This window comes from Pan troglodytes, chromosome 17, assembly GCF_028858775.2.
Source record: "Pan troglodytes isolate AG18354 chromosome 17, NHGRI_mPanTro3-v2.0_pri, whole genome shotgun sequence".
NCBI classification, from domain to species: Eukaryota; Metazoa; Chordata; class Mammalia; order Primates; family Hominidae; genus Pan; species Pan troglodytes.
Window position 1 is genome coordinate 87535996 of NC_072415.2, and position 144179 is coordinate 87680174.

Below are 144179 nucleotides of genomic sequence, written 5' to 3' on the forward strand. Positions count from 1 at the left end.
GTATTCTCAGGCAAAACAAGCAGAGCCAGGAGACACTAAACAAAGCCTGGCAATAACTGAAGGCTAGCCTCAGTGTGATTCCAGGGGGAGCTCCGAGGCGTGCCTGGGTCTGCTGCTGCATCCCTGTGTTAGTCGTGGTTGGCTGTGGACTCCCCCAGGTTGCAGAAGAGTACACTTCTAGGCATGTCATGGTGAGGTAGCTCCTAGTAGCTGCAGGCAATTCTTCAGAGAATAGTACAACTGTGAGCCTGCAGCAGCCAACTCCAGCACAGCTCTAGAAATGGGGGTGGGTCGTGTCTCTTTATAGTCACCGACTCCAACTGTGTGCTCAACACTACCTAATAATCATACTATAATTCTAATGCTAACTCACTGAAGGGTTCTCTATAAGGACTGTTTTAAACCTTCTGGACCTTGTTAAACCTCCAGTTCCTCAGCACACACACCCTTCCTTCTCCCCAGATGGCCTTGGGCCTTGCTTTACAGAGAAAATAGAAGCTGTCAGGCAAAGAAACCCTCAACTTGCTGGCTCCAAATCCATCCTTCCCTGGCATCTGTGCCCACACCGCCTTCCTGCTCCCTGGTTAAATGGGAAAATGGGTCACCTGGCCCCTCCCCACCCCACACACCTGTGGAAAGACAGCGCATTCACTTCTGCTGGGGGCCAGACCCTCACGGCTTTGAGGAAACCATGCCCCTCTGTTTTATCTTCAATGTTGCCCTCCCTCAGATCCTTTTCCTATTAGCATCTTGAAACTTACAGGTTTTGTACATCTCATGAACAACACCCAGTGATCCTCTAAGGAAATCCACATACCTCTCCAGGGCCTGCCCTATTTGGCTCCTCCCCTTTGCAGCAGTCTATTTCCTCACTGCTTAACAAGTTTGAATGCTGCTAATTCCCCACTGAGCCTGAGCAAGCCAAGAGAGAAGTCACGGATGTGGACACACCCTAAGGTGTCTCCTGGTCATCCTACCTACTACCATCTACACCTCTGTCCTACTCCCTGCCCTGGAGTGTGAGCCAGGTTGGTGACTTGCTACTTACAAATCGATGACAACAAAGGTGATGGTTTGCCCACATGCTTAGGTTCTGTAACCTGAGGGGGGTGATAGGCTGTCCCTCCTGTGCGTATATCACATTAAATAAGACTCTGTGAGGGCAGATGAGCTGGAGCCATCTGTGGGCTGCATGGAGCTGAAAGTCATGCTGGAAAAGTGCACATGGCTGTGAGCTCTGGGGAGTCTCTAGGGCCCAAGGGTGGCACCCTCCTAATAGCCCTTGGTTGTACAACCATAAGGAAAGGTATTCTGCCAGCAACCTAAATGAGCTCAGAAATGGAATCTTCCCCAGCTGAGCCTTCAGATGATAATGTAGCCCAGCCAATGCCATGCTTTCAGCCTTGTAAGATCCACAGCAGAAGATCCAGATAAACACATGAATGAAAGTTGGAAAATTTACATTCATGAAAAAAGCATGAAAAATGGTGGCTTAGTTCAGAGTACTGAGTTCAGAGTAATTTATTTAGCAGCTCTACATCCTTAAATTCCAAGTGTGATTTTTCATGTGCATTCCATCATTCACTCATTTGTACATTCACGTGAAAAAAGCAGCTCAAGATTTATCTCAGAGTCATTCAGATCAGCCATGCTTCTTTTAAAGTGTGATTTAACTAAGACCTGCATAAGGAAGATAAGAATTTCTGGTGATGAATACCAGCTGTAGAGTATTCCGCACATGAAGATGGGACAGTTCCATGTCATCAGTTACATTGCTTTGAAATAAATAATGAACAGATTGCTCATATTGACTGGCTGGAGGGAAGGCCCATGAAGGCAGGTATCATTTTAACCTCAGGACAACACCGGCCTTCAATCACTGCAGTGAGAGATATGTAAGTCAAGGAGGAGCTATGCAAAATACTGAGTTTGTGTAACGCAAAGTTATGAATTTTAGAAACCTGCATCCTTCAATTTATCCTAATAGCAAAACAGGCTCAGTGCCAGTCACTTTGCTGAGAGTGAGACATGATGCTAAGAACTGTGAAAACAGGAAAACAATGAACAGCTGAAAAGAGAAGACCAGCAGTATGTGGGTAATGAGTCAATCATGCTGGGCATACACTAAACATGTCCTGGTGTCACTGCTAGGAAATAAACGTTGCCAATGACTATGAGCCTGAGTCATTCATTCTAATAAGTGTTCTTGATAGAAAACGCAGCCAAGTAGGCAGCAATTTTAGAGAATTTTCAATCTCTAAATTTTGAATTGTGAAGAACAACAAATTTTGCTTATTAAATGGGCATCATGTTAGTTTTCTACTGCTACAGGAACAAATTACCACAAACTGAACAGCTTAAAAAACACAGGGTTATGTTCACCTGAGAGTTCTGCAGGTCAGAATCCTGGGCGATGCTCCTCTCCAAAGGTTCTGAGAAAGAATCCACTCAGGATGCTGGCAGAATTCAGTTCCACGCGGTTGTAGAACTGAAGTCCTTGTTTTGTTGATGGCTGTTGTCTTCACAATGCCTTTAACTTTTAGAGAAAATGTTTTATTTTCTCTGTTTCTTAGTAGTTCCTTCGTTTTTCTGGCTATTTGGTGTGGCTTCTGTCTCTGCTATTGGACCCTGGCATCTGAGTGTTCTTCCTTAGGAAGCAATGCAAAGCCATTAGGAACGCCGTCTGCAGGGGTGAGCGCGTGGCCTGCAACCTTCAATGTCATGTGTCTCTTTTTACTTGAGTCACCCAAATGCTTGGGTATGTTTGCCTTTTGGTGGTGGTTGGGTACCTCTGAGAAAGAGCTTCCAGTTTCTTGCTTTGGGGGGAGCCTGGCAGCTTTGGCTGGGGAGACAGGGAGGTCCCCGTTCCAATCTTTCATCTCCAGCTGCTTGGTTTTTCACTTGCTGATTGTGTGTGTGTTTGTAATGTCCTCTTGGTGTGTGTTTGTAATGTTCTCTTGCCTTCCTCAGTGTCTGGATATGGAGGATTTCTGATTGAGTGCCTTTAGAAACTATACTTTTCGTCTCCTGAGGGTTGGGGAGGGGTGGTTCTAACCACCCCTTCAGCAGAAACTGGCTGCTCTAGTTACTTGGCTATTTTCCTGTTCTCCAGGTGAGCTGGCTTCCTCCTAATGGTTTCGGAGACATTCAAGCTTCATCTTCCTTTGTTCTGCTAACTCATTTACTGTTTCAACTTTTTTTGCTTCATAAATTTGGTACTGGGCTACAAACGTCTCCTTGTGTCATTGAAGATGGTGTTTATATGTTTTGTTCATAATTCTCTTTTGTTTGGGGGTGAAATAAAAGACTATATAGGTTTTTACCTCATCATCATGAAGCAAATGAAGCTTGACTTCATTTTACAGGTGAAGAACCTGATATTCAGAAAGACTGGATGATCTTCACAAGGTCACACAGCCGTTTGTAGGTTTCTGGTTTCTCAGTCTTTGTGTGATATGCGCTTACAGACTTGACAGTAACTTTCAGTTCCTTTCATTCAGCCACTGGTTGCCAGATGGAAGTGACCATACACATGGGAAATGAAATTTAAACTACAGAACAGGGTATTGCATGAAGGCAAATTTATATTCTGATAAACAACCTGACCAATGTTAGGCTATTAGTCCTTCCTTCCTTTCTTTTAGCGCTCTTCAAAACTCAAATACTGCCTAGAAAAGTATATGTAGGTATAAATACATAAACCATTTGAATGCATAAAAATTGTACGGGATTTCTTAAATTTGCACATGGGACTTTGAAAGACTTTCATATTTCTTGAGAAGGTTATTGCAAAGCCTGAACAGAATTACTCCTTGATCACAGGACCTGGCAAAGACTTTATGACAAAGATGCAAAAGCAATTGCAACAACAAAAAATTGACACCTGGGATCTAATTAAGGAGCTTCTGCACAGCAAAAGAAACTATCAACAGAGTAAACAGACGACTTAGAGGATGGTAGAAAATATTTGCAAACTATGCACATGACAAAGGTCTAATATCCAGAATCTATAAGGAACTTAAACAAATTTACAAGCAAAAACTAACCCCATTACAAAGTGGGCAAAGGTCATGAACAGACACTTCTCAAAAGAAGACATACAGATGGCCAACAAGCATATGCAAAAATGCTCCACATCACTAATCATTAGAGAAATGCAAATCAAAACCATGGTGAAATACCATCTCACACCAGTCAGAATAGCTATTATTAAAAAGTCAAATAATATCACATGCTGGTGAGGTTGTGGAGAAAAGGGAGCCCTTATACACTGCTGGTGGGAATGTGGATTAGTTCAGCCATTGTGAAAAGCAGTTTGGTAATTTCTCAAAGAACTTAAAACATTTGACCCAGAAATCCCATTATTATACCTAAAGGAATATAAATTATTCTATCATAAAGACACACTTGCAAATATTCATTGCAGCACTATTCACAATAGCAAAGACAAAGAATAAACCTAGATGCTCATCAATGGTAGATTAGATTAAAAAATGTGGTACATATGCACCGTGGAATACTATGCAGCCATAAAAAGGAATGAGATCATGTCCTTTGCAGCGACATGGGTGGAGCTGGACGACCTTATTTTAAGTGAACTAATGAAGGAAAGAGAAACCTATTACTGCATGTTCTCCCTTATAAGTGGGAGCTAGACATTGAGAACATATGGACACAAAAAGAGAACAACAGACACCAGGGCCTACTGGAGGGTGGAGGGTGGGAGGAGGGAGAGAATCAGAAAACTACCTATCAGGGACTATGCTTATCACCTGGGTGACGACACAATCTGTACACCAAATCCCTGTGACACACGATTTACCTATATAACAAACCTGCACATGTTCCCCTGGACCTGAAATAAAAGTTAAAAAGCAATTGCTCCTTGGTGAAATTACCACAAGGATTCTGATGTTCCTTTGCTTTTCTCCTCCCCTTACCTCCTTCCCATGAATCCTCAGCCACGGACCCCCACCGCCTGGCATCCAGGGCCCTCTCCCGCTGTTCATGGTGTCAACATATTTGCTAGGATGGTTCTTTTAACATCAAAAAACAAATCTCTAGTGCTGTATGAAATCTTCAGTGCCCTCACATCTCAGAAATGCTTATCACTGTTGTCACAAGCTGATCACAAAGATAAATGTCTCAACCAAGCTCAGAGCCAGTCTCCCTGAGTTGATGTGGAGGTCCTTGTGGTCTCTTTGGTCTTTGTGTCGTGTCACCAGCACAGTACTGGAGCTTGGCCTGTGGGTAGCCATGCCGTGATGTCATTAAGGGAGTGACGGGGTGTGTTTCCTCATGCCTGTGGTCCTGGGGGATCAGGGCAGAGAGGGAAGGTTATGTGACTAGCGCCTATGGTACGCACATTTACCTACTGCGTTAGGAGTGGAAAGTGTGAGTGATTGTGTTAGGAGTGGAAAGTGTGAGTGATTGTGTTAGGAGTGGAAAGTGTGAGTGATTGTGTTAGGAGTGGAAAGTGTGAGTGTGTTAGGAGTGGAAAGTGTGAGTGATTGTGTTAGGAGTGGAAAGTGTGAGTGAGCGGATTATTGGCTCAGTACTGGGCTAGATGTTACAGGTAGTGGGAATGGGTCACTTACAGCAAATTGATAACTGTGTTATAAGACTCTAAGCACTCTTGATGGAGACATACGTTTGTACAGTACTGTTAAGCTTATTTGACTTCCACAAAAACACTACTGAATAACTGGCTCAGTTTTTGCAGATGAAGAATCCAAGGGCAGTTGGCTTAAGTAAGTATTCGCAGCCACAAAGAGGATAATCTTGGAATGTACTTGAGTTTTCAGATTGTTTGGACTAAAATGATGAATTAATAAATTTCACTGAGCTCCTAAAATATTGTTTTCATTATTTTTTCCCTGAAATGAATAAATGTAGTCAATAGACATTATTAAGGGCTTTTAGCAGGAAACATTTAAATTGCTATGCATATTGAAATTTATCAGAAGCTGTTATTTCTGCTCAACAAGGATCCATCTAACTTCAGATTTTATGAGTATATGCAATAATGTGCCTAAAACACACACGAAAGTGTCACAAAAGAGGTGTGATGTTGAACTCAGGAGTGCTGAAATTATTCTAGTTGCTGCCTGATGCGTAATATCCCCAGATCCTATTAAAATCAGTGCATCACTACAGAGGCAAACAGTGACAAAGATAATCTAGCATCATTTTAAAACTCTCATCATCAAGGGATGATTTCACGGGAAAATGCCTCACCGTGTTATCAGCTGATTCACATCCGAAGCTTATTTTTACAATGTTTCTCATTGGAAGGATAATGATTTACTTTATAAGTGACAATGTCTCCAAGGCTTTCTATAATCTCCCACATGAAAAAAAAGACTTTATTATTAAAAAACCCTGAAAATTTTAAAATAAAATACTATAGTCTTGTTTCTATTAATTTTGATATAACAGCCTTTTTGAGAAACACTGGTACTTAAACTTTTTGATTAAAAATATTAAAGGTTTAGAAAGTAGAGAAATCGAGATTAAATCTATAGATTATACTTTAGTTGGAGCAGTTTATTCTGTCAGTTCTTTTGTGAAATGTTTATGTTATCTGTCCTCCTGTAGTGTTTATCTTGAAGGATAAATAAAATATATTGCATATAGTTGGGCATTACCTGTAAGAACCCTCAAGAACTATGTGTTTTGTTGATATCAGTGAGATTAAACTAGATATGGTTGATGTGTGTATGTTCCTGGCCTGCGCTATTTGTTACATTTGTTAAATATGTGACTTTCTGTTTGTAAATAGTAGGGTATAGAGAAAGCTGCCAATGAGACAAATACAGACAGAGTGGGCAGAGGGGACAATGGAAACAACTTAAGTTTCAGTAAAGTTTAGGTTCAAACAAAGAGCCATCTGGGAAGAGTGCCACAGCAAACCTACCAGCTGAGGGGCAGCCGTCTCACTCACGTCGCACTAGCAAGTATTGATTTTGTGGCCTCCGTGTGGAAGACAGTTCACTGGACACACAAAAATAAATGAGAGCTACTCCCGGAAAGTTACAGTTTAATAGGGAGGGGGCAGTGTACAGGCAAATACATCATCAAGATTTCAATAAATAGCGACAGATGCTCTACAGGTGGTAGCACAAGCGTGGGAGCAGAGGGCAGAGTGTCTGCTTAAATCCAATGGAATATCGGGGAAAAAGTCCAGGTTCCTGCTGAGGCTGAATTCAGGGATTAGTTGGCTAAAAAAAAGACAGGGGGAAAAAGGCCTCCAGGCAGAGGGATAACAAGTGCAGATTAGGGAGCAGCACGAGGCGTTTATTGGCGTGACTGTGTCCCTCGCACATGGCTGAAGAATGAAACTCGTGGGAAACAGGAGCAGGAGATGGATTGTAAGCACGTTCCTCAGAGGCTCCTCGCACTCTGGAACCTATACAGAACCAGGGGAAAAGAAGCACACAAAAACCAGTGCTTTGTTTAAGGTGAAGTGCAACCTATTCAGATCTGCTTTTTAGAAAGTTGCTCAGAAAGTAACTTGGAAGTTCAGGAACTTGAATGGAGCACAGCAGGGGTGGCTGGTGGGATCCGTTGTGCCTGGGACCTCAGCTGGGAAACTTACAGTCTGGGCTTGACTGCACCCAGGCGCCTTGCATGACCTGAAGAGTGATTCACTCGCACTGTGGCTGCTGATGGTGCCTATTCCTGAGACCTTTCCAGGACTCTCCATATGGCCTGTGCCTCCTCAAAACATGACAGCTGGGTTCCCAGGGGAAGTGTCCCAGGAGAGAGTTCAGCAGAAGACATGCGGCATTTCCCACCCTAATCTTGTACACAACACAGCATCGTTTGGGTGTACTTGGCCCACGGGGTCCATCACAAGGTCCACCTGGGTTGAAGGTGAGGGAGCATAGATGTCACTCAGTATGAGAAAGAGGCAGGTTCTGGAGGAGCTTCTAGGCTTGCTGATTAGTTGCAGTTACTTTTGAAAAATACAATAGTGTTGCAGTCACCTGTGGAAAACACTATTTTCTATATGCCAGAATGTGACTCTGTGAAGCCGTCATTTTCAGTGCAAAAAACACAAGTTGCAACAGGAGACAAGGTGCACAGTACACAGCATAACAAGCAAGTGGGATGGTGGTGTGAGAAGTCAGATTGGGCCAGAATGTGGCCTCTTAGCCCATGATAAGAAACTTGGGTTTTCTTCTGTGTGATGGAGGCCACTGGAGGCTGCAGGCACAGAGGTGTTACCTGGCTGTGTTTCTTTATTTTTAAGCTCTGTAACTCCTGGAAGAACATTGAATGACAGGGGAGAAGGTGGAGGCAGGGCCTGAGCTGCCGTGGAAGTGAGCAACTGAGTGAGGAGAGCAAACCCTTGAATGCCCCAGGCTAAGGAAAGCGGAATGTGGGCAGAGAAATCTACAATTCATGGGACTCAAGGGGAGTCGGGGGGTCTGTTTTGGGAGATTCATGTTTGAAATCCCTTTGAAAGGTCAGGGCTGGAGATAAATATTTGGTAATATGATGTAGATCAGAGGTCCCCAATCCTGGGCCATGGACCAGTACCTGTTAGGAACAGGTACTGGTCCATGGCCTGTTAGGAACTGGGCTGCCCAGCTGGGGCAAGTGAAGCTTCATCTGTATTTACAGCCACTCCCCATCGCTCACATTACCGCCTGAGCTCTGCCTCCTACAGATCAGAGGCCGCGTTAGATTCTCACAGGAGCCCGAACTCCATGGTGAACTGTGCATGGGGGCAATCTAGGTTGCACGCTCTTTATGAGAATCTAATCCTGATGATGCTGCGGTCTCCCATCACCCCCAGACGGGACCATCTAGTTGCAGGAAAACAAGCTCAGGGTTCCCACTGATTCTAAATTATGGTGAGTTTTATAATTATTTCATTACATATTACAATGTAATAACAGAAATAAAGTGCACAATAAATGTAATGGGCTTGAATCATCCTGAAACCATCCCCCAATCTCATCTGTGGAAAAATCATTTTTGACCAAATCAGTCCCTGGTGCCAAAAAGGTTGGGGACCGCTGATGTAGAAGATACTTCAGATGAATGTCAAAGTTGAGTAGGATTGGCCAAGTGAGTGAAGAAGGATGATGGTTTGGCATCCCAGGGAGAGGAAATTGCTTGAGAAAACCACAGAGGCAAGAAATTGGAGATCTCTGCTCTAGTTATGCCTTTGCATGATAAGATTTAAAGGCAGCAGCAGCTCCTCTAGGGCAGAAGGGGTCCACTGTCTCCGACAGCAACAGATTTATAGCTGTTAGTATGAAACTGGTCCCTTCTCGTTAACCCATATGCTCATTAATCTATGGCATCTTTCCTCACTGAGTCTGTGCTTAATGTTATTAATCCATTTATTTGTTTATTTATTTATTTATTTATTTTTTAAGATGGAGTCTAACTTTGTCACCCAGGCTGGAGTGCAGTGGTGCGATCTCAACTCACAGCAACCTCCGCCTCCCAGGTTCAAGCAATTCTCCTGCCTCAGCCTCCTGAGTAGCTGGGATTACAGGTGCTTGCCACCACTCCCAGCTAATTTTTGTATTTTTAGTAGAGATGGGGTTTTACCATGTTGGCCAGGTTGGTCTCGAACTCCTGACCTCAAGTGATCTGCCCACCTTGGCCTTCGAAATTGCTGGGATTACAGGCGGGAGCCACAGAGCTCGGCCTATTAATCTCTTTAAATCCAAAATATGCAAATACAGAGAGCATGAAAGCACAGTAAGGGGATGCTTATGAGTTAGTGACGGAGACAAAAGTGATTAAAAGGGTAAGAACATGGCGAACGTTGCACAGGCTTATGTAATAGACATTTCAAGGGTAGGATTAACTTTGAAAGATTAAGCACGAGTTCTAAAGCCAAAGGAAAGTCCCGGCCCAGGCAATCGAGCACAATGCGTGAGAGAGAAGAGAACACGACTGGGGCTTTGTGTGGAGAAGCACTCGCACCCTTTGGTCTGGTTGAGCTAATCAGGTGCGGAGGGTGATATGGTTTGGCTCTGTGTCTGCACTCAAATCTCATCTTGTATTATAATCCCTGTGTGTCAAGGGAGGGACCTGGTGGGAGGTAACTGAATCACGGGGGCGGTTTCCCCATGCTGTTCTTGTCATAGCGAGTTCTCAAGAGATCTGATGGTTTTATAAGTGGTGGTTTCCCTTGCTCTTCTCTCTTCTGTTGCCTTGTGAGGAAGGTTCCTGCTTCCCCTTCTGCTGTGATTATAAGTTTCCTGAGGCCTCCCAAGCCATGTGGAACTGTGAGTCAGTTAAACCTCTTTTCTTGATAAATTACCCAATCTCAGGGAAGTCCTTCATAGCAGTGTGAGGATGGACTAATCCAGAGGGGGTTTTGCCTGAAAAGATTTTCAAGATAATGAAACTGGGAACAGTCCCCTGAGAGAGTATGTGTCCTCAGGAAAGATTTCAAAGGACAAGCTAACACTTCTACTTCGTGACACTTTGTGACAATTAATCCAAGGACTGTGCATCAACGCTGCCTACTCACACTGAAGTCGTATACCAGTGGCCTTCTAAATGTCCTTCTGGGAGCTACGTATGGGTAGAGGGCCTCCTGTACACCGAACTGTCTTTTCTGAAGTCTGTGTATCTGTACACAACACCATTACCTCACACACATTTTGCACCCAAAATATTTGCAAGCAATTTCCCTTTCCTTGTCATTTAAAAACCTTTCTGTCTAGATAGGAGGGTGTAAATTTTGCTCTTAGAAACTGAATGAGGTATATACCGGTATTTTTTTCTTCTTTAAAGGCCACATCTGTGCTAGGGATTTGACATGCATCTTTGCATTTTATCCCCAAAACACCCTATAAAGTAAATATGGTTGTCATCCCATTTTACATATCAGAAAACAAGCAATCTAAACAGATGATAACTTGCATGTCCCCAAACTTATGAAAAGTGAGGCTGGGATCTGAAGCCCATTCAGTCTCACCCCAAAGCCCATTTGTCTTTCCCCACATGGTGCTGCCTTTTTAGGCTGCCTAGTTTTCTCTTCCTCATATTCTTGGTTAGTTCCATGCTGCCTTCTTCCTTGTTCCCCTCTCAACCCAGGGCCAAGAGAAAGAGAAACAACAAGCATTGCAGAAACTGACTATTCACAGCCTGTCATAGTTCTGAATCAGCATTTCCTGCTCTCTCTGCTAAATTAACTAGCCGGAGAGTTGCCTGTTTTCAGCTCTTAGTTGCTTTTTGATCCATATTGGATGGTTACTAATAAAAGATCACCCTTTATGCAATAAATGTTAATTGGACACCTATTATATGAAATGCAGAAGACTAAATAGTATGGGAAAAACTCTTCCTGGTTTCTGGGTAAATTTTCTTAAAAGGATGTGATACTATGAAAATGTCATTCCTCACCAGGGTTTTGTCACTTATATTCTATACAGTCAGAATTTCTGTCCAGTTCAGTTCAATTGTACTGCATTATAGTCAGCTCTTGTGTTGCATGTATGTTTTATTCAACAAGAGGATTAATACTAAAGCTTGTATTTCAGCTGCTTTCCCCAGCTCCTTCCTACTTCCTCTGCAAATTAAATGTCATCCCCTAGTGAACCATTGGCCAAGGGCAAGGAATGAATCCTCTAATGGCCAATTAAAATTAATGCATATCAGACTGAAGAAAGCTTATCATGAACATGAGGGTCTTTCACTGGCTCTAGATTATAGCTTTTTTATGAAAACAAATACAAATTAAATGAGCAAACAGAACAACTAGAGTTGTAAAGTTAAGCAAGCTAAGGGGTCGTTTTCACTTGCCTATAAAGCGTTGTGTGAATTCCAGTTAAATTATACTGGTTTAGGATTTAGATTATTTTAACAATGAAACATATACATTGCCCCATTCCTCATAAATGACCAATAATGAGCCTGTTTTGAGCATCTCAGAATTAATGTCTTTGTTTATTAACTACTTTAAGATTGCTTAAGTTTCAATCATGAAGATTAAAAGATAACTAACAAACGTGTAATGAGATGCTACCACAATTGACAAAACTGAGCAATTGCTTTATTACAGGAATTTCTTTTTTAAAAAATAATGAATCTTCTCAATCCTTCTAAAAATGTAAAAATTTAAAAGATACTTTTGTCATTCTAAGTCCTTAAGGATTATGGAATTGTAAGTCACACATTTAATGCTTGTTTTCAAACTCTTCATCATATTAGCAGAAAATAAATTCACTATGATAAATTCACTACCAAAGCCTAGGCATTTAGTAAATATTTGTTGAACAGATGAATGAACAAACAAATGAGATAAGGATAAAAATTCCTGTCTAAGAATTTTGAAAGTCAATTTAGTCTTATTTAAAGAATAGTCTTAGTTTGAATTTTACTTTTCCAAGTTTTTGATATTATAGCAAGGGATCAAGATTAATAGACATTTTGGGCATAAAAGACCATACCTAGAAGGCATATTTCTACACAATCATTTTTGTCTTAGGCATTACACTCACAGAATAGTAGTACCGTTATTGTTTCCATAGGAACAGTGATTTTTTTTTTTTAAAGCAGAAAGGAAGGCAAAGAGAAAAAAAAGCACACAAGGAAAAATAATTATTCCAAATACTAGTTTGCGCCTCCCATAGTATTGTGGAATATTTATTGCATTGTTTACATAAGAAATAACAAACCAAGAGTATTCAAAAAATTGTTCCAAGAATTTTCAGCTAAATGGAGTTACAGTTTTGTAGCATCTACAGGGAGTAGTGAGTCTGATCTTGGAGGGAAAACTAAAACTGAACAAAGTCAAAATGGCTGAGGAAGTGACTTCGTGGGAGTTAAATGTCCCATGTTTAATTTTTACGCAACTTCCTCCCAAAGGCCTCTGGGATGCCACTATTCCCATTGCATTAAGCCCTTGTTTCCTGGGGAGGCTTTTTCAGCGGTTTACATGGCAGTTTAATTTTATTAATGCATTATTTCTCCTGGGACCATATAGGTCTTGCATATGTTCATTATGTGGCGAATGGAATTGCTCCCTGTATATGGACAGGGCCCCACAGCAGGTGAGAGGACAAGGGGTCTGCACAATTATCTCTGGGATTATGAAACAAAGAGCACTTAATACAAAGCTTGTTCTGACCACTTACTGCTTTCACAGTTGCCAGAATGTAGCAGAGAGACTGGTCTCTTATCTCTTACAGAACTTCAGAGGAAGAGATTAAGCCTATTAGAAACTTTAGCTATGATGGGCAGGGCGCGGTGGCTAACGCCTGTAACCCCAGCACTTTGGGAGGCCGAGGCGGGCAGATCACGAGGTCAGGAGATCGAGACCATCCTGGCTAACATGGTGAAACCCCGTCTCTACTAAAAATACAAAAATTAGCCAGGCATGGTGGCGGGTGCCTGTAGTCCCAGCTACCCGGGAGGCTGAAGCAGGAGAATGGCGTGAACCCGGAAGGCGGAGCTTACAGTGAGCCGAGATCACGCCACCGCACTCCAGGCTGGGTGACAGAGTGAGACTCCATCTCAAAAAGAAAAACAAAACAAAAAAGAAACTTTATCTGTGATGGTTGGGGCAGGAGAACCATTAGGGGTTGTTACGATGTGTAGTGGATATTGTAACACATTACCACAATTGGGCCTTAAAACAAATAAAGTTTATTCTCTCACAGTTCTGGAGGCCAGAAGTTCAAAATCAGGGTGTCGTTAGGGCCATGCTCCCTCTGCAGACTTTAGGAAGAATCTTTCCTTCCCTATTCCAGGTTCTGGTGGTGCCAGGTACTGATGGTTTCTGGTTCTGATGGTTCCAGGTACTGGTGGTTCTAGGTACCGGGGGTTCCATGTGCTGATAGTTCCAGGTTCTGGTGGTGCCAGGTGTTGATGGTTCCTGGTTCTGGTTCTGGTACTGGCAGTTCCACGTTTTGGTGCTGCCAGGTACTGATGGTTTCTAGTTCTTGTGGTTCCGGGTACTGATGGATCCAGGTTCTGGTGGTTCTGGGTACTGATGGTTCCAGGTTCTGGTGGTGTCAGGTACTGATGGTTCCAGGCTCTGATGTTCCAGGTGCTGATAGTTCTGGGTTCTGATGATTCGTTGTCCTTGTTCTGGTGGTTCCTGATTCTGGTAGTTTCGTTTACTGGTGGTTCCTGTTCCTGGTGGTTCCTGGTTCTGGTGTTTCTATGTTTGGGGGTTCCGGGTTCTGGTGGTGTCACGTACTGATGATTCCTGGTTCTGGTGTTCTAGGTTCTGATAGTTCTGGGTTCTGATGGTCCCTTGTTTTGGTGTTTCCTGATTCTAGTAGTTTCATTTACTGGTGGTTCCTGGCTCTGGTGTTTCCATGTTCTTGTGGTTCTGGGTTCTGGTGCCTCCTCAGTTCCTTGGCTTGTGCCTGCATCACTCAGTTTTTGCCTCCTCCTTCTCATGGAATCCTTCCCCTTGTCTGTGTGGCTCCATAAACCCCTCTCCTTATAAGGATACCAGTCATTGTATTAGGGCCCACCCATATACAGTAGGACCCCATATTAACTTGGTTACATTTCAAAAACCCTATTTTGAAGTGAGGCCACATTCACAGGTACTGTGGTTAGGTTTGAACATTGTTGTTCTGGGGACACAATTTCAAGATGCTGGTGGGGGCTTGGCTAGAGATTTTGATTTTAAAAAGGTTCATGAGGAAAAGAAGGGTGACAGTGACACCAAGTAACGTTTGTGTTTTGAGGGGATGATGTCCAGGTGAAAGTGAGTACTGAATAGTCTCTGTGTGTGAGGGAGATGTCAGATGCCAGATATGAATGTGGGAACCCGGTAATACTCCATACTGGCCATTGCCCAAAGTTCAGACTACACCAGGAACTGCCATTCTTCTTACCCAAACAGCCATCTTGGAAGAGAAGGAATGAGTTGGTCATTGTGAGTGGTAGAGAGAATAGAAAAAAAAACCTTAATATTTATAAATTCTTGTGATCAATATCAACCAATGCAGAATGCAGGCAAGACCTTACCCAGAGCATATTCTCCCTAGATTGCCATCTTTCATATACCTAAGTGAAAATATTTGAAGCAAATCTTAAGGTACTATCAAATTTGTAGCTCTGTCGAGCTCTCTGTGTTTTGTCAAAAATCAGAATCGGGAAAACTTGGTTACTGTTGTCTGAGACTGCCTTTGACAAATCCTTTGTTTTCAGCTGGAAATCATTTTCCTTCTAGATTGAGGAGAGAGGGAGATAGAAGTTAGACACTCGCTTGGCTTCATGTCCTTCTGAGATGCCGATTATTATCCGTATGATGATTAACCTCAAATACGTATCTCCAGCTTAGGTTGTTAAGCAAGATTTAACTCAAAATCTTTAAATGCTTTCCAGGCCTCTCCATTTTGATAATGACAAAGATAACAAAGCATGATAGAAATTGAATTAAACATCTTCCTCCTAATTCAGCTTCTTCTACGTATATTAATTAGATTGATATTATTAGTAATACAGGGATATGATATTAATAAGAAAGTAACAACTTGCGCACAGTATATGCATCAACTATTTATTCCCAAAACTTACTCAAGAGCTTAAGCTAAATAACTTGAACAGTTGGAATCTGCATTATTATTTTTTTCTTATTATTGATAAGAAAAATTGCCCCAAATAATTGTTTTAAATTGCCATCGCCCCTTCCAGTTTCCCAAATCAAATCATATACTATTGGTCTGTAAATTTAAGATCAATTGCTTCTTTGATGCACGAGGCTAAACTTGACAATTTTGGAGAAAGCATAGAATGTTACAATCCTTAAGGGAAAACCAGGTAGTTCTCCTTTTCTACCCCTTTGGCAATGTAAGCCCACGTTATTGGGAGGTGATTTAATTTGGTATATTTATAATACTATAAGTATAATCATATAAAATATCTTTATTATAAATAAATAATAATAGTATAGTATATGATTCTAATAGTATGAATCACAAATGATAATTCTAATAAATTTTTTAGCCCAATGGAGTTTACAAACTCTTTCTCCTAAATTTTTATAAAATCTTGAATTCTCAGCACATTTCTTCATTCAACAAATATTACTTATGGCCTATTAGTCACCTGACATGGTGAGGGTACTAGGAAGGTCTTAGGAGAAAATAATTCAGTTGGCACCTTTCTATTAATTGTCTGATACATTATACACCAAATTGATTATTCTTGCACTTAAATTATTATTTATGATGAATGCCTTGCATTAGAGTTTAGAATCATTTGTAAATACACTAAAATCTTCTTCTGTGCCTCAAGAACTCTGACCCTCTGAACTTCTGGATCAAATATTCCTTATCCTTATGTCAGGGACACACATTTTGGGGAAGTGCAGGCTGCATAGCAAAGGATTACAGATGCCATTCTGTAGGGAGAGGGTGAGCCTGTGGCTGCTCCACTGAGCTCTGAGCTTATCCCAGCTCTGAACCTTGGCTGAAGTGAGGTGACTGCACAGCCTGCACCAGCTGCTCTACACAATTGGGCATGCATGGTTTGAGGGCCTGCACCCCATTTACCAGGCTGCACAGTGGGGTTTTGGCTACATGGTCAATGAGGTAGAAAAGATCTCTTGGAAACTATGGTACTCATCAGCTCTTTCAGTCACCAGCATTTTTAACATATGGAAAATGGAGCGATTGAGATTCATCAATCAGGAACTTTCTTAGAGTGATTATAAATAAAAGATTATTTTCAGTTCATTATTTTAGTGCTGTTAGAAACTTCCTTAAGTTTTCTCTTGTAATGCAAATTCAAACCATGCCATTTAAGAAGATCACCCCATTGTAGTATAGAGAGAGATGATGCGTACTTGCAATCAAAGTTATAACCCTTTCACAAGGCTGTTGATTCCACCTGTGAAGGCAGAATGTCCTCACAAGGTGTCACTCTGCCTTGTCCAGCATCGAATACTAATGGCAAGGTAGAAGGGTGAACATGGTGTAGACAGTGTTGTTGGTGTAGACTCTGCATGTTTTGGCCTCAGGCTATAGGTTGCCAACACCTGCACTCTATTATCTGTTATTCTGCAGCACAGGAATTCTGAAATTCAAAAGAATTCAACCAAGTTAATGTTGAACTACACTGAACCCAGCATAAATAGGAGTCTACCCTAGGCAAGGGGCAGATATCCTTTTTGTGACAAGAAAATTCTTATTGAAGTTGTAAGACTATATCCTTCTTTTGAGACTTTTACATTTCTCAAACGTCTTACGGTTTAAAACTTAGAAATTGCCATTGTAACTATTTCAATTTTAAATTTCCTAATGGTTCTAGAATTAGTAGCTATGATCATATTTGATAGATAGAGATTGCATTACATATATCTGTGAGTGCATGGTGTTAATAACCTTCGTAAGAACTTTTCGAGGTAGACTAGATGTTTAAACTCCCTGAGTTTCAACAAAGTATCATCTATCTTCAAGAGTTTCTGGAAGGGCCAAGTGAAGGACCATGCATGAAAGCAGCAAACACAGTGTCCCACACATGGAACAGATCCTGCTAACGCTGGGCTTGCGTGCTTTTGTTGCTCGCTTCATGGGCAACCTCGTGTGGATTCTCCCAGCTAATTTTCCACATTCTAGCACTTAGCCATCTGCGTTGTTTCTTTTAGCACAGTCGTTGATAGTACCCTTGCTACTACATCCCCATAGCCACGTCCCTTTTTGGTTCCTGGGAGACAGAGACCCTGCCCCATCTCTGGCCCATCCCTGTCCACACCCACCCACCTGCATGGGGTGTGGCCCATTCCCTGTCTCTGTAGGCCCAGTTATGCGTCTTCACAAGGTAAGATGTGGGGCTGGGTCAATGGGAAATAGAATGGCAGAAGAAAGAGGGAAACACATTTGGATATAAGAAACTCTACAGAGAATTAGCTGGAGTTGGTAATTATTTGGATGCAAGAGAGTAAGGGAAGGAAAAGACATCACACTCAAAGGTTTCTTTTATTGCTGTGTGTTCAAGGTGAAGGTGCCACTGACAAGGGTAAAGAGATATGAAGAAAGAATTAGTTTAGGGAAATTAACTTTTTAAATAAAATGTATTAAATCTATACATAGGTACAAAGAGGAGAACACAAATGCCCACATGACTGCCACTGAATGCACAAATGTCAATATATTGTGGCATACATATTTTAGATGTTTTTTTAGAGAACTAAAAGTGTTACATACACAGGTGAAATGCTCCCTGAGCCCCGCCCAGCTCTTATTCTCCTCTGTGTTTCTAACGAGTAACTATTTCACTTGGAACAACCTTCAATCCACATTTGTATTCTTATTTTATGTTATATTTTTATTACATATGTAATATTTAATGTGTACACTATGCTCTTTTAATATACACACATAGGCTGGGCACGGTGGCTCACGCCTGTAATCCCAGCACTTTGGGAGGCCAAGGTGGGCAGATCACGAGGTCAGGAGATCGAGACCATCCTGTCTAACACAGTGAAACCCCGCCTCTACTAAAATACAAAAAATTAGCCGGGCCTGGTGAAGGGCACCTGTAGTCCTAGCTACTTGGGAGGCTGAGGCAGGAGAATGGCCTGAACCCGGGAGGCGGAGCTTGCAGTGAGCAGAGATTGCACTACTGCACTCTAGCCTGGGCGAGAGTGAGACTCCATCTCAAAAAAAAAAAAAATATATATATATATATACACACACACACACATGCGCACACACACATAGTGAAATGATCACTACAAGTAAATTAAGATACTTATAATCTTAGTTACTGTGTGTGTGTGTGTGTGGTAAGAGTACCTAAAATCTATTCTTTATATTTAGGAAATTTTCAATATACAATGCAATATTATTAACTATAGTTCTGCACAATTTTCTTTTCCTAGTTACAAAGCCATGAACAAATAGGGTAGTTCAGTGTGATTTTAGAAAACATACACAGATGCCTGGTTTATTTGAAGTTATGATTCTGATATGTTCTATAGGTCATCAGTGAGGGGAACAGAGATGCAGTGCTTAGCCTTTGATTCTACCACGTGCTTTTCAGTTACCTATGACTTTAACAGTTAGGTTCTTATTAGTTTTTTTAAACCACTGTTGCATTAACCATTCCTTTGACACATTTTCTTATTTTGGAGATGCTTGTTTTTTTTTTGTTTTTTTGTTTTTTTATTTTTTTTTGAGACGGAGTCTTGCTCTTTTGCCTTGGCTGGAGGGCAGTGGATCTCGGCTCACTGCAAGCTCCGCCTCCCGGGTTCACGCCATTCTCCTGCCTCAGCCTCCGGAGTAGCTGGGACTACAGGTACCCGCCACCACGCCCGGCTAATTTTTTGTATTTTTTTAGTAGAGACGGGGTTTCACCGTGTTAGCCAGGAAGGTCTCGATGGAGATGCTTGTTTTTGAAAATACTTTAAGGCAATATACCTAGGCACAGAAATGCTTAGTCCTGAGATCTACCCATTGTCAACTTTATAAAGTGCTGAAAACTAGTTCTCCAATGTGTTCACAAAACATGACCTGCCATTAGGAGTGGATGAGAGTTCACGGTTCCCCACATCCAGCCACCATTTGGTATGCAACACTTAATACTTGCTCCTGCTTCACCTTCCACCATGAGTAAAACCTTCCTGAAGCCTCCCCAGAAGCCAAGTAGATGCTGGCGCCACGCTTGAACAGCCTGAACAACCAGGATCCAATTCAACCTCTTTTCTGATAAATTACCCAGTCTCAGGTATTCCTTTAGAGCAACACAAGAATGGCCTAGCAAACCATATGTATTCTATAACATCATATTGTATACCTTAAATATACATAATAAAGTTTATTTAAAAATTCAATACCAAGTCATAATTTTTTCCAAGTTTTCTTTAAAAAGTTTTATAGTTTTGCATTTTGCACTTGTGCCTGTGATCCATTTTGCATTAATTTCTGTATAAGATGTAAGTAAGATCTGTGTCTATGTTTATTTTTTAATCATAATTATGATTATTTGCATAAGAACATTCAACATTTGCAGCATCGTTTGTTGAAAAAAGTATCCTTTCTCTGTTGAATTTCCTTCAGGTCTTTTAAGAATCAGTTGACTATTTTTGTGTGGGCTTTCTATTCTCTTCTATTGATCTATCTGTCTACAATTTCAGCAATAGCACATTGCCTTGATTATTGTAGCTTTATAGTAAGTATTGAAATCACGTAGTGTGTTTTCCATCTTTGTTCTTCTTCAGTAATGTTTTAGCTATCTTAGATTCTTTCTCTTTCCATATACATTTTAGAATCAGTTTTTCAATACCTACAAATATTTTGCTGGGATTTTTCTTGGAATTGAGTCTGTAGTTCCAATTGGGAATAATTGATATTTTAGCAATATTGAACCTTCCAATTTATAATAATAGAATATCACTCCATTTATTTCAATCTTTGATTTCTTCCATTAGAATTCTACAGTTTTCCATAAAAAGATCCTACACATATTTTGTTAGCTTTATACATAAGTGTTTCATTTTTGGTGCTGTTGCAAATGGCTTTTCTAAATTTTTAAAATTCTAATTATTCATTAAGTAAATATTTTAGAGTTTTCTTGTTACTAAATTCACTTAGATATTCTCTTTTCTCTTTGTTTCTTTTTTCTTGTTGTTATTAATGAGGTCATCTCTTTTGTTATAAATTCTAATACACACACATATATCTTCTAATCCATCATATATATGTAGAAATAGATATTGTGTGTATAATATATACATATGAGCTATTTCTCGATATCAATTTTACAATCTGCTACCTTATTAAATTATCTTATTTTTGTGTTAATGCTCACATCATAAATTCCTGTTGGCTCATTTCCTCCTTTTTAGTTGTTTGTTTCTGATTTTATTCCCAACACGTTGCTCCTAACTTTAGTGGAAACCTTGTTTTTCTTCTGTAAGGGAGATGATGCATTTGGGCTGAGGCAAACAAGAAATGTCACAAATTTCTATTTATTTGTTTTTAACATTAATGAGTGATGAATTATGTCAAATGTCACATATATATATGAAAATCATGCTCTTTTCTTACCGTTAATGTTTTGTTAATGTGTGTATTAGTCCATTCTCATGCTGCTATGAAGAAATACCTGAGACTGGGTAATTTATAAAGAAAAGTTTAATGGACTCACAGTTCCACATGACTGAGGAGGCCTCAGGAAACTTACAAGCATGGTGGAAGGACCTCTTCACAGGGCGGCAGGAGAGAGAATGAGTTCCAGCAGAGGAAATGTTAGACGCTTATAAAACCATCATATCTCATGAGAACTCACCCACTATCACGAGAACAGTATGGGAAAAACGGGCCCCATGATTCAATTACCTCCCTCCAGCCCCTCCCATGACATGTGGGGATCATAATTAAAGATGAAATTTGGGTGGGGATACAGCCAAACCATCTCAATGTACTTTCCAATACTGAACCACTCTTGAATTTTTAGAATAAATGTCATTGCCCATGATGTACTTCTTTTTAGATAAATTATTTTGTACTTAATTCTTTTTCTTATAATTTTATGTGAGAATTGACTGGGATTCTTTGTTTTTGCTGATTTTTAAGTGAAATGCTTTTCCTTTACTTTTTGGAGGGATGATTGAATCAGGACAGCTTTCTAGTCTCACAGCTTCAGAGTTTTCCCTGTCCCTTAAAAAAAAATTATGTGGGCTTCAGGGTGTGATAAAAGACATGAACTCGCAATTTCTGAGGTTGTTTTCTCTGTTCTCCTTGTTCCTTTTATCTGGATCTTCCTGATGTGCAGACTTTTGTTCTGGAAGGTGTCTGGTTTTCAGTTTTGAGGTTCACAGGACCCTGGACCCAAGGCAATTTCAGCACCATTAGAACTCTTCATGGTTTTCTTGCCCTCATTCATTTAGCATTTTTTATCTATGCAAGTGAATGAATGCCAGGGAATGTTTCCACCACAAATACATGAAAAATGTCTGAGATGATGGATATCCTAGTTATCCCGACTTGATCACTGCACATTGTATGCATGTATCAAACTATCAGATGTATCCCATAAATATGTATGATTATTATGTGTCAATAAAAATAAAGACTGGGCCAGGCATGGTGGCTCATGCCTGTAATCCCAGCACTTTAGGGGGCCAAGGTGGGCATATCACAAGGTCAGGAGTTCGAGACCAGCCTGGCCAACATGGTCTTTTAGTAGAGATGGCCAATCCTGTCTCTACTAAAAATACAAAAATTAGCTGGGCATGGTGGTGGGTGCCTGTAATCCCAGCTACTCAGGAGGCTGAGGCAGGACAACTGCTTGAAACAGGAAGGCGGAGGTTGTAGTGAGCTGAGATTGAGCCACTGCACTGCAGCCTGGGTGAAAGAGTGTAACTCTGTCTCAAAAAATAAATAAAATGAAATACAATTTTAAAAAGCTAAAAAACCCCACATGAATATGTACAAAACACCGAGAGAATAAATGTTGACCTCACAGAAGGGGCTGGCTTGAAGATAAACTTAGACTCTTGCAGTATGTCATATGGATGTGAAGACCGACAGCAGAAGGGGCTGGCTTGAAGACAAACTTAGACTCTTGCAGTACGTCATATGGATGTGAAGACTGACAGCAGAAGGGGCTGGCTTGAAGGTAAACTTAGACTCTTGCAGTACGTCGTATGGATGTGAAGACCGACAGCAGAAGGGGCTGGCTTGAAGGTAAACTTAGACTCTTGCAGTACGTCGTATGGATGTGAAGAACGACAGCAGAAGGGGCTGGCTTGAAGGTAAACTTAGACTCTTGCAGTACGTCGTATGGATGTGAAGACCGACAGCAGAAGGGGCTGGCTTGAAGGTAAACTTAGACTCTTGCAGTACATCGTATGGATGTGAAGACTGACAGCAGCAAGACATTTTGTAGAGCAGTGTTTCAAACTGCAGCAAATGAAAACACACTCAATTTCCTACAGATTCCTGATAAGACTAAGAGAAACCAGGTGAAGTATCAGTAAGAGAACACAAATGCCTGCCTCTGCCTCTGCCTCGTGTCAGGGTTCATGAAAATCTGCACTGTGTGGAACCTGGGTAAGCCGTGGTGACCTCTTCTTTGCTCGTCTTACCTTATTAAAATTAATGCAGAGTGAAATGATTTTCTATAAGAGGAAGAAATCTGAGCCACAAGTAAAACACTTCGTGTACCAAAAATTCAACATTTGTTTTTAAAATGTCTTCAGATGTGGTGGTATCTGACATCCTCCTCTGAAGCAAGACAACATGCCAGGTTTTTGTCTGAATATTTAGGATTCGTAGTTGTGTTTCAGTGAACCCCAAATCTCCTTTGTTTTACTCAGTTTCTTGAGTTTTTACTTAGAAGACCTTAATCAGCACGTCGGGAAGTCTGCATAAATAAAATGTTTATCAGAGCCAAGCATTAATGCAAATAATTTTTTTGAAAAAAATTATTAGTATTAAATTATAACACTGTTACTAAAATTTTCAAAATAAACACAATCAGAAAATGCAAAAGATTATCTGTCCAAAGAACATCTATTAACCACTAAATTGAGCCCATATATATTTATTATATGAATAATATAATGAGGGCATTTATACATGAATGCCCTGATTATAAATTCATATCCTGATTATATTATTCATTTTTATTTTTTATAAATGAATGCCCTGATAATATGTTGTAAACTTAAGGGAACTGGAAGAGTAAAAAGGATTGACAGTGTCTGTCTTTATGTTTAAAGGGATAACGTATTTAGAAACATCCCTGTTAACCATCTGAGTAATTACGTGGGTAGGGTACTTGAGATATGCTGGATTTTTACGGAAGAATCCTCAGCATATGGATTTCTTGTGTGCAATTTGCAAGTTTTTATACATTAGTGTATAATAGTATGGATGTAGTAGTATATAGAATAATATGAAGTGATAGAGATGCCTTGTAAACTTCAAAGGTGGGGTAAACATTTAATTTATCATCAAGACAAGGACAGATTTGACAGTGATATGAAAGATGATTTATAATTACCCCTACTGAAGGAGTTTAGGACTGCTCAGGCCAGGCTAGGTTGTGTGGTCATCCCACTCAGGGGCAGTGACGTCCAAGTGAAACTGTAACTATGTACGTACACAAATGACTTATACTTCTAACTCTGGCCTGAGTCTTAGGAAACATGGAGGCTCTGGCCTGTGAGGACTCTAACTTTTAACAATCCAATTATTCAAGGGATCCAATTTATTGGGAGGCTGAGGCAGGCAGATTGCTTGAGCCCAAGAGTTTGAGACCAGCCTGTGCAGCATGGCAAAACCCCATTTCTACAAAAAAGTACAAAACATTAGCTGGGCATGGTGGTTTGCATCTGTGGTCCCAGCTACTGGAGAGGCTGAAGTGGGAGGATCACCTGAACCCAGGAGGTCAAGGCTGCAGTGAGCCATGATCATGCCACTGCACTCTAGCCTGGGTGACAAAGTGAGACCCTGTCATAAAAAAATATTACTTAAAAATCATTTAAACATCCACTTAAATGTGTATGGTTTATACAAACAGTAACACATGACAAGAGTGCAATAATGAGCTCTGGGATTGTTGAGAGTTTCTGGTCCTTAGATCAATGGGAAGTAATAAAGGTACAAACACACATGGTGGGGGTGACCTTCTTCCACAAGGTATTGTGGATTCTAAGAAAAAAGTCATGAGATATTTATCCTTCAGAAGTAAGTCTAATTGAATGAGACTTACTGTAAGTAGTGAGCTCATTGTTTCAGTTACGTAGTTGTTTTGTTTGCTTTTTGTTTTGGTTTTTTGGATTTCAAAGAGATGAAAAAATGAAATAAAAGATGATTTAACCCAAAAAATAAATGTATTGGAGCATATTATTGGATAAAGAAGATGTGGTACATATACATCATGGAATACTATGCAGCCATGGAAAAGAATGAAACCGTGTCCTTTGTGGCAACATGATGGAGGTGAAAGTGTTATTCTAAGCCAATTAACACAGGACAGAAAACCAAATACACATGTTCTCACTTGTAAGTTGGAGCTGAACACTGGGTGCTCATGGACACAAAGATGGCAACAATAGACACTAGGGACAAAAAGAAGGGGAAGGAGAAAGTGGGGCAAGAGCTGAAAAACTAACTGTTGGGTACTATGCTCACTACCTTGGTAATGAGATCATTTCTACACCAAATCTCAGCATCACACAATATACCCATCTAAAAACACCTGCACTCTTTTTTACAGCTGCATAGTATTCCATGGTGTGTATGTGCCACATTTTCTTAATCCAGTCTATCATTGATGGACATTTGGGTTGGTTCCAAGTCTTTGCTATTGTGAATAGTGCCTTAATAAACATACATGCGCATGTGTCTTTATAGTAGCATGATTTATAATCCTTTGGGTATATACCCAGTAATGGGATCTCTGGGTCAGATGATATTTCTAGTTCTAGATCCTTGAGGAATCACCACACTGTCTTCCAGTGTGAGTTCATGTCCTTTGCAGGGACATGGATGAAGGTGGAAACTATCATTCTCAGCAAACTCTCACAAGGACAGGAAACCAAACACTGCATGTTCTCAATCATAGATGGGAATTGAACGAGAACACATGGACACAGGGCAGGGAACATCATACACTGGGGCTTGACGGGGAGGTGGGAGGCTGGGGGAGGGATAGCATTAGGAGAAATACCTAATGTAAATGATGAGTTGATGGGTGCAGCAAACCAACATGACACATGTATACATATGCAACAAACCTGCAAGTTGTGCACATGTACCCTAGAACTTAAAGTATAATAAAAATAAAATAAAATAAAAGAAATCATACAAACTATTAAACATATACTTAATTTCCAAACAAAGGAAAAAACCTGCACTCATACCACCAAACCTAAAATAAAAGCTGAAAAAAATTCTGCTAGGGTTTATCAAAAGAAGCTTATACGAAAGCCCACATATAAACATATATGAAAGTCTCTTATATGAAAGTTTCTTATATGAAAGCCTATATATAAAAATATATGAGGCCAGGAGCCATGGCTCATGCCTGTAATCCCAGCACTTTGGGAGGCTGAGGCAGGCGTATTACCTAAGGTCAGGAGTTTGAGACCAGCCTGGCCAACATGGTGAAACCCTGTTTCTACTAAAAATACAAAAATTAGCCGGGTGTGGTGGCGGGTGCCTGTAATCCCAGCTACTTGGGAGGCTGAGGCAGGAGAATTGCTTGAACCCAAGAGGTGGAGGTTGCAGTGAGCCGAGATCGCACCACTGCACTCCCGCCTGGGCAACAGAGTGAGACTCCATCTCAAAAAAATAAAAAATAAAAAATAAATATAAATAAATAAAAGTATCTGTCTGCCTATCTATCTATCTATCTATCTATCTATCTAACTGTCTCTCCTCATCCTGCTCACCCATTCTTATTGAGAGTGGTGCCTCTTTCTCGCGGGAGTGATGATGAATTTGTCCTGGTCCAGTTTAGCCATTCACTGTTTCCTGGACTTCTCTGAAGCATTTAACACTGTCTGATTGAAATTCTCTTTCCTTAGCTACTGTGATTCCACACTGTTTGAATATTATCTTTGTAATTTCATTTTCTGATGTTTACTTTCTCTTCTAGTTAGTCCCATTTCCTCTACTGTAACCTAAGTGTGCCACAGAACTCAGTTTGTTAAGCTTCTTTGCAGGTCTCTTTTTCTTGGTGATTATGTCAGCTCTTATAGTTTCAATAATCTATACCCAGATCCTGAATCAATACTTCCATTCAGATTCTACTGCTGTTCTCTCATTACCTATTAAATGTTCCCACTTGAACATACCATACATGCCTAATTCTTGAAATCCAAATTGATTTTTTTCTCCTTTACACCTCTTGTTTGCCAAGAACACTCTATCTCCAAGCCTCAAAACGTGGAAACACCTGAGATCCTTCCTTCTTTCCTAACAGCCATCACATCATCTTGGATTTACTTAGAAAACGTCTTTTGCATTAATTGCCACGTATCTTCCAAATGCACCATTCTAGTTCAATTCGTGATTCCTTGAAACTGAGATTATTAGACCTGTTATTTCTGCCCATAGAGTTTTTTTCTGCCCATAGAGATTATTAAACCTATTATTTCTGCCCATAGAGTTTTTATTCCACTAATCAAATTTATACATTGTAATCTCATTCACTTTCTCAAAATCTGCTTTTCGTTGAGTTTCCTCTCTGTTCCCCACAGCATCGATGAATATTTATTTCTCACGAAACAACTTTCAGGCTCCTTATCCTGACCTGCAAAGCCCCCATGATCTTGTCACAGCTGTTCTAAACCCCACCTTTCACTTTTGCTTTCAGTACTCTCCACCTGACCCAACCCTCTGCCCAGCCTTCCAAGCCACATGGGCAGGAAGCGTTGTGCTGCCCACTCCTGCTTGGTTTACTGTGCCTGCCTTTAACCTCTTGCCTTCTGCAAACCCATCCTCCTCTCCTCTCTGACAAGGGCCATCACCATCTTCATAAAGAGAGCCAGTGACAAGTCCTGCCCTGGGACCTAGGAAAGACCCAAGAGGCCAGGATTATCCAGAACCCCAGATCTGCTGACTCCTCCATGTCCCCCGCCAAGGCTGGAGAAAGGTAGAACACTAACCTGAGACAGGTGAGTAGCCTGGGGCCCCATCGCCTCAAGGAAAACCTTTCACAGTCAAGTACACCTTTACTGAAGTCTCAAGTCTCTCAACCAGTCCCAAGTGTGATTTATGAAAGGTCATGATATTGGATGAAACTTAGTGAAACCAAGTCTCAACCTTACCTTTTTAAGGCTCAAACCAAGTCCTAACTTTTAAATAAGTATTAATTCTATGAATCATCTTTGTAGTCAACCCTTTATTCTCTGATTAGTATTTGTTGCACCAGTTTCTGAGCACAGGTGATTTACCTTTTGAAGTCAGTTCTCTCTTAGTGACCGAATTCTCTCCTCACCTTGCTGCTGTAAGCACTCGAGGACGTTTCTCTGTGGTTCCTTCTTTGCAGGGCGGTCATACTTCCCTTTCTCCATTACGCACCCGACGAACACTTCCTGATCAAATAATTTTGAAATTATGGGTAGTTTATTAATTTTGCATCTCTGAGCTTTATTGTAGCAAGATTGTGTTACCTTAGTATATGTGGTGGCTAGTCTGTTCTCTAGTCCTTTATCTGCAAATGTATAAACCAAGTCCTCTGGTTTTTGGATGAGTGGTACCACCTAAAATTGTGATCTGCTACTTTGTTCATCTGAGATGGGAGTTTTTCTTTTCTTGCCTGGAAACAAAAATTATAATTCTTAGTAGAAGAATAAAATTAGTAATGATATAAAAAAAGGCAGAGTAAAAAGATTTGTGAATTGCAAAGAACATGAAATCCTTGCTGCTTAACTTGCAAATTGGCGTGCTCTTGCTGTACTATGTTTTTAGCCAACTAATGGAAACACTTTCATCAAAATCCACCCAGAGACTTCATCATGCTTTTCGGCAGATGTTCTTTGAAATATTGCTTTCCCATTTCATCACCGTAGTTCTTGCGACCTGAGTACTCTATTTTGTTATGTCAAAGGGAAGATGCCTTTGGTCAAAATGTCTTATCTTTCACTTTGCACAGTGTGCACTGCAACTAAAAAGGAAAATGGAATATGTGAGTTTTACTTTGACTCTGCCTTAGAAGCTATGCGTGTATGTTTAATTTTATTGGCTAAGTACTGGTCCACAATTTCTTATCTGTAATTACAAAATCCCAAAAGTTTTGGGAAATAAAGAGTATTTTTATTTTTTATTTTATTTATTTATTAATTTATTAATTTTTGAGACAGAGTCTTGCTCTGTCACCCAGGTTGGAGTGCAATGGTGCATTCTTGGCACACTGCAATCGTCTCCTCCCGGATTCAAGTGATTCTCCTGCCTCAGCCTCTGGAGTAGCTGGGACTACAGGCATGTGCCACTACACCCGGTTAATTTTTGTACTTTTTGGTAGAGACGAAGTTTCACAGTGTTGGTCAGACTGGTCACGAATTTCTGGCCTCAATGCCCGCTTTGGCCTCTCAAAGTGCTGGGATTACAGGTGTGAGCTAAATACATTTTAAAATACATTTTTTTACTATTAAATCTGCTCTGAACTAATGTGAGGCTAGTTATAATCTGTATCCCATGTGGAATGTTGGATAACAAGGCACTATCCCGGAACCTCCTGAAATGTTATATAATATGAAAAAAATCTTAATTCTGAAGCACATAAGGCACCAAGAGTTTTAGTAAAGGGACTGTGTACCTGTAATACATAAACATGGGTGAATAACTCAAAAATTATAGAATGATATGAAACAGAAAGTAAAATATTTTCATCTTCAGCCTCAATTTATTTTTCCTTCTATCCCTAACCTTTCATCAATTGCTCCAAATTAAGCCATTCATATTGTTTTATTTATCTATGGACCAAAATTTTCATACAAAAATTATTGGGCATTTTCCTGTCATTTTCTAATCACCTTTCAATATAATTGCGAAAACAAATGTAAATAAGATTATCCACTCTTTTGAAAGTGATTCTACTGTTTGAAAGGTTTGACTTGGAACAATTTTACTCAACTGTAGTTCAGAGTTGTTTCTTATTTACCCCAGTGTGTTTTTGGTTTAAAGCTCTATCTCTTGGATCTCATGTCTGCTTCTTGGATTTTTTTTTTTAAATACTTGAGTATGTACTCTAATGTAAGCGATCTTGGCTCTCTCATATCTGAAACTGACTTATTTGTCCTGAATGACAGTTTAGCTGGGCATCAAATTGTCGTTTCTAAATACTTTTTCTCTGTAACCCTTGAAAAAGATGTACATTACATTTTAAAATTTCTATAATATAGTTTTCATCTACATTTGTCATTGTCTTTACACACAAGAAAATTAGGAAAAGTTTGCTTTGAAAATAAATAGTTCAGGGAATTAAAGTGTAATGGCAACTTTGGTGGCTGTATCCAAAATCTTTTCTAAGACTCAGTCATTTTTTTCTTTTATGTTATTCTTTCCGTCATCAAACTGCTACCTCTAATTCTAACAGGTAACATACATCACCATGTCTAGTAGCAAAATAAATTATTTGAATTAATTTTAGATAAAGATTATTTCTCAACCCCTTTTCTCTATAGGTTTTATATTATTATATTTCAATTATTTTATTAAATCAATATTTTATGGAAGTAAACACAATTGAGGTGCTTTGCTGCACTAAAATTTTATTTTAGGTGATTCAAATTTGATTTAAATTCTTTATTTCACCCCCCCAGAAATAAAATGGAAAAGGGAATCTAACAAGAACAATGGCCCATCTTTTACAGTTTGCGAAACAACATGATTTTAAATATTTTATTGGTTTCAAAGGTTGATAAATTCCAAATTTCTAGATTTTCTGATTTTCTACCAATTAATTGCATTTAGCTACAGATAGATTTGTCCCCTTTTAAATAGGTTGCCTTTGAAAATATAAATTCCACCCTCCCCTGTCCAGCTCCTTTCCTTCAGTGCCACTGCAAATCAGGACTGAGAGCCTCCACTTCAGATCGCCAGGCACCAATTCATGTCAGCCTCATTTAGCTCAACTTGAAATAATTCTCATCTTTTACAATAACATTTTGGGTCTTGGGAGAAGGGCCTCAACTGAAAGGTGATTCAAATAAATGATTAATGGACACATTGGCACTGGCGGGATTATGGCACTTGCTCATTTCAAATCACACTTTCCTAAATAAATGATTAATGGACACATTGGCACTGGCGGGATTATGGCACTGGCTCATTTCAAATCACACTTTCCTAAATAAATGATTAATGGACATATTGGCACTGGCGGGATTATGGCACTTGCTCATTTCAAATCACACTTTCCTAAATAAATGATTAATGGACACATTGGCACTGGCGGGATTATGGCACTTGCTCATTTCAAATCACACTTTCCTAAATAAATGATTAATGGACACATTGGCACTGGCGGGATTATGGCACTTGCTCATTTCAAATCACACTTTCCTAAATAAATGATTAATGAACATATTGGCACTGGCGGGATTATGGCACTTGCTCATTTCAAATCACACTTTCCTAAATAAATGATTAATGAACACATTGGCACTGGCGGGATTATGGCACTTGCTCATTTCAAATCACACTTTCCTAAATAAATGATTAATGGACATATTGGCACTGGCGGGATTATGGCACTTGCTCATTTCAAATCATACTTTCCTAAATAAATGATTAATGGACACATTGGCACTGGCGGGATTATGGCACTTGCTCATTTCAGATCACACTTTTCTAAATGCTCATTTCCTTTTAAACACATACTTTTTAAAGAAACTTATATATTTAAAATTAACCCCTCTCCTAATGACTTTGCATCTATTTGCTTTATTAGTGGAAGCTAGAGAGCACACTATGCAATCTGTATTGATCCCTCAGATTAATACGGAATTTAAAGTGAATCCTCCCCCTCTACCACTCTGGCTGAAAAAAAAGACCCTCCAAATATCACTTATGAATAGAAAAACATAGAGTTAAACAAACCACTGTCATCAGCTTGTCTTGTACTGAAACCGCTCTTTAGAAATGCCTTAGGCATGGTTTTTAATACTAAAGCTTTTTTAATACTAAAAATATTTTTAAAAGGACATTTCTCTTTCTCCCTTATATATATATAATTTATATATATTATATTATTTATATATATTATATATATTATTTTGCATTAACCACTTTTAAACCAATGGCAATTGAAAAAGAACATTTTAAAAAGGGAATTAAATGGTGAGAAAGACTCTATGTACGTTGCATTTTCCTGTGTAAAAGCTAGGCTTTGGTTTATTATTTCTCATCACACGATACCATGAACACACTCTAATAAAGTTGCGTGCAATCTTCAGCAGGCACTGTTGTAGAATATAAACCCAGAGAATAGGCAAGTAATTATTTTGTGTGAAAAAATAACAACACGACAATTGTGTATGTATTTAATATTTATCTGCAAGTAAGACATAAATAGCACCTCACAAATGCATGTGGATTGACATCAGCCCTTGTAGTAGGAGGCTGACAGGGACTCCCTGCCTGCTTGTTCTCATCATTGTCTTGTCATTTGTGGCTGGTTTTACTCTACTGTTTAAGTAGACTTAAAGACTTTTTTTCTGATTCAATCAAATTACTCTTATAAAATACACAAATGTCTTAATTCCTGCTAAAACCAGAATTGAACAGTCTTACCATCTCTAGTTTTCTTCCTTTCTCTTCAAATGTTGATTGGGATTGGATTGAATACCCAAATCAATTTTGAAGACATTGACCTACATACTACCCTCAATTCATGAGCAATGTGTATTTTACCTTTAATGTAAGAATTTTAAAATTCTCTTCAGTAATGTTTGATATAGTCAGTGTATAAATTTTGTACATATTTCATTAATTTCTAGAAAGAAAAGGAAGCTTTCTTTATTTTATATAGGCTAGCTGCCATAAAACTATGTTAAACATCATACATAATGGTGAAATGCAGTAGCTTTCCCTTTGATAATAAAAACAAGGTGAGCTCTTCTCAACAATTTCATTCAACCTTTTATGGGAAATCAGGCCAGTGTAATACGGAAAAAAAAAAATATCAGCAAGGGAAAAATACTCACCATTTTCATATAAGATTATATACTTAGAAAAATAAAATAAAGTTTTATATAAAATATTATAAATAATATGTGAGTTTTGCAAGGTTGCTGGATACAAATTAGTATGTAACATTACTGAGAACAATGATTTAAAAGTAAGCATTTAAAAATATGCCATTTACAATAGCACCAAAAATGTGAAATGCTGCAGAAATGCATACACACATGCACCAGGAGACATACAAAACCCACTCACAGCAGCACTGTTCAAAATAACCCCAGGGCAACATCAACCCAGTGGCCGTCAAGAGTCAAATGGATGAGTCTGAGAAATGTAGTGAGACCTTGTCTCTACAAAAAACGGTTTAAAAAATTGGCTGAGCATAGTGGTGTGCACCTGTAGTCCCAGCTACTCAGGAGGCTGAGGTGGCAGGATCACTTGAGCCTCGGACGTCGAGATTGCAGTGAGCCCAGATCGTGCCACTGCACTCCAGCCCTGGCCACAAAGCAAGACCCTGTCTAAAAATAAACCGTAAAACAAAAAAGTAGAATGAATGATTCATTTAGAGAAAACTAGACAGTAATATAAATGAAGGAATTACAGCTCTGTAAAACAATACTAGTGAATCGCAAAACGTGTTGATGCACGAAAGAAGTGACACCAAATGATCATACACCGTCTGCGGCGGCTTTTCTGTGTCCACAAAGAGACCCTCCCACAGGCACATGCATGATGCTGCCTCCCAGTGAGAAACTTCGGAGAGAAGACAGGAGGAGACGTGGAATGTTTCGGGGCCAGAAATGTCCATTTCTTGAGGTGTGTCGCGTGCGCGTTTTGACCTCGGACTGCACATGTGCGCCTCCACCCAGGGCTGGTCTTCAACGGGCAGGACCTGGAGACGGGGCGCACCGAGGCACAGGTGGAAGGTCCCCCCCAGAGGCTGCAGGGCAGAGAAGAGCCGCTCGTTCCTTGTGGGAACTGAGCTCCACGGGTCTGCCCGAGTGCTGCCACCTGAGAGTGTGTGGCCAAGAAGATGAGCACGGGGGTCCCCTGGCCCGTCCCACCGAGGCTGTGCAGTGGTGCAGGGGACACGGTGCTGGGAAGAGTTGCCATGCCAGGGCCCATCCCCCGATGCCATCCCTGCTGAGAGAGCCAGGGTCTTGGGACCAGGGCCCGGACAGCCCCTGCAGGGGTTCCGCTCTGCAGAGTGGGCTCTTCGGCGGTCCTTAAATTCTTTGCAGTGAATGACCCAAGGGAAGGAGGGCGAGCGGGGAGCCACAAGGCTCGGAGCTGAGTGGTGGCCTCAAGGACCCTTCCAGAATGCGAATGAATATTTACTGGAAAGAGACCATTAACCCAAAGCAACCAGAACGCTTTGAAGAGACAAGATGCATTTTCTTTTCCGTGGAGGGAAGAAGGGCTCGCCGAGGCAGATGAGTTAGCACGAAAAAGAGGGCGTCGTCCTTGCGGATACGTTTGACTGAAGAAAGTCTCAGGCTTATCAGGTCCATATCATGTATATTCATAGATTCCTTAACTTTTACGTCAGAAGCGAATCCACTTTCCTTCTTTATGTCCTTTATTATTGTGAAATCAAAGGACTCCGAAAGGAAATTTACTCCTATGTTTAAAACTGAAGTCTAGCTCGTGCTTCTGAAATGACGCATAAATAATTCAAGCTTGAGAGGGAAGAACTGGCCACACTTTGGAGGCGCCGAGCTGGGGAACCTGGTGTCCGAAGCCAAGCTCTGCTCGGGCCCGGGAGGACGCAGGGACATCGCACTGTCCCCCACGCCTGGCCTGTGCTCCTTTAATCTTGGTCCTAATGATCGAATTAAAGAGGGATACAAATCTTTGTAAAGAATCTCTGTTAGATGTCTACATGGTTCAGAGAAGCTTCTCAAGTAAACGCAGGGCTTCATAAACTTGGGATTTGCAGAACATTAATATTTAATAACGGGCAGCGTTTACTCCCTCCCCATTCTCCTCTCCTATACACACAATAGCTCAGATACACACAACCACATGCTCACACATGCACCCATAACTACACAATCACACACACAACCCTATACTCAAGCTCACAACTACAATCACACATACACACGGCCATGTGCTCACACATGCACAAACGACTACACAGTCACACACACAACCCTATACTCACACAACTACACACTCACATATGCACAGCCACAGGCTCACACATACACACATGACTACACAATCACACACACAACCCTATCCTCACAAACACATACAGAACCACATGCTCACACATGAACGTACTACACAGTCACACACATAACCCTGTACTCATGCACACAACTACACACACACAACCACATGCTCACACATGCACGCATAACTGCACAATCACACACACAACCATATACTCAAACTCACAACTGCAGGCACACACATTCATACATGGTCACATACTCTCACATGTACATTCAACTACATAGTCACACACACAACTGTGTACTCACACAACCACATGCTCACACATGCATGCATAACTACACACACAACCATATACTCAAACTCACAACTGCAATCACACACATTCCTACACGGTCACATGCTCTCACATGCACATATGACTGCATAATTACACACAGCCATATACTCACACACTCAAATACGCAATTACACACAACACAATCACATACACACAATAACATGCTCACACATGCACATAGGACTACCCAATCACACATACAACTCTATACTTACACACACAATTACACAATCATACACACTCACACATGACCATATACTCACACATGCACATACAACTGTGCAATCACACACACAATCATAAACTCACAACTGCATAAGCATACACACAACCACATGCTCACATATGCACATACAACTACGCAATTACACAACCGTATACTCACACAACTACACAATCACAACCATATACTTACACACAACCACACTGTCATACCCACTCACACACATAAGGAATTTAAACCTAGACTGCATTCATTTTTAAAATAATCCCTATCTCAATGCTTTATGTATTAATATTAACACAAAAAACTGTCAACACAATGTTTTTCTGAACTAATTTTTAAGTATCATTCATATAGAAATAATTCAATGATCTAGCTTAGTGAATTTAAAAGGCAGTCATTTAATTTTTATAAAAGTTGTAAAGTTTCAACTGAAATGTTTATTGTCTGTTTTTGTTGACACTGTTATTGTTAGGCTCAATAAAAATAATTTCATGGCGTTTCTAAGCAATTGCATCACTCCTCTGTATCACATGATTTGAGTTATAACACAGTCATAACTAAATCATATATTGGGAAATCTCTCATAGCTTAAAAGCCAGGCAGCCTGCAGTGGCTTTGCCTTTCTGTAACCTTCTCCTTGTATTATGTGGTACATCCCACGGGGAGATTCTAGGATAAGATGACACCAATATAAAAATAAAATCACCTGAAGAGAGCAATTATAATGTTGTTTGTGAAGTTTTTCAGTGAGGTTATTTGGAATAAAATGACTGTTTTGTGTTCTGAATACACAGAAGCTGCATAAATATTTGTTATGTCCATGGTGGTCACTTAAAACAATGCACATTTTGGTTACCGTTGCTAGTCTGAGGGTGATCTGTGTTATAGGAAGTTTCTGTATTAAAAATGAGGCCCTCTTTGTACAACACATTTTTAATGTTTGCATTACATTTATTTTAATTAGCATAAGTCAATGAAAGAAAACCTTAATAAGACTGATAATTTTGGTGGTGAGCTTTGGTTACTGAAACGGGATGCATCTTCTAGGGATTTGCATAGACTCCAAGTAGGGCCCCCAGAGGCGAGTGCTGACGGCCGGGGCTCCCCCTCCAGCTCACCTACCACAGGCTTCACACACAGACCTACTTCTGAGCTAGCTGCTGCTACATACAGTCAGCTCACTCATTCCAAGATTAGTGTAAATATTAACATGCCTTTCTCCACCAAAAACTTAGTGACTCTGAGAACCCATTCCACAGAAACAAATAACCTCTTGATGGCTATCTCTCTCTCTGATTTATTTACAATAGCTCCTTTTAATCTTGTCATTTATTACCCGCACTAACTCAGGGTTGCTAGAATCCATCCATTCTTCCTCTTACACCTGCCTGATCAAAGCGTCCCTGAAACAGGAGGTCCAGTGGTTCTAACAACTTGGCAGTTCCTGCACCTTCTGCTGGGTGGTTACTTGTGCACAGCCTTCTCTCACAAATATCAGACACAGATTTTCCACTAATTTATGTGATTATTTGCAAAATAAGGTGTATATTCCTCCTGAAATCATTTCTTCAAGAGGGCGGAATTTCCATTTGTTGGTTAACAAAACGGGAGCAGTCGGCCTGTGTGGGGACGAGGGGGACTATCCTTGTCCCAGCTCTGCATCAACAGAAAACTGCCCTGTCACTCACACCACAATACTTCCCTCCTCCACCCTCCAACAATCAGCGACAACAATGGCAGTAAAAAGCTCTATTTGCAAAAAAAGTTAACTGACACCCGGATTAAAAAAATATATGGTGGATTTGCAGTTGTCTCTCACACTAAATTATCCTCTGATTCTATATCCAGCTGAACTCAATCCTGAGTTAGCACATATTTGATAGAAATATAGAGAAAGTCGAAGCAGGGAGAAGGTAAATGAATTGTCAAAAGCCCTGCAGCAATGAAGTTCTGCAGCCAGGAATGAAATCCAACATTTCCAGCTCAGAATCTCCCCTCCCCAGGATATGCAAGCAATGCTCCTTTGCACCCAGAAGACAAAACATGCTTGGCTTTGAACCAGTGTGGATCTCTTGCCTGACAAAACTTGGTTTCTAAAGGTGTCAACGCTCTTCAGAATTACTTAAAATTTAAGTTCAGCACAACAGATTCTGAGATGTTTCCTAATGACAGCACTTCTGGAAGTCATTGGTTTATCCTGTTAGTTGCGAAACCCCATCCTCAAAATTCAGTTCCCACCGCCACTGAGAAGAGGTTGGAGCCAGCAGCGTGGCTAGCTGCTCTTGGTCTCCATGGTGACAGACATTGCCCCTTCTTCCGGGCAGCCTGCATGTTGATGCCATCCATGTCGTTTAAAGAAAGAGGCTGGTTGTGAGGAACAGATGCCCATGACCACCAAGTCATTCATTCTGTTCCAGCCCTGAGCAAGTGATTGCTTCTTCCCACTTCATTGTGTGAGAAAAGTGAGTCAAGATTCTGGCACAGAAACTCTAAAGTTAAGACAGTCATCTTTAGTGACCGCCCTGACAATGAACATAGTGTAACATCACTGTAATCTTTTATTCTAAAAAGTGGCCAAATGATGACATGAGTGAGAGAAACTGATTAGCCAGAAGGGAAGGCTTTCTTCCTCTTTGTGAAGAGGTTAAGCACAGTGGTATTTGGCCAAGTGATGAGAACCTCCTACGTTCTTTTCAGGGAACTTTTCTTCTGAAAGGACTTCGGGTTTTGTTCATCAGTTTGAGTCATAGCAACTCATGAAGTCAGTGCCTCTTTTGAATTTTCTAGGAGGTTAAGTAAGTTGCCTTCAACCTTTGAAGTTTCAATTTCTACCACAAAAGGTAAAAGTATAAATAATAATGATATTAGAGGCAATTCTCTTAAACACTGACCCTTAGAAGTGGTGGACGGTCCACTGTCGTGATTCAAAGCATTTATCAAGTGTTTGAATATATGTTTTGTGATTATTCTAGGTTCCACACAAAAATAACTGAAGATGGGCCTCCAGTCTTACGACGCCACAAAGTGCCCTGACATCACTGAACACGAAAACTCATTGCAGAGGTCAGAACAGTACTTCATCAATATAAAATGTATTACCTGTATCACACTTATCACATAGTACATGTTTTTCAGTCAGTCAATAGTGTTGTATTTGGAACTTGTTCTGTGCAAGAACAGATTTTGGAACTTGTTCCGTGCAAGACCAACTTTCAAATATTGTAGAAAATAGAAAAATTTGACTTATGGCTTCTGTTCTCAAAAAGCTTATAGCTGACCATTTTAGAGTCAGCCTCAGGAGAGAAGGGCACTGCTGGAAGCAGAGTTGTAGTCAAGAAAGGAGAGCTCTTGGACCACCAGGCTGAGCCATGGGGCTGGGGGTGGTGAGAGGAACTCGTTAACACCTGAAGTGACCAGTCACTCAGAGACTTTCATCCACTGGGTTGCCTTCTTACTTAACAGATACTTGCTCTTCACCTACTGGTCTTCGAGCACTGTGTGGTCTATGCCTTGAGGATCACTTTCCAATTCATAAGGCTTATAAACAATTTTCTTTTAAAATACATTTAATTTATTGAGACATTGTATGAGCAAAATCATAAACAAGGGGCCAATTCAGAAAATAAAAAAAAGCTCTGGATTTTAATATAGTCAATGAGTTAAGAAAATAGTAAATGTGCTTTTTAAGGAATGAGTAAGAGTTGACTAGATAGAGAGACTGGCTAGGGGTATATCAGGTATAGAAAAAGCTTCAGTGGTTCCATATGAATTTTAGGATTTTTTTTTATTTATGTAAAAAATGTCACTGGGGTTTTGGTGGGGACTGCACTGAATCTGCAGGTCACTTTGAGTAGCACGGATGTTTTAACAATATTGACTCTTCCAATCCATGAACATCACATCTTTCCGAAAACTGTAGTCATAACACTTCTTGATTCCAAAATATATCACAAACCAACAGTAATTGAAAAATGTCTGGCAGTGGCATAAAGACACATATAGATAAATGAAACAGAAGAGAGAGCCTAGTAATAAATTCAAACCACAGTGGTTAACTGATATTGGACAAGTTCCTAAGAGCACACATTGGGGAAAGAACTGTCTCTTCAACAATGGTGCTAGAAAAACTGGATATCCACATGCAAAAAATTAAAATTGAAGCCTTATCTTATATCATACACAAAAATCAACTCAAACTGGGTCAAACTCTTAAATGTAAGACCTGAAATCATTGAGCTCCTGAAAGAAAACATAGGGGAAAACCTTCTTTATATTGGTCTTGGCAATGATTTCTTGGCTAGGACATCAAAAGCACAAGCAATAAAAGCAGAAAGAGACAATTGTACTACATCAAACTAAAAAGCTCTGCACAGCAAATGAAGCAATCAACAGAACCCATAGGTGAACTTTTCATCTTGTTGACTGGCAACCTATGGATTGGGGAAAACTATTTGCAAATCATTATCAGCCTCAGATGATAAAAGGCTTACACCCAACTATATAAAAAAAGCTCTTACAACTCAGTAGTAAAACAATAATAGTCTAATAATATGATTTTAAAAATGAATGAAAGTCTTAAATAGCCATTTTTTTCAAGGAAGATATACAATTGACCAATAGGGTCTATGAGAAAATGCTCAACATCACTAATTATCAGGGAAATGCAAATCAAAACCATAATGAGATATTACATCATACCTGTGAGAATAGTTATTATTTAAAAAAAGAGAAGTGTTGATGATATTGCAGAGAAATTAGAAACCTTGTACACTGTTGATAGGATTGTAAATTAGTGCAGCCATTATGGAGAGCAGTATAGAGGTTCATGAAAAAATCAAAATAGATTGATTCAACATGATTCAGCAATTCCATTTTTCAACATAAAATCCAAGAGAAGTGAAATGCGTATGTCAAAAAGATATCTTCACTCCTGTGTTCATTGCAGTATTATTCTCAATAGCTAAGATATGGAAACAACCCAAACATCTATCATCAGAGGAATGGATAAGGAAAATGTGGTATATTCCTATAGTGGGATATTATTCATCCTTAACCAAGAAAGAGATCCTGCCATGTGCAACAACGTGGATGTACCTTGAGGACATTATGTTAACAGAAAGAAGCCAGCCACAGAAAGACGAATACTGAATGATTTCACTTACATGAGTTCTCTAAGTTAGTCAAACATATGGAAGCAGACAGTAAAATTGTGATTACTAGGGCAAGGGGGAAGGGTTGCTGTTCAGTGGGTAGAGTTTCAGTTGTGCGGGGTGGATAGCTGTAGACATCGGCAGTACAGCACAGTGCCTATAGCTAACAACACTGCACTGAAGTGTCCTTGAAAATGCTGCACTGCACACTTGAAAATGTAAATACTGCATTGTGTGCTTGAAATGTAAATCTCACTTGACAAGAGATCGACCCTCTTATATTTTCTGGTGCTACTCTTGGCCTTGTCTTTGTCTTCCCTTACCAAAAAAAAAAAAAAAAAAAAACATACACAGAAACACAAAGAAACTTTTGGATGGAATGGGTATGTTCATCACCTCGATATGGTGATGGTTTCATGGGTGTAAGCTATGCCCAAACCCATCACATCATATGCATTAAAGATGTGCAGGGTGTTTGTGTGCCAGTTATACTGCAATAAAGCTGTGAAATAAACAAACAAAAGACTTTAAGTAAGTTAATGCAGAGAGACATTACCACCGTATTTCAAGAGAGAGCCAGTAGTCCCGTCTGATCCAAAAATGTCACCAAGAAGCATAGACTGAGAGACAGGGATGGAAAAGGAGGTTGGCCTTAGATTCGGGACGCTGTTCGGCAATTACCATCAGTTCTGAAATACTTTGTGGGAAATTGGAAAGTATTGAAAAATACAAGAAAAGCAATCCTAGCGCACGACACTGTAGGTTTTCACAGTATTCTTTACTTGTAAAAGCAGTACCTGGCTGGGTCTCCGCATTGCCACAGGGTTTACCAAGATGCAGACTCTGATTCAGGAAATTGTGTGAGGCCCAAGATGCCTTATTCTATGTTTTCAAATCGCCATTTTATTTTTATGTTATTGGCTACTGGAAATATAGTAAGCGATGTGGAATTTCCAGCAGTTCCCTGGATCCACACTCCGACTAACCAGGAGCAACAGGAGTTGAACTAATCTGGAGCCATGAAATTGTACTGCAAATGGGATAGAATGTTTCCCAATGTTGGGTCAACAGTGTGAGAATCGTGATTCAGGAAAGAGAACACAGCCCTTGGTAAATCCAGATTGCTGGCTGACATGGTTTGGCTATGTCCCCATTCAAATCGCAACTTGAATCGTATCTCCCGGAATTCTCACGTGTTGTGGGAGGGACCCAGGGGGAGATAATTGATTCACGGGAACCAGTCTTTCCCGTGCTATTCTCATGATAGTGAATACGTCTCACGAGATCTCATGGGTTTATCAGGGGTTTCCGCTTTTGCTGCTGCTTCATTCTGTCTTGCTGCTGCCATGTAAGAAGCGCCTTTCTCCTCCCGCCATGATTCTGAGGCCTCCCCAATCATGTGGAGCTGTAAGTCCAGTTAAACCTCTTTTTCTTCCAAGTCTCGGGTATGTCTTTATCAGCAGCATGAAAACAGACTAATACACTGGCTTAGAAAGAAGTGGCAACAAGAAATGAAACTTCATTGAAAAGCAGAATACACTAAAGGCCATAGCCCAGACACAGCCTCCTTCTTGTGGAAACAGACATCTGTGTGTGTGCACGTGTGTGTGTGTCTGTGCGTGTGCATCGTGAATGTGTCTCTGTGCGTGTGCACGTGTGCATGTGTCTCTGTGCGTGTGCATGTCTGTGCATGTGTGCATGTCTCTGTGCATGTGTGCATTTGTCTGTGAGTGTGCATGTGTGCATGTGTGTGCGTGTGTATCTGTGAATGTGTGTGTGCACGTGTGCATGTGTCTTGTGTGCATGTCTGTGCATGTGCATGTGTGTGTGCATGTGTCTGTGCACGTGTGCATGTGTCTGTGTGCATGTGTGCGTGTGTGTACGTGTGCATGTGTCTGTGCATGTGCCTGTGTGTGCACATGTGCGTGTCTGTGCATGTGCATGTGTGCATGTGTGTGCGTGTGTGTGCACGTGTGCATGTCTGTGCGTGTGCATCTGTGTGTGTCTGTGTGTGCGCATGTGTGCGTGTCTGTGCATGTGCATGTCTCCGTGCATCTGTGTGTGCATGTCTCTGTGTCTCTGTGCATGTGTGCGTCTCTGTGCACGTTTGCATGTGTGTCTGTGTGCATGTGTGTGTGCATGTGTGCGTGTGTGCATGTCTGTGTGCATGTGCACGTGTGTATGTCTGTGAGTGTGCACATGTGCAAGTGTCTGTGCACATGTGCATGTCTGCACATGCACATGTTCATGTGTGTGTGCATGTGTCTGTGTGCATGTGTGCATGTTTCTGCGTGTGCATCTGTGCATGTGTCTGTGTGCACGTGTGTCTGTGAGTGTGCACATGTGCAAGTGTCTGTGTGTGCACATGCACATGTTCATGTGTCTGTGTGTGCCTGTGTGCGTGTGCATCTGTACGTGTCTGTGTGTGCATGTGTCTGCGTGTGCATCTGTGCATGTGTCTGTGCACGTGTGTATGTGAGTGTGCACATGTGCAAGTGTCTGTGTGTGCACATGTGCATGTCTGTACACATGCACGTATTCATGTGTGTGTGTGCACATGCACATATTCATGTGTGTGTGTGCACATGCACATATTCATGTGTCTGTGTGTGTGCATGTGTCTGTGTGCATGTGCGTGTGCATCTGTGCATGTCTGTGCACGTGTGTATGTGTGAGTGCACATGCGCAAGTGTCTCTGTGTGTGCACATGCACATATTCATGTGTCTCTGTGTGTGCATGTGTCTGTGTGTGTGTGCATGTCTGTGCGTGTGCATCTGTACATGTGTCTCTGTGTGTGTGTGCACGTGTGCATGCATCCACCCTCCCCCTGCATCCAGAGCTTAAGGTCCTTAAGGTCCATCGGGAGATTAGGGTCAACCCTCATACCTGAGACAACTTTGAGGAATCTTCGCAGCTACCACAGCGACTCAACACAGCAGTGGAAAGCAAGCGTCCTAGCCCTTCACTCCGAGCATGAAAGGACCGCCAGAACCCCACAGCCCACTAAATGCTCCGCTTACTCAGCTCTCTCTCACACATCCGCCTTGCCCACCCTTACTGGAGCTTCTGAAACACCGGGTCAGGTCTCTTCGTGGCTCTCCTGCCCTGGCTTCTTCCTGTCTAGAGAAAGTCAAGGGCATCCTCGGACGGCCACCCGGCTCTTCCCTGTCAATCATAACCTGCTGCGCCAGCCCCCTCTCCTGCCCCAGTGGGTGCCCACTGGGCTCCTGGGTACAGTTTTCCTTACTTTTTTTCAGACTTTTCACCATCTTATAGCTTTGTTCAGGATAAAACCATTCCTGGGCTCTCCTTTCCTTCTGCTCCTTGGAAAGTCCCCACATTTTTCTGAAGTAAACTCCTCATAAGAATTAAGGTTTGGTTTGCATGTCACCATCTAGTTACAGCCCTCCCCAAGTCGTCTGGGTTGAACCAATTAAACTGCTTGCCATACTTCGATAGCTTTTTAACAAGATCCTTAATTTATTCAAGCATTCATAAAATATTTATTAAATGCATATAGGAAACCTTGACGGTAGCATTTTCTAGTTTGCATTGTTATTTTTTCTCTCCCTTCTAGGTGGGTGTGAGCCTCTCCTGGGCAGAAACGAATTCAACTTTCTATTACTATTATTGTTATCATTAGCATTATTTTAGTGGCAGTAGAGTACTGTGGTTAAGAGCTTAGGTATCTGAGAGGCTGAATTGCAAGGAGAGTTTATATCATTGGATAGATTAATAAAACACTTTGAGCCCCAGTTTTCTGATCTGTAAATGGAGTTAATAATAGGATTTGCCCTCTAAACTGCCATGAGGCTTCAACAAACCAGGCTATGAATGACTTGCTGCACAGTGTTAATAGGTGATAACCATTGATGTCCTTATCCCAGCATCTGGTATAGTGAACCTACAGGTGCCCCTAAGATGTTTACTTGATCAATCACGTGGAACTGAGAATGCAACGAAAAGCTCAGCCCGGCCCTTGCAGAATCCTGGATCTGAGGGCCGTGTATTGTTGCTGTAGGACCAAAAGACCCGCCAGCATCCTTTACTAATACAGTGTGGTGCATCTGTTCTTTTATTTTATTATTTAAAGTTGAAGGAACTTAAAATTAAGAAGAAATCAAGACCAAATGGAATATTCTGGCAAACTCGCTTATCTCAAAAGGCAGAGCTCTACTTAATTAGTAGCAGGAATCAGATACTGAAGAAAAGGAGAGGCTGGGAAAGACTGACACTGACGTTATTATTGTTAAATGTACATGCAAATTAGGAGGATTCCAAATGAGCATCAGTCTGGCCTGTAGCGATTTCCTATTCCAGGGCTGGAGAGGAATAACTTGTTCCGCTAATGGCAGAAAATGCGTTGGGATTTGAATCCATTGTCAATACCATGTCTCACTCTTTAAGCCCAGAAGCCTCGTGTTGTGAAATCAGGTGATGACCCATGGCAGTGTTTCTCAAGCTTTTTGGTTTCAGGATCCCCTTTTACTCTGAAAAGTTATTGAGAATCTCAAAGTAAATTTAACTTTGTGAGCTATATCAAAATTTAGAAAGGCCCTCTAAGTAAATATCACACCCTGAGGAGAAGAGATTAAATAAGATGTATCTTTGCTCCAAAAAAGAACAAAAATGTACAAGTTTATCTTAAGTAAAAGGACACTTTCTAAATGAACTCTAAGATGACCTTAGAAAAAGAGAAATATTTTTGCTTAAAATAAAAGTTTGCATCGAATCTATTTTTTCTTTTTCCTTCTTTACTGAAGTGTTGAGGCTTTTTGAAATTTAGGTAGGCATTTTAGTAGCCTCCAGAGAATGAGAAATAAGAATGTGCATATTATTCTTTTTTTCTTTTACTTTAAGTTCTGGGATACATTTGCTGAACATGCAGGTTTGCTACATAGGTATACATGAGCCATGGTGGTTGGCTGCACCTGTCAACTTGTCATTTAGGTTTCAAGCCCCACAAGCGTTAGGTATTGTCATAATGCTAAGAACATGCGTATTATTACTGTATTGAATTTCCACATACTTCAGTGGCAGAAATGCTGTAAACAGTGATGTCTAAATGTGTTGATGCAACTGATCCTAGCAAGAGCCACTGCCTATTTGATAACTCCAGCAGACGAACCGTGTACACTTCTAATTGTGTTAGTATGAAAGCAGATTATATATTAGAGCTTCCCCCTCAGATATAATTCCTTTTCTCTTGTAAAAGCAATGTGACTTCCTCTACTAAACTGACCATGCCATAAAAATAAAACATATTTTATTCACTTATCACTAAGGAAGTAAAGCCTGGTTTCTAGGTATGACTTTGTTGCCATGGAATCCGTGCTGAAAGCCTGTCTTAGTTATTAAGTTATAGCTCCATCTCCAATTAGCACTGCATAGGTCTGACATTAGCTGTAACAGAAGCTTTGCTTTTGGTGACGACTTCTGGTATTTACAGACAGTGCTTATGTTTGCCTCCCTCTTTTCAATTTGAGACTCCTTGTTGATAAACAATAGTTTGACCAAACCACGAAGGTATGCCCATGTGTAAAAAGCATGAACCTAAATAGGTGAGTTTATAAGAATCTTCCCATTCCCTGAGAAATTCTTAGCTTACAACCTACTTCCATGAGCTTCTTTCTAATTTTGAATTGCATGTGATTGGTAAGAATATTGAAAACCCACATATCGAAATGTCTTGTGATAGTTATTCCTGTCTTCACGATCCTGAACGTCTGAAAAATCTAGAATTGTGTTTTCCAAATGAATACATTTTCCGTAGTGCTTAAGGAAAATGCCCCATGACTGGCTGAATTTTTCACCATTCATGGGAATCCCTCTGTCTTCAATGTGAAACAAGAGCATGCCTCTCTGGTCTGAGGTGTGCAGCTGGAGGAAACTTGATCTTTAGCTTCTTTACAATCAAATCTTTGTTGCACTCTCTGTCCTGCAGCATTGAGTCAAGCTTCCAGGTTTGTCTTCACTCACAACTTCACACTGCTTAGAATCCGTAAAAATCCCCATTTCCTGGGCACCCTGTTGCTATTGATTTCTCTTTGATGACTCTAGCTGTTACTTTGAATTAAAGCAAAAAGGCTTATCTAAATCTTTCTTGTCTTGCCTTGTGGAAGGATTGACTTAAGCACTTAACATACAATATTAAGAAGAAGGAAAATAGGTTTATTGGTGTCCTGGGAAAAGAAGGAGGGGCAGGAGGCTGTGGAGGCTGCATTGCTCCAACTCCACTCACTCTGCCCAGCCGTCCCAGGCCAGGCCTCCTCCAGGGGAAGGTGATGTCCATCCAGGCATGCCCGCTGCATGGAAGTGGCTAGACCAGCTGTCACACGCATGGTCCCTCTGAGATGACTCCCTGACTGTGGATGAAAACTCGAGGCTTGGGGCAGTGTCTCAGGTTCACCTCTCCAGTGGGTGTGCAACTGCCCCAGCTTCCACCTCAGACCAGGGCTCGATCTTCTCTGAGTTCTCCCGGGCACCGTGGACCCCCCGACCCGTCTTCAGGAGACCATTCCAGGAAACGTTGAAAGGCTCCGTGTTGATTTATTTTACTTCTAAAACTCATTCAAGTTATTTGTAATTGCTGAGCGTAATAATTTCTGCTCAATTGATGTATTTCAGTTAAGGAAACAAAGTTTAGTATTCAAAGAATTTTTCACACGATTGCTGTTGTCTTGCTGACTAGCTAATGTGATTCTTCGCTCTTTGTTTTCCCATAATATTTGGAATTTAAAAACTGACTCACTTTTCTACACTTTTCCTTACCTCTTGGCAAGACAATAATTGGAAACTTCTTAAGGAATTTTCCCAGACAGTAAGCATTACTCCCAATTCACTTTTTTTCTTATCTTTTTCCTTAGAGATAAAAAAGTCTAAGACTCAGAGACAGTTGAAATACTTTTATAACCATGTTAGCAATTAAAATAGTTGAATTTGGATATTTTAAGGTGCTAACCAAAGCCATGTAGCTCTTCTGGTAGAAGCAACACTAGAATTAACATACGTAAGGTTTTCATTATGAAATTATGCATAGAAAAGGGAAATAAAACATGGTTTATAATTTAGGAAAATAATTGAAGAGTTTCCTTTTTTTGTTCATGTTATTTCTTATACCAATAACAAAAATGCACTTCACTCAGAGGCTTTAATATTTTTATATATTTTTAATAGTTTCATATTTTTACATCTAGTTGTTAATACATCAAAAATTCATTTTGGTATCTAATGTAAAATAGGGAGATATGTATTAAATAATACATTATTCAGAAATAACATTGAATTATGAACCCTTTTCTCATTAATTTGAAATGTCACCTTTGCCATATACTGGAGTTATATATATTTTAAAATTTACAATATGTTTCTTAGCTTTCTGTTCTGTTCCACAAATCTGCCTGTCTATTTTTAGACTAGCACCAGTGTAAATTTGAAGCTTTAAACTACAGTTAGTGTTGGCAAAGCAGACCCTTCTTCTTTTATTTATTTATTTTTATTATACTTTAAGTTCTAGGGTACATGTGCACAACGTGCAGGTTTGTTACATATGTATACGTGTGCCATGTTGGTGTGCTGCACCCAGTAACTCGTCATTTACATTAGGTATATCTCCTGATGCTATCCCTCCCCCATTCCCCGACCCCACAACAGGCCCCGGTGTGTGCTGTTCCCCTTCCTGTGTCCAGGTGTTCTCATTGTTCAATTCCCACCTATAAGTGAGAACGTGTGGTGTTTGTTTTTTTGTCCTTGAGATAGTTTGCTGAGAATGATGGTTTCCAGCTTCATCCATGTCCCTACAAAGGACATGAACTCATCATTTTTTATGGCTGCGTAGTTAGTATTCCATGGTGTATATGTGCCACATTTTCTTAATCCAGTCTATCATTGATGGACATGTGGGTTGGTTCCAAGTTTTTGCTATTGTGAATAGTGCCGCAATAAACATATGTGTGCATGTGTCTTTAGAGCAGCATGATTTATAATCCTTTGGGTATATATACCCAGTAATGGGATGGCTGGGTCAAATGGTATTTCTAGTTCTAGATCCTTGAGAAATCGCCACACTGTCTTCCACAATGGTTGAACCAGTTTACAGTCCCACCAACAGTGTAAAAGTGTTCTGTTTTAGTCATGAAGTCCTTGCCCATGCCTATGTCCTGAATGGTACTGCCTAGGTTTTCTTCTAGGGTTTTTATGGTTTTAGGTCTAACATTTAAGTCTTAAATCCATCTTGAATTAATTTTTGTATAAGGTGTAAGAAAGGGATCCAGTTTCAGCTTTCTACATATGGCTAGCCAGTTTTCCCAGCACCATTTGTTAAACAGGGAATCCTTTCCACATTTCTTATTTTGGTCAGGTTTGTCAAAGATCAGATAGTTGTAGATGTGTGGTATTATTTCTGAGGGCTCTGATCTGTTCCGTTCCACTGGTCTATATCTCTGTTTTGGTACCAGTACCATGCTGTTTTGGTTACTGTAGCCTTGTAGTATAGTTTGAAGTCAGGTAGCATGATGCCTCCAGCTTTGTTCTTTTGGCTTAGGATTGACTTGGCAATGTGGGTTCTTTTTTGGTTCCATATGAACTTTAAAGTAGTTTTTTCCAATTCTGTGAAGAAAGTCTTTGGTAGCTTGATGGGGATGGCATTGAATCTATAAATTACCTTGGGCAGTATGGCCATTTTCACGATACTGATTTTTCCTATCCACGAGCTTGGAATGTTCTTCCATTTGTTTGTATCCTCTTTTATTTTGTTGAGCAGTGGTTTGTAGTTCTCCTTGAACAGGTCCTTCACATCCCTTGTAAGTTGGATTCCTAGGTATTTTATTCTCTTTGAAGCAATTGTGAATGGGAGTTCACTCATGATTTGGCTCTCTGTTTGTCTGTTATTGGTGTATAAGAATGCTTGTGATTTTTGCACATTGATTTTGTATACTGAGACTTTGCTGAAGTTGCTTATGAGCTTAAGGAGATTTTGGGCTGAGACGATGGGGTTTTCTAGATATACAATCATGTCATCTGCAAACAGGGGCAATTTGACTTCCTCTTTTCCTAATTGAATACCCTTTATTTCTTTCTTCTGCCTAATTGCCCTGGCCAGAACTTCCAACACAATGTTGAATAGGAGTGGTGAGAGAGGGCATCCCTGTCTTGTGCCAGTTTTCAAAGGGAATGCTTCCAGTTTTTGCCCATTCAGTATGATATTGGCTGTGGGTTTGTCATAGATAGCTCTTATTATTTTGAGATAGGTCCCATCAATACCTAACTTATTGAGAGTTTTTAGCATGAAGGGCTACTGAATTTTGTCAAAGGCCTTTTCTGCATCTATTGAGATAATCATGTGGTTTTTGTCTTTGGTTCTGTTTGTATGCTGGATTACATTTATCGATTTGCATATGTTGAACCAGCCTTGCATCCCAGGGATGAAGCCCACTTGATCATGGTGGATAAGCTTTTTGATGTGCTGCTGGATTCGGTTTGCCAGTATTTAACTGAGGATTTTCACATTGATGTTTGTCAGGGATATTGGTCTAAAATTCTCTTTCTTTGTTGTGTCTCTGCCTGGCTTTGGTATCAGGATGATGCTGGCCTCATAAAATGAGTTAGGGAGGATTCCCTCTTTTTCTATTGATTGGAATAGTTTCAGAAGGAATGGTACCAGCTCTCCTTGTACCTCTGGTAGAATTCTGCTGTGAATCTGTCTGGTCCTGGACTTTTTTTGGTTGGTAAGCTATTAATTATTGCCTCAATTTCAGAGCCTGTTATTGGTCTATTCAGAGATTCAACTTCTTCCTGGTTTAGTCTTGGGAGAGTGTATGTGTCCAGGAATTTATCCATTTCTTCTAGATTTTCTAGTTTATTTGCGTAGAGGTGTTTATAGTATTCTCTGATGGTAGTTTGTATTTCTGTGGGATCAGTGGTGATATCCCCTTTATCACTTTTTATTGTGTCTATTTGATTCTTCTCTCTTTTCTTCTTTATTAGCCTTGCTAGCGGTCTATCGATTTTGTTGATCTTTTCAAAAAACCAGCTCCTGGTTTCATTGATTTTTTTAAGGGTTTTTTGCGTCTCTATCTCCTTCAGTTGTGCTCTGATCTTAGTTCTTTCTTGCCTTCTGCCAGCTTTTGAATGTGTTTGCTCTTGCTTCTCTAGTTCTTTTAATTGTCATGTTATGGTGTCAATTTTAGATCTTTCCTGCTTTCTCTTGTGGGCATTTAGTGCTATAAATTTCCCTCTACACACTGCTTTAAATGTATCCCAGAGATTCTGGTATGTTGTGTCTTTGTTCTCGTTGGTTTCAAAGAACATCTTTATTTCTGCCTTCATTTCGTTCTGTACCCAGTAGTCATTCAGGAGCAGGTTGTTCAGTTTCCATGTAGTTGAGTGGTTTTGAATGAGTTTCTTAATCCTGAGTTCTAGTTTGATTGCACTGTAGTCTGAGAGACAGTTTGTTATCGTTTCTGTTGTTTTACATTTGCTGAGGAGTGCTTTACTTCCAACTATGTGGTCAATTTTGGAATAAGTGCTATGTGGTGCTGAGAAGAATGTATATTCTGTTGATTTGGGGTGGAGAGTTCTGTAGATGTCTATTAGGTCTGCTTGGTGCAGTGCTGAGTACAATTCCTGGATATCCTTGTTAACTTTCTGTCTCATTGATCTGTCCGATGTTGACAGTGGGGTGTTAAAGTCTCCCATTATTATTGTGTGGGAGTCTAAGTCTCTTTGTAGGTCTCTAAGGACTTGCTTTATGAATCTGGGTGCTCCTGTATTGGGTGCATATATATTTAGGATAGTTAGCGCTTCTTGTTGAATTGATCCCTTTACCATTCTGTAATGGCCTTCTTTGTCTCTTTTGATCTTTGTTGGTTTAAAGTCTGTTTTATCAGACACTAGGATTGCAACCCCTGCCTTTCTTTGTTTTCCATTTGCTTGGTAGATCTTCCTCCATCCCTTTATTTTGAGCCTATGTGTGTCTCTGCATGTCAGATGGGTTTCCTGAATACAGCACACTGATGGGTCTTGACTGTTTACCCAATTTGCCAGTCTGTGTCTTTTAATGGGAGCGTTTAGTCCATTTACATTTAAGGTTAATATTGTTATGTGTGAATTTGATCCTGTCATTATGATATTAGCTGGTTATTTTGCTCGTTAGTTGATGCAGTTTCTTCCTAGCCTCGATGGTCTTTACAATTTGGCCTGTTTTTTCAGTGGCTGGTACCGGTTGTTCCTTTCCATGTTCAGTGCTTCCTTCAGGAGCTCTTGTAGGGCAGGCCTGGTGGTGACAAAATCTCTCAGCATTTGCTTGTCTGTAAAGGATTTTATTTCCCCTTCACTTATGAAGCTTAGTTTGGCTGGATATGAAATTTTGGGTTGAAAATTCTTTTCTTTAAGAATGTTGAATATTGGCCCCCATTCTCTTCTGGCTTGTAGGGTTTCTGCCGAGAGATCCGCTGTTAGTCTGATGGGCTTCCCTTTGTGGGTAACCTGACCTTTCTCTCTGGCTGCCCTTAATATTTTTTCCTCCATTTCAACTTTGGTGAATCTGATAATTACGTGTCTTGGAGTTTCTCTTCTCGAGGAGTATCTTTGTGGTGTTCTCTGTATTTCCTGAATTTGAATGTTGGCCTGCCTTGCTAGGTTGGGGAAGTTCTCCTGGATAATATCCTGTAGAGTGTTTTCCAACTTGGTTCCATTCTTCCTGTCACTTTCAGGTACACCAATCAGACATAGATTTGGTCTTTTCACATAGTCCCATATTTCTTGGAGGCTTTGTTGATTTCTTTTTATTCTTTTTTCTCTAAACTTCTCTTCTCGCTTTATTTCATTAATTTGACCTTCACTCACTGATACCCTTTCTTCCAGTTGATCGAATAGGCTACTGAAGCTTGTGCATTCATCAAGTATTTCTCGTGCCATGGTTTTCAGCTCCATCAGGTCATTTAAGGACTTCTCTACATTGGTTATTCTAGTTAGCCATTCATCTAATCTTTTTTCAAGGTTTTTAACTTCTTTGTGATGGGTTCAAACGTCATCCTTTAGCTCGGAGAAGTTTGATCGTCTGAAGCCTTCTTCTCTCAGCTCGTCAGAGTCATTCTCCATCCAGCTTTGTTCCATTGCTGGTGAGGAGCTGCGTTCCTTTTTAGGAGGAGAGGCGCTTTGATTTTTAGAATTTTCCGTTCTTCTGCTCTGTTTTTTCCCCATCTTTGTGGTTCCCCATCATCTACCTTTGGTCTTTGATGATGGTGACGTACAGATGGGTTTTTGGTGTGGATGTCCTTTCTGTGTGTTAGTTTTCCTTCTAACAGTCAGGACCCTCAGCTGCAGGTCTGTTGGAGTTTGCTGGAGGTCCGCTCCAGACCCTATTTGCCTGGGTATCACCAGCGGAGCCTGCAGAACAGCGAATATTGCTGAACAGCAATGTTGCTGCCTGATTGTTCCTCTGGAAGCTTCATCTCAGAGGGGTACCCGGTCATGTGAGGTGTCAGTCTGCCCCTACTGGGGGGTGTCTCCCAGTTAGGCTACTCGGGGGTCAGGGACCCACTTGAGGGGGCAGTCTGTCCATTCTCAGATCTCAAACTCCATGCTCGGAGAACCACTACTCTCTTCAAAGCTGTCAGACAGTGACATTTAAGTCTGCAGAGGTTTCTGCTGCCATTTGTTCAGCTATGCCCTGCCCCCAGAGGTGGAGTCTACAGAGGCAGGCAGGCTTCCTTGAGCTGCGATGTGCTCCACCCAGTTCAAGCTTCCTGGCTGCTTTGTTTATCTACTCAAGCCTCAGCAATGGCACACGCCCCTCCCCCAGCCTTGCTGCTGCCTTGCAGTTTGATCTCAGACTGCTGTGCTAGCAATGAGCGAGGCTATGTGGGTGTGGGACCCTCTGAGCCATGTGCAGGATATAATCTCCTGGTGTGCCGTTTGCTAAGACCCTTGGAAAAGCGCAGTATTAGGGTGGGAGTGACCTGATTTTCCAGTTGCCGTCTGTCACAGCTTTGCTTGGCTATGAAAGGGAATTCCCTGACCCCTTGCGCTTCCCTGGTGAGGAGATGCCTTGCCCTGCTTCAGCTTATGCTCAGTGCGCTGCACCCACTGTCCTGCACCCACTATCTGACAAGCCCCAGTGAGATGAACCCGGTACCTCAGTTGGAAATGCAGAAATCACCCGTCTTCTGCGCCGCTCACACTGGGAGCTATAGACTGGAGCTGTTCCTATTTGGCCATCTTGGAACTGCCCCCCACTCTGATTTCTTCATGACTCTATTGTTAATTTGCCTGAGGTCTGTGGGATCATTTTTAACTTCTCTAACTTTGAGTTGACTTTCAACAAAATAATGATAACTTAATAATTCCATGAAACTTTTTCCAAAACCTTTACATTCATTTGAACACAATAGTAGGGCATCAATTTTAAGATTTTTGTTATTATTATTATTACTCAGTTGTTTTCTCTTTAGAGAGACTGTACAGTGGTCAATCCCATATTTTAGATTTTTATAACTTGGTAGTTAACTATACTAATAAAAGTGTGTATTTATAGCTACAAAAACATAGATGGACATTCAGTGTTTTCATGGTTCTAAACAAGACAGCAGATTTAGCAGCCGAAAGATACCAATCGTGATACTAAGGCCCGACATGTAGGCTTTAGCATTCCCTCCATTTACACATGTAAGCCACTGCAGAGAAGCAAAGCGGAAAGAAAAGGAAGAGTTCTACATTAATTTTTTAAAAGTCTTGGTTAATATTTATGCCAATTAGTCAAGCTTCTTCTAAGTACTTAGAAACATGACATTTGTGTATATTCATGTTTTCAAGGCCTCTTATTTCTACTTAAAAGTTAGGAGTAACTTTTTCTCTTAAACAGCACTATGATTTTATCTTCTTTTTATCCTGTGTGGTTTCGTGCTGCTTATTTCCTGATAGCTCTCTAAAAGCATCTGGAAATAGTACTCAAAAGAAAAGAATAAATAAGATTTTAATATGGTAATGATTAGAGGTTAGAAAGCTTTGGCTTTATAGACCCTTACAGACCTTTGCTGTTTCAAAAAGTATTTTCTCATGTTTTATGTTTACAAAAGCCTCATCAGACAGGCCAGTCAGACATCACTAGCCCCATTTCCAGTATAAGAAAACTGGCATTAGATAGGCTTTGATATATAACTAATTGTGGAACCAAGATTTGAACTCAGAGTTTACAACTTCAAGGCCAGTGTCCTTTTTCTACAAATTGAGAGAAAATATCAATTTAATGTAAATTAGATGCAAGCGACTCAATGATAAACTGAATTGCCCACTGTTAAAGTAAAGAGCTGAAATTTGTCATAGCATAGGTGAATGCCAATGGTGTGATCATAAGTTTCTAAAAATGATAAGATGGTACATTTTAGAGGAAGACTATATAACTTTAAAATGTTGGCCCAAGTAAAACTTCAAGTTCGTCCCACCAGCTATGGTTCTATTCATCTCAAAGGGGGTATGTGGGTTAAAAGAGGAATCATCTGTCCCACGAGTTGCCATTTTGATTATGACCTCCTTCGATTGTTCTGGAATGATGCAATTTTCTTCCCAGTCATGAAAGAAATTCTCCCTCTCATCTTTTATTTCTAGATAAAGACATCCTCTATCCCATGCTCGCCATGTCTCTGTCTCTAAAGAAGCATTCTCTACAACTCGCTGTAGCCAAAAAACACCCACACTTCAGAGGGAGGTTGTGTTGTTTGTTACAGTTTTCCTAACCCCCTCCAATTAAGCAAATTGAATGCTTTCTTCAACACCTCCTGGAAATTCCATCCATTCTAAAAGCCCCCGCTTCTCCCATCCTCCCCAAGGCTCCCTGCCCTCTCTGCTTTCTCCTCCTGCCACTGGCTCATTGTCAGGTTAGTTTTTTCCTGAGGAACAACCTCCCAGTCTCCCACTCCCAGCCACAGGAGGCTGGTCAGTATCTGAACCCATCTTACCAACGCGATGATGACATCATCTGCCACTGTGTTTTGTCTTCTGTCTCTCCAGATGACATGAGGGACCTAGTCTTTCTTGTATCCTGGAGTCTAGAATATTTCCTGACACAGTCGATTGTCGGTAATTATTCAATGGATTAATTAATTAGTTCTGTAACCTTCCCATTGTCTCAATCCTCCTTCAAGGTGAAGCCCTTGTTCTGTGTCTCTGCATCCTCCATGGCACCAGCGCATCCCTGTTCCTCAGGCTCGTGTGTGAGTTGATGGGGTGCTAGCGTCAACACAGGGCTCTGAGGGCAGTGGTGCAGCAGGACTACCACCGCCCCAATCCAGAAGCCCAGTGTCCAAGTCTGAGTTTTGCCCCTTACTGCAAAGAAAGACTGGCCTGAGTTAGGTTTTCTTTCTCAAGCTTCGTTCTTGAACTTCATAACAATCAGGGGAGAGAGAAAGCAACTTGTTCACTCTACTCAATATACAAATTTAAAGTGCTGTTATCAGAAGTGAAAATACAGAAGCAAATTTAAAAATGGACCAGAGGTTTACTCCTGAAAGGGGTAAAATACAACCAAAGTGAGCCTTGTCTTCTGACTCTCGATTCATTTTTGTTGTTTTAGAGACAAGAGTCTCGCTCTGTTGCCCAGGCTGGAGTGCAGTGGCACCATCTTGGCTCACTGCAACCTCTGACTCCCGGGTTCAAGTGATTCTCCTGCCTCAGCCTCCCAAGTAGCTGGGACTACAGATGTGCACAACCATGCCTGGCTTCATTTTGTATTTTTAGTAGAGATGTGGTTTCACCATGTTGGCCAGGCTGGTCTTGAACTCCTGACCTTAGGTGATCCTTACGCCTTGGCCTCCCAAAGTGCTGGGATTACAGGCATGAGCCACTGTGCCTGGCCAACTCCTGATTCTTTACAAACGTTTCTGAAGCAGGAAGTTATTAAAATATGAATAAGATTTTTTATAATTTCTTGTCAATCTCCACCTAGCCATGGTGTGGTGAAAGTCTCAGCTGTCTCGTTGTGATTAGCGTTGCTCTCTAGCCTCATTACGGAATTCAATGACTTACTTCTTCCTTCCTTTTCCTTTACAAATAGCCTTCCTTTCGTGCTAAGAAAAGCCACATCAGAACAGGTCTGTAAAAACTCAGGTTAAATAACTGGGATATTCTGTGAGGTCAAAATTACTCTTTATCTTTTGCTTTGTAATAATCCTGCCTTTCACTGAAACAGATGAAAATCAGATGGAATTTAGTCAGTTCGTAGATTTCGGTAACTTTCTGAAAGTACATTTTAATGGTGGGTATTACCTCTTTGTTCACATAACTGCTGTCGTGTCCCTTTGGAGATGCCCCAAAGCCCATTAACAGCCCGGTTTTCTCCAGTGCTTCTTTTCACAATATGAGCAAAATGTCAGTCTGCTCTGGTATTTCTGATCCCTCAGATTTAATGTTCATACAGTGCTATTTTATGATAAATTAAATAATACTAAATTTGCAAATAAAATGACAGTTCAGGTTAATTTTTTATCAACTGGCCTGATTCCAATTCTATTTCTACTTTTGATTCATATGAAATGCCCTAATAATTTAGTGTTGCATTAACTTTTCTGAGAAAAACTTCTCTCTTCTAGTCTCTGTAATGTCTCGTTTGTAACTATATGTTTTGATATTACATCCTAGAATGTGGGATCTGTTTGGTATAATATCATTGGTTCCTTTTAGAAATCTTCATAATAACAAAACTGGATCCATCCTCAAAACAATGCTATTGATATAACTGGAAGACTCAAGAAGACTTCCTGATTTCTCATTCCTGGTGATGACAGAGTGGTCCACTGTAAGGTGACAATGTATTCACATTGACATAGCCTTCAGTTAGAAATGTGATGTGTGGCCAGGTGTGGTGGTTCACACCTGTAATCCCAGCACTTTGAGAGGCCGAGGCGGGCAGATCACTTGAGGTCAGGAGTTCGAGACCAGCCTGGCCAATATGATGAAACCCTGTCTCTTCTAACACTACAAAAATTAGCCAGGCATGGTGGCGCGTGCATGTAATCCCAGCTACTCAGGAGGCTGAGGCAGGAGAATTGCTTGAGCCTGGGAGGCAAAGGTTGCAGTGAGCCGAGATCACACCACTACACTCCAACCTGGGTGACAGAGTGAGACTCCATCTCAAATAAATAAATTAATAAAATAAAATAACAGTAAAAATAAAAAAAAGTAATTTGTTACCCTCTGTGGAGGGAGTCTTCCCCACCTCTTCCAGCCTCAGTGTCACCCAGCGTTCCTGGCTCTGAGTTCACAACCCCAGTCTCCACCCGTGTCTCACCCAGCGTTCCTGACCCCAGTCTCTGCCTGTGTCTCACTCAGCATTCCTGGCTGTGACCAGACAACCCCAGTCTCTGACCGTGTCTCACCCAGCCTTCCTGGCTGTGACCAGACAACCCTAGTCTCTGCCTGTGTCTCACTCAGTGTTCCTGGCTGTGACCAGACAACCCCAGTCTCCGACCGTGTCTCACCCAGCCTTCCTGGCTGTCACCAGACAACCCTAGTCTCTGCCTGTGTCTCACTCAGCGTTCCTGGCTGTGACCAGACAACCCCAGTCTCCGACCGTGTCTCACCCAGCCTTCCTGGCTGTGACCAGACAACCCTAGTCTCTGCCTGTGTCTCACTCAGTGTTCCTGGCTGTGACCACACAACCCCAGTCTCCGCCTGTGTCTCACATGGAGTTCCCCTTGAATGTCTGTTTCTCTGTGTCTTCTCTTCTTCTTATGAGGACACCCATCATTGGATTGAAGACCATCCTGAATATAAGATTTTTTCCCCCTGATATTCTTAATTAATTATATCTGCATGGGCTCCATTTCCAAATACAATAACATTCTGGGGTTCTCGATAAAATAAACTTGGGGAGACATCATGGAATCTACTACACTGTATAACTCAACAAGTTGGCATACATTTTTCTTTTCCTATTCATGTCACTATTTTCAGTAAAAGAATTTTGTGTGTGTGTGTGTGTGTGTGTGTGTGTGACAGGGTCTTGCTCTTTTGCCCAAGCTCAACCTCCCAGATTCTAGCCATCCTCCCACCTTGGCCTCCTAAGCATCTGAAACTACAAGTGCATGCCACCACACCTAGCTATTTTTTTTTTTTTTTTTTTTGTAGAGACAGGATTTAGCCATGTTGCCCAGGCTGGTCTTGAACTTCTGGGCTCAAATGATTCTCCTGTCTCAGCCTTCCAAAGTGCTGGGATTACAGGCATGAGCAACTGAGGCCGGCCACTTTCAGAAAAATTTACAGTTCTTCTTCGGGAGAGTTATGTAGAATCTGTATTTCAGAAATCTAAAGCCATCCATGGTCACAGTGCATATAAGTAACATATCCAGAACTCATTTAAACAACATGTTGGGGCTGGCTTTTGAGCCGCTGGGATAGCCTCACAAATTCCAATCTGAATCCCTTGTGGTTTCATTCCTGGCCTCTGAAGGAAATTCAAAGGAGGAGTAAAATTTAATGAGTTGCCCTAACACTACTGGCACCAAATCTTCAAAGACAGAACTTCACCTGGGCTTTCTACCCATATTGAACTCAGAGGTCTTTGCTATTTAAAGTTTCAAACTACATTACAAAACCTAAGTCTTTGCCACCAGGAGACCCATCTAAGTAACACAGTAAAAGAAGCAAATAAATATTCTTCCTAATGATGGAAGGCCTATATATGGAAAGTCTAATATTTCCCTTTACACACATTCTAGCCGTGACTGCACCTGTTACTAAATCCCAGGACCTCTTTTAAAAATAAATGTTCTGCAGCTGTAAACACAAGGCCCCTGAGTCTCAGTCCCACTGGACCCACACTTACTCAAGGCGTGTTCTTCTGTCACAGACCACACAATTTAGAAGCCAGATTTCACAAATGGGAACCCAACCACATGGCTCAGTAGATGTCCTCACCATCGTCAAGGGGCTTAGCAAAGCCCTGTTCCTAAAGCTGCCATTGAACTCTGTTTCCCAAAGGCCACTCTTTGTCTCCCAAGGTTACTGGGATAGATGCCAGAAGTGAAGGCTCGAAGGAGCTAATACATCCACTCCCCCACTCTCATCCCTGTCCAAATTCTGAACCAATCGAGAGATAGACAAAGGGGAGAGAGACGGAACTCAAAAAAGATAATTATGTAAAACTAGACTGGAAATGTAGCTTAGGTCCTGGCCAAATGAGTTTCCTCATATTCTCCATTTAAATACAAGCCCTGTGCCTCTGAGCTTATCTTGGCTAGAGAGGAGCAGGTATGACAGTAGGATACAGCATCCCGTCTAACCCGGAAGCACTTAGGATAGTAGGGTACATTGTCCCATCTACCCTGGAGGCACTTAGGCGTCACCATAGTAAAGGGTCCTCCACAGGGAAACAGGAGGGGTGGAGAAAAAGTGTTCCTGTGTAATCTGGCCTGGTTCTCTGGACATCACAGAAGCCACATAAGTGATGTTCATATTCCTCAAACACACAATGTATCCACCTCTCAGGCCTCTTGTTCTTGTGGTATTCTAGGATATTTTCTCTAATTATGGATGCAAATGTCTTCTCATAATTAATACGTGATAATACCACTTCTTCATATATAATATCTGTTACCATCCTAACAAAAGCAGGTACTCTCATCTCTCTAATTCTCTCTTGTTTATTTTTAAAATTTACCACTTTCTTTGTTCATAGGCATTGTTTTGATCTCATCCAATTTAAATGTCAGCTTCTTGATGTCAGGGACATTTTCTTGTTTAGCACATTGGTACATATTAGTTGTGATTCAACAAATATTTATGTTTCGGCTGACTTATAATTTGTGTTGTCACGGCCCTTCATTTATAACTCTACTGATTGTACTGGAATTCATTTGTTTGTCTCCCCTGAAATCATGTCTCTCTTTCTGTCTCCCCCAACTTCTCTCTCTCTCTGTCTCTCTCTCTTTTTGGCCGGGGCTCCTTCTGGTGCCCAGGCTGGAGTGCAGTGGTGCCATCATGCTTCACTGCAGACCTCCCAGGCTTTAGCAATCCTCCCGCCCCAGCCTCCTGAGCAGCTGGAACTACAGGTGTAAACCACCATATCAGGCGAATGTTTGTATTTCTTGTACAGAAAGGGTCTCACTATGTTGCCTAGGCTGGTCTCGAACTCCTGGGCTCAAGTGATCTGCCAGCCTCAACCTTGCAAAGTGCTGGAATTACAGGCATGAGCCACGGCGCCCAGCCTTGAAGCCATCTCTTATTTGCCTTTTAATCCCCAAAAACTAAATATTGAGAGCTGATGTAATGTTTATTGCATATTCGGTCAGCTTAAATCTGCGTAGGATTTGAGAGACTGTAACACATTGCTTACTTTCGATGAAGACTTCAGGAAAATGATCTTGATATGATAATATTTCTCCATATATTTGTTACATTTGCAAAAGGAAACAAATGCTAATTTGTATTAATGTATCTAATTTGTCTAACTAATGTATCTAATTTAATTAATGTATCTAATTTGTATTAATGTATTGTAGTAATGTAAAAGGGTAATTAAATTATGACCTCTAAAAATCTACAAAATGTCACTCTCTTCTTAAAACTAAAGATAATTTTAGTTCAGCTTTTGTTGTTGCTGTGAAAATGTTATTTCTCAGTGCAAGATTTTCTATTTGAGTAGAATAGTTAGTGATTATTTTTAATTACCTTGTCTTCGATGAAGCTCACAATAAAAAATAATGAGACCATTGCAAATAAGAAGTATGTCTTCTGAGGGAGTAAATAGTCGTATTCATTTGGGGCAGTTCTGAAATTCAAAGATTTGAGTAATCCGTGAATAATTTATGATTGTCTTTTGCTAAACTTTTACATTATAGCCCTCTTGGTTATTCTAATCAGTGAAACTTTAAACTTCATGAGGAAACATTAATGCCTCAGAGTGTCATCTAATCTAAAAGCTGCTTTTATTGACTAAGCTACAAAAATTTAATGAGCTGTGATGAATAAATCACAAAATTGTGATAAGTCAAAGCAAACACAGAAGTATTCTTCAGAGAAAATGCGTTATAAAAGTACATCTTTCAAGCAATTAAATTTATATTAAATATTACATTTGGTCAAAATCATATCCTGTGTATTTTTAAGTTAATGTGTTGCTATCATTGCATGCCTCTCAATAGTAATGAAAATTCTGAGTGACATTACATTAACTCTTGTGATTTTAACAGAAGATTTTAATAGTCCTTTCGGTCTTGATGAAGCTGACTCGAAACTTACTACAGTGGTCAGCTTTGACAGCTTATTGGTGACCAATTATACTGAAGCATAAATTTGAATTTTTTTTTGAGACGGAGTTTTGCTCTTGTTGCCCAGGCTGGAGTGCAATGGCATAATTTTGGCTCACTGCAATCTCCCCTCCTGTGTTCAAGTGGTTCTCCTGCCTCAGCCTCCTGAGTAGCTGGGATTACAGGCGCCCACCACCATGCCCAACTAATTTTTTTGTATTTTTAGTAGAGGCAGGCTTTCACCATGTTGGCCAGGCTGGTCTCGAACTCCTGGCCTCAGGTGATCCACCCACCTCGGCCTCCCAAAATTCTGGGATTACAGGCGTGAGCCACTGCACCTGGCCAAATTTGATTTATAGAAACTTCTAGATATCATTTTACTATTTTTTTCCAAAATGAATACACTCAAGTTGTCTTTTTGCTTTCTGAAAATGTGGGCTTAAGTGGAAAAAAAGAGTCTTCTTTGAGAAGGTAAGACTTTGACAACTCTATCCTCATGGAACAACTCCAGACACAATCAACAGAGCCACATGATTGGAAGTTAGCTGTAGGAAGACGTTTTTCTGATACCTGTTTCATCCTCTGATATTCTTTGTTTGTTTGTTTGAGACAGAGTCTCGCTCTGTGGCCCAGGCTGGAGTGCAGTGGCACAGTCTCAGCTCACTGCAACCTCCATCTCCCGGGTTCAAGCGATTCTCCTGCCTCATCCTCCTGAGTAGCTGGGACTACAGGCGCCCACCACCACGCCCAGCTAATTTTTTGTATTTTTAGTAGAGATGAGGTCTTGCTATGTTGGCCAGGCTGGTCTCCAATTCCTGACCTCAAGCAATTTGCCTGCCTCAGCCTCCCGAAGTGCTGCGATTACAAGCATCAGCCACCACGCCCAGCCCCATCCTCTGATATTCTTTTCACTAATCACATTAATGTGTGAATGCCACTTACTTCTTAAACTTTTTCTCAGCCTATATGCCCTGTCATTTAAATACTTGTGCTCTGCAAGGTGACTGTTAATCTCTGAACGAATATGCTCCCTCCCACATCCCACTGCCTGTCACTGTGGGCCTTGTCACAGCCAGGTGCATATGCAAGAAGTCGCTTGCATTTTAAAGTATAAGCTCTGGCAACCAGCCAGGGTGGACATCATGGGATCCTCTTATGTCTGTCAAATCCCATGCTTCATGAGTGTTCCTATGTGTTTTCCTTACGAGCAGAATTCAAAGAAATCCTTGTTAACTTCTCCAAAATAAAATTAGTGCCATTGGGTTAAAATAGCAGGACTCCCAGCATTCACTGTACAAGCCAGCCATGGATATCAAGAAAATCTGACCACTCATATCACCGCTCAGGTTTTCTTCTGAACAGAGCTCATGAAACACTGACCTCTCCTTCCTTTTTGGTTCTCCATTCTGGACTCCATGAAGATGACTCAGTTTACCCTGACAAACCTGTTATGTCAATGATAAATTACAATCATTCAACTAAGCAATTGTGCAAGTTCGGCTGTGAGCTCCATCAGAGTCAGGCTTTCCTCTAGGATGCCTCCTAGTCTCAGCTCTGTCTCCGGAGCTCACATCTTCCGGCCCACACTGGGCTTGTGCGCCTTCTCAGCAGGCCTGCCTTGTGTTTACAACCCTCCTTCCCCGACACCACAAGGCAGCTACTGCTGTTCCCAAGGCACTGATACAATCACAGGCCTTCCCTCTCTTAGTGCATGGATCACCCCCGCCTCACACTCCAGGGCTTTCTCTTTAATGGAGAGTGCAAGCTATTTTGAGCAGAAAGAAAGGAAGGTGCTTTTCTTCTCTGGAACAGCACCAATGAGAACCACTGTTTCACAGTTTATATCCTTAGTCATTCATGGTGAAACAAATCATTGGGGAGAAAAATGAACAAAAAAACCCCAGAAGTTTTGTAAGTTCTAATATGCATAGGCTCTGGCTTTATTCTCTGGTGAGAATGTTTCTGCTAGGCCCACAGTTTATAATATAAATACATATTTCTCTACACTCATGTAATCCAGAGGACCTGTAGATGAACTCCAGAGCTGTAATCAAGGTCAAATGACATCATGTGAAGACCCAGTGCTCAAAATATAACCACTAGTAATACTCTGGGGCACATACTTGGAGATGTTTTGCTGATAGTTATAGGTAAAACTAAATTGTGTGTGTGTGTGTGTGCACATATATGTCTACATAAGTATACAGTCAGACTTTCATATCCTTGGGATTCACATCTGTGAATTCAAGCAACCTTGGATAAAAACTATTCGAAAAAAAATTGCATCTGTACTGAACATGTACAGGCTTTTTTACCTTGTCATTATTCCATAAACGATACAGTATAACAACTATTTATACATTTACATTTAATTAGATATCATAAGCAATCTAGAAATGATTCAAAGAGGTGGAACGGTGTGCATAGCTTATATGCAAATATTACACCATTTTATATCAGATACTTGAGCATCCATGGATTTTGGTACCATTGGGAGGTCCTGGAACCAATCCCACATGGACACCAAGGGATGACTGTATAATCTATGAGTATAACTATATTTTTATCTATGTTATTATGTTGATAGCTACATAAAATTGCATTGTGTAGATGTATAATAATTTTTAACATTTATTTATTGAATATTTATTTCCACCAAGACACAATAAACAACTTTGTGCATACATCTTTACATATTTAAACATCATTTCTAAAAAAATTAATTCACCAAAATTGGATTTTAAATGATAGATAGATACATAGATAGAGAGAGAGAGATAGACAGATAGAGGATATGGTCTATATGGTTCATTAATGGCCCAATGATTAAAATCACTCATGATCCAAAGATTATGAGATCCAAATATATATATATATATGTAAAGTTGAATATAGTTTGATTTATATCCATCATGATTTTTAGCAGCAAAGGTATATTTCTATACCTAAAGTACTAAGCTTTTATGAAGATTTTGTTTCTGTTTACTCTGAATTATCTAAATAATTACTTCATTTCATTTATGTAGATAAACTATATTGGCAATAATCTTAACTCTGACAAATTTAGGGATCTCAAAACAATCAACTTTAGTAACATTCTAATTAGTTGATGTAGATTATTTTCATTCTGCACTTCCCTGTTTTCCAGGAGGACAATTTACTCACTGGTGAGGAAGCAGGCTGACTTGGCACACTGATTTGCCTGATGGTGACACCAGTGCCTATTGTGGGCACTGAGTATGATTCCCCCTTCTTTCTTATTTCTTCCTTTTGAAACAGGAATGTCTATCCCATACTTGTCCCACTATTGTATTTTGGGAGCACATAACTTGTCTTATTTCACAGGTCATAGCAGGAGAGGAATTTGCCCCAGGAGGAATCTTACCTTGAGTCCCACCCATACCTGATTTAGATGATATTGGGACGATATTTTGGACTTAGAGTTGGTGCTGAAGTGGGTTAAGACTTTGAGATGGAATGAATATATTTTGTATGTGACAAGGACATAAATTTTGGAGGGAGCCTGGGGAAGAATGTTATGGGTCAAATGTGGCTCCTCAAAATTCTTATTTTGAAGTCATAACTTGCAGTATCTCAGAATGTGATTGAGAAAGTAATTAAGTTAAAATGAGGTCATTACGGTGGACCCTAATTCCACACGACTTGTGTCTTTCTAAGAGGAGATTAGGACACAGACACACTGAGGGAAGACACTGGGAGAATGCAGTTGTCTGCAAGCCAAGGAGAGAGGCCTTAGAGGAAACCAACTCTGCCAACACCTTGATCTAAGGTTTCTCCAGAATATAGGAGAATATATAGCATCCAGAACTGTAAGAAATAAAGTTTTGTTGTACTACTCAATCTGTAGCACTTTGTTACACTAACCCCAGAAAACTAATGCAAGTGGATAGCTCATTCAAGCTAATTCAAGTGGGTAAGCTTGTCCAATTGTAAGTAATGAGCTGGGCAGACAAAATCCATCAGCCAAAGCCAACTGAGGTTCAGGACCACGGCTAGCACCTTGCATGCGCCCACTGAAAAAGTTGCTGACTTCTGCAAAACACTGTTCACCCCATCTCCAAATAGCTTTCCAGGCAGCTGCTTGGATTAATCTCCTCATCCGGAGGGTGTTGTTTTTCATGACGAGGAGTATTTCTGGTTTAAGTGCTGTGATTTTGTGGTATAGGGTATAGGAACACAGACACGCACATCTGTTCATGTGTTTATATTTAATACGTATGTACATATATACAAGTTTTATACATGTATATGTACATATATGCACATATACATATATGCATATGTGGGTATGTGTGTATAAAGCTTCGAAGCATTGTTTACTTTAAGAAAAAGTCACATCCTGCAAAAAATGTTGAAAAAACAATACACAGAATTTCTGCATACTCTTTACCCAGCTTCCCTTAATGTTAATGTTACATAGTCACAGTACAATTATTAAAATCAGTAAATTAATGTTGATACAGTACTACTAACTACCTGTAGACCTTATTCAAATAGCATGAATTGTTCCACCAAAGCCTTTTTCTCAGGTAAGTATCCAGTCAAGGTCACACATCACATTGACTTGTCATATCGTTGCCGTGGCAGCTGGCATAATATTGCTTTGTTGCATTCCTGCTATTATTTACTTTGATCATTAGGTTAATGCTACTTCCCAGTTTCTCTCTTGTAATGCTACTTTTCACATTTTTAATTAGTAGCCATCTTTTAGGGAGATATTTTGAGAATATGTAAATATTCTGCTTCTCATCAATATCATAATTTGCTTATCAATTTTAGTATCCATTGATGATTTTTTGCCAGAAACAATTCTTACTATAATATTTGCAAAAGAGCGATTTTCTGTTTTCGTCATTTATTTTATAATTTTCATCATTTCTTCTGCATTTAATTGGGATTCTATCATAAGAGAGAACTTTCCTTTTGTATCTGTCTATCTATCTATCTATCTATCTATCTATGCATTATGAGATTTTTTTAGACTTAGCGTCTGGCTCTGTCACCGAGGCTGGAGAGCAGTGTCACAGTCTCAGCTCACTGCAGCCTGGAACTACAGGGCAGAAGCGATCCTCCCACCTCAGCTTCCTGAGTAGTTGGGACTACAAGCAAGCACCACAACACCCTAATTTTTGTATGTTTTGTAGAGATGGAGTCTCCCTATGTTGCCCAGGCTGGTCTTGAACTCCCGGACTCAAGCGATCCCCCTACCTCCACCTCTGCCTCCCAAGCACTGAGATTACAGGTGTGAGCCACCTCGCCTGGCCTATTATATGATTTTTTTTTTCATACCTGTGTGGACCTATGGCTGTTTTATTCTATTTATTATCACTATTTATTCTATTGCTAAGACTGCCCCAGACTTGGCCATTGTATACTCCTCTGAGTTGCCTTCTGCTTCCTTCAAACAACCTCGCATTTTTTGGGAAGTTATTTACTTACAGGCACCCCTAGATCACCCACACTCCTTTTGTTTTCTTCTTGCTCTTAACCTGGATGACCAAATTCTCCAAGGAAGCATGGTTTCTTCACTGGATAATAGTATTTAAAGACCAAGATCTGGGTGTTAAGCAAAATGGGCTACACAATATTTAGGGCCCAGTTCAAAGAAAAGGCAGAGTCCATTGTTTAAAAAATATTACAAAGGTAAGGGTGGTGGATGCAGAGAGGCAAGCCAAGCCCAGGCCCTTCTGAATGCAGGCTGCTGTGTGGCTTCAGGGTTGCAAATGCTGAGGCTAGTCCTGGTGCCAGGTGTATTTATCACTACTGGGTTTTCATTGTCTCTGCGCCATCTCAGGAGACAGGCTCAGACATATGTGCACATAAACACAGGTGCACACAGGCACATGTTCAGCCACTTCCTGCTTCCCTAGCTCTCTGTATGTGCATACACATACGTGCATATATATCCATGACTTCCATGCGGCACCTCCAGTTCCAATCCATGTTCTCAGAGTTTTCTCTGAGAAGAAAAGTTTTTTCTTTCTCTTATTTGCTAGTCTTTCTCGACAGTTAAATACCTAGCACTTACTAACCATAATAGATTATATGTTTCTTTAGTCATTGAATTTGTACAAGGTAGTTTTAGATTTGCAAATCCGTAACCCTGTAAAAATTTGCTAATTAGGAGGCAGTATTTGTGTGCAGTTCTTTGTGTCTTTTGCCTTTGGCTGTAGGTGAAGACATTGTTTCCAGAGTTGCTCAGGCTAGCTCTTTGTCTCCCTACTGTATCAGGTTTCCTGTTGCTGCCTTAACAAAGAAACACAAGCTGGGACTTTAGCCAACAGAAATGTATGGTTTCACAGTTCTGGAGTTCCAAAGTCTGAAATCAAGGTGTCAGCAGAGCTGGGCTCCCTCAGAGACTGGGTAGAGTCCATCTTTGTTCTTCCAGCTTCTAGTGATGGCTGGGATCCTCACACTGTCTGGTTTTTAGGTGCATCACTCCCATTTCCACCCACACCGCCACGTGTTCTCCCTGTGTGTCTGTATCTCGGTGTCCAAATGTTCCTCTCCCTGTAAGGACATGAGTCCCATTGGATTTAAGGCCCACCCTGAGACAGGATGACTCCATCTGAACTTGGCCACATCTGCAGAGACTCTCTCTAAGTCACATTCACAGGTACTGGGGAGTGGGTCTCAAGCATCTTTTTAGGGGACACAATTTTACCCATAACACCCCCCCTCCTCAGGGTTAAACTAACAATTATATAATTAAACTACAAAATTAGTCGTGTTTGGATTTAACTTTTCATTCCCCACATGCCCTGGTTGATTTTAATTATTTATGTTTGGACTATATGAAATATTAATATGGCTCTAAATGTCAGGACCATTCAAAAATGTATCTTCATAGAAATGCTACTGCCCTTTCCTTTTTCTACCCTGTTTTCATTCCTTCCCCATTTTTCTACTTCCTTAATAGTTTCTGATTAATAAGTGTGTGTGTATGTGTGTGTGTGTGACAACATGTTCTGGAAATAACTCCATACTTGTTCATAGGAATCATCATATTTTATTTAGAGCTGCACAGTGTTTCATTGCATTAATACATTATATTTTAGTTTTCTCCTGCATACAGGCATTTATATTGTTTCTACTATTTTGTACTTACAAGCAATTGTGCAATAATTAACCTTGTGGACATGTATTTAGGATGTTAAATATTTCAGGGTAGATTCCTAGAAGGGGAAGGCAGGGTTAAAAGGTAACTGCATATGTGGTTTTGTTAGATATTGTCAAATTCCTTTTCAAAGGTTGTGCTAATTTGCATTCCAACAAGCAGTATGAATGTCTGTTTCAGTTTTACTGTGACAACGTGGTCATATTTTAATTTTCACAGTCTGATGTGTGAAAAATAAGCTTCTGCTGTTTTGATATTCATTTCTCTAGTTACATATGAAAGATGCTCAAATTCAGTCATATTTATTCAGGTTCCCTGTGTTTTTCTTTCTGATTTCTTACAGTTTTATTGCATGAAAGATGTTTGTGATGTTTGCAATTGGATGACTCAAGTCTTTGTCATGGAGACCTCCCTTACTCTCAAGGGGCCTCCCAGCGCAAGAGACAGTGAGTCCATCACCATAGGAAGTGTGCACATGTACAGACTGTTCAAACATACAGTACAGACTGCTATGATGTCAGCAAACACCCATGTGGGAAAAGCAATGAGAATTTATCCAGCCAAATATGCATTTTGAATTAGTTTCTTAAAAACATGTTACATATCCCAGCACTTTGGGAGGCCGAGGCGGGCGGATCACGAGGTCAGGAGATCGAGACCATCCTGGCTAACACGGTGAAACCCCGTCTCTACTAAAAATACAAAAATTAGCCGGGTGTGGTAGCGGGCGCCTGTAGTCCCAGCTACTCGGGAGGCTGAGGCAGGAGAATGGCGTGAACCCGGGAGTCGGAGCTTGCAGTGAGCCGAGATTGCGCCACTGCACTCCAGCCTGGGCGACAGAGCGAGACTCCGTCTCAAAAAAAACAAACAAACAAAAAAAAAAAACAACAAAAAAAAACATGTTACATGAATTTAACTAGGGAATAGAGGATAATTACTACCAATACCAGATGTGGAAGAACAAACAAAAAACTCTTAGGACGTTAACAAAAAAGATTTTACTTAGCCATGTATCTATTAGATTTATTTGATTTTCAGGTTACATTAATTTGGAAAACAGAGAATGAGATCAAATAAGAATAACTGCAGGAGACGGGTGTTGCAAAACAATGCAGTGAATCAGTAGACCTAAGAAAATGGGAAATCAGATGAAGGGCATGTGTAAATTGTAGTCTTTGCATCAGGCCTTGTCATGGCTGTCAGTGAACATGGCACTGAAACTTCTATATACTACCAGTAGGAACAATGAAAACTAATGAGCTTTTATTTTTTCTGTTTTGTGTCATTTTTGATTGGGTACCTAAGGGGAAAAAAGTGCAGATAGTAAATAAGTAGAAAAAGAAAAGGGAACACAAGGATAGGATGAATTCATAATACTACCAACGATAATGCTAGATGAAATATCATGATAATTGAAGTATGTATTATAGCTCAACTCATACTGTTTTGTACTCATGGTTCCTAGACTATTCAGTTTTAAGAGAGATACAACACACACTTCAGAGAAGGTAGAATCCATCATTTTATCCTTTAAATTCATACATTAAAAAAGAAACGGGAAAGAGAAATGGGCTTCATGACAATTTCATGTTTTTATGCTGAAGGGTCATAGAGTGGCTAATAGATACCAGTGTTTCATTTCCCTCACTGGGTGGTCAAAATACTGAGCCCACTCGAATGCTAGGATGCCTCGAATTTCTGAATACTCCTTTAAGTGGCAAACTATGAAAGGGACAATATTCTGGGACAAATTATTTGTTTTTTTTTTCATACAGTGATTACAGGGGACCTTTATTCATTATAAAACAAATGTAATCTGCATGTTATATCGTGTAAGAGAGGGCAATTGAAGCTAATCTAGGACAAAACAGTAGGCACTTTCAGCAAGCAAATGGGCTGTGCCTGTAAGTGATTGGATGGGGACAGACATAGAAACTCGATTAGAACCCGAGTGCTCCGGTGCTGCTGGTGGCAAAGTTACGGAGACACAGCATGGCTTCCTGGAAAACAGTAAGAAAAAGGTGACGGAAAGAAAGAAACAAGGATAGAACAAAATCAGCCGCAAATATCCAAACAAGATGCCATGAAAATGGCTTAAGGAAAGGAGCTAAAGGCCAGGGGCAAACAGTTTCTATAGGAAGAGTCCAAGGTTAGCCATAGAAGTGGTGGGATAAGTTCCACAGAGGCAATGGTATTGCTTTGACAGACTTCGGTCTTGCTCCCAGACTGACAAGGGGCTGTGTGACAAGGACATTCTCCATTCTCTCTACTGTGTGAAAATCTCTCGTGTCACTTCCTCATTATCAGAGATAGGCTAACAAATTTAACAAATAAAAATGTATAAATATTATCATGGGTGCCTAATACTTTGAATGCATTTGTTCTATCAGGCTCTCAAGAATAGGTAACAGTATGAGAGGCATAATAAAATTGACAATGACCCTTCTCTTGTAGAATTTAGTCTAGTTTAATGATTCATAGTTACGGCAGCTGTCACTCACCTCATCAAAATTTTTATGATTAATGGACACTGTTACTCAAAAATGTAAATATAATCATACATATATTCCATCCATATTACTCAGATATTCGTGGAACTCTTAGATTTCATTTATGAGCAGCAGTTTAATAAACACCAGTTTAATGGAAAAGACCCACTAGTGGTTTTCCTACTTTTGTTAGTTATAAAAAATTTAACATACATACTTAAAGAGATTCAAATTTAATATGGCTAGCTTCTCTTGTGCATTACAAGGGCTTTAGGCAGCTTAAATCCAATCACACTCCTTCTACTTTATATGTTAATTTTGTCCAGAATTTTAGCTGTAACTTCTTTTATTTTAACCACCAAATGAGATGCATTCTGTATAGCTTTATACAGTCTGCCTAAGTATAGATTTACTCACATGCTTACCAGTTGATTTTTTTTTTTTACATTTCCTTCTTGCAACTCAGAGCATTCCTGAGAAATTCTTTTTATTTTCTATTGTCTCCTGAAGTGAGTCTTTTAGAAATTTCTTTTCTGAGGATCTTTTGATAAACTCACAGAATTTTATGATTGGAAGATTTTTTTTGTTGTAGTTCTCTTCTTTTTCAGTAATATAAATTGCTTTTGCACTTTGAGAACAATGTTAAATGTATAAAAAACTTATACATATAATCTGAACAACTTTTCCTCAAATCACTTGAGAGTAAGTTGGCAACATGATCGATACCCTCTCCTCCCTGATGCATCAGTTTGCATTTTCTTAAAACAAGAACAGGCCCACATGTAACTGTTAGAATCAAGAAATTAGTGTGGGTGCATCACCACCTTTTGAGCCTCGGGCCATGTTCAAGTTGGGTCCTCTGTCTCATGATGGCAAAGGATGCTGTTCAGAGTCACAAGGTTGATTTAGCTGTTGTGTCTCTTTAGTTTCCTGTAGTCTGGAGTACCTCCTCAGCTTTTCCTTGACCTTTGTGAAGTCAGAGAAGAGTGATTTTGTAGAAAGTCCCACAATATGGGTTTCTTTAGTATTTGCTTGTAGCTGGACTCATGGTGTACATCCTTGACAGGAATATCTCAGAAGTGATTTTCTATTCTCTCTATCCTATCAGGAGGAACATGATTTTGATATTGGTCCATTACTCATAACATTAATCCTTGATCACTTAGTCAAGGTGGTATCTTCCAGTTTTCAGGCTAAAATTCCTTTCTTTAACTTTTGTAATTAATAAATATTTATATATAATTATAACCTATTTAAATGTCCCATTTCTCATCCATTTTTAATCTTTCATTTACTTATATGAAAATGAACTCAGAGTTTTCTATTTTATTTAATAGATCAAAATTCCCCACTGCCGTTTTTCATTCTGATGCTCAATTTGTCTTATATTTGGCCACTGGGAGCCCTTCCAGTTGGCTTCTGTGTCCCTGTGACATGTTTCCATCATTCTTTGAGCGCTTTTCTGCTTTCTGGCACAAGATGTTCTAGGCTCATCCCACACATCTTGCACTTTCTGTTACAACCTCAAAATTAGCCATTTCTGCAAGGAAGTTTGGTTTATTGTCGTGGAGAATATAATTTAGAAGCCATGATTTGGTGAGCTTAAGGCTATTGGGGTTTCACTTTCAGTAGACAGAACTAGGGAATATACATATGAGTATAATATGTAAAGATACGTACACGAATCTATCTATCTATCTATCTATCTATCTATCTATCTATCTATCTCCGTCTATCTATTTATCATCTCTATCAATCCATCCATTTATCTATCTATATCTAATCTATCTATCTACCTACCTATCTATACATCCATTCTATCTATCTAATCATCTAGTCTGTTTATCTATATTGAAGTTAATAAATTCACACCAATAACTTCAATTTCCATTCAATGCCACAGTACGTTTTTCTGGTCTTTTCCTTTCTATATTTGCAGTTCCCTTTTCCAGCACTGAGAAACCCGCTCTTTTTAACAGAAGATATTTACCAGTATGCCCAATCCTCTTGCATGCAGCCAGCCCCCAGTGCTGTCACTGCACCAGCACAGGCCCACACCCTACTTGCATGCCTCGCTTCCCTGCTTGAGCTCTGACTTTATATTTGCAGATGCTCATCCCCTCATGCTCGGGACACTCTTCTGCCAGCCTTGGGCTGTGACATCCCTCTCCAGGCCAGCCCTCTGTGAGGCGGCTGGCATTTCTCTGTGATTATTGAGCGTTTTGAGCCTGCAATGAAGCAGCGAGGATGCATTCCTTCAGCAAAGGGGAGATCCATCTTCTGGGTACAGGGCGCATCCCAACTCCAGTCCCCTATAACAAAGAGAGGGGTTATGTCTACAGCAACCACATGGTATATTAAGTTCTTAGCTTTGATTTGCCCCAACTTACAAGATTTTTGTGCAAGATGAGTGACTTAAATCTTCACCTAGACACTACTCAGGAAACACCTCATTGTTTCTCTGTCATAACAAAGACAGACCATGAGCAAATGTGTCATGAAATGTTGACCCTGGCTGAAAACTATTGTGCATTGGGAAAAGCACAGAAGGAAACCCAGGGTCAGAGACCACCGAGCTCTGTTGGGACAGAATTTAGGTGAGTCATCAGATGGACTGTCATCCCCCCAGATAATTCATCCTGAACCATTCTGTGTTTTCTTACCCACTCTCTGATAATGAAGCAAATACACTAAAAGAGTTTATTATAGTTTTGGTAATTGCCATATTGGTTATCACTCACTAGTCACTGCTGCCTCTGTTGGAAATTTTTCCTAAATACCCATCTGAAATAAGATGTAAACAAAGCACTTAGTAAAATTATGTGAGTGTCAGCATTCAGATACTCTTCAAAGTAATTTAATATTTAATATTTGAATTTTGGAGAAAACAAAATGACTTTTGATTTATCATTTCATTATTGATAAACACTGCTGTAGAGACCTTTCTTTAAGCTTGAAGGGAAAGACGCTCTTTATCTTTTGTTTTTATTTAAGCCTGAGTTGAGACTAGAACAAAAAAGAACTTCAGAGAAATTCATCTTGCCACTATTTTTCTGAGAAAAAGAATTTTGTCTTCTTTACTCTTCCTCACATATTTATTTTTATTTTTTATTTCTATCTTTTTAGAGACAGGTCTCACTCTGTGCCCAGGCCGGAGTGCAGTGGCACGATCATGTCTCACTGCAGTGATGACCTCTTGGGCTCAAGTGATCCTCCTACCTCAGCTTCACAAGTAGCTGGGGCTACAGGCATGTGCCACCATGCACTGCAAATTTTTTCTATTTTTGTAAAGATGGGGTCTTACTATGTTGCCCTGGGTGGTCTTGAATTCCTGGCCTAGAGTGATACTCCTGCTTCGGCTTCCAAAGTGCTGGGATTCTAGGCGTTAGCCCTCACAATGGATCCACTTATTTTAACATAATAAAATATGCTATTTTGAGTATGGAAAAGTGGTCCATGGTGTTCACATTGTCCTTTGAACACATAAGCTCTTTGAGTAAAAGCCATTCATTCAACACAGACACACACACACACGCAAACACACACACATGCACACACAGACACACACACACAAACACACATATACACACAGTGCACATTATTCACACACACAGGCACACACATGCACACAAGTGCACACACACAAACACACCTTGAACACGTTCTATCTCCTTTGCCCAGTTCCTAAAAATTATGTTCCATTTATTGTAAATGGATAGCACATATTTATAGAGCCTAGTTACCTGTATAGTTATAATACTGTATTAAAACTATCTGGCCCAATTGGTTGTATTTTCTAACATCTCTTTATAAAATACAATAAAAATCCAAACAAAATAAAAAATCATATTAGTTGTAATTTTCATAAGTTGTAATACTCTTTCCTTTCAGAAAGATCATGCTTCTAGGATTTGGGGAGCATAATGCTTTGAATTTTGTGCTGTGTTCACCTCAGCGTGTGTATGGAGGGTGCTTGATAAATGGCTTTGATGGCACAGGAGGACTGAAACAGCCAGAGACTGGGGCTGGAGCTCAGATCTGTCCATGAGACAGTTCACTTGGGCCTGTTCTATTCTTCGCAATTGTCACAAATCAGATTCCATCAATGCCTGCATTAGCCTTTCCATGCCAAGCCCCTCATCTCGTGAATGAAAGGATGATCCCCTTCAGAGCCCAGGACAGCTGGGGTTCACGATCTTCGCCTGCTCTGTGCCTACAACACCTTGGACCACAGTGCTTGCTGGAAGCTGGATGGGTGAACAAGTGGGTGCCCACGTGGCAATCCGAGTTTGGGGTCTGAGAGATCCCTGGTGTGGAGGGCAGGACCTGGCTGTCTCAGGACCCCCAGCTCCGCTGCAGTCCACAATTTGACTGCGTTCTGCCTGTGTGCTTGAGCCACTTCCCCAGGTAGCACCTGTGATGGGTGATAGCTTAGTGCTAAGGCAGGCATGTTGCAGACTACCCGAAACCAATGTCATATTTACCTTGGAATATTCACTCTTACCTCCTGCTTACTATATCCAGTTCTAAGAATTAAGCTATGTGGGATGGATGGGACACTGAAGCCATGTCATTCATCTGGGGTAATACCCGAGGTTCGTTGCCTCCAACAAGGAAATCAAGGACACCCACGCTAAGGAGTGAGGTTAAGAGCAGAGGTTTAATAGATGAAAGAAAGAGAAAAGTGCTCTCTCTTGCAGACAGAGGGGGTTCCCCAGTGGATCTTCCAGTCTGCGGAAAAGAGTAGGAGGTTTTATAGATGCACTGGAGGAGGCAGTCTATGATTTACATAGGGCATGAAAGATTGGCAGGACCAGATGTGCCATTTGCATAGCGCCAGAAGAACTGGTCAGGACTGGGTGTGCTGTTTGCATAGCCCGCAAAGAGGCTGGCCACACCCCCCCAATCTTTTATTATGCAGAAGGGTTCTCTACTCAGCCGGGGCCATGTTGCCTGCTTCTTTTACTGTACATTTAGCGACTGGTACTTGGCAGGCTTTTCCTATTGGCACAGCTGCCAACATTCACCCTCCGCAAGCTTCCAGCTTGCTTATCTATGTCTGCAGCTCGATTTTACGGGCTGCTCTTTGTTAGAAAAGAAATTATTTGGGGTTGCTTTTTGTTAAAAGGCAAGCCTTGCCAAGGACTCCTTTACCCTCACTATCTGCCTAAATAACTTCTTTTTAGCTCCTGTAGCAAAATGACCTTTTCTGGGTGGTTATGAAGTAGATCCCTGGAGAGGGGCATGTGGTGGCTGCTGAATGAGCCAATGTCTGTTGTGGGAAGTCAGGGACCCCGAATGGAGGTACCGGCTGAAGCTGTGGCAGAAGAACATAAATTGTGAAGATTTCATGGACATTTATCACTTCTCCAGTCAATACTCTTATAATTTCCTATGCCTGTCTTTACTTTAATCTCTTAATCCCATCATCTTCATAAGCTGAGGATGTTTGCCACCTCAGGACCCTGTGATGGTTGCTTTAACTGTACAAATTGTTTGTAAAATGTGTGTTTGAATGATATGAAATCTGGGCATCCTGAAAAAGAAAAGGATAACAGCGATTTTCAGGGAACAAGGGAGATAACCACAAGGTCTGACTGCCCGCAGGGCCAGGCAGAACAGAGTCATATTTTCTTCTTGCAGAAAGTGAATAAGAGAAATATCACTGAATTCTTTTCTCAGCAAGCAATAACCCTGTGGAATGCATTCCCAGGGGTAGGCCTATCGACGACTGCTCTGGGAGTGTCTGTCTTATGTGGTTGAAGATAAGGGATGAAATACGCCCTGGTCTCCTGCAGTGCCCTCAGGCTTACCAGGATTGGGAAATTCCAGCCTGGTGAATTCTAGTAGACCGGTTGTCTGCTCTTGAATCCTGTTTCCTGATAAGATGTTTATCAAGACAATACGTGCCCAGTGGGACGTGGAACCTCATCAGTAATTCTAATTTCACCCTGGCCTTGTGATCTTGCTCTGCCCTTCTGCCCTTGTGATCTTTTATTGCCCTTTGAAGCATGTGATCTTTGTGACTTACTCCCTGTTCGTACCCCCCTCCCCTTTTGAAATCCCTAATAAAAACTTGCTGGTTTTACAGCTCAGGGGGCATCATAGAACCTACCAATAGGTGATGTCACCCCTGGAGGCCCAGCTATAAAATTTCTCTCTTTTGTACTCTTTCTCTTTATTTCTCAGACCAGCTGACACTTAGGGAAAATAGAAAAGAACCTACATTGAAATATTGGGGGCTGGTTCACCCGATAAATGTCAACAGTGACCCAGGTGCCAATTCACAGATGGATTTTTTTCTAAAGAGTTGTTTATTAAAGTATTAGTGGGAATGATGAGAAGAACGTTCGCTCACAATGCATCTGAGATCCTTGGGACTAGAAGTGGAAACCGGGCAAGTGGAAACCAGGTTCCTGGGACCTCACTTGGCCTCTGAACAGAATTCTTGTTAAAGTCCACATTAAAATGAGATATGCTTTAAATAAGGCTCTACTCTTATTACTGGACACAACTGTTAAAGTCATATCTATCCATGAAAATATTTAGAGGGATCTTTAACTGCAGACAAGTAGAGCATTAGGTGAGAATCAGCCACCTTTACGAGGAAACCCTACGCCCTGTCATCCTGCAGTTACCTTCAGCATGCACCAGAGGCTGAATATTATGTGCCAGGAGCTCAAACACAAATTGCCAGTCCCTTCTTTGTGACAGCACCTGTGGTGCATGGCCCGCCCACGTCTGGCTCGTGTCACTCCTCTGGGTCCCACTGGTTGTCTTTTCTGTGTCCTGCACTCTATTTTTTAAAACTAGGCTTTTATTACTACTTGGAGATCGTATTAGTCTGATCTCACACTGCTACAAAGACATACCTGAGACTGGGTGATTTATGAAGAAAGAGGTTTAATTGACTCACAGTTCCACAGGCTATAAAGGAGGCATGGCTGGGGAGGACTTAGGAAACTTACAATCATGGCAGAAGGTGAAGGGGAAGCAGGCATGGTTGTCACACGGCCAGAGCAGGAGGCGTGGGGAGGTGCTACACATTTTTAAACAAGCAGCATTAGGGAGATGGTGCCAAAGCATTAGAACCCGCCCCCATGATCCAATCATCTCCCAGCAGACCCCTCCTCCAACACTGAGGATCACAACTCATCCTGAGATTTGGGTGGGAACACAGAGCCAAACTGTATCAGATGATTTTCTGAAAAATATATGTCAGTCACAAAAACATCTTCCGTTTGAACAGGTTGTCTTTTTCAATGGTTTTGCTAAAGTCATTTGTTTCCTCAAACAACCTCTATAGAATACACACCACTGATCAGTTCTCTGAATTGCTTATCTCCTATCTTCATGCTGTAGCTCGGTCTTGCTCTGGCTCTCTATCTATCAGGTTGAAATGTTTCTTCCACATTTTTGTGGCCCAAATTGAAAAAGTGACAATTGTCACAAAGTGACAATGCTTTCTGTAAATAATCCAGGGCATTTTCTATGCAATGGAGTAGATGTGACTCCCCAGATGGAGTCATACAAAAGTGAGATTTTATTATTTTTGACCACCTTTGATAGCAGCTCCCTAGACCTGCCAAAATACCAAAATATCAATGACATGAATGAAGCCTTCTTGCATACATACAGAGACCAAAAGCCGAGGTAATTTATTTATATACTTATTATTATTTTCTTTTGTATAAAGGGTTTTTTTTTATTTTGCTTTTTTTAAATTATACTTTAAGTTCTAGGGTACATGTGCACAGTGTGCAGGTTTTATACATAGGTATACATGTGCCATGTTGGTTTGCTGCACCCATCAAACTTGGCTTTTGGAGGCTGGGCATGGCAGCTCATACCTGTAATCCTAGCGTTTTGAGAGGGAGGTGGGAGGACTGCTTGAGCTCAGGAGTTCAGAAGAGCCTGGGCAACACAGTGAGACCTTGTCTCTACAATTTTTTTTTTTAAATTAGCTAGGCGTGGTGGCATGTACCTGTAGTTCCAGCTACTTGGGTGGCTGAGGTGGGAGGATTGCTTAACCCCAGCAGGCCACTGCACTCCAACCTGGATGACAGAGACCTTGCTAAGGAAACAATAATAAATAGTTACTTATTATTATCCTCCCACTTCAGCCACCCAAGTAGCTGGAACTCCAGGTACATGCCACCACGTCCAGCTAATTAAAAAAAAATTGCAGAGACAAGGTGTCACTGTGTTGCCCAGGCTGGTCTGAACTCCTGAGCTCAAGCAGTCCTCCGACCTCCCTCTCAAAACGCTGGGATTACAGGCATGAGCTGCCATGCCCAGGCTCCAAAAGCTAAGTTTAAAAGGCAAAAAAAATGTAGTTTGCAGATATCCATTGAATTGGGAATTTTATAACACAGTGACTTTCTAAATGCCTCGAAAACATCCCCTGAGTTCAGGAAAAGATCAAGTTTGCAGGCTTGAATTTTACTTCCACTAGACTACCGCTGCATTTATCTGTCTCCTATTTGGGAGGGAGGTATAATACTTCACAGGTAAAATGCATGCTGCTATTAAAAGAAAAACAGTTTGCATCACTGTACCACATCAATAAACAAGGCAAAACACATTATTCAGGCAAAAAACAAGTTTATTATCTTTACAAACGTAGCCAGAAAGTAGTTTTTACCTTTTTTGATTCAGAATACTTTTCTGATGTAAATCTACTCTATTAAGAAGATGAACTGCCCAGAGAATCAAATAAACTACAATTTATAAAGTTTATGCTTAAGATCATACAATACGTAGATTACTTAATAATTGCAAATATATAGAATAATAAATGTTTACACACGTTTACGTATATCGATGTGTGTGTGTACATGTATGTGTGTACTTGTGTGTATGTGCAGGTTTGTGTGCCCATGTATGGGGACTGAGATGCCCCTGAAAATTGTGAACCCCCTGGACTCTTAGGAACCCCTGGAGCCTGGAGAAAGGAGCTGCCCTTCCCGAGAAGGAATGATGTTTGCACCTTGCCTGGAGACACCGTGGTACCTCTTGCTACAATAAACCATGTGTCTTCCTCAGCTTCAACCTCCACTTCTCTTGGCCACTAGGCTGATGGGGATGATGTTACTTATCCAGCAGAAATATGGGGGGCCTGATAAAGAAGGAAAAGGAGGTGCAGGAGCATCCCAAAGGCACATGACCCAGCCAGAATATCCAACTTGAGATGGGGAAGGTGAGTGGCTCTGGTTTTCGGAGCACCTGATCGAAGGGTCAGGAGGTTCGGGAGTGTTTACAGATGCTTGTCCCTGCAGTCGTGAGATACAGAACATAATTCTCTGGCAAGAACCCAGGAGGCAGATTTGCTGCTAGGATGGCAGCTCAAAGTTCAGAAAAGGCGATGCTCCGTGCTGTGTGAAATTGAAATACCACTGTTTCTGTGGTCAGCGGTGGAGGGACGTGGGTGTGCTACAGTGATCGTGGTGTAAGTGGCTGCATTGATGTGCATGAGTGATTGATGTGCATGTAGAAGGATGGAGGGGATGCCATTTCACAGCCAGGAGATGCGCTGGTGCAATGGGCACCTATCTCTTAAAGCTTTCCAGTAGTGGCTCTCCTCTGTCAAGCAGGGCTGCCGGTAGCAGAGACTGTTATGGGATGAGATTTGCTAGTGGCAGTGGGGAGGACAGGACCTTGGCCACAGGAGGCTGGGTGGGTGAGCAGGGGCAGGTCACAGTGGGACCCAGATGCCTTGCCCTGCACAGAGAGATGGAGACAGCTGAGGGGCATCAAATCTCTAAAAAAAGGTGGGAAAGATGGATGATGGGAGAGTGGGGGAGTCACTCCCACAAAAACTCAACCACTATTGCATTGTTTCTGGGTCTGGGTCAGTTTACAGATCTAGACTCACTGACTGAGGTGTGGCCAGGTCCCCAGGCAGAAGGGCCCTGCAGCCCCATGACATGCAGATATGGAGAGGGTTTCCAGTCTTCCCCAAAGGGACCTTGGCCATTCCTTGGTGTGGGGCTATGTAATGCGTCCACTTGGCTGGGCTGGGAATTCCCGGCGCTCCCTTTCCTGTGGGTGAGAGCAACTCTTCCGGAAGAGGTGGAGGGTGGAAGTGGCGCAGCAGCTCTCTGGAGCCCACAGACTTTGTTGCTTTTGTGCTGGGCAACCTCAAACTGCCCAACTTCCCTGTTACCTCCCTTCAGCAGCTCTAGCTCCTGGCCAGGTGCTTGTACTTCACAATGGAATGAAGGCCTCAGTTGTGCCGGATGCCCACACCACCAAGGTCAGGGCCAAGGGGAACTGACGCCGGGGGCAGCCTGTCCTCACGGCTGCAGCTCCTGCTCCTGAGTTCTGCTGTGCCCATGTTCCCAGACCTAGCGGTTTTGAAATGTTGAAATAATTGCTCATGTGTTCTTTCTTCATATACAGCCAAGGTTGCTGAACAACTGTTTTTTAACAAGTCTTTAGTCACAATTGTGGCTTTCTGCTACTGTTACTAATTGGCTTTAAATTATGTTCCAGAATATTGCCTCTGTTGGATTCAGGCAAGTTTAATAGTTCCCATTCAAATGCAGACACACACATATGCGGCCTTCTCTCTTGAATGTTGCTCTGTGGCCAACTCCAAGCTTCATAATAACCCACCAGTACCCCAGACCCAGCCGTAGCAAACATTCCTTGGTACATAAGATCCAGCATTTCAATGGTGTTTTGTTTTCTTTCCTTCTTACTTTCTTTTCCCCAGAGAGCAAGATCTCATCCCTAGCTACTTCTTTGCACAGCAGCATATAATGTAGGCACCAACATGCTTATTGAATTCTGCAGATGTTGTCTATGTGATTAGTTTATCTGTTATGCTGATTTAGTGATGACTCGGTGGCCAGACCTTAAATAATTCTGAAAGCAATACCTCTCAGAGATAAACAGGAGTCGTGGTTTTCAAGCGTTGTTTATTTCTTTAGATGATTTGCATTGAAAGCAGGATAGAAAACACTAAGGACCACCAACTCCAGCTGATCCATTCTAAAGCTGGAACATAAATTAGTGACAATAGTGAATTCTCACTTGATAAATAAATACAAAGGAGATTTGGATGATTTTTCTTCTGCCTTAGCAATTGAACAGTGTGGGGCTGTGTGTGATGCCAACAGTGACGCGTGTGTTATGTTAGAGCCAAAACACTCATTTAGTTATGAATCAAAATGTGTAAAAAGCAAGAGTAACAACAACTGAAAATTCCTAGACCACCTCATGACAACAGTGATAATAAACTGATTTTTGGAAAACCTATTTTGAAAACACAGTTGGGGGATACCAACTGTCTACGTAGATGCACAGTGAGAGTTTGACAATATTTCCAAGAGTTGCGTAGCAGCCAGATTTCTTAGAAAAGTACTTAGCAAGACATTTCAGTAAATCCTGCTAAAGCAGTCATTGCAACTATAAATGGCAAATATTATGAATCCTAAATTTTGGTACTTAACTAGAATGAAGACTTTGTCAAATATACAATTGAAAGTTCTTAGAATTATGAAGCGTTTTCCCCTAAAAACAGAAGGAAAAGACTGCGTTTTCATCAGAAGAACCTGCAGGCTCCACGAGCCTCATGTCGTGTTTGGATGCTTATTGTTCTCGGATGCTATTACTGGGTGAATGACGCACTGGCCTGCATAATTCATCATAGTCCATTCTGATCCTTCCTTCCACATCTACAATATCTGATGGAAAAGGACACTTTCATCTGGACAATTAAGCCTGGGAAAGTATTCATTTCCTTCCTTCATTCAACAAATAGTCACTGAATGTCTTCAAGATGCCCATTGCTGTGCTGGAGAGTGGGATGCTGTGTGAGAACCAGAGGAGCGTCAGGACCTTGGGTCTGATATGGTTTGGAGCTGTGTCTCCACCCAAATCTCATGTCAAAATATAATTCTCAGTGTTGGGGGTGGGGCCTGGTGGGAGGTGATTGGATCATGGGGGTGGTTGCTTCATAAATGGTTTAGCACCTTCTCCTCAGTGCTGTTCTTGTGTTGGTGAGTGAGTTCTCATGAGATCTGGTTGTGTAAAAGTGTGTAGCACCTCCTTGCTCTCTCTTCCTCCTGCTCCAGCCATGTAAATTGCTGGCTCCCCCATTGCCTTCCGCCATGATTTTAAGTTTCCAGAGGTCTCCCCAAAAGCCAAGCAGGTGCTGCCATGCTTTTTGTATGGCCTGCAGAATCGTGAGCCATTTCAACCTCATTTCTTTAGAAATTATCCAGTCTCCTTTATAGCAGTATGAGAACTGATAAATACAGGGTCCTTCTATAATAAGAGAATGAGAAGCATTAGACAAGCAATCACGTTGATAAATAGCTGCTAATGGAAACAGGCTATGGAGGAACATTCCAAGTGTTATTAAGATGTACAACACTTAGACAGCTCCTGATTGAGTGCTCAAGGAAGACCACCTTAATGTATTATTATGAATATTAGTTAACCTGGGTGGGGGATAGATTTGGAGGAATGGGGCATGTTGAAATCCCCAAAGAAGAAATAGAGAGTTCTATTAGATAGATGTAAAGAAGGCCAGCATGCAATGCCAAGAAAATCCAGGAAGGAGGACAGGTTGGGAAACAACTGGAGAATCAGAAAGAAGCAGCAGACTGCCAGAAGCTTACAAGACCTGCTAAGGATTTTTACCATCATTCTAAGCATGACATGAACCCAGTGAAATGTCTGGAGCAGAGAAATAATGCAGCTAGATTTTTGCTATGCAAATAATCTTTGTATGCAAATAATTAGATAGATGTAATTAGTTCTATTAGATAGATGTAAAGAAGGCCAGCATGCAATGCCAAGAAAATCCAGGAAGGAGGACAGGTTGGGAAACAACTGGAGAATCAGAAAGAAGCAGCAGACTGCCAGAAGCTTACAAGACCTGCTAAGGATTTTTACCATCATTCTAAGCATGACATGAACCCAGGGAAATGTCTGGAGCAGAGAAATAATGCAGCTAGATTTTTGCTATGCAAATAATCTTTGTATGCAAATAATCTTTGCATACAAAGATAAAAAAAAATCATTCGGCATGAAGTGTGAAGAAGGCATGAGGAAAGGTTAGAGTGGGTGTGGAAAGCCCAGAGGGATTCGACAGGAGTCCAGGGAGAGATGAGAGCAGAAGGAATGGAGAGGGGTGGAGAGACCCAGAGGGAAAAGGACTGTAGGATTCATTGCATTTATTGGAGACAGGTGTAAGGGACAAAGGGGCTTGAAGTGAAGCCAATCACTTATGTCCCTAACACACCCCTTCTCCCATTCCTCGGTTGGAGATTCTCGGAATCTGGGCATGCTTGGGGAAAGTGTTGTACAAACAAATTGAACATCAATAACTTCATCGATAATCAGTAACATCAAGTTCTTGGACAGGAACATGACCGCTGCTGTGCCCCCCTTTCGGCTGCCAGGCTTATTCCTCTTGATTAAGCACGGTGTGCACATTGCTGCTCTGGTCTGGGACCAGGACCCCAACTCCATGCCTTCCTCTCCTAGGCCCTGCAGCTTTCTCTCCCCTGAAGGTCATACCAGAAGAAAAATGCTTCTCTCTTATTGTCTTGTGTCCTCCTAAGATCCAATTTAAAAAGTGAGACTCTAATTGCTCCTGAATGAACTACTTTAACTTATTTAGGGAGAAAAATTGAATAAATCAGAACATTCTTTGGACTGAGTCATCATGATAAGTACAGAGTTATTCTTGGTTCATGATACACATGGAGCCAAAACATAGTTCTTGCTTGAAAATAAACAATATAACTTTGTCCTTATTCTCCAAGAGGAAGAAAAACCAAGTAATAGTAATGTACTAGGAAAATTTCCATAAATACATTGATATCTCTTATACCATTTTATTTAAATCTTAAGTTGATACAAACACAAATAGAATCATACAAAAATTTTCATATAAGAACAATTTAACATATTTCTTATACAGCTAAATATATTAATCCCTTCTGTAAGCCCTACAGGATATTTTGCATATTAATGTAAATATTTTATAGCCCATGTTTATTCAGTCATCAGTGTAACGGGTACCTACTGAGCTCCAATTACTTGTGAAAATGACGCAGGGCTAATTTGTCCGTACTTCATCATTTATCCAATTTGTTCCATGAAGAGGTATGACTGTTGGCTGTATCTGGTGTATTATGTTGAATAACCAAGATAGAAGGTTTAATAAGACTTGATTTCTGACATTAAGAAATGAGAGGTCTAGTGTATGTCTTGCTTTACTACTTTAGGTGAATATTTCATGACAAGCAAATATTTTTTAAAAACGTTGACTTCTCAGGCCACAGAGAACCTCTCAAGAAAACCAAGTTTAGCTTACAGGTATTTCTAGCATCTGTGAGTTGTTAAAGACTCCCAAACCATAAAATTAGATCTTTAAAAACATGCAAAAAGGAACAGACATGCTGAAGGGTTAATAACGAGAAGCACGTGCTTACTCTCTGTGCTTTACCACATGGACACTGTTGTCACTGCTACTAATGCTCACGTTTTCAGGTTTCTATTTCTGGTGTGGGTGACACTGCTCTTTCTTTAGAAAACATACTTTAAATGGCTTAGGGAGTAAATGTGGTAAAATAGAATACAAAATAAGTAGGAAGATGAATGAACAATTCAATATTATATTCCAGAGAAGATAAAAATAAAAAGCTAAGCAATTAACACTACACTTAAAAGATGAGTGTGTTGTAGTTGACCACAGGTACCAGGGCTCCCTGTATTCTGACACCCAAGTGCTAGACACATTTCTGCTTTTAGCAGGCCTGCAGAATCATCTGAGTTTACAGATATATGCATGTAATTGAATTAGTGTGCAGACATGCATTCTCTGCCATGTCAGCTGAGAAGACGATGAGGCCTAGGGGCAGTGGCCGTCCAGCAGCCGTATGAACCTAGTGTGCAGATCTTGGTTTCTAAGGCCATTTTCCCATAAAAGGTGCCAGGGTGCCTTGGATAAATGGCTGATGCTAGGACTAGGGCAGGAAATATCCAAGGTAATCTTGGTGCATATTGTTGCCAGAAAGCAAGGAAGTGCTCAACACATGCACACACGCAAACTCAGACATGCACACTCACACAGCATATGTCAAGAGACACAGGAGTCAACTGAAGGGCTCGGAATAGCCAAGTAGGGAACAATGAAAGCAAGAAAACAAACCATGTGGTCCTGGATTATAACCCAAAGTATACAATAAATGTCCATGGGTCCATACCGATATGAAAACGATATCAACAAGTAACTAAACAAAGCAGAATAGCCAACTGTCCTGTGTAGAAGAATTCAAAATAATTTATATAAATATTCCATTCTCAGGAGGAGGGTCATCACTCCCCACCCTTCAGTGTGGGCTGTGAAGAGGAACTTCCTTCTTAAGAGTACAACATGGGCAGTGAGATGAGATCACACCACTGCACTCCAACCTGGTAACAGAATGAGACTACATCTCAAAAAAAAAAAAAGGATGGTTGCTTCCAAGATGGCCAAATAGGAACAGCTCTTGCCTGCAGCTCCCAGGGAGATCAACACAGAAGACGGGTGATTTCTGCATTTCCAACTGAGGTACCTGGTTCATCTCACTGGGACTGGTTGGACTGTAGGTGCAGCCCACAGAGAGCAAGACGAAGCAGAGTGGGGTGTCACATCACCTAGGAAGTGCAAGGGTTCAGGGGATTTCCCTTTTCTAGCCAAGGGAAGCCGTAAGAGACTGTACCTGGAGGAACAGTATACTCTCGCCCAAATACTGTGCTTTTCCCATGGTATTAGCAACTGACAGACCAGGAGATTCCCTCCTGTGCCTGGCTCAGTGTGTCCCTTGCCCACAGAGTCTTGCTCACTGTTAGCGCAGCAGTCTGAGATCAACCTGCTAGGCTGCAGCCTGGCAGGGGGAGGAGCATCTGCCATTGCTAAGGCTTGAGTATTAAACAAAGTGGCTGGGAAGCTTGAACTGGGCAGAGCCCACCGCAGCTCAGCAATGCCTACTGCCTCTCAAGAATCTACCTCTGTGGGCAGGGCATAGCTGAACAAAAGGCAGCAGACAACATCTGCAGACTTAAACGTCCCTGTCTGACAGCTCTGAAGAGAGCAGTGTTTCTCCCAGCATGGCATTTGAGCTCTGAGAACAGACAGACTGCCTCCTCAAGCGGGCCTCTGACCCCCATGTAGCCTGTCTGGGGGACACCTCCCAGAAGGGGCCGACAGACACCTCATACAGGCAGGTGCGCCTCTGGGACGAAGCTTCGAGAGGTAGGAGCAGGCAGCAATATTTGCTGTTCTGCAATATTTGCTGTTCTGCAGCCTCTGCTGGGGGAGACTGAGGGTCTGGAGTGGACCTCCAGCAAACTCCAACGGACCTGCTGCTGAGGGGCCTGACTGTTAGAAGGAAAACTAACAAACAGAAAAGAATAGCATCAACATCAACAAAAAGGACATCCACACCAAAACCCCATCTGTAGGTCACCAACATCAAAGACCAAAGGTAGAATAAACCACAAAGATGGGTAGAAACCAGAGCAGAAAGGCTGAAAATTCCAAAAACCAGAGTGCCTTTTCTCCTCCAAAGGACTGCAGCTCCTCACCAGCAACAGAACAAAACTGGAGGGTGAATGAGCTTGACGAGTTGACAGAAGTAGGCTTCAGAAGGTTGGTAATAACAAACTTCTCGGAGCTAAAAGAAGGATGTTTGAACCCACGGCAAGGAAGCTAAAAACCTTGAAAAAAGGTTAGACGAATGGCTAACTAGAATAAACAGTGTAGAGAAGATCTTAAATGACCTGATGGAGCTGAAAACCGCAGCATGAGAACTTCGTGACACATGCACAAGCTTCAATAGCCAATTCGATCAAGTGGAAGAAAGAATACCAGTGATCGAAGATCAAATTAATGAAATAAAGCGAGAAGACAAAATTAGAGAAAAATGAGTGAAAAGAAACGAACAAAGCCTCCATGAAATATGCAATTCTGAAAAAAGACCAAATCTCCATTTGATTGGTGTACCTGAAAGTGACAGTGAGAATGGAACCAAGTTAGGAAACACTCTTCAGGATATTATCCAGGAGAACTTCCCAACCTAGAATGGTGGGCCAACATTCAAATTCAGGAAATACAGAGAACACTACAAAGATACTCCTCTAGAAGAGCAACCCCAAGACACATAATTGTCAGATTCACCAAGGTTGAAATAAAGGGAAAAATGTTAAGGGCAGCCAGAGAGAAAGGTCAGGTTACCCACAAAGGGAAGCCCATCAGACTAACAGTGCATCTCTCGGCAGAAACCCTACAAGCCAGAAGAGAGTGGGGGCCAATATTCAACATCCTTAAAGAAAAGAATTTTCAACCCAGAATTTCATCTCCAGCCAAACTAAGCCTTCATAAGTGAAGGAGAAATAAAATCTTTTACAGACAAGCAAATGCTGAGAGATTTTGTAACCACCAGACCTGCCTTACAAGAGCTCCTGAAGGAAGCACTAAACATGGAAAGGAAGAACCTGTACCAGCTGCTGCAAAAACATGCCAAATTATAAAGACCATCAATGCTATGAAGAAACTGCATCAATTAACAGGCAAAATAACCAGCTAATATCATAATGACAGGATCAGATTCACACATAACAATATTAACCTTAAATGTAAATGGACTAAATGCCCCAAATAAAACATACAAACTGGCAAATTGAATAAGGAGTCAAGACCCATCAGTGTGCTGTATTCAGGAGACCCATCTCATGTGCAGAGACACACATAGGCTCAAAATAAAGGGATGTAGGAAGCTCCACCAATGGAAAGCAAAAAAAAAAAAAAAAAAGAAAAAAAAAGGAGGGGTTGCAATACTAGTCTCTGATAAAACAGACTTTGAACCAACAAAGATCAAAAGAGACAAAGAAGGCCATTACATAATGGTAAAGGGATCAATTCAACAAGAAGAGCTAACTATCCTAAATATATATGCACCCAATACAGGAGCACCGAGATTCGTAAAGCAAGTCCTTAGAAACCTACAAAGATACTTAGACTCCCAAACAATAATAATGGGAGGCCATAACACCCCACTGTCAATATTAGACAGATCAACGGGACAGAATGTTAACAAGGATATCCAGGACTTGAACTCAGCTCTGCACCAAGCGGATCTAATAGACATCTACATAACTCTCCACACCAAATCAACAGAATATACATTCTTTTCAACACCACATTGCAGTTATTCTAAAACTGACCACATAATTGGTAGTAGAACACTCCTCAGCAAATGGAAAAGAACAGAAATCACAAAAAACTGTCTCTCAGACCACAGTGCAATCAAATTGGAACTCAGGATTAAGAAACTCACTGAAAACCGCACAACTGCATGGAAACTGAACAACCTGCTCCTGAATGACTACTGGGTAAATAACGAAATGAAGGCAGAAATAAAGATGTTCTTTGGAACCAATGAGAACAAAGACACAATATCTCTGGGACACATTTAAAGCAGTGTATAGAGGGAAATTTATAGCACTAAATGCCCACAAGAGAAAACAGGAAAGATCTAAAATCGACACCCTAACATCACAATTAAAAGAACTAGAGAAGCAAGAGCAAACACATTCAAAAGCTAGCAGAAGGCAAGAAATAACTAAGATCAGAGCAGAACTGAAGGAGATAGAGACACAAAAAACCCTTCAAAAAATCAGGGAATCCAGGAGCTGGTTTTTTTGAAGAGATCAACAAATTAGATAGACTGCTAGCAAGACTAATAAAGAAGAAAAGAGAGAAGAATCAACTAGATGCAATAAAAAATGATAAAGGAGATATCACCACTGATCCCACAGAAATACAAACTACCATCAGAGAATACTATAGACAACTTTATGCAAAGAATCTAGAAAATCTAGAAGAAATGGATAAATTCCTGGACACATACACCCTCCCAAGACTAGACCAGGAAGAAGTTGAATCTCTGAATAGACCAATAACAGGTTCTGAAATTGAGGCAATAATTAACAGCTTACCAGCCAAAAAAGTCCAGGACCAGATGGATTCACAGCAGAATTCTACCAGAGGTACAAAGAGGAACTGGTACCATTCCTTTTGAAACTATTCCAATCAATAGAAAAAGAGGGAATCCTCCCTAACTCATTTTATGAAGCCAGCATCATCCTGATACCAAAGCCTGGCAGAGACTCAACAAAAAAAGAATTTTAGACCAATATTCCTGATGAACATCAATGTGAAAATCCTCAATAAAATACTGGCAAATTGAATCCAGCAGCACATCAAAAAGCTTACCTAGCACGATCAAGTGGGCTTCATCCCTGGGATGCAAGGCTGGTTCGACAGACACAAATCAATAAACATAGTCTATCACATAAACAAAACCAAAGACAAAAACCACATGATTATCTCAATAGATGCAGAAAAGGCCTTCAACAAAATTCAACAGCCTTCATGCTAAAAACTCTCAGTAAACTAGGTATTGATGGAATGTATCTCAAAATAATAAGAGCTATTTATGACAAACCCCACAGCCAATATCATACCGAATGGGCAAAAACTGGAAGCATTCCTTTTGAAAACCAGCACAAGACAAAGATGCCCTCTCTCACCACTCCTATTCAACATACTGTTGGAAGTTCTGGCCAGGGCAATCAGGCAAGAGAAAGAGATAAAGTGTATTCAGTTAGGAAAAGAGGAAGTCAAATTGTCCCTGTTTGCGGATGACATGATCGTGTATTTAGAAAGCCCCATTCTCTCAGCCCAAAATCTCCTTAAGCTGATACTCAGCTTCAGTGGAGTCTCAGGATACAAAATCGATGTGCAAAAATCACAAGCGTTTCTATACACCAAAAACAGACAAACAGAGAGCCAAATCATGAGTGAATTCCTATTCACAATTGCTGCAGAGAGAATAAAATACGTAGGAATCCAACTTACAAGGGATGTGAAGGACCTCTTCAAGGAGAACTACAAACCACTGCTCAATGAAATAAAAGAGGACACAAACAAATGGAAGAACATTGCATGCTCATGGATAGGAAGAATCAATATTGTGAAAAGGTAATTCATACATTCAATGCCATCCCCATCAAGCTACCAATGACTTTCTTCACAGAATTGGAAAAAAACTAAAGTTCATATGGAACCAAAAAGGAGCCCACATTGCCAAGACAATCCTAAGCAAAAAGAACAAAGCTGGAGGCATCACGCTACCTGATTTCAAACTATACTGCAAGGCTACAGTAATGAAAACAGCATGGCACTTGTACTAAAACAGATATACAGACCAATGGAACAGAATAGAGGCCTCAGAAATAACATCACACATCTATAATCATCTGATTTTTGACAAACCTGAGAAAAACAAGCAATGGGGAAAAGATTCCCTATTAAATGGTTCTGGGAAAACTGGCTATCCATATGTAGAAAGCTGAAACTGGATCCCTTCCTTACACTGTATACAAAAATTAACTCAAGATGGATTAAAGACTTAAATATAAGACCTAAAACCCTAAAAACTGTAGAAGAAGACCTAGACAATACCATTCAGGACGTAGACTTGTGCAAAGACTTCATGACTAAAACACCAAAAGCAATGGCAACAAAAGCCAAAATTGACAAATGGAATCTAATTAAACTAAAGAGCTTCTGAACAGCAAAAGAAACTATCATCAGAGTAAACAGGCAACCTACAGAATGGGAGAAAACTTTTGCAATCTACCCATCTGAGAAAGGGCTAATACCCAGATTCTACAAAGAACTTAAACAAATTTACAAGAAAAAACCCCATCAAAAAGTGGGCAAAGGATATGAACAGACACTTCTCAAAAGAAGACATTTATGCAGCCAACAGACACATGAAAAAATGCTCATCATCGCTGGTCATCAGTGAAATGCACATCAAAACCACATGAGATACCATCTCACACCAGTTAGAATGGTGATCATTAAAAAGTCAGGAAACAACAGATGCTGGAGAGGATGTGGAGAAATAGGAATTATTTTACACTGTTGGTGGGAGTGTAAATTAGTTCAACCATTTTGGAAGACAGAGTGGTGATTCTTCAAGGATCTAGAACTAGAAATACCATTTGACCCAGCAATCCCATTACTGGGTATATACCCAAAGGATTATAAATCATGCTACTATAAAGACACATGCACGTGCATGTTTATTGAGGCACTATTAACAATAACAAAGACTTGGAACCAACCCAAATGTCCATCACTGATAGACTGGATTAAGAAAATGTGGCACATATACACCATGGAATACTATGCAGCCATAAAAAAGGATGAGTTCATGTTCTTTTCAGGGACATGGATGAAGCTGGAAACCATCATTCTCAGCAAACTATCACAAGGACAGAAAACCAAATACCACATGTTCTTACTCATAGGTGGGAGTTGAACAATGAGAACACATGGACACAGGGCGGGGAACAGCACACTCTGGGACCTGTTAGGGGCTGGAGGGCTGGGGGAGGGATAGCATTAGGAGAAATACCTAGTGTAAATGATGAGTTGATGGGTGCAGCAAACCAACATGGCACATATATACCTATGTAACAAACCTGCACGTTGTGCACATGTACCCTAGAACTTGAAGTATAATAATAATAATAATAATAATAATAATAAAGAGTACAGTGTGGGACAGGGAAAAAAGAGTACTTCACTGTTTTGAAACTTGAGAAAAAATTGAGGTGATGGTGGTTGACATTACCAGTGACCAGTCCTGCTGATGGTGTGGAGCTTTGCTATGACCTGCAGGGGTGAATGCTCTGTGATCTTCCTCCTGAGAAGCCCAGAAACCCAACCTAATCATGAGAACTACATCAGACAAGTCCAGATTGACAGACATTCTGACCAGTTCTCAAAGATGTCAAGGTCATCAAAAATGAGGAATGTCTGTGAAACTCCCACACCTAGGGAGCCCCATGGAACAGGAATGTTAAACATAACGTGTCCCGGGTGGGATTCTGGAATACAGAAAGGATACTGGGCAAAAACTAAGAAACCTGAATAAAGAATGGACTTGATTTAACAAAAATGTGTTCAAATCAACAAGACTTAGTGAAAGGGGAAATTGGATGTGGGATAGCAAGAGCTCTCTGTACTATCTGTACATTTTTTTCCTGTAAATATGTTTTCCAAAATAAGTTTATTAAAAATTTTTAAATGTATTATGGTTATGATTTAAAATATTATAATCCATTTAAGAAACATTCTGTAGTTTTTATAAAGGGGTACTATGTCTGGGATCTGCTTTGATACACATCAGAGTCACGTGTATGAGGTTATGAATGGAACGAGGCTAACAAAATGAGCTATTGAAGCTGGATAATGGACCTCTTTAAACTATCTTTTTAAAAATGGCATATAATACTTGTACATATTTATGGGGTATGTACCGATGTTGTGACACATATCATATAAAGCAATCAGATCAGAGTAATTAGAATATCCATCATCTCAAACATTGATCGTGTTTTTTTGTATTGGGAACATTCAATATCCTCCTTCTATTTAAAACTATGTATTATTGTTAACTACTTTTGTGATAAAATAGTGATAGAATAATACAAAAACCTTGAAAATGAAAGGGCAATTCAAAGAAAAAATATTGTAAGTAACTAACAAGCATATGGAAAAATGTTTAACTTATCAGAGCACAACTGTGGAAACAACACATATGATCTTTATTAAAGTGACTGAGAAATACTTTACAAGAACGCCGTCTGATCACATGGTATCTATTTGTCATGCAGCCTACAATAGATATGTAGGCATTGATATGGAAAGATATTCAAGCTATTTTAAATGAAAAAGACACCTACGAAACAGATTTTAAAATGTGAGGTGATACTTCTAAATATGTTTGAAAATATGCACAGTAAAATAAAAGTGTAATATATCAATCACATTGTTACCAATGTTTGGGATTGGGATTAGAAGGAATCATGTTTCATTTCATAAAATATTTCACTTAAAAAGAATGGGATTCAATACCATAAAATAAAACAAAATTAAAATACAAAAAAAACATGTTTATTGCAGGATTATTTACTTAAAAAAACAACTGAATGGAACTAAGACACCCAGAATCTACAAAGAACTCAAACAAATTTACAAGAAAAAAACAACCCCATCAAAAAGTGGGCGAAAGATATGAACAGACACTTCTCGAAAGAAGACATTTATGCAGCCAAAAGACACATGGAAAAATGCTCATCATCACTGGCCATCAGAGAAATGCAAATCAAAACCACAATTAGATACCATCTCACACCAGTTAGAATGGCGAACATTAAAAAGTCAGGAAAAAACAGGTGCTGGAGAGGATGTGGAGAAATAGGAACACTTTTACACTGTTGGTGGGACTGTAAACTAGTTCAACCATTGTGGAAGTCAGTGTGGCAATTCCTCAGGGATCTAGAACTAGAAATACCATTTGACCCAGCAATCCCATTACTGGGTATATACCCAAAGGATTATAAATCATGCTGCTCTAAAGACACATGCACACGTATGTTTATTGTGGCACTATTCACAATAGCAAGGACTTGGAACCAACCCAAATGTCCATCACTGATAGACTGGATTAAGAAAATGTGGCACATATACACCATGGAATACTATGCAGCCATAAAAAATGATGAGTTCATGTCTTTTGTAGGGACATGGATGAAGCTGGAAACCATCATTCTCAGCAAACTATCACAAGGACAAAAAACCAAACACCGCATGTTCTCACTCATAGGTGGGAATTGAACAATGAGAACACTTGGACACAGGAAGGGGAACATCACACCCCAGGGCCTGTTGTGGGGTGGGGGGAGAGGGGAGGGATAGCATTAGGAGATATACCTAATGTAAATGACGAGTTACTGGGTGCAGCACACCAACATGGCACATGTATACATATGTAACAAACCTGCATGTTGTGCACATGTACCCTAAAACTTAAAGTATAATAATAAAAAAAAAGAACTAAGACACTTGTCAAAATTGAAATGTACAGCAATTATTGTGTGTGTGTGAAACATCGGGCTGCAACTCTGAGCCAACTAGTTCTGGACCAGCTGCTCATCTTAGAGTTTATTGCAGTAGAAATAGATGTTCATAAGACATTGCCTCAAATGTGTATTGGCAGATTATGCCACTATGAGGAAAAAAAATGACCTTGAGAGAATCCTTCAGGTAATCCTGACTTTCCCTGGTCATATGATTTGGCTGTGTCCCCACCCAAATCTCATCTTGAATTGTAGCTCCCATAATTCCCTCATGTTGTGGGAGGGACCCAGTGGGAGATAATTGAATCATGGGGGCAGTTTCCCTCATACTGTTCTGATGGTAGTTAATAAGTCTCATGAGCTTTTATGGTTTTATAAGGGGAATCCCTTTAGCTTGGCTCTCATTCTCTTCTCTTGTCTGCCACCATGTGAGATGTGCCTTTCGCCTTCTGTCATGATTGCCTCACCAGCCACGTGAAAATCTGAGTCCATTAAACCTCTTTCTTTTGTAAATTGCCCAGTCTCAGGTACGCCTTTATCAGCAGTGTGAAAATAGACTAATACACCTGGGAATAAAACTAGTCTTTTTTGAAGATGTGAAAATTGAGCCAAGTTGTGAAGTTCAGATGAATTTCAGGCAGTGGTTTTCAAAGTGTGGTCCCTGGACCAGCAGCATCACCATCTCCCAGGAACGTGGTAGAGCAGCAGACTCCAGGATCGCACTGCAGACTTACAGAATCTGCCACTCAGGGTGGGACCCAGGGTCCTCTGTGCTAATATCCAGGTGATTCAGATGCAGGTTGAGTTTAGGGCGAAAGAGCTTGGGTGAAGGTAAAAAGAGCTTCAGGTAGACCTTTGGATAATTATATATGTAAAGACACTTCTGTGAATAAAATGTTGTATTTTCTTTGAGTTCAATTGAATAGTGACATTTGTTTATTTTCTTGTGTTCTTCACAAGGATCTTGCAACTATATTTATAAAACTAGGGCACAATGAAATTAAATGCCTGCTTTCAATTTAATGAGAAATTTCTTTTCAATTCTCCTTCTTGCAGATTAGTATTTAACATTCAAACATAAACAATATACAATAAATAATAAAAAATGATAGATAATTCAACTGAGCTAAAGAAATGTAATGGAATCTGAAACCTCCTCTTAATGGGATCCATTATATGACCACAAATACAATTCCACCCAAGAACCAGGAATATAAATGCAAGACTATAGATCTAAGAAAACAATTTGCTGTCTACAAAAAGAAAAAAACCTTAAAAATTGATAAATATGCATGGATGGGGGCCATCAATCTGTTGCCATTAGAGCTGAATCTAGACACAGGACCCGCTGTTTCTCCTAAGAGATGCTCTCCTTAAGTATCAAGGCACATTGCTGACCAAACATTACATTTACTTCCTTTGACTGGGTTAATTTATGGTTGAGAGAGTGCTGTTGGCTTTTCCTGCTAAGGAATATTTGGTACTTATGTTACAAGACTGAAGTACTCATCCATGAATGTATTCACTTACTTGCAAGTATTTATTAATGGTCTATGTGCGGGGCACTTTATATGTTATTCTCCTAGATATAAACATTAGTAAAACATGATTAATTTCCTCTATAAATTCATAGTCTATCACAAAATAAAATATACTCAGAACTTATATATGCCTAAGTAGATAAATGAATGAAAATCGGAATTTAAACAAGCAAAGAAAGAAACCAGAAAGAAGACACACCAATCTGAAAGCTGATAAATATTAACATGGGAGGCAGAAGCAACGTAAGCATTTTTTACTTTGTAGTGGGAATGAAATGGGGATATTTACATGGTTACATTTAATGGGTCAATTATCTTATGGTTTATGCACAGAATAAGCTCTGGCTTAAAACGGATCCACAGATCCATTACAGGGCTCCACTGAAAAGATTATGCTTGCAAACTTCAATTTCTCTTCTTGTATAAGAGCCTCAGTAGATTGATATTATATCTGGAATTTCAATAAGATGCAAAATAATGTCAAAGGTAGCACTTACTCTCAGTGAAGTACTCCATAGAATTGAACCCTGTGTGATATTGGTCTACAGCTTGGTAGCTGTAGATTGCAGCACTCATAGTGATTGCAAACCTCTCTTCATAAGATTTCTAATTCCCTGTTAATACCTAAATGGAACTTCAAAGGCAGGGAGGCTTAATTGTCTCTGTAATTTAATACTTCTCTGAGGGACTTGATAAGCTTTAGAAACTATGTGAGAGCAGTCCTATTTCTGTTGTAAATTAAATATAGGTGATTAAGCTTGAGATGGTTTTCCCATGGTATATGTCTTTTCACCAATGTGTTATTTAAAATATGGTTGTGTCTTTGGATTTCAGTTCCCAAACAGGACCTGTTCCTTTGAAGATCATCCGCACCGTGAAGGTGCCCAGTTCAATGGGTGTGGCTGGGATCACGTATTGCAATAACACAAACAAAAGGAGTTTAAACATGTAATATTCCTATCACCTGAATTATTAAGATAAAATGTCATTTAACTTGAAGGATTCCTGGATATTGTAAGAGAACACGCAGGTCTAGTTCATTTGATTGTTCACACACAGTCCCGTGCACCGTGTGTCAGCATAGGCGAATGGGAAGTTTGCGCGTTGAGTGGGGTGTGAATGGAGAATTTGCCCAAGAGACTTGACCAGCCGTGTTCCCTGCTGTCATCTCAGTATCTATAACAGCATCGGCACATGGCAAGCATTCCGTTGAATGAATGGATGACTCCACGGAAAGATATCAAAAGCACAAAGAGTCTTTAGTGGCCAATGGGGTTTTTATCGAATCCGCTTAAGGATTTTGTCAAGAGCAGAGAAGTTCCAAGGAGTTTTGTTTGGCTCATGGCTTTTCTGTAGACCTCTTGTTGGCCCTCGAGGTGCAGCTGATATTTGTGAAGGTAAGCATGGTAGTGGAATTCTGAGAGGGCCCCCAAGGCGCCCCAGCCCTGAATTAAACGCCCTGTGTGGTGCCCGCCCTGAGTGCAGGTGGGGGCTGTGACCGTGACGGTGCATGGCTCCCATGGTTACACTGCGGGCTGCAGTGAGAATTCTTTGCTGGGCTTGAAGAGACCACCGGCCTTACAGGGACCTGCTGTGGAGGCCACAGGGCAGGGACTCGAGGTTGTCCTCCAGGAGCTGAGGGCGGTAGGCAGCCTACAGCTGTCGAGGACACGGAAACTCAGCCCTACGGCCACAGGCAATGGCTCTGCTGATGCCAATGAGCCTGGAAGAGGACCCCGAGCCTCAGATGGGAGGGACACTCGAGCCAGCCCCTTGACTTCAGCCCGGTGAGACCCAGGAGGACCTAGCAGCTCACACTCAGCCTCCTGACCCAGGGAAGCTGGGAGCTGATCAGTGTGTTGTTGTAAACACTAAATTTGCAGTCATTTGTTATGCAGCAAAAGGGGAAAAAAATAGACGTATCCGGATATGTTCAACTTAAAAAGACGCCCACCTACCCGGATACACCTGGGGTGGTGGGTACTGCCTGTCCCTGGGGACGCGAGAAGCCCACACTCTCCAGTCTCCCTGTAGTTATATCAGGGCTCAGTGTCAGTGAGTTAAGGCCAGTGGACTTCAAGACCTTGCCCTTAAAAATATCCCTCAACGGCCGGGCAGGTTGGCTCACGCCTGTAATCCCAGCACTTTGGGAGGCCGAGGCAGGCAGATCACCCGAGGTCAGGAGTTCGAGACCAGCCTGGCCAACATGATGAAACCCCCGTCTCTACTAAAAATACAAAAAATTAGCCGCTGGGTGTGGTGGCGGGAGCCTGTAGTCCCAGCTACTCGGGAGGCTGAGGCAGGAGAATGGTGTGAACCTGGGAGACGGAGCTTGCAGTGAGCCGAGATCGCACCACTGCACTCCAGCCTAGGTGACAGAGTGAGACTTCGTCTCAAATAAAAATAAAAATAAAAATAAAACTCTAGTCTCCCATGCAGCCAGCTCTGCGTGAATTACTCCTCATTGCAATCCCCGTGTCTTGAGAAATCAGCTCTGTCTAGACAGCATGTGAGGTGAACCCACTGGGCAGTTACAAATTATGGGAAAATATACAGGAAAAGATGAGGGAACACAGGCAGCATGACGGAAATAAGGAGACCTCAGGAAAGTTGCGATCCAGCTTATCAGAGCCTGCAGATGCTTAAGGTTTTATTTCTTTACTGTGAATGCCTTTGCATAATGGAGAGCTCGGAGAAAGAATTTACCAGGAGGACATGGTTGATATCCTGTCTCATAATGCTAGCTTGTACTTGCCCAGCCTTCAAAAATAGATATTTGGGAGGAGAAGGTGATTGTTCGTTCAACAGAGTTTTCCTGAGTGTAGATTGAACCTGTTTTTATAGCTGTATTGGGGCGAAAATGATGCCCTAAAGTGGAAACCTCAGAAGCAAAGTCTCCCTCTGACATTCTCCTGCCCTCCTGTCTCGGATCCTCATTCTCTCCCAAGGCCACCATAGAAACTAGAATCCATCTTTTCCAAAGTGGGTCATAGAAAACAGAACCTCTTTTCTCAAAGCCAGTCATAAGACCTACAATAATTACTCTAACGTCTCCCTGGCTTTCTGGGTAAGAGTTGGCCTTAAATAAACTATCTGACCTAATTTGCTTGACTGTAGGTTCTAAGACCCTCATTCCAGAGAGGGTCCTGCCCCATGCTTGGGATGAAGAAAACTACACAGACGGGCCTAGAAGACTGAGCAGACAGGCCTTGCGGGTGTAGCTGCTGCGCGGGTTCACCTGGCCTGCTGCCTAGACAGAGCTGATTTATCGAGACAGGGGAATTGCAATCAAGAGTAATTCATGCAGAGCTGGCTGTGCAGGAGATAGGAGTTCCACTATCACTTAAATCAGCCTCCCTGAGTATTTGGGGATCAGAGGTTTTAAGGATAATTTCATGGGTAGGGGGCAGCCAGTGAGTCAGGAATGCTGATTGGCTGGGTCAGAGATGAAATGATAGGGAATCAAAGCTGTCTTGCACTGAGTCAGTTCCTGGGTAGAGGCCGCAAGATCAGATGAGGCAGTTTATGGATCTGGGTGATGCCAGCTTTTCCATCAAGTGCAGGGTCTGCAAAAAGCCTCAAGCGCTGATCCAAAAGCCCCAAAAGCAATTTGGGGAGGGTCAGAATCTTGTAGCCTCCAATTGCATGACCCCTAAGCCATAATTTCTAATCTTTTGGCTAATTTGTTAGTCCTACAAAGGCAGTCTAGTTCCCAGGCAAGAAGGGGGTTTATTTTGGAAAAAGGCTGTTACTGTCTTTGTTTTAAATTAAAAGCTAAGTTCCTCCCAAAGTTAGTTCAGCCTACACCCAGAAATGAACAAGGACAGCTTGCAGGTCGGAAGCAAGATGGAGTTGGTTAGGTCAGATCTCTTTCCCCGCCTCGGTTATAATTTTGCAATGGCGGTTTTGATGGGTTTCCCCCTACAGTCTATTACTCCTAGATGCTGGTAGTCTATGATTTATTAGATTATACCGCTTTTGTCCCAGCCCACTTCTACACAGCTGGCTCTGCTTCATTGAACCTAAGCATAAAATCAGACCACTTCCTCCATATCTTTGGGTCTTTGATCTGAAAGCTTCTGTGTCACATAAAATTATGTTTACATAAATGTGTTCTGCTTTTCTCTTGTTAGCCTGTTTTTGGCTATAGTGGTGTTGGTCATGGCCCTTAGGCTGAGTGGGGAAATGGATCACGTCTTTCTGCCACTGAAATTTGAAGTGGGAGAGACTTCAGCTGAATTCCACACTCAGTGCAATGTGTGAAGGGCATATTTATTTTCAAATGGAAGATATGAACATTTCTAGAGTGTGCCCAAATGTGCAAGCTATACATTTTACATAATATTTCTTAAAATTACATAGTTTATTGCCATTTAAAAATATGTGAGTGACGTGTTTGTTAGAAACTTAACAACTTTACATTTGAAATGCATTTGCAAACAATAGCAATATCATCTAACCAAATGGCAGTTTTAGCTTTATTCACATTCTCTTCTTCACTTACATGAAACAACTATCAATTTCACTCCAATGTAACCATACAAACTTAATAGAATTCTGCAAAGAAAGAAAAGAAGAGAAAAGTAAAGAGAACATCCGAGAACCACATTCAAGATTCACACATTCAAGTGAGATTTGGTAGGAAAAACAGGTTCTTTATTGGGTTAAAGCAAAATTGAACCCAGGGGAGCAATCTGATGGGGGATTGTTGAGAGGTGATTTTCCTACTGCAGAATGGCCAATCCTGTTTTAAACCTTGAAGACTGATTTGTCCCAATAGCTTCCTTGCCTGGAAAACTGTCTCGTTTCAGGTTATTACAATGAAAGCAGTTGACCAGAAAAGCTCTAGAAATATTTAAAGTTACTGTGTAGAAGTTCTTCCAAACTTATACATTGAATAGTTTTTCTCATTTTACTTTGGGCTTTGAAAAATTATTTAATAATTGTTTTTGAAATATACTAAAAAATACACAAAAAGGAGACTGAAGCTGGTCTGGTAAAGATGCAACAACTTTGTTTAATTTTATATCCAGTCAAGTGTATCTCCATGCATTAGTTTCTTAAAAACAGCATAACTGATCATTGATTCTTTAGGAACATAATAATAAAGTAAGGCATTTTTGTTAATTGCGTAAAATTTTCCAGATGACCCTTTTCTTAAAAAAAGAAGCAGCAGTTGATGTTCATGCCTGGAAAATTCTATGAAAGACAATGTATTCTCAGTTCATAAAATGAATGTTCTTCATGGCGTGTTTTAGATTTCAGTATTAGAAATGTGCTTTTAAAATTTTTGGCTTTGATGCCCTCCTAGAGAATCCTTAATTCACGGTAACTTCATGGCCTTTTGCAGCAAACTCAATTACATTTCCAGCATTAAATACTTGTCAGCCAACTGAGATGATAAACATGACTTTAAACCTTGCAGTAATGACAGCCTCCAACTTTCCATTTTCTCTGATTGAATGAACCCAGTAAAAATAGACTTTGAAAATTTCTCTGTTGATGTCACAGGTTCAAACATTATATAAAGGACTCCAAATGTTGTATACTTTAAATTAAATATAGGTAAGAACTATAGGTAAACACAGTGGTAAGAGAAATTGACTTGGAGAGATCAAGGTTAGGAGGAAAAATAAACCCACAACAGAAAAGAAAGTGTCTCTTATTCTACAACCAAAGATTAATGTTGGGACAGCAAGATCACTGTGAGATACTTGTAGCCAATCATCCTGTTTGGTCTATTTTATAAAAACTCTCATTTATTTTGGTATTGTATCCATGATAAATGTTTCTTTTAGAAGAAGTACACTCTACGTGGTGTGAAGGTTTCCCAAGAGGTCCAGCAAGGCCTTACTAAGTGTGGGCATGCGTTATCACCTAACCTCTATTCTCTATAACAATATTTCTGTTTTAAAAGAAGCATGTCTTTATTTTAGGAATCTGATAAGAACACTGGCTGAGTGGAAAGTGTGTCTAGTTCTTTTTTTCTTTTCTTTTTCTTTCTTTTTTTTTTTTTGAGACGGAGTCTCGCTCTGTCGCCCAGGCTGGAGTGCAGTGGTGCGATCTCGGCTCACTGCAAGCTCCGCCTCCCGGGTTCACGCCATTCTCCTGCCTCAGCCTCCGGAGTAGCTGGGACCACAGGCGGCCGTCACCACGCCTGGCTAATTTTTTTGTGTTTTTTAGTAGAGACGCGGTTTCACCGTGTTAGCCAGGATGGTCTTGATCTCCTGACCTCGTGATCCGCCGGCCTCGGCCTCCCCAAGTGCTGGGATTACAGGCAGAAGTGTGTCTAGTTCTTTAGAACAGGGCAGCAGGGAAACATAAAGGCTCTTCATACATGGTGTGCCGTAAACATTACTATTTTTCTGTTTAATGTGCATTTTATCATTGATTTTTCCTTGCTTCCGGGGTGGCCGAGAAGCTGTCATATTCCCCTCGATCCAATTCAGCAAAGCTGCAGCAGAAATGTGAGCACCTCCGCCCAGCTGCGTGGGCATCCTGGTCAGCAGACGCACTCACTTCCTGAGGGCACACTGGCTGCACGCCCAGCAGGTGCAATGCCGTGGCCACTGTCCCTGGACAGGAGTTCACTACGGGGACAGAACCTAGGTCAAATTTTTATAGTCTTCTTGTTTAGTGAAATAAGTATCATATAATTCTTTATAAGCTGATGATAATTATTACAGATCATTAAAGAAAGGGTTTTAACTTGTTTTTCTCAGCCTCGGAATTTAAAAAGTTTAAAGTTCATTTAAAAATTCCTCTGGTTTTCATAAAATTGCCCTATTTATAAAAATTGTGAATCTTATCCAAAGTATTGTAAAGAATTATATATTTAAAATAACTGGCCAGGCATCGTGGCTCATGCTTATAATTCCAGCACTTTGAAGGGTCAATGCAGGAGGATGACTTGAGGCTAGGAGTTCAAGACCAGCCTGGGCAACATAGCAGACCCCATCTCAACAAAAGAGTTTTTTAAAAATTAGCCAAGCATGGAGATGTGTACCTGTAGTCCTAACTACTCAGGAGGCTGAGGTGAGAGGATCTCTTAAGCCTAGGTGTTCAAGGCTGCAGTGAGCTGTGATTATACTACTGCACTCCAGCCTGGGTGACAGAGCAAGACCCCATCTCTAAAATAAACAAACAAACAAACAAAATAACTAAAGATAGTTTCATCAAATTGCTAAAAATACAAAAACTGTATCTTGTTCTTTATAAATGTTCCATTATGTCTGTAAACACATAGAGCGACTGAAGTAACTATCAAAGGATTATCAGTATAGGGGTAGCTTGGCTGACTTGAAAAGTGGATAAAATTATTTCCTGAAAAAGAATGCCTAGTTCTGATAGCAGATAGTGAGAACAGCCTCCCACACCAGAAAACCGTCACTAAGGGGCATGCTTGGTGCTTCCCTGAAAAACGCGGAACACGCCTCACTTTGTCTTCTTCAAGGGAAGGAGGCTCATATCTCAAACCTTTAAAATAAAAGTAAGAAATTCATCGGCAGAAGGCCAAGGAATGGGTTAATATTTGAATATTATTCAGTGTCTTCTAATGGATATATCTATATCTATAAAGAATACACTTACAGAGAAATAACATTTTAAACTTTATAAATAACAAGGATAGGGAGGATGTTGGAAAAATAACCTCTAATCAGTACCAATCAGTAATTAAGTCGATATGTAAACTTTCTTGCCAATTTGGCAATATAAACACAGTTTAAGCCATTTATACACGGCGTTTCACTCCTAGGTGTGTGTTCTGGAAAAGCTCTCCCATACGAATAAGCAGATGTGTAAAGACGTGCCTTATATGCAGAACTTTGACAGGTCGCAGAGTTTCCCTGCTTGGACACCAACCTGTTAGCCTGCCACGGTTTCAGGGCTGCTGGAGGAGACACAAGACTCCTGGCTTACAGACACAGGTGGTTTATCACGAGCTCCAACAGTGGCAGCCAGAATGCCATCACCTTTGTGCCAGTGCCTTGAGCAAAACACTGCCACAGAGCAGTATGAGCAGACCTCGGTGACAGCTGCATATGCAGTGGGCTCAGTTACGGGAAGGGGAACCTAAGCTTTAGGGACCTGAATCTTTCGTAAAGGGCAGTGATCTGCCGACCCTTGCTCCAGAGGGAGACTCTGCTATATTGGGCAGTCAGCATGCTTGCCTTAGCTACTAAGGTAGATACTATCTCTGTCTTCCAGAGCTGCAGACAAACCCAACCTTTGCACATCAGGAAGATGCTATTCCTTTCTTCCAAGGCTGCTCATGACACAGGCATCTGGAAAAGATAGTCTGAAACAGAGGGAGGGGTGTCCCACTAAAGGATGTGCAGAAGTCTGAGACGCAAAACCCATAAAAATGGTCTTTTAGAGTAATGCGGTGTTATCTCTTACATAAATGTAGGTTACTACATTGCTATGAGTTTTAGAACGTGTGTGTGTGTGTGTGTGTGTGTTCTTTACATACAACTTTAAAACATACTGTTACATACTGACATGTGTAATACAATTTTATTTTCCAATAAAGATGCAGAGAAAAAATACCCAACAACTTTAAGAAAGCAGTGTCCTGTAAGAAGGAAGAGAGAATGGGAGAGGTGTTTCCGTTTTGGCTTGATATTTAATATTTGATTGCTAAAAAGCAATTCTAAAGAAAGAGTTTAATTTGTATTACATTTTGATGATGAGGACTACAGAGTATTAATTTTGATTAGAATGCCATCTGTCTCTTTTATATTTATATATACTAAACACACACACACACACAACACAAATGCATAGTTCTTCAAAAAAATTCAGTACCTCAAAAACAATAGTTTAGTTAGACTATGGCAACCAGAATAAATGGATTCCTGATTCTGGCCATACTGCTTGGAGGACACTTGATTATAATATTCTGAATCCCTACCATTCTTATCAAATTAATCAAATAAATTGTGCCTCAGGTTTGAAGTCTTAAAAATACAACAAGAAGTGCATTTGTTATAGAGAATTTAGGGGCCAAGCATTCCCCCTATGGGGCCTGACTTAATCAGAACCTGATCTGCACTGTATGGAACCATCTGTATTTTTGGGAAGCAAATATGCCTTTGCACATCTTCTTAATACGGTGCAGGTTATTCACTGGCATGGACCACTCTATTACAAATCTGTGGATGAGGTTTACCGAGTCCCACAGTTTCCCACGATGTTGTGCTGGAGGAATGTGTACTAATCACAAACAAAATAGTCTTTGATGGATCTCACGGAGTTCAAGTTACATTTCAGAAAACATGTTGAAAATTTCTGCCCCATAAAAAACTGAAAACCTGATTTCCTAGTAATAAAGGAAACACAAAATACTTTTCCTTTTTTTTAAACTTCTTTGAAGGTTCAGCAGAGATTTTAATGGGCAATTTAGAATCTGTATGAACCTTCCATTTACAGTAATCTTGAACACGGATAATGCAATTATCATATGCAGCATGAGTCTCTCCCATGTAGCTCATAAAATAGTAGGCATTTGTGTTCTAAACAAAGAGCTATTTTTTAAATATGAACTTCACAACAAGAATAATCTTTGACATATGAATTGAGAAAGAACAACAAAAGGGAGAAAAGGAAAAAAGAAGAAAAGAGAAAAAAAGACTTCCAGGCAGTTCATAGATTATAATCTTCAGTAATATGTTTCCCATATGATCAGTTAAGCCCTCCACAGATCTGCCCCAGTGAACATGTCAGAGTCTAAAAGACCGCTTAATGTTTGAAACTTTATAGCTATGTTTTCATACTGCTAAATGTGCCTGTGCCTTTCCTGTTTCTATTTATATCTTGTATCATTTCTCACTCACCCATTATTTATCCTTCTGTTTGACTTATACCATCATTGATATTGTTCTTTCAACCATCTAACTTTTTCCCTCTTAGTATTCTATTTTAATCCCCTAATTTTTTTTTAAGGAGAAATAGTAAGACGCATGAGTCAGTTTCACAGCATAAATCACTCATTTCTTGTGTTGAAACTGAGTTGATGGGAAGACACTTGCTGTCGGTGCAGTAACCGGTATTAATTGATCACCAGCCTTACGTCAGGCAGTGCCCATGTATCTGCGATTCTAAAATAAAAATCTTAGGTGAGCTGAAGCTCTCCAAGGGCTCACATTTCTAGTAGCCCAAGACCAGAGCACACACAGAAATGGACAGGGGGGTTTCAGGGCTGGCAAGAATGCGAGGAAGATGCAAGGGCGTGGTGACCCCGAACATCATCAAGCATGGCGGCTACCCAGGGATTGTGAAAACGCAGACTGCAGCCCCCGCGCCCCACAGCAGGATCACTGCATGTTCACATGTGGAAGTGAATCAGAGAATGAAGCTTAATCCTTGACTTCACGGAGCTCACATTCTAATGGAAGAGACAGAAAATTTGCCAATAAACATTTATTCAAAAACATTTATTTCAGAGTGCCCATGTCAAGCCACGCATGACATAAAATAACCCCAAGAGCAATTTTGACTATTACTCAGCACTTGTATTATTCACTCTTTCTATTAAGATTAGAATTCCTGTAGCACTCCACAGTGCAATTTCACACATGCTTAATGCAATCAAATCGTTAGGGATGATTCCGAGGCTGGGCTTGATTTTAAGTCATTTGATGTGGGAAAAAGCCTTTTTTTTTTTTTTTTTTTTGCATGGTTATGGTCTCAGGGATCTTTCCCCACTTCCCCTAACCATCTACCTCCCAGCGTTGCACCATCAGAGGGTAGGGGCCCTTCAAGGCATGGGGTCTGGCACAGGCGTCTCCTGGGTTGAAGGAGGGGCTGCCTGTGTGGCCCTGCTCGCCTCCTGGCTGCCATCATTCCCCTCTTTCACTCTTGATGTTTCTCCTGCAACTTCTTTTCAGCTGGAAGTGCCTTTTTAAAAAAATGCCAAGGAGGAGAAAAGGGCAAATGATGACATGGTGCCAACACCATCTTATTATTGTGCATTAGTAAGTCTCATGTCTCCCTAAAATGTAGAAAGCAAGCTGTACCCCCAGAGCCATGGGCATCTGTCCTCAGGACCTCCCAAGGCTATGTCACAGGAGCATCCTTAACTTCCTGAATTGACTGAGACCTGCCTCAGCTATTTTGAATTCACATAGGTTATAGTGTCCTTCTGCTGCTGCTGAGAACCAGAGCTCTTCGTAAATTAATTTAGAATACTTCCTGTTTCTGTTTTGCAAATCTCTGATTAAATAAGAATTAAATGGAAGTCATCAGGATCCTGGAACAGTTAACCTATTCTTGACCTGAGGGGGTGATGGTTCTTCTCCTGTGACCTCTGACACAGTGGAAATTCCATAGAGTGACTTATTTCACACATAATCAACACAGAGAGGATGGCGACTGAAAGAACCTGGCCTAGGACTTTGTCTGGATTTCTGAGTCTGAATTGAGTGAAATTAATGTGGCTTGTCAGGTAGATAAGGGAGGAGGGGTGCCAGCATCCCAGAGACCCTACACACTCTCAGAGGTGACCGTGTCCCACTCCCTACCCACACTGCCCCTACTCTGCCTCTAAGCATTTCTGCAAGAGTGAGTCAAAATCGCTGGTAAAAGTCCAAATTCCTCAAGTGTTAGGGGAAAGAAAATAGTTTAAAATGATCTGTGGTGAAGACCTAATCTGGTATAAAATTCTTTCTGGGACTTGCAATTGTTGGTGTAAATACATGCAAATTTTCTTACCATCTTTGACTCTGATATTTTATAATTTGAAATGAACTCAAGAGGCAAAAACTTATCATAGGTAAATGCATTTTTTCTTCCTTTTGAAAACAGTTTAAAACACTACAAGAAGAGCTGAATCTTTTAACATCTGCTCTTACGACACTTCACTTCAGGGAATTCAAGCTTAGACAGTAACATAGATGGGAATGTGTTTTCCAGGAGGGAAGCAGAGCTGCCAGGCCTCCCTATTGCCTGGGCTGGAAACACTCAGAATGTCACTGTCTCTGTGTTCTGCACTGGGCCCAGAACAGAGGGGGGCAGCCTTGGTGACTGCCTCCCGCTGGCATTGTGAAAATCACTGTAAGGGGAAAGAACGAGGTGCAAAATGAGCTGCAAAACTCAAGAAAGACACAGGAGAGAAAAGCCCAACAAAATGAAAATCCTGTTGGAAGCAGAAGACATGGTCTTAGACACTGCTGAAAATGCAATCAGGACATGAGAGAGGTTTTGAGAAAATTGAGAAAATTGAAAAAAATTAAATGGAAAAGAACCATGTGTTTAAACTAATTAGAGAAAGGATGTTAGGTGTGAGAATGAAGCAGGTTGTATCAGTCCATTCTCACACTGCTATAAAGAACTGCACAAGACTGGGAGATTTGTAAAGAAAGGAAGTTTAATTGACTCACAGTTCCGTATGGCCGGGGAGGCCTCAGGAAACTTACAATCATGGCGGAAGCCATCTCTTCACAGGGCAGCAGAAGAGAGAATGAGTGCCAGCAAGGAAAATGCCAGACACTTATAAAACCATCAGATCTCCTGAGAACTCACTCACTATCATGAGAATAGCATGGGGGAAACTGCCCCTATGATTCAATTACCTTCCACTGGGTACCTCCAATGACACGTGGAGATTATGGGAACTACAATTCAAGATGAGATTTGGGTGGGGACATAGCTAAACCATATCACCCATTGAAGCAAATATTCTTGAAAAAGAACAAAATAAGTTTTCACAGAAACGTTCAAAATTAGCTGAATGACATTCCTCAAAAATGGAAGATTGGATCAGTAGGTTTAAAGTACAGAGACTGCTTTAAGTGGAAAAAATGATTTGGATCAATTACCACTGAGCTATCCTAGTCAATCGATTGAATTTTAAATGTAGTAGAGACAGTCTAAGGACTTCTGGTTAAACAAGTCATTTGTATGGAGGATGTAAGCCAGTGAAGCTCAGACTTCCCACAGCCACACTAAGGCAGACTGTGGAACAAGCTAACATCCACAGATGCTCTGACTCACAGAGGCAGGGTGAGCTGCTGTGGAGTCCTTCCCCTCTCTGTGCTGCTGCAGGGTGTGGGCTGTGCTCTCTAACAGGGCTCATCCAGGCTCCACACTGGGGCCACTCCCTCATGCCTCCTTCCCTGGCTGCCTAACCTGTCATACACCTGACAGGGTCATGGCGCCCAGAGCTTCCCATGTACATCTCACCCTGTGGACCCTCCTCAGAACACCTGTATTCCTCACCCTCCACTCACACCCATTCTTTAATATTCAACGTAGTTGTCCCTTCTAAGAATCCTTCCCTGACCACCCCCTGGGCCCTCACCTGCCGGGCTGGGTGGGAGCTTTCCCCTGTGCTCCGTCCACCACCTTTTCTACTGCACCTACAGCATCCCTACTGCAGTGATATGCTTCTGCAACCACCATGGCTTCTTTGGGGCATGGAACATGTTACATCCCGTAAGCTTATTCCCATAGTCTGGCAGGTAGATTTTTCACAAGATTTAATTCCTGTCTGCCCAATAAATAATCAAGTGTACAGACTTAGATGAAATTGTCATTAAAAGCTCTTTAAAGGGGATTCAAACTTTAGTAATTGAATAAATTTTGTTGGTTGAAAATGTATCCACATCGCAAGTGGATGCTCATTTTATAATGCATACCTAACAATCCGTGGGCATATCATTGCCTCACAGTTTACTGTTAAGCTTTCTTAAATGAAAATACAGCATAGAAAATTAAATTCTGGTGAGATTCTGGGTTTGTATTTGTTTTCTGCAAACCATGCTGGATTGCTTAAGAATTCAGAATCATTCTTTAAAAGTCTTTAAGGTGAAGGTTGATTTACATAGTGCTTGGCCCAAGCCACTTGCTTTCCTGGAAAAGGATTCTTCAAGGCCTCATTTATCTTCCTTCTGTGCAACAAAGTTTCTGGCAATGGGGTTAAGAATCTGTCAAAATAAAAGATGTTGTGATCATTCAGTGGATAATTCATTAAAGTAGTGTCTGTGGAGCATGGTGTGCTGGGGACACAAAGGCAGAGGGTGAGCCCTTTCCTTCACGATCACAAGGCAGTGGAGATGCATGAGTAGCAGAAAATTGCAAAGCAGTCTCATGATTTCTGGGCAGAATTAAGTTGATTAACAATTACAAATAGAACACCTTCATTATGGAGACTCAACATATCTGGGGGTTAAAATGACTTTTTTTTTATTAGAACAGAATAATTTGGTCTGAGGGCTCTCATTGCATAAGATACATACGCCAAGAAACTTTTAAACTCTATCTCGATGCCAGAAAAGTAAAGTTTCCAAGCTCTTCTAAAATTCTACAGTCCTATATCTATGCTAGAATAAAGATCTTATTACCTCTACTTCATTTAATTAATTTAGCAATCAAGATTAAAACACTTTAAAATTATGCAGAAGGCAAAAATTTAATCAAACCATTCATCCTTCTTTGATGAAAATGGAGGTCTAGTGAGGGCGTTTTGCTAAAGCCTTGCTCAGTGTTGTTGTTTTGTGGGTGTCTTAGTCGATGTAGCCTGCAGTCACACACATCACATTCCTACTGAAACACATACTCTTTAAGGAACCCATTTTTATGTTTATGACAATTCAGTGTCTTTACTCAGACATTAGAACACATCTAGGAAAAACAAACAAACAAAAAACTTCCAGTGAGAAGTATTCTTTCCTCAATAAAATCACTGGAGCATAGCTTAAGACATCATCTTCATCATCTACAAAATGTTCTGAAAAACCAAGGCCTGTTGTGAGGAAGAAGCTTTGTATTAGGCCGTTCTTGCATCACTATAAAGAAACATCTGAGACTGGGTAATTTATAAAGAAAAGAGGTTTCATTGGCTCATGATTCTCCAGGCTGTAAAGGAAGCTTGGTGCTGGCATCTGCTTGGCTTCTAGGAGGCCGCAGGAAGCTTCCAATCATGGTGGAAGGTGAAGTGGAAGCAGATAAGTCACATGGCAGGAGCAGGTTGTATCAGTCCATTCTCACACTGCTATAAAGAACTGCACAAGACTGGGAGATTTATAAAGAAAGGAAGTTTAATTGACTCACAGTTCCGTATGGCCGGGGAGGCCTCAGGAACTCCAGGGACGGTGGGGAGGTGACACACACATTTAAATGACCAGATCTCAAGAGAACTCACTATCATGAAGACAGTGCCAAGCCATGAGGGATCCACCCCCATGATCTAAATGCCTCCCACCAGGCCCTACCTCCGGCTCTGGGGATTACAGTTCAACATGAGATATGGTGGGGACAAATATCCAAACCACAGCAAGAGCAAGCTTGCCCTAGTGAAGGGATTCAAGAGGATCAAAGGCAAACTCTGCAAGCAAGGGGAGGGGGTCAGCTCCTGAAAAAACCTACAGCATGCAAGTCCAAGGTTGAACATGATAGCTGCGCTGTCTAATATGAGCCTTTTTTAAATAAATAAAACCTGAAGGCTGTAGGACTTTTACATATATATATGCCCTATACAGCTTGCCTTCATACATTTCAGGATATACAACAGCACTTATAAATGGCTGTGAGTACAAGATCAAAATTCATTCTAATGATGCATCAACAATCTCTGTATTTTAAAAATGTATAATATCACAATCTTAGGTTCTGTGTCAAATGCGTTTCTGATACAGGAGCTTGATAGTACCGCTGTGTCACAGAGACACATGTTTTTCATTCCTCAGTCCCAGGAGTGGAAGCCACAGTGGGAACTATGGTCTTTTGAGCAGCATGAGCGGGTCCCAAGTGGAGAGGGCCCTGCCACCTGGGCCGCATGACCCCCACACACTGCTGTCTCCGCGTCTCACTGGTGGAAAACGTGCCAGTGGAGCTTGGGGAAAGTGCCCAGGGAGAAGCCAAGCAGCTTGGAGTAGAGAATCGCACACCCTCAAAAGCAGCCCTCTGGGTAGCCCAGAGCCACCATATGACCATGTGACTGGAGCTGCTCACCTGGCATCTACAAATCCTCACATTATCCAAAAAGAATGGAACGTGCCTCTGCTAATTTTTTTTTTTTTTTTACCTTGAACTTCAAATTTGTCTAAGACTATTTTCCAAACAAAATGCCCCTGGGTGTCCTCTCTCCTACAACTGGCCCTGACCAACCCATATCTTGAATATTTTCTCTGCCTCTGTATTAGTCCACTCTCAGGCTGCTGATGAAGGCATATCTGAGACTGGGTGATTTATAAAGAAAAAGAGGTTTAATGAACTCACAGTCCCACTTGGCTGGGGAGGCCTGACAATCATGGCAGAAGAGCAAGGGACGTCTTAAATGGTGGCGGGCAAGAGAGAATGACAGCCAAGCAAAAGGGGTTTCCTCTTATAAAACCATCGGCTCTCCTGAGACTTATTCACTACCACGAGAACAGTATGGGGGAATTGCCCCCATGATTCAATTATCTCCCACTGGGTCCCTCCCACAACACCTGGGAATTATGGGAGTTACAATTTAAGATCAGATTTGGGTGGGGACACAGCCTAACCATATCAGCCTCCCTATGGAAAACAAAATGAGATTTTAGAAATGCTCTGTTATAGATGCATAGCATGATTTTGTGTACATGTATTGAAGAATGAATGAAGACAGAATAAAGTTACTTGATCATCAGACATTAATCAGGTAATTCTGTCAGACCTCAAAGTTGATTTAGCTAGATATTAATTTTCAGATTTCAGTTACTCATTTCACAAATATTTTGTTAAATCAGGTGCACGTTTTTAAGTTATTTGAGTTATTCAGAGGAATGATGCTATGAAATTTAAAAATTATTTTAATATCAAAATATTAAATCTTTATATTATATACCTAGATATTTGCACACTAAATTAAACCAGGAACAGAAATACATGCAGTTTAAAATGATTAAATTGATCATACAAGAGACAAACTTCTCAGTATTATCTATTATATAGGCATATCTGTGACATCCACAAACACACATATTCATAGCAATCTTATATTGGATAAACTTGTCTTGTTCTCTGAAACAATTGTACCTATTTTGCCTCTGTAATTTAATGGGTTGCTGGGGAACTTGGTGTTTTTGGATTTATTTCTTTAAAAGGTCATACAATGAGCAGCCATCCCAGAATACACTTTTTCAAAAGCTCTTTTTCAGTGTCCCTAATAGAAGCCTCATTTCAGTGTGTAAGCAGAACATTTGCAATTTGGTTTTAATTTTTTCCCTGTGGCACTCATTTGTATTTCATGTGCTTTGGACTCTCTTGTCTCTTTTCATTTTTTCTGTGCATTAATTATCTTTTGCTATGTTTTAAGTGTCAGAAATGTGCTTCTTGGCTTTTAATATTGGCTTTAGTTCTGCCTCACTGAACCCTGAAAGACACAATTGTTTCTGATTAATTACCTTTCTCATCTGTAAGAGTTGAGGAAGGAAGAAAGGAGCATGAAAGGTGGCTCAACAGTCAAAGACAGGTTTATTTTAGAGAATAAACCTGACGGGGGCTTCTGGCTGAGTTAGGAGCCTTTTCTCTTACAGGCTAAGGGTATTTAAGGGATCAGGGGCTCATGAGGAGGGGGTGCCTTATCCTCCTAGGGCCTGATGGTTCAGTTAGGACCAGGTGTGCTATTTATATAGCGCAGAGTATTTATCAGCTCTCACCCCGTTCCCAGACCACATAGGCCAACTTTTAGTCTGTATCTCTTTGTCTTGCTTATCAGGGAGAAAGAGTTTTTGTGTCTGTTCCCACACATCTTCCTGCAGCTGCAGGGATACTCCCCAGTCTGCCTTAACTTCCCTATCTTCATTCACCTAAAAGGAAAGGAATGTGCTTATTAGGGCCCACTGTTTCACTGGGGCCAACTGTGTAAATATGAAGTTTGGTGATTACCAAGGAGACTTCGCCCCTCCTTCTGTGCCCGAGCTGTTTTATGTGTGTTTTACTCTCTGCTTTTTCTGGCTGCTTGTTGTTAGAAGAGAAGTAATTTCCTTGAAATGCATGAGGTTAGAAAGGGAGCCGGAATTTAAAATTGTGATGTTTGTCCAAGATGATGGTGCTTCTGCTCTGTCATCATCTAAGAACATTCTTGTTACATTTCATTTGACGTTCAAATTGCTTTAACTTAAGTCTATGCTACTGAGAATGTGCTGGATTTGAATCAGCCGTTCAGCAAACACGCGGTGAGTGTGCCCGCCGTGTGCCAGGTGTGGGGCTGTGAGCTGAGAAGATGCACCTGGTCTGCAACCTTTCAACGCAGGCAAGCACCAGCCAGGTGATTACAAATAGCTAAATAGTCGTAGGTGTGGAAACCACCTCACTGGGAACCACAGGGTGCGTGGGGGACGCTACAGATAATCCTTGGGAGGAAGGAGGCTGGGATGCTTGTGAGGCCTGCTCCGAGGACAGCATTGGATGGGGTTTCAGAGGAGGATTCAGAGTCACAACCCCACAAGGGGAGACGGAGGCTTCCGGGGGGCGGAATCGAGGCTTTTGACAGCCTTGCAGGGACAGAACCTGTGTCAGGTGGAATAACTGCTGTTGAGGAGGTGAGCACAGGAGTCTGAGGGCCTAGGGGCCACGTTCCATTCAGCATTTTGAGCTTTACTCTGCTTGAAAGAGGAAGCTGCTGAGGGCTGGATGCTTGTGAGTTAAAGGATCAGATTCACTTACTTTTTATGAAAAGTCGTTCTGACTGATGAACAGACTGAAGGAGAACCGATGTGGATGAAGGAAACCCCTAATCCAGGCAGGTGAGAGGGGAAGCACATCTTAGGGGGGATGGAGCCCAGAGCTCCAGCTAGTGGGGTGGGGCAGCATCCAGGAGACCTGGAGAAGGACAGATGGTCAAGGTCGTTGCTCAGGGTCTAGCTTGAGCTACTGGGGACACGTGATGGTTTATAAAAAGCTGGGAATACTAAAGCTGGAGGAGGCGTGGGTGGGAAATCTCTGAACCCAGCTTTAGAAATGTCAGTGGCTGGTCCACATGGAGAGGGAGTGGAGTCCATGGGCATGGGGGTCAGCTGCACTAACGAGCACTGGGAACTGAGGTGTGATGGGAAGCTGAGGGCCTGAGGTAGATGGACACATGGCAAAGGCTCTAATTGTCCAGGGAAGATGCGCGAAGGAGAATGGAAGAAGGCCTAGGACAGAAACCTGAAAACCTCTCATCCTTCCCATCTGGGTGGCAGGGGGGAGCCAGCAGAGAAACAAACAGAATCGTGGTTAAAAGGAAAACAAACGACAAACAAAACAAGAGTGATGTAACCAAAGCCACCAGAGAATTAGCACGTGGTATTGAGCTCACCGAGAGGGCGCTGGGTTGGGACTGGAAGCCTGCGCTGGGTTTAGGCAGTGTGGGGCGTGGGTCCTGGGGTAGGAAAAGTTAGGTGGAGGGGACTGCGTGGGGAATGGAGCCCAGGCGGCGGAGCAGCCCAAGGGTTGGGCTTTTCCTCCAGGCTGCCCCGCGTGATTGAGGGCAGGGTTCTCAGTCACTGAGCTCACAGCTGCGCGCGTGTAGCTGTGTCGGATCCATTCAGGGAAGCTCTCCTAGAAGCTGGCCGTGCCTCCAGACAGGCGCACGACCTTAACGAGGGTCCAGCTTTGCTTCCGTCTTTGGTGTGCCTAGAGAGTGAGGACACGGCCGTGGATCTCTGGTCTGTTTCCCAGGGGTGTATCCTTGGACAGGTTGCCTCACTCACTTGTGCCTCCGCTTCCTGGCAGGGAAATTAAAAATGAAATTCAAAATGAATTTCAGTGGATTGGATATCAATACACTTAAGGCGCTTCATGCTGGTGGTTTCATAGGTCGGCCCCTCCCCTTGTGGCTTTCCTGGTGCCATACAGAGCACAGCACACCCTTGGCACAAGTGAAGTTCCAATATTGGCCCCCCTCCCACATTTAAATTGTACAATAAAACAGAAACTACAATTAAGGGCTGATGTGTTCATTTTAAGCGACACAATGGAAAACAGGAAGCCCTAACGTCGAGGACACCAACCACCATCAGCCAAAGCAAAATGCCATATGCCAATTTTTATTTCTGAGAAATCTTTTAAGCAAAGTGTGAGGCATTTTTCTCCTGAATTAGAGAAAGAGTTACCTCTAAATTATTAGTTTCACTTAATTACATATTTTTTGGCTTAGTAATAAAACTAAGGAAATGACCTGGATCATTTGCTCTCTTAGTAGTTGTGTTGATAAAGGCTTTGCAGGGCTAAATCTTTTTCTTCACTGTGTGATATCAAACATGTAAGTCTCAATCCTGGGATTTGAAGTAAAAACATAATATATCTTTAGTCTGTTTTTTTTTTTTTTTTAAATCTCAGCTTTAGTGAGATATAGTTAGTACATAACAACCGCACATCATTAATGTATACAATTTGGCCAGTCTGGACCTATGTATACACTTCTGCACTGTCACCACAATCACGCAATAAACATACTTATGCCTCCAAGAGTTTTCTTGTGTCTCATTGTTTTTTTGCTTGTTCAATGTGAGATCCACCCTGTTAACACAAATTGTAAGTATTAGCTCTGGGCACTATGCTGTACGGCAGGTCTTTGGAACCGACTCATCTCGCTTAACTGTAACTTTATGCCCATCGGACACTAACTCCCCACACCCCTCTCCCCCAGCCCCGCTGAGCACCAACCTATTGTCCCCTCCCCTGACTATTCCAGAAGCCTCCTGTAGAGGAATCAGGCAGTGTTTGTCCTTCTGTGACTGTCATTTACTTCAGCGTCATGTAATTCAGGCCTAGCTTGTTGTTGAAAATGCAGGATTTCTTATTTTTCAAGACGGAATAATATCCCATGGTATGGATATACCACGTTTTCTTTATCCATCTATCTGTCAGCAAACATTTGGACAGCTTCCTTATCTTGGCTGTTGTGCACGATGCTGCAATACACATGGCAGTGCAGACGTCTCTTTGAGACCCTGATTTCAATTATTTTGGGTTTATTCCCATAAGTGGGATTGTCGGATCATAGGGTAGTTCCAATTTTACTTTTTGAGAGACCCTCATACTGTTTCCTATAGCGGCGACATCATTTTCCCATTCCTGCTGGCAGTGGCTGCCGTCATCACGCCGGCTGCAGCAGGGAGGCATGGCTGGGGTTACAGACTCCAGAAGACCCAGCCTCCTGGGCGGGGCTACTACGCAGACTGCGGCTGTGGATCCAAGCCTCCTTGTGCTCTTCCAGGGGGCCAGGAGCAGGTAGGATCTGCCCTCCTGGGTGAGTGCAGCTGCAATCACCCAACATGTGGCTGCAGACCTAGGCCTCCTACTCCATGGAGCAAGCAGGCACCAGGGACAAGAAGGAACCCCGCCCTTCTGAGTTGGCAGGGCAGGAGGGAGCTCTACTGTGGCAGCCCGCCCAGGCTCAGGAACTGACCGTCTCTGCAGCCTGCACCCTCGGAGGCTGGGAAGGCCCTACCCCCTTTACAGCATCCATGCAGGCTCAGAGGTGTCTGCTCCCGCTGCCTGGCCTCTCTCTGATCCCGGTGCCGGCTCCAATCTCAGAGCGGGGTAGGGGCCGAGCCCTGGGGCCAAGAATGACAGTAGCAGTCAGATTAATTTCTGGGCAGAAGGGGGCGGGTCCCCAGTAAGGCCCCACCTTCAGGCCAGGGAGGGCCGGGCTGCCAGTCCTGCAGACTGGAGTGGGGATTCGTGGTGCTTCTTCCAGGCCTGCCCATGGCTGCCCATGGACCAACTGGCAGGCCCTTCCTCCCCTCTGAGGTCCATAAAATCCCCGGGCTCAGAGCCCAGGGCAGAGGATGACCAGAAGATGAGGAAGGCAGAGAGAGGACTGGATGACCAGCTGCAGAGAGGAGTACTCTCTCTGCTGACAGCTGGAGATGATGGGACAGCCAGCTGCAGAGAGGAATGCCTTCTCCACTGAGAGCTGCAGAGACAACCTGCTGGCAGAGAGAAGTTACTCTTTCTGCTGAGAGCTTCAGAGACCTGCAGAAGTGTCCAAATGACCTGCCAGCAGAGAGGAGCTATCCTCTGCAGAGCCACTCCAGAGAGCCGAACATTCCACCGGACGACCTGCCTACAGAGGGGAGCTACCCACTCCTCTGAGCTGTTCTAACACTAAATAGAACACCTCTTCTTCACCCTTCACTTGTCTGCATACCTCATTCTTCCTGGACGCAGGACAAGAACTCAGGCAAAGGCACCACGACCTCCGGGGTTTCCAGCCAGGAAAATCGACACCCCAGAGATCCCTGAACACCACTGAAAGTGTGAAAGGTTCCAGTGTGCAAGGTTCTCCACAGCCTCAGCAACACTTGTCATCTATTTTTTTTTTTTTATAATGATCATCTTGACATGTGTGAGGGGAAATCTCATTGTGGTTTTTTTATTTGCCTCTCCCTGATGATTAGTGAAATTAAACATCTTTTCATATTCCCATTGGCCATTTCTATGTGTTCTTTGGAGAAATATCTGTTTATGTCCTTTGCTCAGTTTTTAACTGGGTTGTTATCTTTTGTTTCTTATAATGAATGAGGTATGCTACACTTATTTTAGGTCTGTTTAAGATTTTATCTATAAAATATTGGATAGTTAGAATGAACTGAAATGTAAAAGAAATGTAGGAAGCTGATTTCTTCTTTCGTTAGCTGTATTTGACACCTAGAAATGTGAAAAAAAATTTCCTGTATATGTGAATTCCAGAAGCTCCTCTTGGTTATTTGTTCTTTTATTTATTATTATTATTATTATTTTTATTTTTTTGAGACTGAGTTTTGCTCTTGTCATCCAGGCTGGAGTGCAATGGTGAACCTTGGCTCACTGCAACCTCTGCTTCCTGGATTCAAGCAATTCTCCTGCCTCTCGAGCAGCTGGGATTACAGGGATGTGCCACTATGCCCGGCTAATTTTGTATTTTTAGTAGAGATGAGGTGTCTCCATGTTGGTCAGGCTGGTCTTGAACTCCTGACCTCAGGTGATCCACCCGCCTGGGCCTCGTATCAAGACAGTTAAGACTTAAATGTATTTGCACAGTTTAAGTTTTGTCAGTCCAGACAGGGGCTCTTTGGAGGGTCTACAGTGCCTCCTTTGGAAACCTGCACACCCAGGTCTTTACCTTCAACTCCGTCTACTGAACTGTATCCTGCAGAGGAACCGACTTCAGAATGAGTGAACTGCACCCAACAAGCACCATTGGATTGGAGGTATTCCCCTCAGGCCTGCAAGAAAGCAAAATATAGTATGCCACTTTATCTCTGAGAAAATTTTCAAGCAAGATGTGAGACATTTTTCTCCTGAATGAGAGAAAGAGTTATCTCTAAATTATTAGTTTCACTTACCCATACATTTTTTGGCTTAGTAATAAAACTAAGGCAATGACATGGATTGTTTGTTCTCTTAATAGAAGTATTCATAAAGGCTTTGCAGGGTGAAATCTTTTTCTTCACTATGTGATATCAAGGCATTTTCATTATTTACTGTAATGTGTAACAATAAATCCCTGAGTTGAATAGTCACTAAATGATGTGACTATTGTGACTGTACATTTGTCTTTTTTTATTTTACAAAATAAGAGTTATTATTGGAAAGATAACACATTTTACACAAAGGGAAACAATTTTTGTTAAAACCTACAATAATGGTATTAACCTGTAGTTAGTAGGTTAATACGTAGTCTTCTATTCAGAACTGCACAGAGATACATTTGATGTAATATTCTGAGGGAATTCCACTAACTCTTTCTATTTCACGTTGCCTGAGGTGGCTGCTAAGATTTCTGTCTACTCATCTATTCTGTGGCTTTCTTTCTAAGGGAAGTGATTGTTTTGACATGTGTAGTAATAGAATACCAAATCCTGTTTAATGCATTTTTAAATACTTTAGGACATTCTATTAGTAAGAAACTAGCATGAAATCAATCAAGGAGAGATCCTTTACCATCTTTCTTCAATTATGTTTTAGCAAAGGTAATTTAATTATGATGAGGAATGTTAGGATTTTAATAACCAGCACTCTAGGTATCATTTGTTACCTGCAAAGTATGGGGAAATAGCATAGGATGCACCTGTCATTTCTTTTTCCAAATTTAATTTTATTTGTGTTCTTTCAGTTCTCTTTTTAGCCACTTGACGTTAACTCACTTGGCCATTGGATATTGGCCCATGCTAATCAAAATACTTGTACACATATGAATTTTACTGAGAATTAAGTAACATTTTGAAAAATACAAAAAAGACAGACACAGAGTCTAAGTAAGTTCACCCTTCTCCTTCCTGTCCTTTTCACAATGGCCTCTACTAATTGCAAATTTTCCATGAAATTCTGTGTGCAGCTAGACTGTATGTGTGTCTAGATAGCCATCAGACATTCAGTTTTGACCAAGTACTGCAAATTCACACTGTTTAAATATGCTCATGCACATTGTTCTATTTCAATAGTGAAATCATCGGTATCCTGTAGTCTGTTTCTCAAGAAAACAAATCTTTGGCATCATTTGTAGGTATGCCATGATTATAGGCATAAAAGTACATCAATCAGTCAATGTCAAGCTGTTTCACAATGATAAACTATTTCAGAGTATGCTATCGAACCCTCTTAATTACTGAATTTTATAAACAAAGTATTTGACGAGGATAACTCATTGTAATGCTGCATTTAATATAATAGTGTAAAACAAATTGAGTGTGACTGTTGGGAAAACATGTGTGACAGCTTGAAATATTAATCCAGGGTACCGAGCCATGTGATTGATTAGAAAACAGGGAGGTGATGTTCTTGAATTACATTTTTTATGAAATGAATTATGTATAGAAAAGTAGGTCATTTCTTATAACTAAAATACCACTTGTAATGACACATATTGATTTTATTCTTTAAAATTTCTACTTGACTGACTATTCTACGTATTGCAATTTACCACTGTTTGTCAGCTGATGCATTTAACCTTAAGTAACAGATTCGGTCTTAAAGTGGTCTTCTTTTGAAGAATTATTTTAGAAATAAAGTGGAGATGATTTTTGAACTTGTACTCTTTCTTATTGTACCCTTATTGTAAGATCAAATAATAATTTGTTTTTATATGTAGGTGCATACTCCAGTCAAACTATTAAAATCTGTACTTTTGTGGATCCGTAGCTTGCTGTGAGTTGCAGATAATTTCTTAGAATAAAGTACCCCACCACCTAGACTCCCACGGAGCTGTGTGCCGTGGAGTTATGGTGATACATATTCAAGACTAAAACATCTTTTCTACACACAGCAAGTTGTGTTCCCCACCTCCTGTGCTAGATCACTAGGGATTTAATTTCCTGAGGCTGGCTTCCTGTCTTTTCTCATCATTTTTCCTTTGCAATTTAAACTTTATTCCAGGCTCCCAACTTGAACTTGCTATCTACTGCTGGGAACAAGATGTCTGGGCATGACTGGAGGATCAGAATGATGGATGAGCCATGATCTGTTGGGAAAGTGGCTCCACAGTGTCTGGGGATGACGTGCCCCCCAGCAAACCAGCCTGTTAAGAACTTGGTCCAGGAACACCACTCTCATGCCATCAGGGTAAGGGCTTTGACGTCCAGGTGCTAGGTAGAGCCAGGACTGCAAGTTGAAAGGCTTTCACTCAAGGTCTCCTTCAGGATTGGGAGCACAAGGCAACCTTGCTCTATGACCAACAGAAAAGAGAAACCCAAAGGCTGCAGGGAAGCCCACCCTGGCAGCTACAGAGCACTTGCACCTGAAGTCTGTGAGTAGAATTTCAGAGGTCTGCAAACTTAGATGGGAAAATTATATTCATATTTTTACTAATTGCAGCCTTAAATTTACATTTCATTCTATTGTGACATGGGAAACAAATCTCAGTATTATATGCAGTATCTATTTATCTATCTATCTATCACCTATCATGTATCTATCCATCTATCTCTATCTAATTATCATCTATCTATATATCTATCTCTAATCTAGTTTACCATCTATCATGTATTTATCCATCTATCTCTAATCTATCATCTAATCTAATCTAATCTAATCTATCATCTCTATCATTCATCTATCTATATTTTCTATCTATATCCATCCATCCATTTATATCTATCAATTATCTGTCTATTCTCATCATGTATTTGTCCATCTATCTTTCTAATCTATCATTTACCTATCTATCCATCCATTTACATCTATTTACCTATATGTCAATCAATCAATCAATTATCTATCTATTCCCATCATGTAGCTATCTATCCATCTGTCTCTCTAATCTATCATCTCTCTATATCTATCTCAATCCATCCATCCATCCATTCATCTATATCTATCTATCATCCATATCTATCTATCATCTCTATCTATCTATCTATCTATCTATCTATCTATCTATCTATCTGTATCTCTCTCCTTATCTATCTATTTATCTTTATGGTTTTATTCCTAATTGAAAACACAGGTGCATCTCTATTACATTACAACAGTTATAGATACTTCAAAATATTTGCGTTCATTGTTACTTTAAAGTTATGGTAGAGATGACACTCAAAGCAAGATCTCCTATAATGTGTTAATAAAGATGCATGGGTACCACTATAAAATATTTGTTCTTTGTATTTACCTACCTGGATTTCACTATGGTTGGCTTCTTTTGTAAGCCTGTGGGTTTTGTTATATGTATATATAAACATTATTCATACACGAGGTACATAAGCTTCAGCAGAACTTTCAGGGAGGTTATGTTATAAAAAGGTGGAGGACTCATCGGTATTTCCACTACTAGAGCTCAGCTTTGTTAGCGTAGCTGCAGGTAATCTGGGACTGTGGTCAGCATCCTTTGCCACATTGGCATCGTGGGTTTTTTATACCAGCAGTGGTTGGAAATAGCCCCTCTGGCTCAGGATATGGGAGCCAGGGGAAGCCCCTTTCTCTTCATTGGTGACACTCCATTGTAATCTTAATGGTTTGATAACTGATAACGTTTAGCCATAATCTAGTTTCTTGGTAACCCATATCAGCAAAAAGAGATAGGCCAGAAGCCACAGCTAACATACGTCTTTTAAAGATTGGTGCTTTAGCATTCAGGAGACATTACTTGGGAAATTCAAGAAACATTTGCAGAAGAGGATCTAGCATAGAGCTGGAAGTCCAACAATAGTGAGAAAGGGCTTCACACAGTGAAGTAATAGGGTTAGTACAATAATATGTGGTATGATATCCAGTGTTGTCCATACCTCTGCTTTTTTTATATAATTGTAATGGTAACATGGATTGCAGCTCACCTTCTGAACGACACCACTAGCAAGTTCCAATGTTAATATATTATCTTCAAAACAATTCTTCTTAGAGGCTGCAATAATAATAAATGGAATTAATTTAACCATTCTTCCAATATGAAACATTTAGATTGATTTCCAGCTAAAAATGATGTTCTTAGGAAAACTTTTATACATATGGCACTCTATGCAAATTATAAAAATGTTTTCAAAAAATGTCTTAGGGAGACATATTTTACCACCTTTGAGCAAAATTAATAGAGTCATTCCACTGATGATTGCTTTTAATAAACTTCATAGGTTTTCATTGACAAAAAAAATTCTTGGCAGAAGAAATTCAAATCAAGAGGGTTATAAAAAAGAAGGGCATCCAAATTATATAAAACATCTTCTGCAGCTAACTACCAGTTAGCGGGGGAATAATCAATTCTTTTTGTGTTCTATACAAACACTCTTAAAAGATATTTGTCCTCATCCGTAATCTTACCCACTTACCAGAAAGCAACCAAGACCTCATGAAATTAACCTCTTCATTAGGGCTGAGAAGAAAAAAAATCATATCTTTGGAGTGTTAGAATAGACTGAGTAATTGAGCAATTTCAAGGACATAAGGGGAACCCATGAAAAATGTAAGTGGAGAAGCTGGAGGAAGCAAGAGAAGAGGCAAAGAAAAAAGAAGTTTAGGAAATCAAAAATGTGAATTTTATAAGGGAAAATGTGTAATATTATAAAGATGTTAACAAGAGCGAATGTGATGGATGCTAGGGGTCCTGATAATAGACCCTATTAGTAGAATTAGAGGGGCTGCAATTTGCTTCCTTATTGTTTTTAATTATTCATTTCTTCGCAGATCAATGGGGCTGTGGATAGGACTGTCACTTCCTCTTGAAATCTTAGATAATGGAAGACACTGACCAATCTAGAGAAGCTAAAATATCATGAGGCAAGCTCCTATTACAAAGTGTTAGGCTAGGACAGGGTGTTAGGCTGAGCTTGGGCAGGGTGCAGCCTCCCTGGGGGAGTAAAGCCCAAGCCAGGTGCCAGGAGCCTAGAGGGGCTGCATCAGGCACAGCACCGGGGTGCAGGGGGATGACAGGTGCCAGTGGGGAGCTACGGTCAGGAGAGACAGGTAAAACCTGGTGACAGGGCTCAAAGGCCAGCTCTTCATGATGGTTGGCTCTTAACATGAGGGCAATGAGCAGCCAAGGAAGGGATTTCAGCAGAGAGATAGATTTAGATCTTAGAAATGTCATTCTTGATACTGCAGCATGGCTAATGCATGAAAGGAGAGCAAGAATGGTGTAAGAGGAGCTCCTCAGCAGTCTGTGCTGGCTATCAGCTGTGGGTGCAGAGACAGCCCTGGGGCAGTGGCACAGGCTGGAGAAGCCCCACAGTCAAGAGCTTCAGAAAGTGGCCAAATCCAGAGGACTGATGTGGACTGACATGAGGGTAGGCCTGGTGTGCTCCTGTTTGATAACCAGCTTTGTGGGGCTGGAGAGAAGCCGTGTTTGTAGTTTTCCTGGTGTCTGTTCCCCAGAAAAGCTAATTCAAGCTCTCAGCAGAGGCTGGAAGTTCAACTCTCTGCCCCATCCTGCCAACCCTACTGCAAGGAATCAGAGTAGCCACCCACAAACTTACACTCACGGCGATGAGTCCCCCCGCCGCTGAAATCACGGATGTGGGGAGCACTTGTTTCTTTGGTGTTTTACTGGAGTAGGATGGGACTTGCCAACAAATTTTCCTGCAGCTGGAAGCTATTTTCCTGGTACTTTGGTCAGGGGCAGGCTGTGTGGAGCTTTGGGTCTGGCTCTGCTGGTGGCCCTGGCTTGTGGGCTCTGCAGCGCCCTGCCTGGGGTGTGCAGGAGGCCATGGGGAAGCTAGAAATCAAGGGCACGTCTGGCCTTGAGTACCAAGGCCCCTGGCCTCCTGCCTTCTTCCCACTTTTCAGAGTGTCCCTCAGTGTGGCTGTGTGCAGGAATTCTCCATGTAAATGGGGGCCCTGGGAAGAATGGGGCTACTCACCTTTGGTGGAACTGCAAGTTTCTTCTATGGATTTTAAATTAAGGGGAGACAGGATCAGCAAGGACAAAGGCCAGAGAGGAGACAGAAGGGTCACAGGTTCCCCTGAAATACCCTCTACTGTGGGGAGGGGAAGAAGGTGAGCTGACCAGAGAATTGCAGGATACCAGGACAGGGGGTCAGCTGAACCTGAGGACCACAGGTGATCTAAGACCCCACGCTTTGCGGGAACATTTTGTCCCACCAGGCATTTTAGCAAAGAACATTCTGATGCATTAGTCCAGTACTGGAGTCCTGCTAGATGTGAGTGATGTGAGGTCAATCAATGGAGCTGGGAATATTTGAGAATAGCCACATCTGAATTTTCAGAGGCAAACCTTTCCAATAATTAGAATGATACATACTAATCTTTTCTTGAAGAGGATATTGACAAGTAGAGACTTGATTTGATGTTTTGCAGTCACAGTATTTGAAGCACGTGAGATCTGTTGGAACTCATGTTGAGAAAATGACTGTTAAATATGGAAAAGCAGCAATTTGGGATAATGGAAAGGAGTCAAGCTTGAGGAAGGCAGGAATCCTAACCCACTTTCTCTGTTTCACCCAGTGTTAGCAGGAGGCTGAGCTGGACCCAGCGGCTCGGTGAACAGGCTTTTACATTATTCAGCAGTGCAGAGGCGGTGAGGAGCTTTACTCTGTATGTCTGCTGTTTTTCTGGGCAGCCCTTGGGTTTCAGGCTGATTGCATTACCCTCTGTCTGTCTCACAGGCATTTTAAATATTTGTTGACTTGGATTCCACAGAATGAAACTACACTGGGCTCCTGGGGAATTTTCCCAGGATTGAAACAGAAGACACAGGGAGGAGCACTTCTGATGTGGTTTGGCTGTGTCCCCACTCAAATCTTATCTTGATCTGTAGCTCCTATAATCCCCGTGTGTCATGGGAGGGACCTGGTGGGAGGTAATTGAATCATGAGGGCAGGTCTTTCCATTGGTGTTCTTGTGATAGTGAATAAGTCTCAAGAGATCTGATGGTTTTATAAAGGGCAGTTCCCCTGCACATGCCCTCTTGCCTGCCGCCATGTAAGGCATGACTTTGCTCCTCCTTTGCCTCCCACCATGATTGTGAGGCCTCCCCAGCCATGCGGAACTGTGAGTCAATTAAACCTCCTTTCTTTATACATTACCCAGTCTTGGGTATGTCTTTATTAGCAGTATGAGAACAGACTAATATGACATCTCAGGTTTGACCATAGTGGGACATATTTTTGAAAGACGTGAAAGTACAAAGAAACTAAAGGCAGGCAGATAGCCTCTAAATTCTTGGGCATACCATTTACACTCCATTGACATCTTGGTTTCTTTCTAAGGACTGCACTATAATATCCCTACAATCATTAAAGCAAAAAGCAGGCTTCCTCTTGATCTTTCACAAAACGATCTTGCCTTTGTCAATCTTAGCTTTTGTTTCTAGGACACTAGATCAGTCACCCATTTTTAAAGAATCAATTGGTTATTTTCTAAAAATAAGCATATTAAAAAATTCCAACTATTAAAATTGCTAAAAATTCACTTTGAGGTACTAGTCTATTTACTTAAACACTTTTTAGGAAAAGTAGGTCTTAAATTTCATATGAAATAACTGACATTTTGCATGCAGAAAAGTGAGAAAAACTCTTGTGATGAATACTTCTAACTTCCCAGAGACATGGAGCAGGAGGGCTAAGCAGTTTCATGTTTAGTGAATCCAAAGGATGATGCCCAAGGGAGAAACCTGATGTCAGATCCAAAAGGGGAGTGACTTTCCGCCACTGGGGGAGGTGAGCAGTAAGTTCTTGCATCCCTCTCCATAGGCATGGGCCACTTAGCACTTTCTGCATTCATGATGATGTGACAAGGTTAACTGGGAGCCACAATTCAGACATACCCAGAACATGTGGAAACAGAAACGTTATCAGGCAAAGGGCCATCAGCCAGGCTCTGAATAGGATGGAATTGTTTTTTCTGCGGTGAAACCAAGTGTCGTGCTAGTTTCCTATTGACTTTAATAGCGATGGCGCCACGTTTGAGAGGCCACAGAAGAGACTTGGAGCCAGCAAACGAGACGCAGGATTTATTTGAGGGGACTTTCATACAGGGCGAGCCTGTGGTGGTGGGATGGACAGGAGAACTACGATCCTTTGTAAAAAGCATGTGATTCATACAGCACTTTCACTTCGCACTCTCCTCCCAGCAACCTCCACGTGGCAACCCCCATTTCTTAAGTTATTGCTGTCAGGTGCATCTGCTGTACACTGAGAAACTCATTTGTTGGCATGCAGAAAAAAATAAACACTGGTAGGATATCCAAAGTGCCTCCAAATAAAGCTTCCTGCTATGAGTCTGAAATTTCCATTTTCAAGCACCCAAACAATTGGTAACTAATTTAATTCTGACAAAGAACAAGCTCTGACCTACAGTAAACAGTCATTGTGTTTGAGCTTCATGGGAAAGCTCTTTCAGTTACCATAAGGTCAGTCAACTCACTTTTGCCAGAAACATAATTACTTGGAAAACTGTTTCACCAAATAACATCTGGCCTTCATGGACACTAATGCATTGTGTTTTTCAGTGAACTTCAATGTGGGCCAAGAATATTTTGAAATATTTAGAAAAATGTATTAAAAGATTCATGTGAAATTTCTGCTTTTCTGGACAAATAGAAATTAGGCCTTTGAGTCCTTGAATTTCTGATTGGTTATATGTGGATGCGGCACTTAATTAACAAAAAATGAGCATACGACCTATTGACTACATGAAAGTCCCATCATAATTAGCACAGAAAATGCAGGTTTAGGCTGGACAAAGGGGCTCACACCTGTGATCCCAGCACTTTGGGAGGCCGAGGCGGGTGGATCACTTGAGGTTAGGAGTTTGAGACCAGCCTGGCCAACATGACATAACCCCATCTCTACTAAAAATACAAAAATTAGCCAGACGTGGTGGTGCATGTCTGTAATTCCAGTTACTTGAGAGGCTGAGGCACGAGAATCACTCGAACCTGGGAGGCAGAGGTTGCAGTGAGCTGAGATCGAGACTGTCTCAAAAAAAAAATGCAGGTTTAATCATTTCCATCTAGGGTGCACATCACTGGAATTCTAGGGAGATATTACCCTACACACCTACCTCTACTTCATAAAATGCACTTGTCACCTGTGGGTTCAACCCTCAGTGCTAATGAAAATCCAGTGCAAATGAAGCAAACAAGCTATGGTAAAGGCGATAGGATCAAATTGGTTTCTTTTTATATTTTTCTAAGCTTCTATACAGATTACTTTGAGTTAAAATGGTAGAGTTAACAGAAATGCTGAAAATTTCCTCTCCCCAATTGTTTGTGCAATCTTCAGAAACTGTCAGAGGAAAATAAATTTTTAGCAACTGCAGTAAAAATGCAGAAAATAAAAATACTTCAAATTATCAGAAATTGCACAATCTAGTTTGCCACTGCAGATTAAGAACGAGGCCGTCAGTAGACAGAAAATCATTACTTCTTGCAATTCACCTAAGGAATTGAAGTTTCTCCCACATCTTGTCTACCCCGGAGCATTTTCAACTTTCATCTCCATTTGCAGCAAATCTCTGTTTGCAGTGACCAGAATTCTGCACTGCACTCACCGTGGAGGGTGCCTGAGTCCTGGCTATTCTCATCGACCTGCCTGACATTTCCCACAGGGCCAGCTGGAGGTTTGTGCTGGAGCTCAGGGAGTGAATCTACTTCAACCTGCAAGCTGCAGTGAGGGACGGGTGGAGCACTGGGTGGAGCAGGAGAGGAGCCGGCCCTCTGTGGGCCAGAGGAACAAGACACAATATCAAATATCTTCTTTCTGCCTTGATGCTACCATTTACTGTGGTTTTGTCATGTGCTAGGCACTGACCTGAGTCCTTCACACACATTATATCATTTTGTCTCTTCCATGGGCTTTTGAAGTAAGAGCTATTCTCATCCCATCAAGCTGAAATCCAAATTCAAGTTGTCTGATTTCACTATGAGGCCCTGACTGACAGAGAACATCCTAGGGGAGAGGTTTTACTGAAACGGAAAGGAGAGGCCCCAAATTCTAATCCACTTTCGACACCCCTATAGCAAATTTGACTGGAATGCAAGAATAATTTGTTATTAGATAAAACAATGCTATAGATTATTGCATTGGAAAATTAAAGGGGAAAATATTATAGTTACTATATACCTATCACTGGCCAAAAAGCACAGGCTACAATTCAGCCTTTCATTTCTAATACAAACGCTAGATAAAACAGGAGCAGCTGAAGCTCATCTGAGCAGGGTAAAGACTGAAAAGTCAACAGTGAACATCAAGTTAAATCAGCGCTCTCAACTTTGGCTGCTCATTCGAGCCACCTGCAGATCCTTGAAATTCCCAAGGTCACACAGCACACCAATTGCATCAGAATCTGTGGGGGCAAGAGCCAGGCATCAGTATTTATTTTAAAGCTCCTCAGATGATTCCAATTTGCAGCCAGTATTGGAAAGCGCTGGGTTAAATTGGGAAAGCCCAATTTAACATCATCAAAATCAGAGACTTTTCAATTGAGGTGTCTGGGCAAAATGCGAGCATCTGTTGGTCTCAAATACTGATCTCAGGACTTTGCCTTTGCCTGAGGAGAATTTGATTGGTGTTTTGGGGACGGGTTGCAGCCCTTGAGATTAGAACTGCTCAGGTGGTTTTAATCTAGGCGTCTCCAGAACATCTTTGGGGAAACTGAACCCAAGGTAAGATCTGGCCCAGGCAGAGGGCAGGACCTGGGTGTTGTTGAAACAACGGGCTCAGTATTTCAGAGCTCAGTATTTTGGGCCGCTCCGCAAGCTGGTTAGTGCCGCTTTTCCCATCAGGAGATGCGGTGGGGTGGAACATGCTGGGATGTCTCTCTGGTTTGGTTTGAAGGCTGGCTCCAAGGGTACAGGTGTTACCGGTGGGGGGTGTTCAGGTTCTTGGAGTCTTGGACAAGAATTGGACAAAACGCACAAACAAAGAAAGGAAAGAATAAAGCAATAAAGCAGAGATTTACTGAAAATGAAAGTACACTCCACAGTGTGGAAGTTGACCCAAGCAAGCAGATTAAAAGCCAAGTTACAGAATTTTCTGGGGTTTGAAAACCCTCTAGAGGTTGCCCATTGGTTACTTGGTTTACACCCTATGTAAACGAAGTAGTGGCCTACAATCAGTCTGATTGGTTGTGGGAGGGGACCAATCAGAGGCTGAAGTGAAGTTACAAAGTTATACTCCTATGCAAATGAAGACTTGGCCTGGGACCAACCTGATTGATTGCAGGAGGGGACCAATCAGAGGTACTTTCATTTTTTCATCTGCCACACAGAAAAAGGGAGGGGGGGCATTGCAAAGGGAGTAGCCTCTGGTCCTTTCCACTTGGGGATGGAAAGTTGGGGTTTTCGTTTTGATTTAGTTCTAGGAAGTCAGTGTGAATCGTGAATCAGCCTCAGGTTCCCCGCCTCCAGACCTTATTCTCCTGCCTCACAGAGAGGGCAACTCCCAGGCTGAGCAGCTGCCAGAGCTCAGCAGTGGGTGGCTGATCATGCTCAGCCTCCGGGAGAAGAAAGAGTACACCTAGAAGAGGGGAGGAGAAAGCTTTTCTCCTCCCTGAGATGGGGAAGAGTGGGGCTGGGCGGGGTCTCAGCTCCCGACAAGGCTGTGAGGCCATCTTGGGCACGTGGCCCTGGACTGTCCCAGGGGAAGCCCGCTCTCCACTTCCCCCAATCCCTCCCCAAGCCAAGCCCAGCAGCCAGGAGCCATTAGGGGTTAGAGGAAGACTACAGAAAAGGCCAAAGGTGCATCTGGTAGTTTGCCTTGCGAGCCCACACGGGTGGGTGAAGAAATTCACTGGGTACTGTGCTGAGGGCAAAAAGTCAGGAGTTTTTAAGTTCTAGAAAAGAGGAGTTTATGTTGGTTGTGCCCTTTAAACAGTAAAGGGTCCTCTGGATAGGTAGGGCCGCGTCCACGGCTCTGCTCACACTTGGATACTCAGTCTCATTCCTCACTGGTCAGCAGGAGCTTTCTGTTCGGTCCAGTTAGGGTCTGGGGCGCCTGGGTCCCACAAACCAGATGGCCATAGGGACGTCCGGATTCAACCTGCCCCGATTCAGCAGCTGTGGTGAAAATAACATCCAGTCGCGTTTTCTCCCAGGTTCTACTCTGAGTGGGTAAGCGCCCTGTCCACACCCCGCAGGCTGGGAAGGCGTCCACGCCAGCACCGAGCCCTCCGCTCCTGGGCTACTCTTCTGCCACCTTCAGCTCTGGGCCGAAAATAATTAAAAATCAATACTTCAGATCAAGGAAACCATGTTTTCTCATTTTATCACTGCAATTTCTTTAACACTGGAACAGATACATCCATATGTGCATTTGAGATTTTCAGATGTTTTCTAATCATTGGGTTGGGAAGATGGTATTTCTCTGCAAAGCTTAGTCATGTAACCCAAAGTATTAGCCAATAAATAGCTGTAAATCCAGCTTCATTCTTAATCTAGTTCAAGGTAGGACATCAGTATGATTGCCAACACCAAGGAGCTGAAGTTAATTCAAAATAAAACCATCTTGTGCTGAGAACCAGCTTTCCTAATAAAACATTAAGAGTTAGCATGGCCGTTTATGAGGACCCTTATGTATGTTGTTGACTGTTTTACAGGCGAGGAAACCGAATGTTACAGTGGGTGGGTGGATTAACTAGCCTTAGTGCTATTTCACTAGAGGAAACTCAGCACTTTGCCTCTTAGAATCATCTTTTCAAACTTGAACATCGGTTGAGGAAGAGAATATTCCTCTTGTGGAGGTGGGTGTGCAGGTGAGAAGGGTCCTTGGTGGATGCAGTCACTCCAGGAAGGAAGGGACAGGAAGAATCATGCCACGAGGAAACTGAGCTCTGCACTCTGTATTTTGCATTTTCCGCAAAATCGTACAGAACCATTCACCTTTGCAGGTGCTGCAACCCCCACCCCTTCCCCCTTCCCCCTTCCGCCAGAGGGGCTGCACCCACCGAGAAAACCGGGGCTGGGGGAGCTGCTCATATCGGCCCACTTGTTTATCGTGAGGGTTAAAAAGATGAGGCCAGGCTCGGTGGCTCACGCCTGTAATCCCAGCACTTCGGTAGGCCAAGGCAGGCAGATCACTTGAGGTCAGGAGTGCGAGACCAGCCTGGCCAACATGGCGAAATCCCCTCTCTACTAAAAATACAAAAATTAGTTGGATGTGGTGGCAAGCAGCTGTAATCCCAGCTACTCGGAGGCCGAGGCAGGAGAATCGCTTGAATCAGGGAGGCGGAGGTTGCAGTGAGCCGAGATCGTGCCACTGCATTCCAGCCTGGGCGACACGAACAAAATGCCATCTTAAAAGAAAAAAAAAAAAAAAAAGATAACCAGGAGGAGCCTGCTTATAATTAGGTCACTCATTGGTTCTTTCCCTCCCTCTTTTCTTCCCCACTCTCCTTCCCAGGCCCCACTCGCCAAGTACACACTGAAGCCTCACCATTGTGCCCCCGTCAAAGCCCTGCTTTCCTCCATGGGAGCTGGCCCTTCAGGACCTCTCAGCTGTGCTCCTGTGGGGTCTGGCAGGTATTCCCAAGTTCTGAAACCTGAACACCTCCTTTCTTAGATTCAGATAAATCTAAGACATGAGGTAGCTGGGCCCTACTTCTTATTTTTCAGTCCTCTCTATTTACAATTGTGATTGCATGTTTAGTTTCCATTATGCAAACAGGTGTACTTCTGAACTCTTCATTGTTGTAATAATTTCTTATTTGATCCTCTTAGATTTTTAAGTGGAAAATCATGGTGGCTGTGAATAATAATTGTCTCTTTCTTTCCAGTGACTGTAAGCTCTGACTTATGTTTCCATAATCTGTCTATATTTGTTTGAATTTCCAGAGTAATATTACTAAATATTTGCCATTTATGAAATTTGCAGGTTTTTCTTGACATTAATGGGAATATATGTCATGTAGTATGTTGCAAACTATGTTCTGTAGTGCACTGGTGTGCCCTAAATAAAAAAATGTGTTATTTTTCTGGAAAATAATAATTTAAAAATGTATGAAGTGAAATATTCAATATATCAATCTATGATATATGGTTTATAAAATATGTATAATTTTTTGTCAAATTTATTGAGATAGAATTTAGAGACAGAATTCACCCTTTTTAAGTTGATAAAAGCTGAAAGACTTTGCACATGCATGTGGCAGGCATGCAGTCTTCCAACCAAGATCCTGACCATGTCCGTTACCCCCAAGTCCCCTCAGACCCCACCACTGCCCACTCACAAGCCTGACACTCACTGGTCTGCTTGCTGTCCGATGTTGTTGTCCTACCTAGAATGCTCTATGGGAAGAATAATTCTGTCTGGTCTTTGTCTTCCTTCACTTAACTCTATGACCTTGAGAACCATCCATATTGCTGCAGATCAGGTCCACGGCATGGGTTATCACAGGTTGTTTATCCAGTCACCTGTTCTGGTTGCACTGGGTTTTTGACCATATAAGCGAAGCTGCTATATAATAATTATGTGGACACATGTTTTCATTTCTCTTAGATGAATGCTGAGCCTTGAGATGGCTGGATCATACTCTAAACATATGTTTAACTTGATAAAGAACTGCTCATCTTTTCCTTTTCCTTTCCACATTGCCAGGAAAAGGGGCTGGGCTCTCCAGCCGCCTCCCGTTCTCGCACTCACATGCCTGCCTTGTGACTTTAGATGACTTCGCTTTGTTCACTGGTGCTGTTGGGCCCCTTTTTCTGTCTTTGTTGGCTATTCCTAGATCTTCTCTGTTAAAATGTCTGTTCAAATATTTTGTCCATTTATGTTGTGTTGTTGGTCATATTTTTGGATTATAACAATTCTTTGCATAATTTGGACTTAAGATCTTTATTAGAATGGAGTTTATAACTATCTTATCCCAGTCTGTAATTTATCTTTCTATGTATTTATTTAATTTTTATTAAGAAATATTTTAAGTGTACAGAAAAGTATAGATAATTGTCTAGCAGGAATCTGTTAATGTGTGTTTTACAATGTTCCATTTCTCTATCTCACTACATGCCAGTTTCCCACTTTCAGTAGAATAAAAAGAAACATCAACAAACCTATATATGCAATTGTGATTTTTCTCAAGTTTTTATTTACTTGGATGACTTTTTAGATAATGCCGTACTCTTTTCTTTGGTGCATAAACATTATACATTTTACAATATTATTAATCATTTCCTTTATTAATCAACACAAATCCTGCATGTTTGCTGTACTTTTAATGCTTTCGAATTGAATTTTTTTTTGTTTTTTCTTATTATTTCCCCACTCATAAATGCATCAGAAATTTCAGGACATAGAATTCTTGGTTCTAAAAATTATCCTTATAAATATACCACTTTGAAAACACTGACAAAAAATACTAAAATAAATGTAGCACTGCAAATGTGAAATCTCAGATCAGCCTGGTTGTTTTGATGTAACTTTTTACTTTGTAGTTTACCTTATTTTTTCTATATTAAAAAACTTTTAATATAATAGATTCAGCATTTCAAACCAGTGGAGGAAAGATAAGCACTCAATGAAATTACAGAAGTAATTGGCAGCCTCTATGGGTTAAAGCTGGATTCTACTTTATGGAATTCATAAAAGCTAATTTCAGACGAATTACAAACCTATTTATGAAGAAAAACACAAAATATTTATTATTTTAATTATTTATTTATAAATTAATATTAGGTGACAAATAATTTATGACATTTATGGGGTACAATGTGATATTTTGATATTGTTTTTCTATCATTATAATATTAAGTTCAAGAATTTCATCAAGATATGCCACTGTGAGTTTCTTTGTTCATTCATTTATTTCTGGTTCTCTGTGACTTCTTTGAATTTACAATCTCAACATTTTCTTCATTTAGGTGGATTTTACTCTATGTTTTCCATGACTATTGTTTCTTTTTTGTAGGTTCTATTCCATTCAATATTTGGCTTTAATTTTATGTTTAACGTGTCTTTTGAAATTTGTCATTTGATAGTCATGTTTTTCACTCTTGGGTAGATTTTAATAACCCCTTTATATATCACCAACTCCCTTTCCATGAGCCCTTGACTTTGTTTCATCAATGTTGTCTCCAATTGAATGTTGCTGAAAGCACAGATTTGAAATTTCCAAAATGTACCTCGTGTTCTTACAGTGATCACATCACAGAAAAAATATTGTTCTGACTTCTCAGTCCAGATTCTCCTGCTGGCTGCCGTATCTTCTCATCTCCCCTGCAATTCTTCTGTGTGCTCGGGGACACTTGTGGTTTTCCTGTCCTGTGAGTTGAGGTCCGTTACATCCCATAACACGTGTGTCCCCATTCACATCTTTCCAGCTCTCTGAAAATTCCCCGGGAAAGTTGGGATTGCCCCGCAGCGTGGGGGTGATGCCGCTGCAGCGCAGGCTGGGACAGAGAACAGCCCGGATGCGCGGAGCAGACTTGGACTTCAGAGCACCTTCGCTGAAGCCGAGTGCTGCTGTGCCAGGTTTGTGGCGGTCATGGTGGAAAGTGGTGAGTGCCTCGGGATGGGTGCTCCTGCGGTCAGAATCCTGCGGTCAGAATCCTGCGGTCAGAATCCTGCAGCACCCCCCACAGGGGCTGGTGGGATCCAGGTGTGCCCCTCGCTGGCTTGTGGTCGACTTACCTTTAGCCTTTCCTCTCCTTGGACACAAACAGCTTTGTCCAAGCTTTCACGTCCACCTTCAGGAGGGCTATTCCTGTCGTGTGGACCAGGCTGGACTGTTTGCACCTGGGTTCTGTCTGCCTTAGGACCAGGAGAAATGCCTGGAAATTTCTGGAGTGGGAAGACTCCATCGTAGATCTCGGGGCTATTGCATCTTTTTCATTATGAAATATTTGGTCATTTCGGTGGGAATCAAGTAGAAAACAGTTAAATTCTGGTTTCTCTTCCTCATTTGCTCTTAAATCCTCTTTACCAGGTGACTTGTCTAAAAGCCATTTAAATAGGACCTTTACTTCTTGATTAGATGGGCTCCAATGCTGATTAAAGAATGCACATGCCATAATCTTAAAATAGAAAATATTTCATGATAGGAATCTATGTGTGGCCATCTGAATCAGATTTAATTATCAACTATTTAAGCTACTGTGTTAGTCCATTCTCATGCTGCTAATAGAGACATACCCGAGATTGGGTAATTTATAAAGGAAAGAGGTTTAATGGACTCACAGCTCCACATGGCTGGGGAGGCCTCACAATCATGGCGGAAGGTGCAGGAGGAGCAAAGGCATGCCTTACATGGCAGCAGGCAAGAGAGAAGTGCAGAGCAAAAGGGGGAAAAGCCCCCTATAAAACCCTCAGATCTCACGAGAACTCACCCACTATCATGAGAACAGCTTGGGGTAACTGCCCCCATGATTCAGTTACCTCCCACTGAGTCCCTTGTACACACATGGGGATTATGGGAACTACAATTCAAGATGAGATTTGGATGGGAATATAGCCCAAACCATGTCACCTTTATTTTCAAAGTGTATTCTAATCTCTGATTTTTTTTAAAAAAGACCTCTTAATATCCATGGCTAAAGCAAGTTTTGCTATTGCATCTCTTAAACTATGAAATGTTTGGAAACACAGATGCAGTTACAAAGCTGTAGAAACATTGCTATTCCCATCCATCCTTAATGTTCAGTGTGTCTCTGCCCGAAGCAGGAAGCTCAGAAATCTCCTAGCCTTCAAATAAGAGGTGGTAGTTTTCCTCTGAGTGTAGCATATTTTATATTTAGTCCATGCATACCAGTATCTCTTGATTATAAAGTGACAAAGAGCAGTGGGGTAATAAAAACATCTCAGAGTTGTTAATATTGAGAAACAAATGGGAGCCAAAGCCGTACACATGCAAAGTGCTTGTTCCAGCATCTGGCCTTTGGTAAATTAGAACCAAAGTCAGTTGTTGTATAACTGGTCCCAGTGGCTTTGTACAAATCATATGCATTTATATAACACAGAGTATCATGATAATGTGGTCATTTCTATTTGTTCATAATGTTCTGTTTATTCTAACTATACCATGTAAGGCATACTGTGTTCCCTGAGATACTTTTGTTATCCCCACTTAATAAGGGAAGTAAAATGAAGCTCAGAGAAGTTATGTCACCAGCACAGGATGAAGCTGACTTGCAGCCAAGGCTCCGCCTCCAGCACCATGGCCCTAGATGTGGTGGCCTCACCTTATTGACTGAGTTGCTTTCCCTGATCTATGAAGATACATAGTGAGCCAGTGAGAGCTTAAAAAAACTGTGAGCCAATTTTGCAAGCACCTCTGGCAAGATGTCATGGTGGTCTAGAGGGGCTGTCACACAATGCAGCTGGAGGAAGGTGAGGGTGTGCCTTGGCCATCCTCATCGTCCCTCCTTTCTTGTCCTGGTGCCCAGGGATTGCCATGGTAACAGTACAGGTCCTTCTGGAATCCCAGGGGAACCGAATATTGGTAAACGAAGAGGTGATGTGGCTGGTGGAGAAGAGGATATGGAGATGGCATAACTCAAGCCCCATGGACCCCCAGCTCCAGGCTGAGCCTGTGTGGACCACAGCACTGTGATCCAGGTGTCCTCCTGCCTTCTGCCATCTTTTGGATTGTTTGGAAGCTCAATTCAAATTATTCACGAAAACTCAAATATTTGTTTCCTATTAAAAAAAAAAAAGTCTTCTTTTTAAAACAAACTCTGAGATTGACCAAGGCACACAGATGCCCTGGAGCTTCCTCCCCAACTCCACTGGGCTATTCTCTCCCTTGCAGTTCAGCTGCTGCTTCCTTCCATGCCAAAGAGCATCCCATCTCCAACTCGTCCTTTCTCCTTTGTGCATTAAAACAACTTGAGATCCTCAGAATGGACTGCTCCCCAAACTAAAACAAAAAAATGCAAGCATAATAAAATGCATAGAAAGGCATGGAATCAAACTTGAAATATGCAAGGTTTGGGCATTCCATTATTTATGAGCATGAAGGCCTCTCACAAATCAAAATCTCTTTTAAATTGAAAGTGCCTTTCTTCCTCTCCCCCTCCTTCCCTCCTTTCCTCCCACCCTCAATCCCTTCCCTTCTTTCTCTCCCTTTTTTTCTCACCTTCTCAACTTCTATCTTTCTTAAGAGGTTCGTGTGATGCTCCTATTTATGTGGCTTTCTTTAAAAATGAGAAGAGGAGGATCCAGGCTACACCAAGGAAATACTCAACCCCATGCTTCTGCAGGTGTCAGCCTAGAAGGCACCAATCCAGGTGGAAGAGGTTCTCTCTCCTGCCCTATTGTCTTTGCCAGGGGTGGTGTTGAGAGCCATTTCTGCAGATAACCCGCACCCTGGCCGCCCATTCTCAGTGATACAGTCAGACATAAGCATCTGGGGGTGAAAACGCACCCAACACAGAGCCGGGTTTCTGGAGTCACCTTCTGGGGTTGGACTTTGCCTTTGGGAGAGGCCCTGAATGTCTCCAAGCATTCCCACGTGTCATGGGAATTATGGGGGCTAAAATTCAAGATGAGATTTGGATGGGGACAGAGCGAAACCATATCATTCCACCCCTGGGCCCTCCCAAACCTTATGTCCTCACATTTCAAAACCAATCATGCCTTCCCAACATTCCCCCAAAGTCTTATTTGGGCATTAACTCAAAAGTCCATAGTCCAAAGTCTCATCTGAGACAAGGCAAGTCCCTTCTGCATATAAGCCTGTAAAATCAAAAGCAAGTTATTTACTTCCTAGATACAATGGGAGTACAGGTGGTGGGTAAATACACCCATTCCAAATGGGAGAAATTGGCCAAAACAAAGGAGTTACAGACCCCATATAAATTCAAAATCCAACTGGGCAGCCAAATCTTAAAGTTGTGAAATAATCTCCTTTGACTCCATGTCTCACATCCAGATCATGCTGATGCAAGAGATGGGCTCCCATGACCTTGGGGAGCTCTGCCTCTGTGGCTTTGCAGGGTACAGCTTCCCACTTGGCTGCTTTCACAGCTGATGTTGAGCACCTGTGGTTTTTCCAGGTGCACGATGCAAGCTGTCAGTGGATCTACAATTCTGGGATCTGGAGAACGATGGCCCTCTTCCCACAGCTCCACTAGGCAGTGTCCCAGGGGAGACTCTGTGTGGGGGATCTAACCCCACATTTCTTTTCTGCACTGCCCTAGTAGATGTTCTCCATGAGGACCCACCCTCTAGCAAACTTCTGTCTGGACATCCAGGCATTTCCATACATCTTCTGAAAGGTAGGTGGAGGTTCCCAAACCTCAATTTTTGACCCAAATGCACCTGCAGGCCCAACACCACATGTAAGCTGCCAAGGCTTGGGGCTTGCACCCTCTGAATCAAAAGCCTGAGCTGTACATAGGCCCCTTTTAGCCATGGCTGGAGCTGAAGCAGCTGGGATGCAGGTCTCCATGTCTAGGCTGCATAGTGCAGGGAGTCTTGATCTTGATCCAGGAAACCATTTTTTTTTCCTTCTAGGCCTCCTGGCTTGTGTTGGGAGGGGCTGCTGTGAAGACCCCTGACATGTCCTGGAGACATTTTCCCCATTGCTTTGGTGTTTAACATTAGGCTTCTCGTTACTTATGCAAGTTTCTGCAGCTCGCTTGGATTTCTCCTCAGAATTTTTTTTTCTATTATATTGTTGGGCTGCAAATTTCCAGACTTTTGTGTTCTGCTTCCCTTTTAAACATAAATTCCAAATCCAAACCATATCTTTGAGAATACATAAAACTGAATGCCTTTAACAGTACTCAAGTCACCTCTTGAACACTTTGCTGCTTAGAAATTTCTTCTGCCAGATGCCTTAAATCAACTCCCTCAAGTTCAAAGTTCCACAGATCTCTAGGGCAGGGGCAAAATGTGACATCTCTTTACTAAAACAAAGCAGGAGTCATCTTTGCTCCAGTTCCCAACAAGTTCGTCATCTCTATCTGAGACCACCACAGCCTGGAATTTATTGTTCATGTCGCTATCAGCATTTTGGTCAAAGCCATTCAACAAATCTCTAGGAAGCTCCAAACTTCCCCACATTTTCCTGTCTTCTTCTAAACCCTCCACACTGTTTCAGCCTCTGCCTGTTACCCAGTTCCAAAGTCATTTCCACATTTTCAAGTATCTTTACAGCAGCACCCCACTCTACTGGTACCAATTTACTCTATTAGTCTGTTCTTACACTGCTAATGAAGATATACCCGAGACTGGGTAATTTATAAAGGACAGAGTTTTAATGGACTCCACAGTTCCACATGGGTTGGAGGCCTCACAATCATGGTGGAAGATTAAAGAAGAGTAAAGGGATGTCTTAAATGGGAGCAGGCAAGAGATAGTGTGTGCAGGGGAACTGCCCTGTATAAAACCATCAGATCTTATGAGACGTATTCACTACCATGAGAACAGCATGGGAAAGACCTGCCCCCATGATTTGATTACCTTCCACTGGGTCCCTTTCATGACATGTGGGAATTATGGGAGCTACAATTCAAGATGAGATTTGGGTGGGGACACAGCCAAAGCATATCATGTGGCAACCCCAGGGTTGCTGTGAGCCCATTCAGAATCATTCTTTGCTCGATTAAAATCTGTTAAATTTAATTTTTTGAGCACCATCATAATTCACTGATGTGGAAAACACTGGCTTTCAAGCCATGGGACAGAAGGCAAGGTGGGTGTGGGTCCCAACAGCCCTGGTTTTTCTGGGTGTTGGTAGAGAGAAGAGCAGTCTTTAAATGGAGACTCTTATTTCAGTTCCAAAGGAATTACTTTGAAAAGCACCATATTCCCCTGAAAACAGAGTAGAAGAAGCAGCAGTGACCCTGCATATTGGGTGGGTGGGAAGGGAGAGTGAATCTGCCTTACAGGAGGGCGGGCGGAGGGTGGGGTTTCTGGTGCTCTGGACCCCAGGAAGTCACTCACGTGCTCTGTTTCTACAGGCTTTGGACCCAGAAAGAGCAGAGTATTTTCTCACTTCCCCTTTGTGCTGCTTGGAAGTTTTGCCAGCTGTCTGCATGACCATCTTGACTTTCCTCAGGGTTTTTCTGCCACTTTCTTTCTGGCTTAACGTTCCCTTCAACTTCGATCTGTTCTTCCTTTTTGTTGCCTTCTTCCACAAAGCCTGCTGGCTTCATTCTTTCTCATTTTTATTTCCAGTTCAGTGATGAGCATCGTGGTCTATCCATTCAATATCTGCAGAGCTCTGAATCCTCGTCTCCAATGCATTGCTCATTACAGGTTGTTTTGCAGGTATTTGGTGCCTGTTGAACCACACCTGGGCCCCCCTGCCTCTGCCCAGGCCCAGGGGCCACCTGTGGGCTTGGTCCTCAGCTTTGAGAGCCTTGTGTGCTCTGCTAGTATCATCTTGATTTTTGTCGGGATGCAGTCACAGGGGTAACTGCTGCACACCCTCATTTCCTCATCCAACCTCCCCATCAGGACGGCCTGCAGAACTTCAGAAGGCCTTGGACAGATGCAGCAGGAGCCAGGAAGGGCTGGTCCATCTGATGATAGGACTCAAAACCTGTGTTTGTTTGTCTGTTCTCACACTGCTATAAAGAACTGCCAGAGACTGTGTACTTTATAAAGAAAAGAGATTTAATTGACTCACAATTCTACATGGCTGGGGAGGCCTCAGGAAACTTACAATCATGGCAGAGGGGAAGAGGCATGTCTTACATGGCAGCAGGTGAGAGGGAGAGAGAGAGGGGGAGAGAGAGAGAGAGGAGAGTGAGAGAGAGAAAGAGAAGCAAAGGGGGAAAAGCCCCTTATAAAACCATCAGATCTCATGAGAACTCACTCACTATCATAAGAGCAGCATGGGGGTAACTGCCCCCATGATCCAGTCACCTCCCACCAGGTCCCTCCTCCAACACATGGGAATTATAGTTCAGATTACAATTCAAGATGAGATTTGGGTGGAGACACAGCCAGAGCATATCAAGACCTAGAGCTTCCTTCTCTGTTTCTCCCCTCATGGAAGGTCTGGTCACTTCCTCCTGCTTCTCCCCACCACCGTCTGCCATCGGCCACACTCAGTTACTCCTGAGCAGTTCTAAGGCCACCTTTGGGCTCCATTGGCAGTTGGCGTGGGGGGAAATATTTTAAGTCAAGGCCAAAAGAAACAGCTCTTTGCATCTGGCCTGTGGGTCATGAGGAGACTCACAGCTATCCCCAGCTCACTAGAAAGATTTGATCCCCCAGGGCCACTGAGCGTTTCCCATTTGACCTTCTCTTTGCATCTCCCCTTCAAGAGTGGAGGGGGGCTCCAGCCACCAGGCTCATCCCTGATGCAAGAGTGGGTGAGAGAATGGAATTGAGCCCAGCCCAACTTGCTGTATGTGAATATCATTCCTTAAGTGGGTGGGGAGATCCAAGGTCTCCACAGCCCCTGCCTACAGTTCCTTCTGGAAAACAACCTTCTGGGTCATGGAACACTTCCTGTGTTTAGCTAATCTCACTTTTGCTGTGAGGAGGAAGTTTCTTTTCTTCTGCTTATAGAGAGGTGATGAGATGATGGACATGGGTCTGTATTTACTTCCCTTGACTCGTTGTTTTGTTTTCCACTACAAAAATAGCTTTCAGAAAGAAAAAGGGCTACATAATACAGGGGGGATGAAAGAAGCTCAGATGCTGTGTAAAATGCAGAACAATAACAGCTCCTGGAATGTTACTGATGCTTCTGCCATTCCAGCTGCTGCCGCTGAGCTGTCACAAGAATCAGGAGAGCCTCCTCAATGCCAGTACCGCGGGAGTGCTTGCTGCTAACCACTATTGTTACCTAAGTGACTCCTTGTGAGGAGCAGAAAGCATCTTCCCTATTTCACTAGTGGGGCGAATGAGGGCTACAACATTTAGGAACCACATCCACGGCTCGTGTCAGAGCTGAAATTAGAGATACATCTTTCTTATCACAAAACCCAGGTTGGTAATTTCCATGCTAGAATGCTACCAATTCACTTTATTAAACACAGAATTTTGTAAAGTATGCATACCGCTC